Source organism: Diadema setosum, chromosome 9 (assembly GCF_964275005.1).
Source record: "Diadema setosum chromosome 9, eeDiaSeto1, whole genome shotgun sequence".
Taxonomy (NCBI): Eukaryota; Metazoa; Echinodermata; class Echinoidea; order Diadematoida; family Diadematidae; genus Diadema; species Diadema setosum.
In genome coordinates this window covers 16,293,215-16,416,493 of record NC_092693.1, presented here as the reverse complement: position 1 = coordinate 16,416,493, position 123,279 = coordinate 16,293,215, and the positions used below count along the sequence as shown (strand labels likewise).

At 38.7% G+C, this 123,279-nt stretch overlaps 1 protein-coding gene across 1 annotated transcript; it reads right to left on the bottom strand.

Moving 5' to 3' along the window:
- Positions 1–15,565: 15,565 nt before the first annotated feature.
- Positions 15,566–113,494, bottom strand: LOC140233506 (1-phosphatidylinositol 4,5-bisphosphate phosphodiesterase gamma-1-like). Its single transcript, XM_072313625.1, has 33 exons — positions 113,392–113,494; positions 109,146–109,431; positions 70,660–70,809; positions 60,755–60,848; positions 59,891–59,938; positions 59,249–59,330; positions 56,568–56,648; positions 54,884–54,918; positions 54,175–54,226; positions 53,341–53,454; positions 52,092–52,207; positions 50,884–50,969; positions 49,716–49,836; positions 49,136–49,221; positions 47,068–47,205; positions 46,052–46,116; positions 45,385–45,498; positions 41,743–41,924; positions 36,021–36,221; positions 29,588–29,710; positions 28,776–28,953; positions 28,132–28,206; positions 27,386–27,489; positions 26,352–26,503; positions 25,143–25,297; positions 24,495–24,591; positions 23,746–23,961; positions 22,520–22,668; positions 21,210–21,327; positions 20,500–20,658; positions 18,225–18,313; positions 17,118–17,320; positions 15,566–15,788 (listed from the first exon to the last, which is right to left on the bottom strand). The coding sequence occupies exons 2-33, from the start codon at positions 109,342–109,344 to the stop codon at positions 15,719–15,721; spliced, it is 3,852 nt and encodes a 1,283-aa protein (XP_072169726.1). The 5' UTR covers positions 109,345–109,431; positions 113,392–113,494; the 3' UTR covers positions 15,566–15,718.
- Positions 113,495–123,279: the final 9,785 nt, after the last annotated feature.

The following is a 123,279-nucleotide window of genomic DNA, read 5'->3' as shown; positions in this document are numbered from 1 at the left end:
CGTATCGCACTGTACATAGCAATAGCGAGAGAAAATGGGATGTTGGACACGGTTTCCTTGAAGGAAATAAAAATGAGAGTATAGATTGTGATGTAAACTGTCCCCGTAATACATGCAATTTATATTTTTTTTTAAAGCGTCATAGAATGAATGGTAACTTCGGACTTTTAGTTGCAGCTGTCTTCCACGCGAGTTACGCTAAATGCAGCATTGATTGCGCAGTGGTATTCAGTTAGTTGCATTAATTTTCTTCACCGTTCTCTTCTCACATGTAAAGATTAATTAATATAACAAAAGGCATGTACCATCTACAACATGGATGTGTTGTCAAATCTAAAACATTCAACACACGTCGAGAACATTTTTTATGATAATTATCGCGAGAATGCTATAGCACTTTCCGTTCCGGTTTCCTGTTTTTCTGTTTATCAACATGGCATCATCCTCATACAATGGACATTGTAGCTTGCAGGTTTACGAGAGCGTGTTCATATACAGTGTACTTATCCCAAGTGTTCGGACACAACGAGAGTCCGGATATAATGAGAAAAATCAGGCAGAACGGATAATCTCGTTATAACTGGATTCCCCTGTACATGCAGAGTATTATGACAGAAATTGAACTGTTATTGCATATACAATGTACCCCCGAGCCGGAGATTTATATACGTGGTATCATATGGCAGAGCAACGCAAGCGACAGATTATTGTAAATGTGAGTGCAATGGTGCAAACATTTTTTGGGGGGGTTTTCTGGACTTCTTGCCTACTACTGCCAAGATGCATACCTGACTTGTATCCTGACATTTCACATCATCTGACAGGAAAGTGCATACTTGTGGAAAAAAAAAATATGTACAGTACTTATTTGTTGCTTTGTATCCGTAATACGAAAAAAAAAGCCTGTTCATGTGTGCATAAGGTCCAACAGGTTTTGTTGTTGTTGTTGTTGTTGTTTTTGGATGACTCTACTAAGCAAGGAAAGCTCTTCAAAGGAATATCAGGGATGATATATTCTCACACGTCCTCTTACGACACACATTTGTACTGTAGGTCAGTTGCAACCATAATTCGTCTGTTGAGAATGAAAAGGGCGTTAAGTGGTCTTGAACACTATGGGTTTAGCGGCAACTTAACGCCTTTATCATTCTCAACCGACGAATTGTAGTTTTCTTGCATTCAGACCCTGAGATGATATACCTGCAAGCAATGTTATGATTCTGAGACCAACACTAAGTAGGTCAATAGACCAAGACTATTAAAGTAGGTCAATGTTAGCAACCATAATTGTAGTATTCTTGCATTCAGACCCCGAAACGATTTACATGCAAGCAAAGTTATGATTATGAGACCAAGATTAAGTAGGACAATTTAGCAACCATAATTGTGGTATTCTTCCGTTCAGACCAAAGACTATATTCCTGCAAGCAATGTACTGTAAAATGAGGAATGTTGGCATGAATCTTAATTTCGCAAATATAACGAGAGCCGAGTTTCGTGAAATTAAAATGCACGCTAAAGATCTTGTCTACACTATATGCATTGAATGTAAACGCAACTCGCGAAAATCTCATGCTGCGAATAAGGCCGTCAGCTCCCATTCGCGAAAATATTGTGTTTTACCGTACATTTTAATGATTATGAGACCACGACAGTAAGTTTGTTTGTTTGTTTTTAAAACTCACCACTGGCTGTCCACTCGAATGACTCTGTCACTTTCAACCTGCTGCAACTTTCCTCATCATTTTTCCCCTTCTGCGCAAACTGTCACTGACTTGTTCCTGTGACCCATTTATCATCAACTCTGTCATTAGAGCCAAGTCAAATCAGAATACTCAAGACGTTATAGTTGACAACTCACGGCTCCAAATACAATTGTCTTGCCAACTTTCACAGATTCCAGAGGCCTTGCAGTGATATTGCCCTTATCCAGTGAATCTGCTAGTAGTGGCAATATGATAGATGATCGAACAGTTTTTTTGTTTGTGGATGACTCTACTCAAGGAAAGCTCAACAAAAAGATTATCAGGGATGTAATATATTCTCCCATGTTCTCTTACAGACATACATTTCTAGGTCAGTTGCAACCAAAATTGTAATATTCTTGCATTCTGACCCCGAGACGATTTACCTGCAAGCAGTGTTACGAATATGAGACCAAGACTAGGTATGTGAATTTAGCAACCATAATTGTAATATTCTTGCATGCAAACCTGAGACTGTATTCCTGCAAACAATGCAATGATTATGAGACCATAACAGTAAGTTTGTTTGTTTGTTTGTCTTTAAAACTTACTACTGGCTGTCCAATCAAATGACTTTCTGACTTTCAATCTGCTGCAACTTTCCTCATCATTTTTCCCCCTTTTTGTGCAAACCGTCACTGACTTGCTTCTGTGACCCATTTATCATCAACTCTGTCCTAAAAGGGGAAATCCAGTCCAAATATAAGTTAGTCTTATAGAAAGAGTAAAATATTACGAGTTTAACTGTAAAATTTTGATGGAAATTGGGTGAAAAGTAAGGAAGTTATGACATTTTGAAGTTTCGCCCATTTTTCAGGAAACAGTTCTTGAACGATCGATATGAGTATACAAATGGTAAAGTGAACATGTCATCCCCTCACAACTTGCCATATAGTTTGTACATAAAATGCTGAAATTTCTATTTTTTCATTCAAACGCAATAATGCCTGAGGCTCAAATCCTGGTATATCTAATGAAATTGATCACTATTTTGAGGTCATTCAACCAAGAATAAAATCATGTTTCAGACTTCAGTGACAGAAACATTTAATTTTTGTCATTTTTTTTTTTTTGTACATGATCACTGGAAAATTGTGAGGTTCTGACATGGTTAGCTCACTCATTTGCATATTCATATCCACTGTACAAGAACTGTTTGCAGAAATTAGCAAAACTTTAAAATGTCATTACATCCTTATTTTTCATACGATTTCAGTCAAATTTTTACCGTTGAACTTGTAAGATTTTACTCTCTTTTTTTTTTTTTTTTTTAATCAGACTAACTTATATTTGGACCGGATTTACCCTCAAAGGCCAAGTCGACTCAGAATACTCGAGGTGTTATAGCTGACAACTCACGGCTCAAATACAATTGTATTGCCAACTTTCACAATCTGTAGGGGTCTTGCAGTAATACTGCCCTCATCCAGTGAATATTAACAGTGGCAATAATATAATAAATACGCTGCCACTAGAAAGACGGCATGATCCGTGGGTACCCCTCCTATGATATGTATTATTTTATACCCAACCACACTCAGTACAAGTAGTTGTTTCACATATAAACTTTGTACAGGGATCATTGAGGTACACCTCAGCATTCTTTATGCCAAAAGAGTACTTAAGTTATGAAGACAGATTGTGGAGATGATTGAGTTTATCATGTGTTAAAAAGAATTTAAATCAAAGAAGGAATATCATTCATTGTTTCTGTGGTGAGACAGTGGTCTTTCAGTGGCCTTCAGAACAACATATGTGACTGCCCAGCTCAAAACCCACAAAAAGTAGGCTGAAATGAATTTCTGCTCTTCCAGATAATTTGAAAACAGTAAGCTCTAAACTTTACAATTATATAAAACCTGTTAAAATTGTACCATTATAACCCATTCAAAAATGGATTGTTATAGTGCAGTTTCATAGATACGGGAAAAAAGAGGAAAAGAGGAAATATTGGGGGTCACTCAGAAATGGTGTGCATAAATATCAATGGAAAAAAAAAAGTGGTCCAGAAAAAACGCTATTTTCTCTATTTTGGCTTTGTTTTAAGCTGGCAAAATTTGATAGTTGATAGAAAAAAAAAAAACCCTATCAGGTAGAAAGACAAATGATAAATTTGAGCTGGTTAACCCAAATGACATGTTTCGGTACATTATAGAGAATCCTTATCTGCTTTTTTGTACGCTGTAGTTTTTGAGCTGGGCCGTCACATATACTGTATTAACCTTGTTCTGAAGAGAGAAAAAATATCTTGTACTCGGGGGAGATGTATTGCTACCATCTCCTTTCCCTCAGTAGTATCTGATACTGTAAATCTTTTTGTGCCTTGCAAATTATCTTGCCAAGATAAGGTTTGCCCATTTGTTGCTCTTTGATTTTGCATCACTCGTATTTTTCTGTGTTTGTTGGATAATGATGGAAAAGTTGTTCACACTTGATCATAGCTGCAAATTTTTGTATCAGCAGATGTTTTGGAAATAGATGTTGTTGCGTATGAAAATAAATTTGTTCTATACACTTCATGCATATACGTAGTGTCCTTTGGTCTGTGCATTAAATCAGTCTTGACTGCAGATGGTATAATTTCCATGGTAAAAAACCCATAACATTTACAGAGTCTGTTCAGTCTGTATTCACTCTCATTGGAAAACAAGCAGAAAATGATGCTGAACACTGAAAGTTATCCAACATTTTCCATAATAGTAATTAAGTTATCATCATAATTGTGATGATAAAGATCGCTATATTTCTATCTACGGTGTACATCTTTTTTTTATTTTTTTTTTTTTTTCAATTAACTGAGAGGACATCAAAATTGATGACCAGAGAGTATCACAGTAGACAAAATCTTGTTAGTATACAATCGAACAATGAAGGAAATACAGTACTGTACGTACTTGAAGAAAAGCTTGCCTAAGTCAACCTTGCACAAGTCGAAGACTCAGCCAAGTCGAAGCTTCAGAAAAGTCCCAATTTGCTCTACTCATTCCTTAGAAATAAACTTTCATTACTGTAAAAGTGGATACTTTCGCAAGAGTAATTTTCACGCTTGGCTGGGCAACACGAGTTTCACGTGTTTGTAATTCTACTGAATCAAGCCATCAACTACAGAAACATTTGGCATGCACAAATATTCATATGCTTTTTTTTCGCGCTAAGCTTCTGGTTGGAGGGAAATGCGAAAAATTGTCAACACTGCGAAAATTTCCACTTTTACAGTAAATAAAAATTTACAATTTGAATTTCGGCTATGTCAAAGATAATTTCAAGTCCATATTTGTATGAATACATGCTATCTCCATCTCCCAAGTCAAAGTTCTTTTTTCCCCGTACGTCGTTCAAACATGGAAGTAAAGCATTCTTGCATTCTTTCATAAATAGACGAAGGAAAATACATGTACTGATGTCCAGCAGAGCAGAACATAAATTACACGTACCAAGGTAGAGGCGAGCTATGTGTGGGCGGCGCAGCAGGGTTTGAAAAAAAAAAAAGGTGTTGCATAATCAAAATTAGTTTGGAAAAGTTCAAAATCAACATCCTCAAATGTTGAATTTTGCGAAAGTCAAAGTGTTTTTGTCAGTCCCAATAGATTCCACTATGGCGAGGTTGACTGTAGTTTAAATGACAACGTGCACAAAAACTACATACCTTGGATGTGTTTGAGATGTTTTAAAGTGACACATTGATGAAAAAAATCACCACACACAACGATTTGACTGCTGTAGCGCAAGATCAATTTTATTTCTCATACGTTTCATTTCCCACAATCATGTTTACATGGTATCACTTGTCATATGTTGAGTAAATACAGCAACATAACTCTTACAAGAATGTTTACTGTCACACAGAATAAGACGAGAAAACTATGAGAATGAATAAAGCTACTCATCATTCTTCATCGTTCCATAATTTTGTTATTATGTCTATTCAACGCACTTCATTCGGCAAATGCCAACAAGAAACAAAGATGAAAAGAAATAAGTATCTTTGGATTATACACGTGTATGATATGTTGTTTTTTTTTCTTCCCTAAATACAAACCAACACTTGATATGACACCATCCATGTGACTAAAAAAGGAAGTCATTAGAAGACAAGATACAGAGGAAAGATTTATAAAGGAAGGTAATTCCACCGTATGACAGTCGAGTCACCCCTAGACTGCCAAAATGCACAGCTCGAGTATAGTCATCCAGTTGGACTGCCTCTCACATAGCTTTTTGAAGCCGATTTCAAAGCCTCACCCTGCACATATTGTACCTGCCAGGGCTTATAGTGTCATCACTGCCTGCCACACTAATCACTTTTCTCCAGTAAAAATTATCATTATTTCAAGAAAATCAGATGAAACGATAATACACAAACTTCCATCCGAGCACTGAGTAAATAATGCCACCACTATCACAAATACGACGCGTATGAAATTCGAATATATTTCTCTAGTCTCTGCACTACAAATTCTCTTGCTTGTTTGTTGTTGGGTCTTTTTTTTTAAACCCTTTTCTCCTCTAGTAAGTTTTTGTTATTAAAAAATAAAGAATAAAGAACATGACTTTGGTTGAGTTGTACGATTTCAAGCACAGAAGACAGAAACATTGTAACAAGAACAGAAAACAAGATGAGCACACAGCTTCAAAAGTCTTTGAATTTCTCCATCTTCAAAATCTTTCAACAAGATTGATAACAAAGGATGGTCACTTGCATTCACTACACATTTCTGACTGATGACGACAGCCTGGTGGTAATGTGTCGGGTGGTACACAGATACACATATAACGGGATACACAATACCAATAAAACTAAAATAAGGCACCCACACAAATCCCGACTACCATAGTCTACATAAACTGAGAAATAATCCGGATCTGTCGCACTGATTGAAATCAATGGGTTTCTCACTCTACCAGGGTATAAAAATAAAGCAATATAAAGAGTTCGGACCTGCGAAAACCACCACCTTGTTATAAGAGGGCTTTGTTACATCTGACCTCTGTATATAAACAAGGTTCCACTGTATCTCCTTCCGCAAACAAAATAATTCACAAAAGTATCTTGTTCAGTTGAGTTCACATGCTTCGGCACAAACTTGGCGGCCACCATCTGTAGTGACATCACAAAACTGAGGACATCTTAAAACCTGATTCTAAATTTTACAGATTCGTCTGTTTTCTTTTGCTGAACATGTGCTGACCTGAAATTGTCGGCACACATTTGTGGATCCCTCGGTAAATTTTGTCCTTGATGAAGCTAGACGAGGCATATTATCATACTGTGCAGAAATATACTGCATAGCATATGTGTTGTAATGAACTGGCTACAGTTTTGAATCAAGGTATACATTTACAATCTCTTTAAGTATACAAAATAAAAGAAATTTAAAGCAGAGCTCTATACGGTAATAATCACATGTACGACCAAAAAAAAAAAAAAAAAAAAAAAAAACACAAGCAAAGTAATTCATATCAAATTAAAGTATCGCTGTATTTGCAAATATGTAGAAAAGATAGAGGCAGATTCTAGAGCTGATATAAAATATCAAGGCTTTGTACTAAAGCACTTTCATAACAAAAATACAAAAATCTACTAGTAATTCAAGTGATCACCAAATAAAAAAATAGCTTTGAACAAATTTGTTATACAGTACAACACATTGCACTGTCACAATGGTCCATCTTCACTCCTGGAGACATAGCAATATTTTTCAAATGTAATCAGACCCTTGCACAACCATGGATTAAAAATACATTTCGTCCAGGGAAACCCAGTTGTAACAAGCTCACTTACAATTACGTTCCACTTTTAACGAGGTGAATTTGGCGGTCCTGATTTTCAATCACCGTATTCAGCTGGTTGCTGTTTAAGTACATTTACGAAAAGGTACCATTTTTTATTATAAAGAGGTAAAATCAGCTGTACCAGCGACCTCATTTTAACAGGGTTTCCCTCTACAGAACTGGTATTATTATACATACACCTGAATTCATGCTCACTCTTGTTCTTGGGAAAGAAAAACAAACAAAACAACAAACATAATAGTAAATCCACTGTTTTGACAATTTCTCTACTAGCTGAACTAGGTTTGTATACACTAAGAAATCACTGATTATAATCATAATAATATGAAGTACCATATCCATGGCTCGCCTGCCACTGCTACATGTAACTAATGCCCAATTTTCATCTTCTGCTTTTGCATTACATGTGCCCTAAAACAGTCACTTTCAAGACACATCTGATAAACAGGGTTCGACATGAGCGGTGGAATGGTGGCCCGGGGCCACTAAAAATTGGTGTCAGGCCACCAAATTTTGAGAATGGTTTAGGACTGTTGGTGGCCCGATTGGGCAACTAAGATTCAAAACGGACCATTACATTTGTTACATTTGCTCTCATTTTGGGCCACCAACATTTCAGATTTACAGATTCTAGTGACCCAAACATGCCATCGAAGAAAAAAGTTAGTGTCCTGCCATAGATTCAAGAACGGGCCACCTGATATACATGTAGATACTAGTATTTTCTATGATAAAAAAACAAAATAAAAATAAAAAAAAGAATCAAAAATTAATGTGAGAGCTGATGTACAATTTCTGCTCACAGACAATGAAAAAAAGATTTGTGTAACTCAAGATACATGTTGTATACACTCATTTTAATCAAATAAAAAGACAGCCCAACAACTCGAAAAGAACTCCCCTTTAAAGTCACCTTGTCAATTATGTGTGGTGGTGGAGGTCAAAATACCAACAAAGTCACTGAATTCTGTTATCACTTTTAATATATAAGGTTTGTTTTCAAGGATGTAGCACTCTGTCCAATGCCTCTGTATTAGAAATTTAGCCTTTCTTCATTTCAAGAAGAAATTTCACGTGTCAAGTTTTAAACACAGGTTATGGTGTACATCTCACACAGAATATATCTGCACTGGATATATATCATCTGAAAAACTAGGGACAATTTGGCCTCATTTGCTGCATGCCGAGGCTGTTCTGACTTCATAGAGCTTGACTATATTGGCAAGATAGTGACATTCTATAATAAACTTTGTGAGTACTAGAACTTCATCATTCTGTATGTATGCATTTTTAATGCAATCAAACACGAGTTATAGACCATATACCTTGAAGTGAACATAAAGATAAAGAGCAACAGAGCAACAACAACAACAACAAAAAGCTGAACTGTAATGGAAAAGTATTCTGTGCTGCATATACCAACTAGAAAACAAAGAGAAAAATACTGCATCCACTGAAACATATTCCAAGGGATTTAAAGCAACAGTGCCAGCAGAACTTGAACAAAAAAAAACCACCTTGGTCACTTCATGAATTCATGTCCTGATGACCTGTTGCCATGAATGTTAAAATTTTACATAGTAAAAATATGAATTGACAGGTGGCATGCAGAACTTGTGTTGCATGATGCACAGTAGGAAAATCTGTGACAGGATTCAGTTAAATTTTTGTTTTTATTTTCAACAATTTTTACCAGATGACTTCTTGAAGCTCAAGCTACATTTGACTTTCCCTTTAAGGTTCTCTTATGCACACGGTACAGCAAACAGTGTGCCACCACTGTGCAGAAGTGATACATAAGGCCGAGTGTGTAGTTGGGAATATATAATAGTTTGTGTAATTCTGAGTGTGTGAGTGTTTTCTTCTTAAATATAGATTCCATGTTTTGCACGCCCTCCTAAATTTTTGATTTTTCAGATGAAATAGTTCTAGTCTTTGAGAAGCAGTCTGAATTTTTTTCTCTTTTTTCAATGCTTTTAATATCTTTTGATGGTCACCTGGATATACAATAGCTACTTTCATCAAGAAAATTTCACAGTAAGTAGAACTGTGTCAACGGCAAATATTGTAATTCTTTTCACATTCTGAGACTTTTCCTGACATTATTATCAATGAGAGCTGAGACTCTGTGATTTATCCCCTTCTAAAGTGTGATCATTATTAGGACACTCAATGTGCTTAAACATTGTCTTTTCTTAAATGCTTCATATTGAGGAATATAAGTTTTCCCCCAAATTATAGCATTTCTGTCAGTTATTACTAAAGAACCGACTTCACTCAACACTCTTTAATACGATGCGTTTTTTCAACACTGCGGTACATGAACTGCGTACGGTGTATGTACATACTACATCACATTCTTGCATGATTTGTGTTCATTTGGTCCGAAAGCTCTTGCTGCCAATGTCACAGCTCTGTTTTCCCCTCACTTTAGAAGAAATACCAGAGGTCCGCAAATTGCTCTAGCGTATGGACGACTAAATAACCCTCCTCGCCGACTTAACACTTCCACACATGGCAGACACTTGGGTTGTCCACTATTGCGCGCCTGCCAGAGTGCAGAGTTTTACCAATTCATTTGGTTCTTGAACTTCACCACTTTGTACCGCCCATCTGTACAAGATTATTTCTTATACTGTATTTAAAAATGCATGATTTCCACCAATTTGGGATACTCGCAAATCTTAAACAAAATGAGTGACCCAAATGGTGTCGTGTCTGACTGAACTACTCATCCAGCTTGAACTCATTAAAGTTAAGTAAGGCACTGACATCAAACCAAATAATCCACAAAACAGCTGGTTACTTTAAACTACACTGAAGAAATCCAAGTTAAGTGGTGAGCTAGCCGGACCCAAACAGTGAATCTCAACTCAGCTCCAGTCTAGGCGCAGCATTTCTCAAAAAGATGTCACAGAGGTCAAAGGTTAAAGTCTAAAAGGCAAATCCCCCCCCCCCTGTAATCCCTGACAGTCCTCTCAAAACGTAAAAAAAAAATTAAAAAGAAAAAGAAAGAGCGAACAGAGCATTAAATGGTTTCCTTTCTACAGTGGAATATTTCATAACAATGCCTACATCAGAAATCTACTTCTGGAAAATAATTCGGCCTTACTGGCAATGCTACAAGTACAGTTGATATGTCAGTGTCTAAATACAGTTTAACAACCACCATGGCTCTACTCAAATGCACAAACAAAGTCTTTATCAATGTCTTTCACAGGTAGGTATTGTAATTTCTTTGCTTTGGTACTTTGCCAACACAAAAGTTTTTAAGTACATATTGCCGGCGCACGAACTTCAAAACAATTACCCCATTTCATGAAACGTGATCCTTTATCCTATCAAGGCGAAACATGTCTCAATCCTCTTTCTCTCTGCGATAGAAAAGTCTTCCTTTATTTCTTGTGTTTCTTGCATGAGAGAGAGAGAGAGAGAGAGAGAGAGAGAACAAGAGAAATAGCTATGTTTGATTGATGTATAGTGATTACAAAAAGATTTTGAAGGAGCAGCAAGAAAAAAAAAAAGAAAACATGACGAGGCATGATATATTCAATTTCCCCGTGTATTAAGGAAAGTCATGATTGGGAGCAGCTTTATTTTTGCTCTTTTCTTGTGACAGATTTTTCTCCATACAAAAAAGAAAAAAAAAACCTCGCTAAAACATACTGAATAAGTGAGAAAACAGTGTGCTTTTATCCTACAGGAATGTTAATGAATAAGGAAATAAGATAATAAATTCATGAGAGGTACTCTCCGATCTGCCAACGGGCAATCAATCATGATTGCGAGAGCTGTCAAACGTCACTAATGCATGCTTGCTGATTGGCTGTTTTCCGTCATACATGTATACAACCTCGGCAGAGAGCCTGTAAGAATCATCGCTAATACTGCCCTTCGTGTCGCAAACTCGGAACTCTTCCTCACGTCGATTTGACGGCGGGGAAACCCGCACACCGAATCTTCATCTCGGCATGAATGCTTGTAGTTAATACACATCACACATCTGCACAGGTTTACACGTAGAAATATGATATCATGATCTTGCATACAAAATGATCAGGCTTTTAATACATACGGAACACATCCTTGGTCCCCCACTGTCTTCGAGTACACATTGCATTCAATTACATGAAGACGGGGCTTGCAAATGTACTAGCGGTATACATAGGTACACGAAAGAAGAAAAATATACAGTATATGTTGAGCAAAAATCGTGAAAGGAACAGGAGAAACCCTTTACGTCGCATAACTTGATACAGGTACATTCACTCTAGGTCAAGATTTGCATTGATTATAGCACTAATGTCATTACTAAACACTACACGTGGGTACGTTCTCATGAACATGTGTCATCCCTGCTGTAATTACTTTGAAGCCGGGTCCTACAACTGTAAATATTGTCTCATGTTAGTGTAAACATGACACAATTTGCCCTGAGGCGCCATGGACATTTGTCTTTTTTTAGGGGGAAGGGGAATTTGCACTTCACCAACACGACTCACTGCAAAAATAACACACAAATATCTTCGGAGATGATAAATTACATACAAAAATACTCTCATCCTTATAACTATCAACAAGCTACGTTTACCGCAACTGGTCCAGTGTGAACAGTATTAATCGTGCAAAAGAGTCAATGTTTACAGTGACACAATATTGTTGAACTTTGTCAAGTGAGAGTAGAGACTCCATAACACTTGTTTCCACTTGACAACTGCAGTGAAAACATGCCGAGCCGTTGGAAGAAAGTACTTCCCTCCGATCGGTGAAACAGAAACAGCCTGCAAATACTTGCACAAGACCACCCACGACAAAGCACCTGGTCTACCTTTGCCATCGTGTGCTTGTGTCGTCAACATCTTGGACAAAGAAAGAAATGCATGCTCACCACGATTTGGTCCAGAAATGTGCAAAGAAATCTGAATCTCGAATACCGGACTGCTTTCACTGCTTTGCACACGTCACTAGCAGTCACCTTGACAACAGGATCATGCATCTGGTTGTCATACATCAACAACACATCTTAACAAATATCCACATGAAGTCCCAAAGAATGATGAAGAGTCAGTGTAAAATATTTCTAGTATTGCATCTTGGCAATGAAGGTGACCATTGAACAGTCCGACGAGGAAGAAAATTTTCTTGTCATTGAGGAAGTTTATCGTTACAAAGACTCACTCGCAGCTTATGCCTTGGACGTGAACAAACGTCATCATGCAGGCAAAGGACTAGTGTCATTTGTTAAAGCGAAATAAGATTGCGCCTGCAGTCTGACTGCGATACTACGCCACTCACATTGATTAACAAGATTGATGATAAGTTTTAGTGATAATGATGACTATTTCTCAGAGCAGAGTGATGGATGACAATGCATGGTAGATTAACACTAAAAATAAAGTCTTGTGATAACCTGCAGAGGTTGATTCCACTGATTTCTGCACATCACATTGCTGCAAAGTCTCCTTCATTTAGTCCTCCATTTGTTCCAAATTGGACAGATGAGTGGTATACGATTCAACTTGCATCCAACTGCTCACAGACAGGCCAAGGTTGCTATGTCAGTGGGACTAAAGTTTTCATTGTAAACATTTCAAGCTGCTTTTAACGGGCTTCACGTTCCATCGATGCTTAGACACGGCCTTCATTTCGAAGCTTTTGAAGGACATGGGTAAACTGTAGCCCCATCTCCAATTCGAGATGTGTTGCCAATAACACGAGTTGCATAAATTCTACAAACTCTCTCCAAAATAACACTAGAGTGGTAGCTAGCTGTCCCACATAATTTCCTGCATAGCACATGAGAATATGGGGTGACATGATTGACAATAGTGTGAGCGTTGCTACTACTGGTAAACCTTGAGCTCCTAACTGCTGAGGAAGGCTGAGAGTGTATCTTCCTTGACCAAAGTAGCCCTAACGCTTCTTCCTCATCGAGGCGTACAGTACTTACTGCGACATGGCTGCCACGACGACGCAATCCCTCAAAACATTTTCGCGACACCTACCCCATTTTGTTGTGCTGGTGAATTCCCCCCAAAGGTCCCTCTGTGCTATATGGGTGTCCTGTAAACAAGAATTCGTCAAGTTTGCAAAAACGAATATCATGAAAGACAGATTATTCGGTGATCATCTGAGTGAGATCACTTAATGGTAGACTCAAGATTGGAACAGCGGAAGAAAAAAAAAAAACAACCATGAGATTTACCATACAATGATATCACAGTTTGGAAGTTTGGAAGAGTGTTATCAAATTTCATTTGTTCTGCTGAGACAAGTACAATAATATTCACTTAATTGGACTAAGAAAAGCAACAGAAAACAGATATTAGTGTTGCTACTCAGTTTAACTGAAGAAGTCAAGTATTTAAAAACTCATACCTATACGGTGCTAGGAAGAGTTCATGCATTTCATGTGAGTGCAGATACCGGTGTATGTTGTTGGACTTATTGCAATGGTTAGGCATCAATGCAAATTCTTATATCATCATAAAAATATGGGTGGACATCTGGTGAATAAACTTTCAACTCGTGCTACGTGGAGTGAGCGTTAATTACAATTCTACATGATTTGACAATATTTAGTGGGCCAATCAATAGTGAGAAAGTCAACTGATCTGCAGCATCACATGATTTATGCACACTTCTCTCAATAGCAGCTGTGGGCAGTGCTTTTCATACAAGAATTATTTTGTCGGATTATGGTAATAAAATGGAGATGTAGAGAGTTCTGTGTCTGCTTCTACATTGCACTGGCATGATGGAGTGATTAAAAACTGGGAACCTAATCATAATGTACTTTTGAAGAACCTGAACTATGAAGCTAGGATGGACCACCAGACGACCGTACTGCTGGTGTCTAGAAGACATGTGAAAGTGTTCTGCCCGTGTAGCGATTGAAGAAGTTTTAGCATTGATGCCTGAAACGTGCATGAAGCATTCTAATTATTGGTCCCTTTAGACGAATCCAGGTCCAGACTTTCCCTGATGTCATTCGAGTTACAGCACGACATCTGTCTTGCAATTTTCCATGTTTCCCGCACAAGAGGTGGACGTGTTCTGGTCGCATTACCTCCACTTCGCTTCATTCTTTGGCATGTATTCCTGGTTCCGCACTTCCCACAAGATGTGCCAGTTATTTTGCAAGTAGCACTCGGCTCGAGTTTTGCTGCACCAAGTAACTTTCCAAGTACTTTAAAAACATCTCCACACCAGAAATATCCAACCCTTCTCTGGCCACACTTCTCAGCGATTTGAATCCTGCAAGTTGACTGGGGCAATCACGTCACCATTATTCTCTTAATTCAAATCTCGTACCCGAGAACTGTTCTTACTGTGTGAAGATATAACTTATTGCACCGACTGCTTTTAATGATAGTCCAACACATAATTTTTTTTTTTTTTAATGCAAGGAGAGAAAAAAATTGAACGTTCATTGTAGTAAGTTATCGTTAATCACATGGGTGTCATAAATAAGCTGTGTAAGAATGCAATGATGAAATCATATTTCAAGCCAGATCTGTCCAAGAATATTTTGCTTAATTTGTGAATCTCAAAATTCAAGGAGATTAGATACTGCTAGCATAGTCAATCACACCCACAGTGAGAAAATTCCTCCTAAGCCCATCGTTGAACAGTCAAGCCAGCACTACAACGTGCCTGACAGACTCAAACAAGAATCTGGTATCAATACAGGATGTGACATATCTTCAGGAGCCTATTCCAGACCTCAAAAGAGACTCGATTGAGGTTTCTCATCAATGGTCAACAGATGTCTTTGGCCATTGTCTGTCCTGCTCAAAGTCGTGTCGTAGCATCAGTTTCTCTTCCCTCAAGGAATGGAGTTGCCAGATTCCCACAGGAAAAGTGTGAACATTCATACCATGACAGATTCTTGGAATGCGGGCTTCTTTTCAGTTTATCTTTCCTTGTCCCGCATTCAGGCGCAAATAGAGGCGCAACACCGACTGAAGCTTCAATCTTGACGACATCAAAAATAAACGACATAAAAAAATATCGGTGTCATTGATACTATTGATTTCTAATATCTAAACTTTTTCTACAGAGACTCCACGGATGTGATTATTCCATTGTCCTACAAAGTTCTTGAGCTGAAAACAGAAGTTCTGTGAGAAGGACCGTGCCCGTGACGTGACGAGTGTTGCACCGACAGCGCAGCGGAGTTACGACCTGGGTAGACGGCTCTGGCTGTTGCTTGCAGTTTTCCTCAGTTTCTTCTTCTCCACACGTTGCCTGAAGAACAAGAAAAAACACAAGAGAAGTGTGAGTGAGCTCGGGATAATTTCGTCTGGACGTACTGAACGTAACCTTGACGACACAACCTGCCATCTACTGTAACTTCCTACTACAATGTACCTTGACATGAACACACTTTATGGCAGTGATATTCTTAAAAATGATTTAGATGAGGTAATGATGTGACCCAACATCTTGAATCTTGGAAAAAAAAAAAAAAAAATTGATGATAACCGTTTTGCTTAGCCATATAGCAACCATGAACTCTTCTCCTCAAAAGCAATTATGGCATATTTGCAGCAATTCTTCAATTATTTGGTGCAAAGGATCCGATTCACTCTGGGTTCTTTTTTTTTTATTTTCATTCAGGCATAATTTTTTTTTTCTCCAAAAAACTTGTGCGCAGGTCAATGGGAGGTTTCTACTAAAAAGACATATCACCTCACCTAAATGAATACTGTATATGCCGTACATACAGATCTCAATGTTTGTTTGTTTTTTGGTGAATTTGGGAGTCCACTGATATGCTTGAAATGAACATCTCACAAAAGTATTGCCTTCCCTATAACACAAGTGAACTGTATACCCTCTCCAAGGTGGGAAATCACAAAGTTCTCTGTTGAAAACGGGATGATACTTAAATACTTCTCATCTCAGCACTGTGGTTCTCGATTGCATATCTTAACAACCCGCAAAATTGTCTCACAAGCCCCAATTCGCAAGGTGTTATACTTGCAAAATATCATGGAGCATACACTGTAAGATGAAGGCAGTGCTTGCTTGTGACCAACGTCACTATTCAAATTCTATGGAAATAGGTGATAGCTTGAATTTTCATAACTTCTGGCATTCTCTCTCAATCTTACTGAAATTTCCTCCATTATGTTGGTTTTAGTGCACTTATCTTTTTGTATAACACCAACTTTAATATTTCATTTTGACCCCAGCATACTTGGGCAGGTGTCTATGGGAAATGCGCGATGTAGCAATATCAGTCCGTCCTAAACAGGTTAAATATGGACAGAGTGGTGACACAACATTTGCTCCTGCGACAATTGCTCTCGTCTTATTTTCTCCAAGGACTTGGGTTAAGGTTGGGGTTGTGATAGGGTTTGGGGTTTAGTTTGATATGAGGATTAGGATTAGGGTTAGAGTTATGTGTGTGGGTAGAATTTATGTGTGGCTTAGCTTGCAGATATTTCATGGGAGCAATTGCCACAGGAGCAAATGTCATGGAACCGGACAGAGTTTAGGCAAAAGTTAGGCGACAAGTGGCTCCAGAGGGGGGTGGTTGGGGGAGGGGGTAGGGAGAGGAGAGGGGCTCACTGGCGTTTCTCCTGGAGGTTGAAGAGGGCCTCCTGGCAGTTGTTGAGCTCGGCGGTCTTCATGCGGTACGCGTCCGACTCCGGCGAGGACGCCAGGGCCATGGAGTCCCCGGCCTTGTCCATGGAGTTGACCACGGCGGTCAGCTCCCGCGTCCGCTCCCTCAAGATCTGGATGGAGGCGTAGAGGTCGCTGTCGTCGCATTCCTGGAGGGGACAGGTCAGTGGCCAGAGTTGGGGGGTCAGAATCTACGTGTGCTCCTTAAACACATACCATAGAATATCAGTATTTTATCCTTCACACAAATCTCACTGGCAAACGCATTCACACACACGAAAAAAATTCTACACATTCAAACTAACAGCAAATACACCGATAGGTACACTCATGACAGTATACTCAATCATAGCATATCATTTACACATTCAAACTACCAAATACACCGAGAGGTACACTCACATTATACTAAATCATAACATATCTATCAGAAAATTTGACTTCCTTAAAAACAAGAGATAATGCCTTGGACTGTCCCTACTGAGTTTAGACCAAATCCACTAATCCGACCACCTGCTGCTTACTGTATCGGTAACTGGCTACAAATCTAGCTGCCAATGCTGATATGTTCATGAAAGTTCAGCAGAAAGACTTTGATCTCTCTCCCATATTGAATAAACCACAAAAATGCACGCATGGACATGTCCATTGAGTGATGCAGGCAGAATTTTTGAATTTTTCGAAAGGACTGCAATGTTCATCTTAGTTATGCAAAAAGAATTTCATCCAGCTCCCATATAAAATAAACCACACATATGCACAGACAAGCCCATGGATGCAGGCTGAATGTGTTTCTTTGTTTTTCAGTTTTAGGGGCCATGTCTTAACTCTGGCAAAATTGTTAATCATGTCTACAGAGTTGTTTGTTGTTTACCCACCTCATCCATCTACTTTAGCTGTTTAAAAACCCATCTTCTCTTTCTTGCCCCATCCCACCACTCCTGATCTTTTTTCTCTCTTTCTCTCTGAGCACAATATCATGTGCTCTTGATGTTGGTGAAGTTTTTACACCCCTATGCCGAGATTGGGTAGTGGCGGGGTGTCAGGACTTACCCCGATGACTCTCCTGTCCACGTGGACAAGGAGAGTGGCCAGTTCCAGCTCCTCTGAGAAGCCGTTCTTCAGCTGCACAGACCGGTACCCTGAGTAGGAGGCCAGAGAAAGATAACATAATTAAAGGTCTTGTTTACCTTTGGGAGCAGTGATTTTTAAAAAAAACTTTCAAGATATCACATTTGATGCATATACAAAGGTTTGTTATACCACAAAACATCCTACCATATAAAATTTTCGCAATAAAGCCTGAAATACATATAAGGAGATATCAGTATTTTCCTCAATAAACCGTAACTGCAGCACGGTTTAGTCTGGAAACATTTTTATTATAACTGTCGTTCACATTTTGTATATTTAACAATACCTGACATCGATTTTACTGATTCAAATTTTTACAGTGGTTGTTTCTATCCCTGACTCATACTTTAGAACTGTTTTAACCCTAGAGGGGCCGGGCTTTTTTGGCTATGCTCGGGGGGGGGGGGGGGGGATGGATTCCGCCCCCCCCCCCCCCCCCTGAGCTCTCGGCCATCGGTGGCGCGATCGCGATGAAATTTTGCATGCGTGAGACCTGCGTCATAATCTACAAGATTGTGTCATAAGATTTTTTGAAACAATAAATTTCTAATTTTAATTAATTATGCAAATTAAGCTCAAGCCTAATTAAAAGCATTGAGAGTCTAATTTTTGGTCTGTAAATCTGTTGCAGCATAGTCAACAATTGTACATCACAAAAATTTCCAAAATTCATTTCAATTCTTATGTATTTTATTGTTTTCAGAATTTCTTATGTATTTCTCTGTTTTTCAACTTTTGTTTTTTCTTTGTTTTTTCATTGGAAATTGTCACTGACAACTTTTCTACCATAATTTGCACAAAACTAATCAATGAAAGTGATTAATTGTAAAAATAATCAGGTTTTTATGACTTTCACGACAGAGCACTGTTTTCCATAGGAAATGTACACAAAATTACAAAATTGTGCCCGTTTTGGGGCGACATTCTGTTACAAAAATGGGCGTGGCTTCCCAAAAGTACGCGCGGACATCGCAAATTTGGTCTCAAAAGTTGCGCGAGACTTGAACAAACAAAGTCAAGAAGCCTCGCGACGAGGCCTTCTCGCGTAACAGAATTAGAGCGCGAAACGTCGAGGGGGGGCAGATTCCCCCCCCCCCCCTCGGCCCTTTTAGGGTTAAAGCATGAATGCTGGGTTTTTGTTTCATCTGCAAATGGTAAATTATGCCTTTAAAAAGTGCCACAGATCATGATTCGCATCCTTTGGTATGTATTGAATTTGGTGTCTGCTTTGACAAAAATGACTGCAACACAAACACGGATCATTTTGTCAGTGTTGCTCCGGACCACATGAAACCTGTATTCTCACTAAAAGTCAACATCATATTAGGTACTGTATTCTCGATGTCATCCTTAAGAGATATCTTGACAAAAAAGCTATTCTTTGAATGAAAATATTTACACATGTGCTCGTAAATCTTTCAGTCCTCAATGAACTGCTGACTGCATTTTGTCCTCTTATTGTCTATGTTTAGAGATATTCTAATTGGTCCGATGCAACTACAATTTTCCCGAGTACACAAAAGAGATTTTGTCATATCCGATAATGAAGTCGTGATTAACTGCTTTCATGAGAATATTGTATTACACAAGTGGAATTTTTTGCTGGTCAAGTATGTATTAATCAGTAGATATGACTGGTACCAGTATATTTGACATGCTTACGGCTTGGGTGGACATGGCATGAATACAGGGACATCAAATATTGTAGGTAACTGGTTTTATGAATTCTTTTCTCATTTTGCAAATCTGCAAACACATCTCCATTGAAATAAGGATTTTTTTTTTTCTCTGAACTGGTGTCTGCTACTTCACAGCAGTCGGCTCGTCTGTAGTGCACGGGACAAATGGGAGTGTCCATGCCTGCGGTCCGGGAGTGATTTGGCTCAATTGGTAGCACATCTGCTCCCACATCAAAATGATCCTGGTTCGATTTCTGAGTGTAAACGAGCTTTGTTGTGTATAATTATACTCAGTCCCTTGATTAGGACATAAAATGGAGGTCCAGCAAGTAAGAAGGTCACAACTCATGCAAATAAACGATCTTGCTTCATTTATCGCAAAGAGCAGGGTCCGTTGCTCAGTGAAGTGGTCCCACTTCACATCCAACTGAACCCCATGGAAGACCAGCTAGTGCAGCTGACTGTGGGCTATCCAGCCATCTTCTCAGATGGAAAACTGAAAGAAACAAACAAACCTGTTCGAATGGCCTTGAGCGGGTAGGTCGCTTGTCCCAAGAAGTTGGGCTCCCCGAACACGTCCTCGTCCTGGATGACGAACCGGAGGAAGGCCAGGTCGGGGTTGGTCACGTCAAACTCGCACACCTCGTTGAAGACCGGGTTGAAGCCGTTGTCGGCTGTGTGGAGGGTCAAATAGGAGATGATTAAAACTAATGTGCTGACAAGAATCCCTCTGTGATCATAGTATTACTACAAGCAATTGCATTCGAAATGGTGAGACAATTATGAATACCATCATGATCCCTTCAATAGCAAAGGACTGTTCTTTCATCAGCCACTATGAACACAGTAAGACCATGAGAAACAACATAAAAGTCATGTATCAACTCTCACTGAACTAAGGCCGTTCTCGGATTAGCCATACAGAGGTGGCTGCATACAGATCTGTGTTTTTTAGTCGCTGACAAAAGACTGTTGAAATATCAAAGCATCTTAAAGGTGATTGGCTAGTCTTGGTTTAATCCAAAAGTGCTTTGGGCTAAATGAGATTTAAAACGCATACTTTGCAGCCTTCTATAAGGTATACTTGTGGTCATGAAATATGTCACTTGGAGTTTCAGCTGGAAGTTGGGATGGTCATGGGGTGATGGGGAGAGGGGATGGTATTCGGCAGTATTTGTGAGGATAAATGGTCTCACATCAAGTGTGAGAACAGGACCCGACGTACCTTTGGTGCTGGTCTTGTACTTGTTGCCGCTGTCGTACTCTGCGCCAACCACCTCCACCTCCACGAAGGGACTGGCGATACCACGGCCGGTCTTCTGCAGGTGCCTCGCTGAGATGATCTAGGGTTGGAGGGGGGTAAACAGAGTACCACAGAGTGACGTCGTGGCCATTCATCACCATGGAAACTGGTTTTAAACAACCTCACCTGGCCCAAATATTGTATTCTATCAATAATGCTATTGTTGCTTACCATGCTCGCACCTGGTTCCAAGCCAAGGTATAGGAAAAGCCTGTGACATCATCACTTAGATACAGTGTACTATATGCACATAATGGTTTGAGTGGGGGATTATCCATATCTTGCAATCATACATGGCACCAGAGCTTTAGTAGACTCTCACATCAATATGAACAAACCTGAATCATGCTGGAAGAAGCAGTGGATATGAACATCAATTTGAAAAGACTGCATTCATACAAGAAGCCTACAATAACCTTTGGTTAAAAACTGCTACCAATGGTTTAATATCTAGGCAGCATATGCAAGTCTGCCCCAGCAATGCATGGTACTGCACACAAAAGAAATCTTGCGCTAAAGATTGCTAACACACACACACTGGAGCAACTACTAGTAAACAATGTGATGATCCTCACAAGGTTGATGGCATAAGTCCTAAGTATTGAAGACTGGAATGCTGCAAACTATTCATATGGTGATACAGTTGAACCTCTCGTATCCGGACAAGTTGGGACCGGGGCTCATCCGGATAAGGGATTTGGCCGGATACGGGAGACTCAATGCTTTATACATGTACATATACATACACATGTACTGATGTAGCCCATTGTAGTACCACATGTAGTAATGTGTATACTGCAACCTTTTCATTGTTACACTCAGTAACAGACCCCAAAATAGAGGTGTATGTTAATGTTGGAAGTAATATGTAATTCATGTGTGTTTTTGTAGGAGTTCTCAAGGAGTTGGGAAGCCCCCTTTCCTCCCGTAATTATTACAAAAAAAAAAAAAAAAAATCACGGCGAGATTGCGTCCGTATAATAGAGAGATCCGGATAAAGGGGGGCGGATAAGAGAGGTTCAACTGTATGTGCAATTACCAAATTCCTTGCTGCTGGTTATGTCCTAGGAATATATTCAGGATGAAAATTATAAGAGTGGTGGGAAAGACCCACTTCATATGGGCATCCAAATGTGTTTGATCCACAATGGTTGCTATTGCAATATCTGTACCAGCAACTGACATGCTCTTTGTTGACTGGCTGTGGCCTTGCTGTTGCCATGGTAACTCACTGTGATTGTTAGATGAATGGGGTCCACACCCATCAATGTCCTCTTGTCGAAGGAATCAAAGTTTTTGTCGAGCATACACTCTGGTTTAAGTACGTAGCCGCAGCGACCGTTCAGAGCAAACAATCCCTCGTTGACTTGCATGTGTCGATCTGGAAGGGAAGCAAATGAAGGTGAAATGACCAATTAGACTCACTCACAACATGCGACAAACTCTCAGCTACATGCCATTTATGGTGCAGGAGTCAGAACAGGGCTATGTGTAGTAATGAGCTGACATTAAACCAAATATGAATGACTTTTCATGCAGTAAGTCAACTTTGATAACCAATAAAATTTTTGTGTTCTCTCTCAAAATATTTCCTGAAACTTTTTGGTTTTTTTTCTTTCTGTAATCTTAATTTCTGATTCCACGTGAACGCATTTATGGAATCCACACAATCACTCTCAATGTGTACACAAAATGAAAAGAACAATTACGCAAAAATAACTTCCTCTTTTTTTAATGTACGTCAACGTGTGCAATAAAGTCTTACACATATTTGACATGATTTTTAAGACTGACACTGTTGACCATATCTGTTCACATCTAAAGCATTTGGAATATACGTTCAGTACTTAAAAGACCAGGGTTATCAAAATATGTCCTACAGCTTCAGCTCGAGTGGAAAGCTTGATTACAGATATAGACAGGTTATTACTGCATCAGAAGCCACCCTGACATGAAATATGGTGGAAATGGAAAGTGGACACTTTGGTCCAAAAGCTCTGCCTGCTCATTACCAACATTAAAAAAAAAAAAAAGATGCTCCACAAATATGTAAACTGAACAAAGAAAAATCAGCAAATCCTGTAAAAGTGTAAATTTTCGCAGTGTGGAAATTTTGCACATTTCACACAACCAGAAGCTAGCGTGAAAACAAAAGCATGCAAATATTTTTGCATGCCATATGTCCCAGTAATCAATGTTCTGATTCTGTGGAATTAAGATCACACAAAATTCATCTTACCCAGCCAAGTGCAAAAAAAAAAAAAAAAATAATGAATATAAACAATTAGAAATATCCACTTTTACGCTATACTGAGATTCTAGCTCAAAGTCAGCAAGTAGATACAATGAAAATGGCGCAGGTGATGGATGGGAGACTTGTTCACACTAATCTCACACACACTGCTTTCACATCGGACTCTCTCGTCTCTCCCATGGGAGATCCTGCCTCGCTCCTTACCTGGGGTCTGGTAGTTTAGGGAGACCATTTGGCAGCCGCAGTGCCAGATGGGGATGGGGTCGTAGTTGGAGGAGTCGATCCTCTGCCCCTTGGGGTACGTCCGGCTCACCTGCATCCTGTTGTACTTGAGCAGAATCTTTGACTTGCCGGGGAGCATGTAGCGCTCCACCCTGGTCTCCGGGAACGACGACATCTCATAGTACTTGCCGGGAATCCCTACGAAGGCAAAGAAGTTTGCAATGGAATTATATATCACACCCTCACTGTATGCATGGATGACGAGAGAGACTGTCAATTAAGGGTGACATTCACCCCATCAAAGGGAATAATCCACACTGTGAAAATGAACACATCTACACTTTGATAGTGACTCAGACTACACAACCTGCTGTGACTGTGTCATCTGGACTTTGATTCGCTCTCATCTCAAGAATGTTTCAACAAAACAGTCTGCCTGAGAAGTCACACTTTCTTCCGAACATTTGGGTTGTTGTCGTTTTTTGCAAATTTTCACAACAATGAGAAGACCATCAAGTGCGAGATTCTCAACTCGCAATAATATCTGATTAACTGGCATTCACGAAGATATCTGTGCGCAAAATTATCAGCGAGTTCTGTGTAGACTATTGAGCTGACACAGAGACTCAAGAGACCTCACACTCTAACAGTGTTCTCACTTGCTCAGAATCTTGTATGAGCTATACTTTCTTCGGCGAAGGGAAGGGAACGGGAATCTGACATAAACTTACTGTCTTCAGTGAAGGGAACGGAACGGCAATAGACGATGAGCCTGGAGAACTCCCTGGCAATTCGTAGCCTGCGCTCGGACTTCTGTACGTCTTGTCTCTGTTAAAAACAGTCCACAGCAATATGGTTAGAAGATTAGCGGATGAGAGACATGTGTGTCCCATGACCATGTCACTGTGGGACAAAGATTTGAAAGCATTTTTTAGGTTGCTCTTGTGATACTACATAAACCTAGCTTGGTTCCACTAACCCTCTTCAAAATTCCAGGAAGTTATTATAAAGGTCAATTTGTGGTCCAATAAGGTCAAACTGCTTTGACTGTTATCAAATACATAATTATTAAATTACTCATTTTGTAATTATGAAAAAAAAGGGAATAGGTTGCTATGTTTCAGGCCATTTCAATATAAAAATAGAACTTTAATGCCGCGCATATTCTTACCAGGCACACTCTATGGGGAATTGCACACATTTTCCAGCACAGACTGTCACAAAGATCATGTGATGTGAGCTCTGCGCACACAAACATATGGGTGATGTGCATGGTAAGATGGCAGCGCCATGGCATCAAAGTAAAAGATCTATGAGGTATCCAGATACATGTACATCCTTTTAGAGATCAGTGGTTTAGGCTCAAGATGTGGTCTCACCCTCTCCTCTGCACTGACAGAGGCCATCTGGATGCAGCGCATCCACTCTTCCAGCTCCGGCAGGTCAGTGGCTGCCACGTCGATGGGGTTGCGCTGGGTCGGGGAGATGATGCGGAACACGTACTGCTGCTTTGTCCTCACCCCTAGCATCATTTCTGGGCAACATGAAGGCACAAAACACACTGTGACATCGGGTGTATGATGATTAGAAAACTACAACAGGATAAAGCAGAAAGAACACACACACACACACACACACACACACATGCACATCAAACATACAAATTCAAAACAAGCACCCTGCATTGCCTGACACTAACCCAAGCTTTAATGCGACTGAATATTGCAAGTTCACCTGAGTATCGCAAGTTCATCTTCAACACATTCTTGCAGACTTCTACTTGAGAACATTGCAAACTTGGGGGAGGGGTGGAGCAGCTTATCAAAGGGCATCCAAGGGGACATGGTGTCCATTTGCATATTCTATCACACTGGTAAAAATACCTGCAAAGTACACTGTTTTTAGAAAATGTTGACTATGCAGTTAAAAAAAAAACAAACAAACCCAAAATAGAAATGTTGCTATGGTGACTGGTATGCCTCTGCCATATCACACTATTCTCCCAATAGGTCTGTAGTATTGTACATCTTGACAGAGTGAGTGACAGTTTTCCATGATTGGGCACATTCTCAAATATGTAGAATGTGTATACATTCTTTGAACCAGATTTCTTTTGGATGGCTAAATTGTTTCAGAGAGCAATATTCACAAATTTGAGCATTTTCACTTGACCTTTGACCTTTAGCCCGCTGATCCCATGGCCCATAACTTTCTTCGAATAATCCGTATAATGGATGGTAAGTATTGTTGAATACATAAAATGCGAACAATACTTATAATACGAATGTTTCCAGACTAAACTGGCTACAGTTATGGTTTATTGAGAAAAATACTGATATCTCCTTATATTTTAGGCTTTATTGCAAAAAATTTATATGGTAGGATGTTTTGTGATACAACAGATCTCCACATATGCATCAAATGTGATATCCTGAACATTTTTAAAATCACTGCTCTCAAAGGTAAACTGGACTTTTAAGCAACAAGAAATTTTCAAGGCATGGAGAAAATGTAATTTTTGTTAAGTGTTATTTCAGCATTAATTTTCTTTTTCTCCCACGCTTTGTCAACTAGTCATGCTCACTTACCTACACTGCAACCCGTGATATCGATAGCTCCTTTCTGCAGGCTGCCTAGCAACGTGGCATCTTGACCTTGGTCGCTAGGGGGGTTGGTGACCTCTTCTACATAGTTTGACGGGAACCACATGTTTCTCTTGCCGCCGTAGTCTCCTTTCCACCTTAGGAGGAAGAGTGGAACCATTGCAATTTTACTAGCACATGTAAATTGAGGCATTCATAAGAAAACTGCGGTCATGACAGCATCTTCAGAAACCTCTGAAAAAATGGCAAATTTTCACCAAAATGTCATCTGGCACGATTTCATTCATTATGGATGAACTATGAATCTAGGAGCTACATGTACATGTATGCCTGTATATGGAAGAGTAACAAGCGAAGATACATGTACAACCATGACAGGTATTCATATACCATTAGAACTCTGTGGCGGATCCAGGGGGGATCGGAGCGCACCGGGCGTGCTCCCCCCCCCCCCCCTTTAATTTTATAAAGGCTGCCCCTCCCCTTTACGGAATGCCTGGATCTGCCTCTGAGAACTGGCCACTATTTATTCTGTTGTAAAAATGTAGCACTGGGCGAACTTGAGGGACGGTTTTGCAGTTGCAAAATTATCAGCCAAAAGCGTTCTTTGCAAAAAAATTTTGCATTCAAACTGCTGGAAGGGTTGCCAGGCAACATAATTATTAGCCCATCTAATTTGCATAAATGTGGATGTGATCAATATCAAACCTTTGAAATTCAAAAAACATTCTCATTTCATGTCCAATTTTGGTAAACCTTTCAATATTCACTTTGTTTGGTTTCCCTCTTTCTATTTGAGACAACTTAAACGTATGGTAGCAATGCATTTTGAGATTATGTGTGTGAAATAACACAAACCTTTTTTCTTTTCTTTTTTTTTTCATATCAATGGTTCTTTTTGAGGTAGCTTGTTTATAACACTATGATATCATATGGACGGTCTTACATGCCATATTGATAACAACCCCATCTTAGGGACAACATCATGCCAACTGACAGCTAGATTGGAGATCTCTTACCATCCGTGGTCCTGTTTGTCTACGTTCGTGATGATCGCATGCTTGCAGAAGGACAGCTCATCTTCCCTCTGGGCCTTGTAGTCGTACAGAGCCTTCACTGTCACCTGTAGGAACAAAGAAAAACAGAAATCCCTCGTAATTCAGCAGTCTTTGTTCCCTTTCTTTGCCTTTTGCAATTGAATACCCGACTACAAAAACAACCCAAATCCATTACAGAAAATTTAGAAAAAAATAAAAATCATTGATTTTCAAAATGTGTTGCTTTTTTTTCAGTTGGTAGAATGTTACAGTGTATGTCTATCTATTTAAATGTAAAAGATTCATTTGACTGATTACCTATCTTGGCATGACTTCATAAAGGGTCCCAAAGACGAAAGCCAAATTTAGACTTGGGTCGTTTTTATATTCAGGTATTCAATCTTTAGCACTGGAATATCGCTCTTTACTTCCGCCCAACAATCTAAAGTAGATAAAGAGAAAGAGTGAGGAGGAGGGGAAGGAGGAGGAGAAGGAAGAGGAGGAGGAGGAGAAACAGAAGGAAAGGGAATGATAAGACAGAAGGAAAGACAAGTAGGAAGGAAAGAAAAAGAGGAAGAAGAAAATGAAGAGAAAGAAGAACATGAAGAAGAAGAAAAGAAAGAAGATGAAGAGAAGTGAAGATGAAGAAGAGGAGGAGGAAGTGGAAGGAAATAAATAAACAGGAGAAGCAAAAAAAGATGAGGAAGAATGGAGAGAGAGAGCCTTACCTTGGGCACAAATTGGTTGGGGTCCATGTAGATGCCTCCTGGTCCGTAGATGGGGTCATCATCCGGATCAACATCCTGTGGAATTTGACACGGTTCATTTTAAAGCACATCAGCACTTAAAAGATACCTTCCTTTACACATTGCACTTATGTGTTTACCTGATGCTACAAGTTTGTATGACAAACTTACAGAAGATTTCACAGTATGTAAGGACCGAGATTCTTGAACAATAATTGTTAAAGAGATTATAAAACGTATGTCAAATTAAAATCAATTCAGTGAGATGAACTACAGTGCTAAAACCACAAACTTCAAGATCACCACCACCAAGTTTATCAAATGGCCTTCACGAAGTAAAAGATTAATTTATTAACTTTAGCTGAAATAAAGGTCTTCAAAGCAATCAATCCCTGCCAGTCTTTCACAATGCTCCAATAGAATCCATTGTTGATCCCTGGGCATTCCTGTGTCAAAGGTCAAGAGCTATTAAACAAAAGAGCAGGTGCCTCAACACCAATTCCCATCCAGTACATTACAAAACTTATGGATACAGACAGTGCCCCAAACCTTGAGTCTATTATGCGGCCATCATGAAATCAATAAATCAGATATAGGGTACTACCACCATGGGGGTCAATCCTTACCCCTCCCAGCCTGTCGACGAGTTCCTGGTTGACCGGACTCTTGAGCTTCATCTTTCTGTAGAGGGGGTACTTCTCGTAGTAGCTGCACAGCTCCGCCAGGCTCTCGAACTGAGCGCTGCCGATGGTGAAGAGTCGCCCCTCCTGCTTGATGCGACAGTGTTTGATTTTACCCTCAGCTCTGGAAAGGAGAACAAGGGAAATAACAGGGATTATCTCAGGTAATCTAAGCCACACCTGCAATGTACCTCTGCACTGTTACATCCTTTGATGCTTGCTAGGGGGCATTTCATCAAGTGTTTTGTCAGTGATTTTGCTCACAACCAATGAGATGCAAGGATTTCTGTAGCTTAAAACAGTTGTCGGTGGTTGACAACCACTTTCATGAAATGCTGCCCAGATTGGAGGCAGAGTGGGTCGTCGTGACTGATGTTAATTATCACAAAAAACATGGCATGAAAATGGGATTGAAGAAACACACCTCCAGGGAAAATGGACTTTAAGAGTTATCTATAAAGATTCCCTGCTGGCCCATGCAAGATTATATCATTTTCAAGTATGCTTTCAGGCAACACATTATGCCATCACTGCGCTTAACAATCTGCCTATAAATTTTGGGGATGAAAAAAAAAAGGTTCTCAACACTCAAAATATCATGATCATTACGATGTGAAGTCCTTTCTTCCCACATTCTTCCCCTCTAAAACAATCATAACCCTGTAAAGGTACAACAGCAGAGACCGGTTTCGGAGATGAGATACACTCCTGAATTGAAAGTAACGTTAGTCAATGGGCCTGGAGGGGGCCGGTTGTACCTGAATGAGATGGCAAAGGCGTCATTCTCCCTCTCGCTCTTCCGGACGAGGAAAGCTCCGTCCTGGGGAACTCTCTTCAGCATCTCCTCCGCCTGATGCCTGCTGAGTCGGCTGTGGAACCATCTGTAACCACGGCAACGATACAGGGCAATCAGGCAATGGCTCTTGTAGTGACATCACAATCACTGTTCAGCCTATAAACCATTTTACTAACTGTTGCAAGATGACTAACGTATTTACACTCCCTGACATAACTTCTGGGTATACTTTGAATAGTACAATATTTCAACATGTATGACGATCATGCTCTGTCTTTATAATTACACCCTCATTAATACAATGTACCTTATCAAGATTTTCATAATTCCTCTTAATATTTTCTCAGTATAATTTGCATACTAAACAAAACTGCCACGATACTAAATTGAGCTCGGAACATTAAGTTTTCTTTTTGGTCATACTTTATCTCATCTCAATTATGCATTTTCTTTATTTTCAAATTACCTCTGCAACAAGCCTGAATATATCACAACTCTAAAGCAGTGAACATACATAATATAGGTCAGAGCAAATAAGTACACAACTGTATGACAAAAATTTCTGTTAAAGCTACTACAAGGCACTCATATGTGATGATTTACATACCTATAAAGAGCATTTTACAGCTTGCCTCAGTGTGCAGCAAGTGATACAATCCTGGCTGGTTACTTCCACTTAAAGAAATTAGAAATCCTTCCCTTTGCACTGGTTTGACTCTTGCCAAAAGCTCATTCAGATTATGATTTATATTTCTTGCTACATTTGATAACCTCATTCACCACAGCAACAGCGATCTAGCTTAAAATCTTTCCTGTTCTTACCATGGTAATTACTGTGAGTTAACATTACATCAAGTTTGAGTCTTAAAAATGCTACCGACTGGTTGCACACACTATCAGTCCAAATGTGACCGTGCACCTCAAAACGCACATAAAGTCGCACACACTGATTTTGCGTGAAGACTGAAAATAAGTGAAATGGGTCAACCTAGCCGAACTTGACTTTTTCATATTTTCTGAAAGAGCGGGTCTTCTTTTACATTATGCTAAAATTTGGTATCATAAAACGGGCAGGAAAGTGTGTTTTTTTAGCAGTTTATGTCGAACGTTTTTGGTAGAATAGTGTGATTAGGTGTGTCTTTACAATCCCTTTTTCATTTCTGAAAAACCTTGTCCACACTCTTCACTTTCAACTCTTATAACTTTCGAAGGGATAGTGCTACTGCTTTGAAAAATGGCATTGATTATGGACAGAATGTGTTAATGAGGCATGCTTAATTTCAGTTTAATCTGATAATCCTTTCATTGTTGTTACTCTGGTGGTTTACTTCCTGTTTTTTGTCCCATTCATCGCACAGCCAGCACGGTTTGGTAAAGATTAACCGCTTGAATAGACACTGTACTTCAGAGCCTCTTTTCTCAGTTCACACTTTTCCTGAGTTTGTGCTTTCTTTCCAATATTTAGATAGGTTAGGTGAGTCCATTTGATTTGAGTTATACATCATTTTAAAGCTTAAAGTCTGCTCTTTCAGAATATGGTCTTAACTAAAATTCATGTTTGGCGACTTTTTGTTTGTTTTGAGGTGCAGGGTCACAAATGTAAAGCAAGACCCTTGGAAAACGAAGCATCTGATGCAAGGTTATCATCACTCCTTGTTCGTTAGTTCGATAGAAAACTGTCCACGCTGCCCCAACTTTTGTGAACTCTTTCTCTACCTGGGCCCCACTTCACAAAAAAAAAAAAAAAAAAAAAAAAAAAAATGATATTGATAGCAACTCCTGCTGGAATGGTACTTGTCATGGTTACGACAAGAATCTAGCTTCCTGATTGGCTGTTGCCATGGAAAGTTGCCATTCAAGCGGGAGTTGCTATAAGCCTAATATCTTTTATGAAATGGGGCCCAGGTGTCTCTGTCACCTCAGTAATGGCTGTGTGCATAGACTAGCTGCAGATAATCCAGGGTGGTCCACAACTTGAAATTTTAGCATGTTGTATGGAGGAAAAAAAAATTGATGTGGTGCATGAATAGAATGTATTGCCACTGAGTGCATGCCTTGAGTGTACAATGTCTTTTGGAGCCTTGGCCTAATGGAGGGCCCTACAAGCTCCGGGACTCTTTTCTTGTGTCACCTTAGCCCCCCCCCCCCCCCCCCTTTTCCCAAAAGGCAAATTTCTTATTTTCAGCACTGTCATCGATGTTCGGTGCTCAGAATATTGCCTCTTTTTTTTTTCTTCTTTTTTTTTTTAACCCATTGAGAAAAGTCCCGAGTACATGTATACTCGGGCAAGTGTCTATGGGAAATGTGTGTTATAGCAAAATCAGTCAGTCCTCAATGGGTTAAAGAACATTGGGTGATCAAAGTCAATGTATTACTGTGACATGCTAAAATCTCTCCTGGACCACCCTGTAGCCAATGCTTAGTGCATATTTTGAGGGCAAACTAGTACAGCGTATAATCCCTCGAGTTATGGTTAGTCGAGTGTTCAGAAAGTTTCAACATCAATTTGTTAGTAGTGACGTCTAGACTACAGTATACGTATATGTGCTCATTTGTGCATGCTGATATCAATTCTTTTGAAAAGTGCAGAAATGGCCAAGTTATTAACTATAACACTTTAATAGTAAACACTCTTATAGAGTTGGTTGAATGTGAACAATGACAAATTCTCCCCGTTACATGTAATTATAAAATCTAAAATGGTGGTGGGGCTACCAGTATCTTATTTTCATAACAATGTGTGCTGGTGCATAGTGCGAGCTCTATCTGACTGTACAACAAGAAAAACATGGAGCACTATATATCTCTATCTCCAAACCATCATGGTTTTGTAGACGTATATGCATCCATTTTCTAGCATGACCAAATTTGCAGCATTTTCATGTACTTGCCAGGCGGACGAAAAGTAAATCCTACTGTAAATCAAAGAAGAGTTCATTCCATCAAGTTCCACTTTAGACATATGAGGTAATGAGTCCTTCAAAGTTAGTGTTTAAAGTGGTATAAATCCTTGAAATACATGGAGTATATTATTGCATGTGCACACACAAAGGCAAGAGTCATTATAATACAGGTAGTCAGTCAAATTAGTCAAAAACTTCCTATAGTGTGAAATCAATGATATATCAGGTAATGATTGGGGCATTATACCTGTGTATATACTGTATACCTCAGGATTTGCCATCATAGCAAGGGATGTTTAGGAAATTGCCAACATGATTAGTATTCCATATTTGTATGCTGTTTAGAAAGTTGTGAAATCTACGATACTACACTAACAAAGATCCGAGATCTACCAGAAATATACCGAAGAAGGTCTGTAATGAAACATGTACAGCCCAAAGAAAGTAACGAACATATCTCAGTGAAAAAGAAATAAATAAAATAAAGTGTACAGAAAGGACATGAAAGAATCCCCCATTTTGCAATAGTCCTCTATGTGAACAAAACATAATGTATATTTTTTTGAGATTTAGAGGAAAGAATTTTTCCCCTTTGGTTATGACTTCCAACAGTGATGTAATGATTGGACTATTGCTCCAAAGGTTCAAAGGTGACAATTCAAATACACAACCACCAAGAAACAAACAAACAAACAAAAACCCTTTTGTAGATGATAAAGATTACACAGTCAAGATGGACTACAGTATTGATCTCATGTGACTTGCCACCACAAAAGCCAGATAAAAATGCTGAATGCTGATAATCTCTTTTCTCTATCATGCAATGCAAAAGCAGGTTAACTTATCATGAAGTCCTCATTATCACTCATGTGGCAATAGGAATATATCAATATGTCCTACAAATTTCATAATATTTCTGCCATTTTTCTTTGGATTAGATTGATATGATCATTTGGACTATAAATTGATCATATGAGTGACTTATTCTCTCAAAAGCCGCATTAAAGTGATGAATGTTAATTTTCACAGTCTTTTTTGTATTACTAAAGGACCTATGCAATGCAAATGCCTATTGATTTGTGTTGATTAATGGCACCCTCAACATCATTTATGTGGCGAGAAGGATTTATAGATACATCCTTTTTATTTCATAATAATATTTTTTGTTAATCTTTAGTTACATTACTTTGACACACCAACAAAAAAATCTTTGGAACCATGATTCTGTTGACAGCATCATCTGTCCAAAAAAACAAAAACATATATATTTTTGAGTATTTAAGACAGGTTTTAGTGAAGCTGTTATCTTTTCAGTTTGTTTTATTTTATTCTTCTTGGAGTCGACAGCCTATTCTGTGCTGTCTGAAATATTCTGTTCAGTGTTCCTCATGAGTTTATAAACAAATTGTTACAGAGTAAAACCAGGACTATCAGCACTTTAAAAAGCACATGGAAATAAAATGTCTAATAATGTTTTGCATTCACATCAACTGTTGACTTGAGATGCCTGAGTTTACAAATTAACATGAGTCACGGACGAGTGGACACACAAGCATGAATAAGCATGGCAACAGGAAGGGGAGGGGGTAATGGCTTTCACAACATTTTCCAGCGAGTAACAGCAATACGTGAATCTTTGGAACACTTCTGCAGGGAATATCTATTGAAGGCACAATGGTTCACGATATTGATCGAGGGATAACATCATGTTTACAATATCCACAAAGTGACAAACTTTAAGGCATTTAATCATTTTATAAGACTTAACCGATTCATGGGTTGGTTTTGTTTTTCTCCACACCCTGTTTTTTTTTTTTTTCTTTTGGCACATTTACCACAAACGGCCTGGAGTATATGAGGGGGGATCTTTGGGTGAGGCACTACTGCAGCAATCGGCAAGCATTCCATGCGATTATTGCGTACAAACCAATTGACATGACTTCATGCTCTTGGGGGGAGTAAGGTTGCGCATATAACTTCTGAAAACTGCGTCACAGTTTTCAATATTAGTGCTAGTTCCAATGTACTAAGCAGCATGGTATGAGAACAGAATTTCGTCCAATCACTTCACGAGAACAAACAAGGGAAGCATTATAAACAAACTAAATTTATGATTCCAGCCCCAAAATAGAGTCTAATACATCACAGAACGAATTTCTTCCTACTTGCAAGCAGCTGGGTGTATACTGATATATATATATAAAAATGAATATCCATTGTTTTGCATGTGGATACAAACTATTCATTGCAGACATAGGATAAATAACTTACATGGTCACTCATTCAGAATGATCACGGTATGGGATTGGATTGGATTGGATCGGATTGGATTACAATGAAATATATTGTATGAGGGTGACACGTGGCGAGCCATAGAGTGCACGGGGGCTCACTTGTGCGAGGCAACTTACTCAGCATTCTCATGTCCATAGAGCTGGGGCACCGTGTCCTTTAAGACCACCGAGATGCCATTGCCCCCCCTGATCGGCCGCTCCCGGTAGTAGTTTACCAGGGTATACAAATTCAGAAACGGGAGGTTTTCTACCAGGTAATAACAGGTGCGACCTTGAATGGACTTGGAGCGAATGCGGCAGTGATTGACGCGCCGGTGCGCCCTGTGTGTGTTAGGAGGATTAGACGGTGTTAGACCATTACATCAGTGCGACTATTCGAGACCACTACCTGACTCTCGGGGCTTGGCCAGTGGTTTGTGTGGTGACAAAGCCCCAAGAGTTTGGTACGGCATGACCATACCAGAGTCTTCAACCCTGTGTAGATTCCGTGCAAAAAAAAAAAAAAAAAAAAAAAAAAAAAAATATATATATATATATATATATATATATATATATATATATATATATCGAAACAAACAGCGGTGGGTCCCTTTCTACGGCAACTGAAACACAAGAAAGCTTTACATAGGAGAGAGGAAAAGAAGGTGAAGTATTCCACTATTCCTTTGTGCTGCAGGTCAGAAACAGACGAAGTTAGCGTTGGATGATGGAAGCAATTAGTGAGTAGAAGCCAAAGTTAGCTGCTAATGGTGAGTGAAAGACAAAGTGCTGTGAGGTGCAGACATGCATGAGACACAACTCTACAAGTTAGCTGCTATTTGTTTTTTGTTGTTGTTTTTTTTTTTTTTGGGGGGGGGGGTGAGAGATTAGCAGCAAACTAGTTGGCAGCCACTCATGGGTGATGTTACACAAAGCAGACAAATGGATAAATGAACTGCCGTCACTAAAAAACACCATCTCCACACACATGCACACGCACACACAATAACAGGAAGCTGGCACAACCACAACATGCTTGCCACCAAGTTCACAAAAGTTCTCCTAATTTTCCCCCTTTGGGCAGCTGCACACGCTTTTTGTAGTTTCAATTCTTATGAGGCTTTAAGTCTACTCCATTAGGTCCAGCTCGAGTACTTTGGAGTGCCCCGCCCCTCCCCCCAGGGGGGCGTGGTCACCAGCGGCCGGACTCCAGACTTACTCTTTGTTCTCGTGGCTGGGGGGCTGCGGCACCGGCTCCATGAGGCGGACCATGAGGTCCTTGCTGCGCAGCGGCACCTGCCGGTAGTGGCTGATGAGACTGTAGAGGTTGTCAAAGGGCATGTTCTCCACCAGGAAGTACTTGGACTGGCCCCGGTCAAGCTTGGACTTAATGCGGCAGTGGTTCACCTTACCCATGGCCCTTTAGTGACAATCAGTCATTTTTATCCATCCATCAATCATTATCAGTTTTTTGTTTGTTTGAAATTATCATCATCATCATCATTTGAGTCATGTTACCAGGCAACCAGAGATTTGTTGGATGCGGTGGTCATTCAGCCCATTAGTTGGGGGTTTGAAGGATTCACAACAGTTTGATTATTCATTGATGGCATGTCAATTAATGACACACCAAAGTATTAAATTGAATTCATTTAGATTTAATTTAATGCCAAGGCAATAGATATTGTGTTGTTTAAAAAAGCAAAAACAAACACATTTTTGTAAAGGATTTGGTGTTTTAGAAAAGGGGAATTAGGCGATGGGGGTTGGGTGAAAATGAAGTGAAATGGAAAGACATCAAAGACGAAGACTGGTAAGACGCAGAGAGAAAGAGACTGGTAACGCCTGCATCTTGTTAGCGATACAGAGTGTGCCATACTAGGAAATATGAACGGCAGGCTGACACAACACATTAGGTGCCTCTACACGCACAGACTTGGGCAATTGGGGATTCCAGCTGCTATACCAACGTCACATCCCAATAATTGACAATGTGTCCATTGCGGTCCACATTACAACTTTCTCACGCATGACTGACTACTCGGGATATCAGTCTCACACGTGTCACCGACACTCATGCAGAGCCATTCTGCAGTGTCGCGTGACTGGGTTTCGCAACCTGGTGGCGCTCTGTGCGTCACTGTTGCTCAAATCTGTGCAGAGAAAGGCACCAATGTAAACATTTCAAATGGCTCTCTGGTTGCTCTCTTGTCCACAACTCTACACAGAGCCAGTAATGCAAACAGATCTACAGAGCAATCATTTTCTGATCCCTAGCTCATAAGCCAGGAGAATTATATACGTGGCAAGAGCACTAAGTAACATGGGAGGAACAAAGGTAAATTTTGACTCCAAATCATGCATATCACAATATTCAATTCTTGAAAGCAGAATATCTTTGTGAATAAAAGTTCTTTTGAAAAATCCATCTCCCAGATCATTTTTCATTCAATCATCTGTTGAGTCAACAATGAAGAGAAGCCAGCAATTTTTAAGGTAAAGACAAGTTTAGAGGGATCGTATAGTTTTGATTGAGACCTAATTTCAGGTTTCTAACAATTTTTGGTGAGGTAATGAGAAACCTCTTATGAAATATGAAAGAGCATGTAATTCTATGAGGAATTCAAAGTTTATTTGATAAAAATTGGTTTTGAAATGGCTGAGATATCCAAAAAAAGAGCGATTCTAATAAAGTGTGGGACCCACACTTTATTACGATTGCTTTGTTTTACTTTGTTTTTGGATGTTTCAGTCATTCCAAACCCGATTTTCATCAAATAAACTATGAATTCCTCTTAAAATGGTATGCTCTGTACTGTATCATAAGTGTTTTCTTGGTATCTCGCAAAGAGTTAAAAGCCCAATTCTCATCTCCACCAATACTGTACCATCCCTTTAAGGTAAAGAAGACAAGTTTAAGACAGAAAATGACATGCTGGAGGATTCCAAATGATTACAAAATATTGCCTGTGAAATCCCTTTCTACCCATACAATGACTTCCTGGCAGCGACTAGTAGGTGAATACTACTGAATGAAATTTGTAAAATAAATGGAAACTAAATGAAAATTTGAAGGTGCATGAAAATTGAATGTGAACTTGAAATTTAAAATGTGCACAAAATGTGTTGCTAAAGTCACTTCATAAAGCCATAAACCTCAATGTCATTATCACTGACGGACTAATCATTATTTTTTTTTTTAATAAAATGAAATAAACAAGACCCAGCAGTATTCAGATGTCCATAAAGTTTTGAATGAACATAAACCACAAAAGATATACATACATATATATATATTTTTTTTTTTTCCTGTTCAGCAATATCTGATTATACACTAAAGCACAAGTCAGAAAGTATTAGATTGCTGCTTGGTGCAAAAACTACACACAAACAAAAACAAAAATCAAAACAATGATGTAATATGCTTCTTCTTGAATCAAGAATAGTAAAAGAAAAAGTGAGAACAGAAGTGAAGGTGAGCCATTTTACAATAAAGAATACAAGTATATGACAGAAAGTGACATGGCAATTGATTGTGGGCTGTATAAAATTGAAATTTCTATTCTAAAGTTCTATTCTAAGGCCTCTCAGGGTATAAGCCTTCTAATGCAAACCTTAGGTTCCTTTTTTTTTTTTCTGCCCAAAGTCCAGTTACAGGTGCATGTCAAATTACATAACAAGACGAACAGTTCAGATAATACTGGCGCTTGGATAATGTAATGGGTTTATCGAGGGGTAGAAGCCCCATCGTGCAACCTTGCAGCAAAGAGACTAATGCAGTCTCTTAAGATCCATCTTCTGCATTTCTGAATTTGGGAATCTTCTTTTTCGAAGTTCTCTACATTTTCAGCTCATTGCCTTTGCAAGAACCCAGTAGAGAATTGGTAAGGCATTCTGACATGCAGGGCCAATTTCATTTAAAGGGATGGTATAGTTTTGGTTGAGACTTCACTTCATGTTTCTCACAGTGTTGGTGAGATAATGCGAAACCTTTTATGAAATCTGAAAGAACATGTACAAATTGTAATTCCTAGAGGAAATCAATGATTATTTGATGAAAATTGGGTTTGAAATGGCTGAGATATCCAAACCACCTTTTCTTACAATTACTTTGTTTTACTTTGTTTTTGGATGTCTCAGCCATTCCAAAACAGATTTTCATCAAATAAAGTTTGAATGGTATGTTATGTACTATTTCATAAGTGGTTTCTTGGTATCTCACAAAAAGTTAAAAGCCCAATCCTCATATCTACCAATACTATACCATCCCTTTAAAATACTCCTAAGATGATAGCAACTCTTGCTGCAATGGAAAGTGTCATGGTAATGACAAGGGTCCTGCTTCCTGATTGGCTGTTGCTACGGAAGTTGAAATTTCAAGAAGGGTTGCTATCCTGACATCTTTCATGAAACAGGCGCTCAAGATAAACAAACATGTACTTTTGAGAAAACTGGCTTAGAAGAATGGATGTGGCCAAGAGTGCAGAAGACTAGTAAGTATTTGCACAAAATACATGCAGGTTGACTTGAAACACTGCAGCTGTTATTTGCTTTTTAACCTCTTGAAGACTGGTCCCGAGTATACTCGGGCAGGTGTCTACACGAAATGCATGTTATGCAAATCAGCTTGTTCCAAGTGGGTTAAGAACCAGTAGTTTTGAATTTTCAAACATTTGCACACTTTGAATAACAATTCTAAAATTTCATATATATACAAGTAATATATATATATATATATATATATATATATATATATATATATATATATATATACATATATATATATATATATATATATATATATATTTACTTGTATATATATATATATATATATATATTTTTTTTTTTATGGTGTTATATTTTTTCTCTTTTGTTTTTGTTTTTTTACCGTCTTCGTCTTCAACTTTTTCAGCGTAATGTTATAACTGATAATGCGGTGTCCAATTCAACACATATTAGTGGAAACACCTGTCAAATGTTAAATGCAGAAAATGTTGTGCACAGCCTTGAAAACAAAAATATGCAAGATAGTGGAGTTATCAGCAGTAGTTAGGCAACAGTACTCTTCCTATCCATTTACTACATAAACATTTAAGTACTAACATATAACTCACATTTTTAGTTTTAATATTAAAAAGTAAACTAAAATCAAAACCATACCATGCAAAATATTACAAGCATACGTTTATAGAAATGTACAAAATTGTCGTTTGAAGGAAAAAACTCAAGCAGAGGAGTTGCTTGCTATCTGGGTGTGGCAAAGATGATGCAGTTAAGTTTGCTCTATTCAAGGCTCAGTTTGAGAGGAAAGCGAAGAGAGAATAGACACAGAATATGACCCAAGAATACTAAAGAGTGTGCACCTTAAATATACAAGTCCACAATCAAAAGGGAATGAAACTCAATATTAGCAAATACTAATAGAACACATCAGCAAAGTTTGAGGGAAATCGGAGCATCCATTGAGAAGTCATGCATTTTCAAAGTTTTGGTGCAGGTACCACTGGATGAGAAGACTACTGCACTTCAGTTCGTGAAGTCACATGTGTTTAACAACATATAGAAAATATAAGGAAAATTCCACAAGATTTCATTTTTTTATGAAAAGCATGTATTCCAGCGATTTGATACTGACTGACATAGTCAGGGGTAATACAATTCCCCCTGCTTTCTAAATCAGGTATAGTCAGTGCTCTTTTATTATGCAAGAAAAGCGAAAATACAACCTTGTATGTTGAATTTTCTTTATCTATTCTTTATATCATTGTTGATACATGACATCACAAAGCGTTGTAGTCTTTTCATCAAGCAAAGACTGCACCAAAACTTTGAAAATTCGTAACTTTTCAGCATATTGCCCACTTTTCCTCAAACTTCACTGATGAGTTCTACTAATTCTGCTCTCAATTCACATGTACATTTGGGTTACCTTCCCTTTTAAAGGCAACATCATATCTCTCCTAGTTGTAAGTTTTACACAGTGGACTCGCCAGAGAAATGTGGGGGGGGGGGTGGGGAGGGGGAATAAAAGTCAATGTGACTTTAATCATCAAGTACCAGGTGTCACTGCAGTCAATATTGATATGCTATTGACCTCTGTACAATGAGTTATGTCTAACTCCATGCATATATTTCTCGTGGCCCCTGGGAATGTCCTTGAAATAAGTTGATTGGGATAAAGGTCAATGGTCATTCATATATTGTAAAAAAAAAAAAAATGGCATGCACACCTGTGTGGAAAATATTGCATGCACAGTTACATTCACCATTTGAGCAGACTTAGGAATCCACACCACTGTATCAATGCCAATACTTTCTTTTGATTTTTCTTTTTGTAACCATTCATTCATCCTTAAACTTACATTGATCATTTTTTTTTCTTTTTCTAAAATACGTAAAGGATTTTTCTTATCTGTAGGGCAATTAAATACTTTGACCACGACCTCCTTTCATTGACTGCTGTGAACATGTCACGATCAAATTGAATTAATCAATGAAATGCTCTGTGATGCTCAACAATGCCATCACCAAGTTTGACTAAATTTAGCTCAATACTGAAAACAATTTATGTAACAGTTTATGTACCAGATCTCTTACAAACATAAGTTCACTTGCATGATTTTAAGTCTGCTACGGAGTGGATACATCCGACTTGGTTTGCATTTACGAGAGGAAATCTTATATGTAGGAACACTTACAATATGAATTTTTGATATATCTTGTCATGAAATTTGGTCAGAAAAATTGCCAACAGCTGAACGAAATGCACACTGTTGACTATTGATCAAAATTGAAAGGAGTACGATTGTGATACATTTTAATTCCTACCAAGGCATCTCTGGCTACAGTGTTTGTACATGTCTACGAGGTGAGCATGTGCAGAGGACTGTGTCAGAGCAATGATGGAGTGGGGGGTAAAGAAACTAAAAAGCTGGCTGTACCAGAAGGACAGGGAGTAGTCCCCTTTGAAAGTCTCGCTCTCCCGGACGAGGAATGTGCCGTCGCCCTGCTGATAGCGCGTCAGCAGCTCCTCCGCCACCATCCGCGGCTGCTGGTCGGCGTTCGTGTTCAGCTTCCCGTGAAACCAGGGCTCTGAGTAATGCAGCTCCTCGTTGGGCGTGGCCTTTTTTTTTTTTTTTCATCATCATCGGGGCATCGGGAGGAGACAGAAGAAGATGAAACGAAAAGAAAAAATAAAGCAAAGAAACATGCAAAACTAAATGTGTGTACCGCTTGGCAGAGAGAGATATATATATATCTACAGCATCTTAGCATAGCAAGCATTTTTTTTTTTTTTTTTTTAACTCAGTATGTTTAGCACTGAACTACAAAGCAATACCATGCATCCCCATTTGCAGCATCCCCCATCCAGAAGCTCACAGAGCATGGACCTCAATCACAACCCAGTCTGCTTTGTTTGAGCCACAAGACTCCAGACCAACACTGGACATGATGGTCGTCGACCTTACCGGCAGCCGGCCACTCTCGTCAAGACGGTACTGGTGTTGGGCGGCTTTACGGCGAGCTATCTGCTGTGCAGCAAGCCTCGCTGATGCTTTGTTACCGTGGGAGGAGATGACAGGAACCATCTTCGATTCGAGGGCTCAAATTTGACACAAAGTATTTCCAGCATACAAAAACATGATTATTACCGACAGCAAGCAGAGCGAGATATACTGCACAAGCCAGTATTCACTTGCCTGATGGCTAGCATGATGTGCAAAAAGGCCGCAAGAGCCTGAGCTCAGTGTAAAAGCGCAAGAGAACTATTCTTGATCTATCTTTCAACGAAAAACAAAAAGTAAAGACTCCGCATTCATTTTGGCGTGAACGAATTGGATATATACCAAAAGGAAATGCTGTATTGATCTTGATTCTGGTCACTCAGGCGCACAATGAATGTGCCATCTTCTCGCTTGGACTGCTTTAGGAGGTCTTCGGCCACGGACGTCCCGCTGCGATCTGCCGTGCTGAGCCGGCCAAAGAACCAGGGCTCATGGTAGTGTAGCTCCTGGTCTACCACCAGTGGCTGGGAATCATGTGATGGTATGATAACGCAAGTCTGCAGTCACACCATCGTCTCGCATCAAAGCATAGCGAGTCTCACATAATTAATCTGGGTTTTCCCACACATAATCTTTTCAAGTTACAAATAGTTGATGCATCACCAAACTGATAATGACAGGAAGACTCTTACCTCCTAAGATATCAGTAACTCTAAAAGTGGAATTTTTTGCCCAACATGAAATCAAAGCAGAAACAGAATCACACACATTGTATTGCTTGGTATCAACCAATGTAGATATAATACTAGTTCATGTTTGAAGAATTTGATCCCAAAATTGGTCATATTTAAACTTTTTAAAGTCCATCATCAGACAGAGCAAAATAAAACCTGTCCCATGGTACCTTACTTGTTACAAAACAAGGAATATGCTTGATGTTACAACTAAAACTATCCCATATTTTCTTGTCATTTTCTATGTTTCTTTTAGCAGCTTTAATAGCAAATACCTCAAATTCACAAGAATGGAGTTAAATCCTTTTGCTATCAAACTCTTCATATTGATCCCGAAAAATTAAAAACACATGAAATTTATCCTCCGCGGCCAAGATTGAAAAATTCCTTGTGGAAAAATTTCCACTTCTACAGTACCTTGACATCTCAAGATTTCATTTGAAAATCATCAACCATGTCAGTGCCCATCCACAGATCCTAAACAACATAAGATGAATTCAGAATCTATCAAAATCACATAATTATGAACCGTTTTTTGTATGCCTTATCACCTCATCTCTCCGGAGTATAAGTTAGCAAGAGAGAGAGAGTATGTCATTCCAGTCAAATTCTTAAGGTTTTATGCATGTGTGAGAATCACATTAACATTCAATTCAATTCAGTTCAATTCAAATTTGATTTGATATCCCTCGTAAGTCTTCCTCGTAGGCGAAATGGCCCAAAGATAGGCTTCAAATCCATGTTGTATGCAAGTATGTATCAAGTATCACTGAATTATTTTCAAACTGTGGAAGCCAATTCCCTTCCTTCGACCCTACCGAATTTCCAATCGTTCAGGTTTTATTTCAGCCTGATTACTCTTGAAGTAATCAGGAAACTGATAACCAACAACTCTATGTTGAGTCACTGACAACTAGCTCATTTTCTGAACAAACTGTCATGCTTTATAACAGCCAGGGAAATCTCTTGTACAAAGTCAGTAATGGACATAATTTTTCTAATCTAGCCTCATCACAACAATCCCTCACAAGCAAAAACATACAATTCTAAAATGCTGACAATTCAAGACCTCGATACTGACATGAGTCATCTCATAAACAGTCTAGATTTTGTCATCACTGCCAACCATCACTATCATCATTACTGACAGATGATTGTGATGATAATTACATCATTATCATCACAATCATCTCAATCATCATCATTATCGTCATCCTCATCATCACCACCACCATCACCATACCCATCATTACCATCATCATCACCTCCTATCATAACCATCATCACCATCATAACCATCATTATCACCATCACCACTATCACCACCATTATCACCATCATCACCATCATCACCATAACCATCATTATCATTATCACCATCACCATAACCATCATCACCATCATCACCATCATAACCATCATCACCATCATAACCATCATAACCATCATTATCACCATCACCACTATCACCACCATTATCACCATCATCACCATCATCACCATCTCCATCACCATCATCACTATCAATATCATCACCATCATCATATTCACCCTCTTTACCATCATTACCTTCATCAACACTATCATCATCATCATCCCAAGCAATTTCATGTTTGCTGTTACCATGCCTACCATCCACCATTGAAGACCTCAATACTAACACGAGTCATCTCATAAACAGTCTAGATTTTGTCATCACCATCAACCATCAATATCATCATTACTGTCATGTCATTGTCATCATCACCACCAGCATCACCAAGATTACTATCATCCTCATCATTACATCATTATCATCATAATCATCACCATCATCGTTATTGTTATCATCATCATCATCCTCACAATCACGTCATTATCATCACCATCACCATCATCATCATCGTCACCATCACCATCACAGACCTCCCAAACTTTCTGACTGAAAAATAGGGATGATTTGGCACCAAAGTAGGAAAGGAAGAGCAGTTCCCATAGGAGTGTGTAGTAATATTATCAAGAAAAATAGGAAACTCCTCCTGAAACAAGAGCTGGGATGGTCAAAATTCAGATTCTTTCCTCCAAATTCAGAATGGTTGGGGGGTCTGTCATCACCATCATCATCACCATAATCACCATCATCATCATAATCATCGCCACCATCATCATCATCAACACCATCACCATCACCATCACCATCACCATCACCATCATCATCACCATCATCATCATCATCATCATCATCATCATCATCATCATCACCATCATCAACACCATCACCATCATCCTCACCATCATCCCAAGCAATTTCATGAGATTGCTGTTACCATGCCCACCATCTACCATCTCACTACTGGTGCCTTACCATATCTAGCTGACTGGTGTCATCATCATCATCCTGATTGGTCTGAGTGTTCGTCTCCTCGGTGTAGTACAGCTTCGTGTCCGTCAAGACAAAGAAGTGGGGTGCCCATTCTTGCTGTGAAGTTAAAGATAAACAAACAAATGATGAACAAACTAATGCCTACAGATAAAATTTGCCTCTTTTGATTTATTTGCTGTTTTTAATATTTGTTTGAAATCAAAATAAAATTCAGACTTGATCCGAATGGTTTTTAACTCTGTCATGGTGGTCGTACTAGCTGGTGTAGTTTGAAATGAATGACAAGCTACTCAATCAGAGGAAAGGCTTCGTGAGATGATTTGCCAAAAGTTACATACAATATATCGTCGCTGGGGCGACAAGACCTCGTATCTACAAAATGTCAAATGTTCAGGAGAGCCAAAAAACATGCCGGCCAAAGCACTGTGGCGAATGGGATAGCCTTTCCTTTGACATGCCGTGGTGGCTTCATTTTTGGAGTAAGACAGTTGGGATTTGGACAGGACATCACTTAATCCATTATTTAATCCAAAAGAGTCATTTTCACCAAAATTGCAGATACAAGGTCTTGTCACCCCAGCGACGATATGTCACATGGGATGAGTTCCCTGCAGTTACTATGGAAATCAGAGACAGACAATTTACTCACATCTTGAGGATCTTCCAGGAGAAGGATTCCATTCCTGACAGAGTTCCTCAAGTCAAGGTCAGAGACTGTGCAAAATGATAAAAAATTCACACGGCAAATTGTTACGTGACATGATCATCCATGAAAATCAATGAAAATGTTAATGAGCATGTGAAAGCTGGTGATAGTTGTATGATGTATTTCCTGCATATTTGCTTTCATTAAGGTATAAAACAAGAAAAGGTTATATAAACACATCATGCATGCAGTGAGTTGAGAGGCTAAAAGAGCTTCTATGGTTGCTCACGTCAAGTTCTGTGAGTAGATTATAATCAGGCAAAGTGCACCAAAGGTCTTATTCACTGTTTCAGGTATTGATGGAAGCATGTAATTTGACACGTAGATCCGTGTTTATGGTGAGCTCTTTACTGTTGCTGGTTATTGTCAGGTGTCAAGCAGAAACGTGATTAATAACACTGCAAAAAATAAATGGGACAGACCTCCTTTTTGAGTAGCCATTTTGTTGACCCTACTATGGTGAAGCAATTCAGGCTTTTTTTTCACAAAAAAAAAATGACAGTCATCCTATGCAACACTACATCAAAACCAAACAAACCAACCAGTTGATGCTGTTAACCCGTTCCATACAGGAACCTGGTGGTCTGTGTATTAAGTCTATGGGGTTTTCAGAATTTAGTATGGAACAGGTTATTCTAATTTTAGAAGAAGACTGCATCAATCATAGGCTTGTATCTTTGGTGCCTGAGAGACAAAACAGCATAGCAAACAGCCAATTGCTTCCTAAGACTACAGTGCCCAAAAATCAAGGGTCATACCCATGGAAATGCTTAGCACCTTTTCCCAAGATTCATCTTTTTTTTCTCTCTTTACTCAATGCATCATGCTTTACCTGCTTTTTTTTTTAAAGGGTGAGGGATTAACGTAAGAATGTCTAGCATTTGTTATTCAGTCATTTCTCTGCTCCTACAGCTCTATTGATTGGATGACTGAAAAAGACAAAGGAAGCGGGTGATTACTGTCTTCTGCTGGCACAGTGAAGGTTTCGTTGCCGTTGTCAGGGAGCTTCTTGTGCTTCAGGATGATCTTCCGCTTGAGCTCGTTGACGGTCGGCAGAGTGTTGGCGTCTCGGTTGGTGGGTTGAGTCAGGAGATCGTCTGCAGGGAGAGAGAAAGGTGAGAATTCAATCAGACGCAGGGCATAGGGAGGTGCAGGCAAGACGAGAAGTGTTTATCGTATGTCGTGGGTGTTTGCGGAATCAAGGCCTTGCTCTGTGCAGAGCAATGAATGACGGTGTGCTTGTTCGATAAATGAACAACTGTGAACAGACTTTATCAACACTATTCTTGCAGTCAATTTAAACTCTCACGAGGAAAACAGGGTTCCTAGGCCCCCGATTGTGTGTGTGTGGTTTTTTTTAGGGGGGTGGGGGGTTGTGTGATTTTTTTTTTTAATGGATTATTGTAAAGTATCTGCAACACTTTTGAAATTGTGCCTCTCTCTGATACAGAGCCCAGTTTTGGATGAAGGATAAGTGTTGATTGCCTTTTACTTTACTTGAAGATTTTGAGCACCTTCTTTGATTGATTCTATTATTTGGGGAGAAAACAGAATATGAGAGATTGTCCTTCTTTCATCATTCCATCAACTCATCCACAGAGGGACACAGAAGCTCCAAAATGATTCCCACCACTATGAATCTTTAACTCTTTACGTGCCATGGTGGAAGCCCCCTATGTGCCACATTATTCTGAGACACCAATGTAGTCAAGCTTTGAGAAAACCTCCTGTTTTTGCAAGTCTCTGTAACTTCTATAGATTTCTGTTAAGCTGGACATGTAGCGAGCAAAGTTGTAGAGAAAATGCCAAGCTTTGCTTTGATGAAATTTTTATAACAAATCGATGGTCGTTTTTCTTTGAAATGACCAGTAGCTACATTACTGTAAAGGCATGACTTTTGCACATGAAACAGTGCCAGAAACTTAGAATTTACACGCAAATCTATTAGGGAACACAATTTGATAGTTGATCACCATATAAAATGCAAGCTGTATGTGAGACGAATGGGAGCTTAAGAAAAGCTTTCATTGTACTGCAGCATTTGGCAATTATCGATAGGTTTGGGCGGGTTTGTGGGTTTGAGCAGGATATGTGTAAGTTGGCACGCCGCTGACTGAGTCGGACGTGCGAACGTGGCACACAAAGAGTTAGTTCGTATGAGTGCTAACGAGAACTGTGTAAAGAGATATCAACAGAGACTGTCTGGATGCAAAAGATTCATTGTTTGGCCAGAGGTAGCAGGACGGGCATCAATTCACTTTTCGAGGCGCACTGACTCCTGAAGTCATTGACAAAGAACAGGCTTTTCTTGTATTACGATGGTAATTTTGCACGTTTACTGGTACTGTCAAATTTCATCACTTACAAATTTAGTACACTGTAGTATGATTTTTCACACGCACAAGGACTCTTATATTTTTAGGCGCTCTTGGCGGTGTGTTTGACATATTTCCTCTTCGGACTTTTTTTTTGGGGGGGGGGAGGGGGCACTGTGGGTGCAATAGGAGGAGATAACAAGGAACTTTCACACTGGGCCAGCATAGAGTTGTGTTGTGTGCCAAAATAGACTGCGCACTCATAAAAAAAAAAAAAGAAAAGAAAAGAAAAATGAGAAGATGAAGAAATGTATGGGTAAGTCTTTAGATCCAGCCTAAAACTATTTTTTGACTGACTGGCTAAGTAGCATACTTTTGCATAGGAATTGGTGCATAACAGTGTAGTGATGCGTACTATTGCAAAGGTAATGTGGACTTGAGACTTGAGTATAAACTGCAAATTTTCTACATTCTATGCTCTATGCAGAAAGTATTAAAAAAAAAATTAAACATATTTGATTCTATGCGTCAGTCTGTGCTGCTCTGAAGCTCAGCGTAGGTGGTACGTAACACGAAGCAACTCTATGCAGGCCAGCTCTGAGAAAGCCCCTTACAGCAGTATCAGGAGGACATTGATACATGTATTGGTATGCACAGGTCTGATTAATGCATGCCACATGGAAAGGACCTCCAACACGTGAGTTTTACTTGCCTTTAAAAACCTGCTGAAACAAGTAAGCCATGTTCCTCTGCTGTGATAAATTGCAGTGATTCTCAATTGATAAGATGATGGGAAAGCTGTGGGGAAAAAAAAGAGGGAAAAAACAATAAAATCATCTTGCAGTGCAAAACAACCATATCTGACATCTCTGAGGGAATTCATGCATGACAAAACAATAGTTCCTCTAACTTGAAAAGGCACATTTAATAAGTGGCATCATCAAATAGCACATATCTGCTAGAACTGTAGAATCAACAACTCTCATGATAACCAAATGATAGACCAGAGTGAAGAACAACTTGCGTCATTCTAGAAACAACACGACGAGTTCACTGCAAAATAAGTTATTTCCATCCTAGTTCATTTGAGATATTTATGATGTACAGAGTTTCAATATATTACTTAGAATAAAACAATAATAAGTAGAACAGAGCCCTGTTCGATGAAGAGTTATAATTGATTATAAAGTTGATTTCTATGGTAAGTCTATGGCAGCCTGTGTGGAAAGGAAATTTATTATCGATTATATCTTTTGATAAAACGGGGCCCTGATGTCTGACAATTGACTCACTCTGTGGTGACCCAGGCATGTTCCTTGATGGTCTTGAGGACATCATAAAACTTGATCTTGGTTGTTAGGGTGTGGCCATGATAGATGATGGGCAGGCTGTCGGGACCATCCCAACAATCCACTGCCAAAACAGACAAATATATAAACAAACATCAAGTACAGCATTCTCACACACAGGTATTCATTGTACATACATGTAAATGTGCAGAGACATTGATCATCACAATTGTGTGCATATTTCAATATCTCTAAGACAAGAACCTCCTATTAATGCTTTCAAAAAGAACTTCAAAACCCACCTTTTTCATTTAAATTGTCAATTGTTTATACATGTATGTATACAAACGTATATTGTTTGCTTGCTTACTGGTCTTACGTTATATCTTCTATGATACTCTGTTGTAATGTAACATTCTGTTTCCACAGTGCCATGAGCATCTTTTTAGGAAGAATGAGCGCTTTATATGAGTCGCTCTATGATTATGATTATCATCATCATTATCATTATCATTATCATTATCATTATCATTATCATTATTACCATCATCATTATCATCTACTCTACATGGCTACTACAAGGAAACACTTAAAATGCTACTGAGCAAGCTACCGCAGGACCGGCAATTTCAGTCCATCCAAAGGACGAGGCAGTTGAAGAAGATGCCTTGCCTAAAGATACAAGCACTGCTGCCACCAGTGGACTGCATGCCAACCTCACAGACCTTTCTTATACCATTGAGTGTCTTGTGTCATTTTTCACAGAGCTAACGATGGCTCCTCAATAGTCATAATAACAATGAACACTTGGGAACATTTTCCACCATTTAATCTATAGGGGAAAAAATGCCACCAGAGGAACGTTAGAATCCAAGACCTCGGTAGTATTTTTATCGGCAATAAATATATCATTCTCATCTTACATCATGATGACATTTGTTTGTGTAATCAGAGGGAAAGTGACACCAAACCCAACTGTGTTTAAAGATGCCTTTTAAATATAATATTTCTTTTGAATATAATATTTTCACCATTTGTCCAACATGGTAGAGAAAAGTAAAATGAATACTAGGTTCTTGAAATAAAATGTAGTTCAGTCAGTGGTCAAACATTGCCTTCCTGGCTACTGTCAAGTCATCGCACAGCCACGACTGTTGCCATGGTTACTCACACTCTAGACATCTGCATCCCATTCGTAGACACCTGGCATATGCCTCCACCGAAGATTCACTGGACACCTGATCCCCTGTCAGATACCTGATACACCGAAGCATTGAAAAAAAATAACACTTTGTTGGATCAATCCACTGCTCACACAAACTTGGTTGGTCTTGTATTCAGTCTAGGATGCTTTCAGGGGGCATTTCATGAAGCATTTTGTCAGATATCTTTTCTGACAAACTGTCACAAGCTACTGAAATCCTTGCATCTGATTGGCTGAGAGCAAATTTGTCCGACAAGTTTGTCAGACAAAACGCCTCATGAAATGCCCCCCAGGATCTTGTGTGGGGAAGACTGATCCAGTGAATCATGATGTCTCACAATTAACCCTTTTTGCACCAGTGACTCTGGACAGTGCGCACAATGAAAAGGAGTTTTCTTTGCCAGTTGGCACATGTGGCAAACAAAGGATTAATCCCCAATCTCCAATGAGTGCAAGATGCAGGGATGCCAACCTTGTTAACAGCACTGCAGTATACCTCAGGGCTAAAAAGTTGTACTTTTGGTGGGAAAACAAAATTTTTGCCTTACTGCAATAGATGTGTGTATTTATATAATTTAGGAAAAACAGTATTTTCCATGAAACGTGCGGTAATTTTAACAAAAACAAAATACCCACACCCCCTCAAAAAACAAAAAACAAAAAAACAGCATAAAATACTGCAAATAAAAACAAACGGTTGGCATCTCTGAATATGGGCAACAAAATCTTGTAATCTGGCCTCTACTCATGAAGGTAATCTGCGCAACTTCCAGCACAAGTACTGTGAATGCGTATAATGCCCTTAGCTTTGGACATAAAACAAATTCAGCTTAACTCCTATTAAACATACTGGAATAGAAAGGAACATGATTAGTATGTATATAGCCAGAGAGAACTACTCCAATCTTAGTTTTAACTTCTGCAATTTGTTTCTCCTACCTAAGAATTATGATCTCTTGTGTGTGTTCCATAAATACAACTAAGAAAAACAATTCATGGAAACTGTGGCTCTGTATTTACACACTGACCTTGCACAAAATAGCCTGTTGACAAAATTTTATATTGCATCGTTCAGAAGACTTTGCTATTTACAGCATTTGACGGTAGTGTTGTCATTCAAGTGAGCTCTGTTTACCCTCAATATAGTCAGACTTCTCTATGGATTCAATTCTTACGTGTTGTGCGATGATGCTATCCAGTAATCACACAGCGGCCTGTCCATGTCATCTGACACGTTGTCATAGAAACGATTCCAGATTTCGTTGTCCTTGGAGTACAAATAATCTACGAACTGAGAGGGAAAAGAAAGAAACCAATCAACCCCATTATTTATGAGCTAGCTGTGAGGTTTTCTTCACCACAAATATTACAGCAAATCATATAAGACGCAATATGTTGACCTATAAAAGTCAAAGCAAACAACTTCCTCTATTGGTTAAACACTTTCATTATGAGGACTAGAAGAAATCCCAGAGAAGGTTCTCTTTCCCTTGTACAATTTTGAAACGAGACTAATATGTTTCCAGAATTTTGCTCGAAACAGCCACTCCAGCAGTGTGTAAAATTCCCTTTCTCCAAGAATTCTCTGAGGTTATCTCAACCAGTGAAACAATTACAATATGACCGCTGAAGAGCAAAAGATATTCGGATACCTCCACGACAACCATAAGCACAGACACAGGTATCATGGCAGAGGAAACATTTCTCGTCATTTCACTTTCATTGCATTAACCACAGTGAGAATTTCACTTTTGAGTATGCTGCTGGGATTGCAAAGAGCTTACTTTGTGTGAACGTGTTCAGAAGTTCTGGAAAAATGTCACATTTCCCATCAAACAATGCATGCTTGATTAAGGTGGTTCCTAGCTTATACTGTCGTGCCCTCTGATTGCACATGCATATGTCAGTCTAATTACCAATCACAACACCAAACTTGTGCCTGAGGAAGGCCCTAAAGAGCACCTACTACATGACACGAAAACCCTCATCTAGTCACTTGGAGTTTTAACATATCTCAATGAATCTGTGGAAATATTTGTACAGACTAGAGAAAGAAATAGGAGATATATGCATTGGAACATAAAGAAATCAGGAGAATATGATAATCAGGTTTTGTGCAAGTTGGCGACAATTCCACATGTGTCTCATACCCAAAGTTCTTGGAGTATTTCATCCAATTTTTCTTGGGGTTAAAACACTCTCTTTTCTGGGATTAAAATATAGTATGGCATCAGGCCAGATTCCCCTCCTGACATGCAAAGAAGGTGAACCATGTAAACAAACAAACAAACAAACACACAAACACACAAACAAACAAACAAAAAAGAAATATATATATATTTTTTTCTGTGCATGAAAAGTCTTTCAGGACTAGAGTAAGTAAGGTCTCAGCCCCCCCCCCCCCTTCCATGTGACTTCACTGACCTCTGGTACGGTGAATGAGAGTTCGGCATCCGACTCTGGAGAGGGCCTACCAGAGTCCACAAAGTACCTCCTGATGTACTCCTTTACCTCCTTGGGGTTGTTTGCCATGGGGTCCTGGGAGGATGGCAGTGACACACGAAAACAAAAGTTATGGTAACGACGATGATGATCGGGATGAGAATGGTGATGATGATGATGAAGATATTGACAATGTTGATGAAGATGATCATGATAATGATGAAAACAAAGATGATATGATAATGATAATGCTGACAGATATTATGATGATTTCAATATTTACAATTTATCATTATCATCAAAAATACATGTCCTTACCTCGCACAAAATAAATCACATTGAGTAACAACCAAGTTATTGGACTTATTTGGCACATTTTGCAAATGTTTATCCGGTCAGAGCGCTAACAACCCTGTAAAAGATGAGGCAATGACAGTAACACTACCAAAACCTATACATGTGTCTTCTACTTCCCGTATATATGCAAAACTTCAAGGTCCATTTAACAATTTAGCTTGTAAAGTACACATATGCAGGACTTCAAAAATGCATCCGGTTACTTTTTTTTTATATGCCGCTGTATATCCAAAGCATCTTCCAGAAACTATATCAATAGATTGATACCACAAAGATATTTTTTTTTAAGTACTCGTGGTAAATTCTGAAACTTCCTGATAAATTTTCACAATATCTATTTGTAATTACTACTGCTTGAAGAGGATTGATTCTCATTAACCATGATGACTTCAATAGAAGCTTTGTCAGCCCACAAGAGTTTCCGACACTCTGTCAACCATCAAGAGCAAATTCCTGTACCTTCTGCTCCTGAGCAAGGAACCTGATGAAGTCGTTCAGCGTTACCCGATTCCTGTCGAAGAGATCGGAAGAGGTCATTGATAAGTGATAATCTTAATCTCTTTCCTATGTTTCCTCTTTCATTCTTTCCTCCTCTCCTTCTTTCTCCCCTCTCATATATAACTCATTCTCCATAAACTCTATCTCTCTATCTATCTATCCATGTATCAATGCACTCTACATATTCATATATTTTTTTCTATATATCTATCTACTGTATTTATATACATGAACATATATATATATATATATATATATATATATATATATATATATATATATATATATTTTAATCTTCTTATATTCACAATATCCTGACATAAAATTTGAAGGTAGACATAATCATACATATGCATAGCTGGCAATATAAAAAAAATGCTAACACAAACAATCTTGGAGTTGAATAAGCCTTTGAAGTTTGACAAAACTTGTATCACATTATGACGTCATATACTATGAGCAACTCCAGTCCTGCTTTTTACCACGCTTTTACCACACGAATCATCCCACAATGAATGCACACTTTTCCAGTTTTGAATGTGATATATGCAGTAACTACCAAAGTCCATGACATCATACTCATTTTTGGTTTTGTTTTGCTTTTTTTTTAATGGAAGAGGTCACGCTGTACCATTTTAAGTCAAGAAGCTATGTCACATTTCATACTTACATGTCATTGTAGTATTCTTTTAGTCTGTCTGCCACCTGAGGATAAATGTAATTAAAAAGTCAAATGTGTTATTACACTTCTGCAAACTCCTTTAAGGGGATGGTATAGCTTTGATTGAGATGAGGATTCAGGTTTTTAATCTTTTGCGAGATAATTAGAAACCACATATATGACATATTAAAGGGATATGATTCAAAGAGGAATTAAAGATTTGACGAAAATGGGTTTTGAAATGGCTCAGATATCCAAAAACAAAGTAAAACAATGTGGTCCTAATAAAAGGTGGGACAAATAAACTTTGAATTCCTCCTAGAATTGTATGCTTTTTAATATTTCATATAAGTGGTTTCTAATAATCTTGCAAAGAGTTAAAAACTTAATCCCCATTTAAACCAAATATACACCATCCCTTTAAGCATCAGACGGTCTTAATGAAATAGCCACTTCCCCAAAAAAAGAGAACAAAAATCAGCAATTTCGTGAACACACAAAATGACAGTATTCCCTGCAAATATTGGTTGAGTTGGCAACAAATATCATGATTGCAGCACACAGATCCTTATCATGTAGCTAGTTGGAGAGTGTGCGCCATAGCTGGTATAATGTTTATCAGCATCATCACTGCATTGATGTGTAAAGTTGCAATGGAGGAACAGCCACAGAGCTACACTGTGTGACAAAGTACCAAGTTACCATGCTGTTATAAATTGCCTAAAGGGTCACAATGGAAAAGTTAAGTTGCTGCAGCAACAGTTAAACGTCAAAATGGAGGAATGTACAGTTGTATTTGGAACAGCACCCTTCTGCTAGACTAGGCCCCTACTGGGTTGTTATGGCAACGCTTAGATTAACAATGGAATAAAAACCTTGTCAGCTAACATCTTGCCATAAAAAACAAACAAACCAAGACTAAAAGAAAAGCTGTCTTTATAGCGATGTGTAGGGTCATAATAAAGAGTACACTTGTCAGCTTATATATCGCATGAACTCTATGTCACTACAGCAGTCTTTAACCTTTAATGTGCTGTCACAAAGGGACTAAGCTTAATCATTTTTTTTTTTTTTTTGGGGGGGGGGTATTTCGTGATTTAATTGATCAGAACAAAAAACAATCTCTTTTTCACAATTCACATGGCATATTTCAACATTACAAAAAAAAAAGATATTCTTGACAACAGTCAATGACAGATAAAATACAAAGATGTCTGTTCCATTTTGGGGGGCATTACTTTTGCCAAGTTTTTTCATCAGCATTCAGCAATCCATCAAAACTTGAGCTACGGTACTTGTAAAGCTAACGAGCCCACTCACGAGTAGCAACATGCCTCAGCCCAACAGAAAGGTCATGGTAACACAAAATGAACAAATATTATTAGGTAATCTCGATTCATTGATAATTTGACATTTGTGACAATTCGGCATAAAAAAAAAGAGCTAGAAAGCCCACTCAGGAGTAGCAATGTGCCTCAGTCCAACAGAAAAGCCATGGTCACACAACACATATAAATATCATTAGGTTATTATCTCTATTCATTGACAATCAGTTTCTACACATTTGTGCCAATCCAGCAAAAACAAACGAACACAAAACAACACTCCAATCAGCATGCATGCCATACTGGCAAACACAGCCCAGCAAAGGGTTAAAGAGAACATAAGGAAACAGAGGAGACAGTGAGCATACCTCTTGCTGGAACACGAGATTGTTGTAGAGCAGCAGGAGTGCTTCGAACGGTATTTCTTGGCGCCCCCACTGGTCTGCCTCCTGTCAGGGAACCACAAGTAAAAATAGTTCAACACATCAATACAATATCCACACCATGATCTTTTAAAAGCACGCTCGCACTTCATTGATATTACATGGGTCTGGGTTACCTGGCAGTCATCCCTACTAGAAAGTTTTTCTAATCAATAAAACATCAATTAATTATTTCTATCAAGTGGAACAAACAATCAAGTGGAACAAACAATTGTTGAATAAAAAAAAAAGAATTACATGTTCCTGGAACAAGGCAAGTGCCAAATTGTGTCTCGGCCATTCGCGTACAAAAAAATTTATGTTTTTCTAACTCCCGGAAGTTCATTGACCCGCCTACGACCTTTGACCTTGTGGTGACCTTCAACTCCCCAAATGACACTTACCATCCAAGTTTGGTCACAAACAGACAAAGGGATCAAAAGTTATGAGCCATAATCGAAACGCGCCGCAAGAACTCAACATTGGGCTCTAAAAGTATTTTGACCCCTGTCTGTGACCTTTGACCTTATGGTGACCTTCAAATCCCCAAGGGACATCTACCATCCAAGTTTGGTCACAAACGGCATGAACTGAATGACACAGAATACTATTTCTGATTTCATTGTTCCGAAGGAAATTAAGTACTCAAGCCTTTTTTTTTGTGCAGACAAATGGGGGACTTTCAAGGCACTGACGTTAATTACGTCATTCTTTTGCATACGTGTGATCGTGAACATTATCATTGTCCTGTCGACAGCCATGAAACTTGCCTTTTACATGTAAGTGTGATTTCGACGAAGTATTCCCATTGGTTTGTTTAAACCTACTGTACTAAACTAAGCTTGTATATGGAGTGTGGTTTCACTTTCATGCTCAAATAATGTGTTTTATCTGGCATCATCTAGGATTTACTTGTTCATTGTCATTGGAGATACAAGGTGAAATCAGTTGTAAGTCCATGAAGCCACAAATCGCAGAAAGTTTTTTTTTTTTTTTTTTTAATGGGGGTGGATGACTGAATATAAATCATATACCTTTATTACACTTCTTTTTTTTTTTAGTTTGACCTTTCATTTGCCAATTTAAATCTCGACCATTTATTCCATTTAGAACTGACTCATATTGCTTAATTGGACAGGCATAGCTTTTTGTGGATCGCTAATGATAAGATAAAATGTAGAGTCCATTCATGTAGATGGTTATTACCAAACCGAACATCCTGAAGCGCACATTTTATATTGGATGTGCACCATGGAAGCTTTTAAAGATATGACCACTTTCAGTTCTTGCTCAGTATACTCTTTCATACAATACGAACTTAATGGCCTGAATTCACAAAGGTGGTTTAAATTTAAACCATGGTCTATTAAAATAAGCATGAAATTGTCGTAGCTTTCACATGCACGTATCCATTCGCATTTGTTACTGGACGTCTGTTGTTGGCGTACGCAATCTGTCAATCGTGATTATGCAGAAGAATTATTTGCACAAACCATGGTCTAAATTTAAACCACCTTCATATGAATTTGGGCCACTATGCTGAGGAAGTTCAGGCTGATAATGAACTCCTTGCCATTCGCATTCATCATCCTCATCATCCCACTTTGTGCTTTGGTAGGGTTTACTGGCACAAGAGGGAGGCCATAACTATAGAACACCTGCAGGCTCTCTGTCAGCCGTCTTTAATTTCTTTACTTTAATATATCATTTTTTTAATCTCTTTACTGATGATGATCATGCTCTGAGGAAAGAGCTGGGGTGCGAGAGTTCAAAGGGATCGCATGGTTTTAGTTGAGATCTAACTTCATGTTTCTAACATTTTTGGTGAGATAATGAGAAACCTTTTATGAAATCTGAAAGAACATGTAATTCCGAGAGGAAATCATTGTTTATTTGATGAAAATTGGTTTTGAAATGGCTGAGATACCCAAAACAGAGCAATCCTAATAAAAGCTGGTACCCACCTGTTATTAAATTCACGAAGGTGGTACAAATGAAACCATGGTTTAAACCATGGACAAAAACCATGGAGCGCCAAGTGTCGCACCGAATATTTCGTTACAAAATCAGTAATTTCTTCGACAAAATGACCGTTTCGTTAACGAAATTATCATTTCGTGGACAAAATGTCAATTTAGTTACATAAATGTCGTCATTTCGTTACAAAATAATCATTAACATCGACGAAATGACTGATTTCGTAACAAAATATTCCGTGCGACACTTGGCGCTCCATGGTTTTTGTCCATGGTTTAAACCATGGTTTCATTTGTACCACCTTCGTGAATTCGGGCCATAAAGTTTGAATTCCTCTTAGAATGGTATGCTTTGTACTATTTCATAAGTTGTTTCTTGGCATCTCTCAAAAGGTTAAAAGTCCAATTCTCATCTCTACCAATACTATATCATCCCTTTTAAGAAAATCAGCCATGAAAGTGAGAACCAAAGAATGCGTGAAAGAAACAGGTGGAGGAAGAGCTCAGGAAAGTTTGCTTGAAGAAGGAAGATGCCCCAAATCAGGTGTGTTGGCAAGAAGGTGCTGAAGGTGAGTTAGATAAATCAGCCACCCCCATTTTCGGGAACAGACCTAGATCAAAAATAGCCCATGAAATAATCTCTCTACTCACGGTGAAAACTTCTCGGAGTTCTTTCGTGTTCATCTTCAGGTTGAGCCTGGGAAGGAAGGACTTCATGTCTCTAAGAGAGACCCTGGAAGGAGGAGGGAAAAAAAGTTTAGGTAGGACTCTGTTCTCTTTAAAGGAAACCAAAATCCAAAGAGCAATGTGGACTGAGTGAAAGCAGCAACACTAGTAGAACACATCAGTGAAAGTTTGAGGAATATTGGACAATCGATGCAAAAGTTATGAATTTTTAAACTTTTGGTGTTGGAACCACCGGATCAGGAGACTGCTAGAGTTTATGACATCATGTGTGGACAACAATATAAAGAAAATATAAAGAGAATTCCACAAAAGTTCATTTTTCATGAAAATTACACATTCCATCAACTTGATACTGACATAAGAGTAGTAATAATTCCGCCTGCTTACTGAAAGCTGTTAGTCAAGTGCTCTTTCATTATGCTAGAAAAGTGCTTTCAGAAAGGAGATAAGACATGTCAAGTATCATACTTCATTTCAACAGATGTCAGATCTTTGCTAACTCATACTGGCGACAAAATACATCAAATATCATACTTCATAATTAACAGATGTAACATCTTTGTTAGCTCTAATTTCTACGCCATGGAAAGTTATAAGGCCACCTACGTGTCCATCCTGTTTTTCCCCATTGCAGAGAACTCCCTCCTCAGCCATCTGCAGGAAAGACAAAAAACACACAAACAAAATTTGATATGGAGGTCAAAAGAACAGTTGATCAGGGAAGAGAGAGAGACAGAAAAAGAGATAACTAATAAAGAATACATATTCTGTCAGGACAGTTTCATATTCTGTCAGGACAGTTTCATACACAGTCAAATTGTTTCTCTTTAAGGATGAGGATGAGAAGTGTCCAAAACAAGGCTATGTACATTAAGGTTCACACCTACGTGTGTCATTAGAGCCCACTCAATACATAGAAAAGTCATTAAAAATATATGCAGAGCAAACACAAACACATGGCTTCCAGCCATACACCCCTGCACCACTGTCTTCGATTACAAAGTACGTTTCAGATGGATTCATACATGTTGCCTCACAAATTTCGCACCATGTTATATCAAAAAGATTTGACTTTTTAAAAAAGTCACTACACAAAAAGTTCATAGTTTAGACTTAAATTCGTATCTAGTTCTGTGGTCACTTGGAAAGATATATATAGGTGCTCTTGAAGGATTATATAGTACAATGAATCATTTGAAGACACAATCGTTATCATGTCAAATTAAATCAAGTCAAATTTATGGAATTTGCATTAATTTAGGAAGATGTTAATCAGGTCCTCTGGCATACATTACTGTTTGTATTACTAACAAGGCTGCATATAAATCCAGTTGGTCGACGTATTGCATGATGACTATCTTTAAATGACCCAGCCACACCAAAATCTACAGTGTCTATAAAATGATGAAAACATAAACCACATTTGACAAATATTCTTCTCTTAATACCAAAGCCTAAATGTGTACCGACCTTTTGACTCTGAGTGGATAGCTAGCCTTCTCCGTGTTGCTGACCAGCCACTGTAATCCCACAATCCACTTGTGGTATTCGTCCGCATTGACCGCTATATGGACAGAAGGGAGACGCAAACATGTGACACAGTGCAGTCAATTACTATATACGCCATTTATTTAGCGAGTCTAAATTTTTCGCGAATCGGAACTTCGTAACGATTTCGGAAATGGTTAAATTCGCTATCTTGGAGTCTTGTACCAAATGGAGAAATGTATACGCATACGTCACGTTCATAGCTTGATCAGAGTCAATATTTTCGCGTATCTTTAATTTCGCGAAAATAAAGACCTCGCGAAATATTCAGCATACAGTACATATAACACTTAATTTCCTATCAATTTTGTTTTTTCCTTCTCAAAAGATGATATATCATTCAAGATAAAAACAAAATGCAATAATTCTCTTGGTCGGACATCTGGGTACTTAGCAGCAGCTGGAATCCTTGCCTCTGTCTGCAAACAACTGTATCGAATACTTTCTATTGGTATTGCCTCGCTTATTGATACACCTACACATACATTTGTGTGTCTGCAAGTTTGAAGAGCGATACTGATCATCAAAATTTGCACAGAAAGTTATTGAACTACACAATTGAATGCAATCGATTATGCAAGACGACTCGTTTTAGATCAAGGCGCCTGTAATTTTAGGCATTTAGGGACAGATACATGTATTTTTAATTCAATATCTCTGTACAAGAGAAACCTCACACTCAGATTTCTCAGGGATATTACCAATGATACAAAAAAGCTACAATGACAAAAAATATATAATTTTTGTGTACAGATACATTTCAAATCATCAACCAACCAAAGACATGATTTTTAAAGACATTCTTTAAAAGAGCACACAAGATTGATGAGTAATGAGATAAGGACATCATCATCTTACATCATCAGGTGCTTTTCCATGAAGTCATACCATAAACCAGAAAATTTTCCAACTGTCATTGGTGTGTTATTTCTTTGTTTGTTGGTTTGTTTGTTTGTTTTTCAGAGCCTAACACAGGTTTTGCTGCTTTCTCCCAGTACAAGAATAACACACGTAACTGCAGTGGTTTCTACCACAATTTTCAATCGGTAGTGGTTTTCTCTTTCCCCTGGTCAAGTATTTCTGCCAATTCCTCTTTGTGAATATGTGCAGGGATACTTTCATCTTCAACACAGTGTATCAACCAATATCATCCTTTTTTTTTTTTCCTGTAGTATTTCATATCTATATTCCCCTGAAAATGATAATTTCACCTGTGATACAGTGCATCACTCAGTGTCACTTTCTCAGAAGTGTTCCCTATTCCTCTGAACTAGAGTTTGCACACCAATACACAGACACACATACACACACACACAGACACACACAGATACACACAGACAAACAGACACACCAGCAAACACAAACACCCACTCAATTAGAATCTGTTTCTCTCACACACCATGTTCTCCTGGGCCTTCAGCAAATATATTACACCAAGATAGAGAGGGAGAGAGATTGGGGGGGGGGGGGTGGGGTGGGAGTAGATGGATAGAGTTGATTGCTAGGCAGATCAAAATCTTGGTTAATTGGTCACCAATTTGATTTGAACCTCCTCCCTGGCTGTCATCTCGCGGAAATGAAAATAGCACGGGGAGAGAAAGAGGTAAAATGATAAGCAAACATCCCTAAAATTGTGGAGGTATAGAGTGCGTTCATATCATGGAGAGGTAAGAAGGGCCTGATCCACACTGCTTCGCCGGTTGATACACCAGACTTATAATTTCCCCCAAGCTTGTCAAGCATTTGTTTACCCACTACAAAATGAATCCGCCGTGCTGCAGTCGCTTCACTATACAGCGGAAACCGACTTCCCGATCTTTCCAATATGCATGCTGACTTACAATTTTGATTGCCCGCAACCTGATGATTATCTGAGAAACGAAAGCTGCTTGAAAGCATCAGGATAAACTCGGGAGAAGAATTCTTGCCAAACCACATAATATTAAAAAAAAACTACAAAAGCACTAGGACAGCACAGACCTCAAACCAAGCAGCTCATTTCTACCAATACACGCCAACAAAATCGTCCAATTTTTCCCAATATAAAGAAACCTTTTGTCTACATCATTAGCTTCCAGCTGTGTGGCGCCTTGCAGGCCCGAGCAGAACACATGCTTTAATATATTTTTTTTTTTAGTGCGTGTATGCAAACCTCAAATACGCACAGGCTGAACTCCCGGGTTCAATGACCCTACCTGCGAAGATTTTTAAAAATCCTTCAAAAATTCATAAATATTCCTGAATCACAACCAAAATTTAATCATCTGTTCCTTGTAGCATAATTGACTTTTACAGTAAGTTTCACTTGGCTCTCGCAAAATTCGCGAAATTAAAATGCACACAAACATTCCTCATTTTACAGTAACCTCCTTGCTCTTGGCCGAGGAATAAAAAACAAGATGTTGAGAATGGAAACAGTTCAGGCATGTGATACGTCGGTATAAGTTAGGATTACGCACTGTTTGTAATCTTCAAAGTTTCAAACCTTGATGATCAGCTTGAAGTTTTAAACTACATTCTTGTGTCAACGCGCCACCTAATCTTTAAGATTAAACTTTCAAGGAGAGCCCCATTCTATGATTTAAGGGGGGATGGCTAGTAACTGATCAGTGGGAATGCTGGGGGATGACTGTTCCAATCCTTGTGGGATTCATTTAAGAGTACATTATATATCTATTTATTGTTGTGTGAAAATTATTTGCTTCAGAATGGTCTCATATTCAAGTAATGTGCAGTTTAATGTTTCTAGGTTAGCATGCCTGTACAGTGTCGGAGCAATCGTTAGCAGGCCGTTAATGATCGCCCCGTCACTGTACAGGCATGTAAAAGATAATAAAAAGTTTTGGTACCTCAAAAGTTTCCCTGAATTTCCTTGTCTTGGTTTGTGTTTCACGTTAAAGTATGTTGTCTGTGAGAATTACTCGCCCCAAAGTGCTCTCATGTCTTAGTAATCATGCAATAATGGTTTCGTACCAGAGCCGTCGCCGTACAGCGTCGATAAATATTGTACGAAACCACTGACTGCGACCAGCAGCGTGCAGCCCATTGTACGCATAGCTAACTGCGACCAGCAGCCCCATACGCATAGCGTAATGGGGCTTCGCATTGTAACATTCAGGATCATGACAGAATTAGTATCGCGGGTAAATGTCAATTTAAAATCCCAAAATTTCTTCGATTTTAAGACTTACCAATTAAGTTTAAGTATTGAAAACAGGCTTCAAACAATGTTTGGTTCTGCCAATAGTCCCTTTCTTTTCGAATTGATGACTGAATGTGACTCGGTCGAGAGGACCTTGGGAGAGCTACATACACCATGGACCGATGCATACACTGACTACTACGGCCAGCGCATGCGCACACAAACAGCTTATCCGTTGATATGGGATTTAAAATTTGTGCGCATGTGATGTGTTCGCATGCACTGGCTGTAGTATTCAGTGTACATGGTGTATGTAGCTCTCCCAAGGTCCTCTCGGCCGAGTCACATTCAGTCATCGATTCGAACAGAAAGGGACTATAGGCAGAACCAAACGTTGCCCGAAGCCTGTTTTCAATACTTCACCTTAATTGGTAAGTCTTCAAATTGAAGAATTTTTGGGATTTTAAGTTAACATTATCCCGCGATACTAAATCTGTCATGATCCTGAATGCTACAATGCGAAGCCCGATTACGCTATGCGTATGGGACTGCTGGTCGCTATGCGTATGGGGCTGCTGGTCGCAGTTAATTGCATGATTACTAACACATGAGAGCACTTTGGGGCGAGTAAGTCTCACAGTGTTAGTTATATGAAAGGTACTTTAACCTGAAACACAAACTAAGACAAGGAAATTTTTGAGGTACCAAAACTTTTTATTATCTTTAACCTGGAAACATTAAACTGCACATTACTTGAATATGAGACCATTCTGAAGCAAATAATTTTCACACAGCAATAGATATATAATGTACTCTTAAATGAATCCCAAAAGGATTGGAACAATCATCCCCCAGCATTCCCACTGATTCCCACTGATCAGTTAGGCCAAAAAAAAAAATTGTTGCATTGGCGTAACATGAGATTTTCAAATAGGGTCGGTCGGGCGGATTTTTTTTTTTTTTTTTTTTTTTTTTTGCTACCTGCATTTTACGTGTAAAACTCGTGCTCAGCTCAGTAAACAGTTACAACTGCTGCACCGAATGTGCTGTGTTCATCTATTCTACAAATCATTTATGAGGCCGATATTACTGGAATTATACCCCTTCACAGAATTTAAAGATGTTGAAATCCCTATCCTGAATGTTTTCACTTCATATTTTACTATTTTGACTTAGAAAAGATAGATACAAATTGACCCATATGTACGATCTTTTCATCGCACACGGCGATCTCTATTACAGTCCCACATATACAGATTCGTGTAAGTTCTCCACACAAGAAACCTATGGCAAAACTGTGCACAATACATCGCAGTCTGAATGCTACGTATACACTGAATAAATCTTGTTAGAGTACGTGTCCGTGTTGGAAACAGATGACGTACTGATCAAGGAAGGCTTATGCGAGGCGCTAGATCTCTCCCTCGTCCATCCGATATCCCCAGAGCCGTTTCCACTTCCGGGTTTGTGCGATCACGATCGCAATCAACAAGATATTTAATATCGATAGCAAAAAAAAAACAAAAAAAAAAAAACATGGGGTCGGCGGAATATTTAGGGTCGGGCGGGTTACGCCAATGCAACAATTTTTTTTTTTGGCCTTACTAGCCATCCCCTTTAAACCAAAGAACCGGAAGAAAGAAATACTGGCGGTGCTAGCAGTAAACCCAATAATGTGAGACGATGTATACAGTAGGATACAACACGTACTGGAGGTTGACCCGGAAGCTATAAAGGGGAATGGGGTTCATGAAGAGGTCATGCTAACTTTTGAGTCTCTAGATCATTGTGCTCATATCTGGGTAATTACCCCAAGAGGGCAATTACCCCCCCCCCCCCCCTCCTAAATACTGGTTGTGGTAAGGTTAGAGTAAAGATTAGGGTTAGGGTTAGGTTTAGGGTTAGGAGTTTGGGTTAGGGTTAGGATTAGGTTCAGAATAAGGATTAGGATTAGGGCCAGGGGAAGGGTCTGGGGTAATTGCCCAGGGGGTAATTGCCCTAGACCCATTGTGCCCACTCGATGCTTACATTATGAGTGGAGATCCACTGCGGCTTATACACTACAAATAGAGCATAAACCCGAAGGTATCTTGTGGTTCTTATCAAAGATTAATTTTCAAGATTTCTACAGTTTCTACATGCAGTGCATCTGCACGGGACTTAACTATGAGCCAATCATCAAAGTTTAAAATGTTGAGCTAATCTGTAAGTTTAAAAACATTGCGTGAACATAGCAATTGATTCAAGTACGGATTGAGGGCTGATGCCTCCCCTGGGCCTCATAAAATTGTGGGATGGTAACTCTGATTGGGTCACATGCTGTACCTTGCATGATTTCCCCCCTTCTTGTGCAAACGCACATACTCCCAACCTCAACAAAAAAATTGCTTTCTCAAATATGGAAGAACAAACAGACTTATATAAACACTTCTCCTTGGGGTTTTTTTTTATTCACAGCTTTGATTTCAGTTCAGACATTGATGATACGTTTTCCAGGTCATCACAACATACTGTCAACATTCGGTGTGTATCTGTAACTCTAAATGTGATTGTATCTGCATGATTTTTGTAAATTTGTCCCAGCATGTATCAAGAGTTCTGCTCCAGCTCTGGCTGTATTGTTGTGCGAGGAAATGTCACCCTCTACCAAATTTCCTGATAGACATACTGATAGCAAAGTTAAAAAAAAAAAAAAAAAAAATCTACAAAATAACATGATTTGGCAAAATTATAAGATATATGTTTGCTGCAAAATCAAAAGGTGTCATTTCTTGCAAACAAAGCATGCAAATCTTGAAGTCTAAAAATGCTTTGAAGGCAAATTTTCATAAAGTTTTATGTCATGATGTGTTCTGAATTGGCCCATTCCGCTGAAAGGCATACTGTATATATGCCATATATTTCATAAAGGTTTTATTCTCACAAATTTCACAAATTGGGTCCTTTCCCTGAATTGAACACTATGTGAAAATACTAACTCCATTCCGGATATGTTTACATAAGAGTGTAAGTATACATGCATGGCACTCAAACATGATAGTGCACATGTCTAAATTATGTTCTAAGTGCATGGACAAGGACACTGTACCTTGCACAAGTACCCTGAATGTCTGCTTTATTGCTTGATTGAATCTGCTTGAATGAATCTAAACTTCATGAATGATTTTCTCTGAAACTCTGTGTTTATCTTGTCCTTGGCTTTATGACTATTTCAGTCAGGCGTAGTGTTGTTTTGTTTTTTTTTTCTCTGAAATGCAGTGAAAAAAACTATCAACTGGAAATGAACGTAGAAGTGCCCAGAGCAGGAAATCCGCATATTCAGCAAATCTGCAAGGCTTTCATAATGTGTCAAATATCTCTGCAGTTACTTTATTTTCATATTCTCTGACAGTTATATGGGAGTTTTTAAAGTAACCTTGCTGAAAATCAGCTTCTCAGAAGATACCAGACTCTTCTCATGACCATGAATTTGAATATATATAAACTCAAACTGGATGTAGAGTCATGAAGCTTGTTGGAAAATATGATTGCAAGGGCATGATCGATCATCACATAACATTTTACAGTCACACAATGCTGAATGGGGAGGACCATTCTGGAATAAAAATTGTGTGCTACGGCTCAAAAATTATTCTACACTTTTGATCTCAAAATACTCAAAAACAATTCATCATCCTGGCTAATAACGTCAGCCAGGTAAGTTTCTTGGTAGACCCTTTTGATGCGCTGCAAGCAAATTCCAAACGGTGGAAAATTAATCTTTAAGTGCATCTGAGAACTACACTTTACCTTTAAATTAGGTGACAGTGAAAACTCGCAAAATTCCCTAACAGCTCACATAGTACACTTTCACATTCAGTTGCCTTCAAATGTGAAAGACTGTGAATATGTCTATCAAATATCAACTCACCTAACTGGCATATCTTGTTTGGTTATCAATGTCGAAATGTTTCATTTCAACTGCGAATGGCAGAATCTAACGATCATTTCTGTTACACCTACTGGAAATGTTGTAATGAAGTGAACGGCAAAATAAGCACTCATCAAGACAGTCATAACCCCTCTGAAGCTTTGCACATATATTGAGCATTACTTGTTTGTACTAAGACCACTTCCACCCAGCAATATTAATGGGGACATACCCTCTTTAAGTGTCTCAAAACTACTCTTTATCAGAACTGATGAACTGGTTTCACACCATCGGATACTGTCAGATCAGATTTATGACCACTCTTCAGTGAGAGTGTAGATGCTGCTGCTGCTATTGCTTCAAACAGCACGCAGTAGCCTTATCATATTCCTACTGGTGTGGGAGCTTTTGTGACCTTTCTACCACTGCAGAAACTTTCTGTGCTTTTACACGAACCAAGAGTGCTTAATTTGAATGCTGAATTTTAAATGTGATTGCAATAACGATTCGAATCCTTGTTCATTCACGTAACTGAGGAAGACTTCACGGATTTTGTGGCTTTGAATTTCAGAGTAAGGAGGGGAAGTTTGACTGCATAAGCTTGCCCGACATAACAATATTTGGAATTTCTTGTTCAAACAAAGAACAAACTTGCATAGACCTGGTGACCAGAATGGTTCCTCAAGTAACACATGGGGGAAATATCCATTTCACAAGTGTTTTGTATTTGTTGCAATAACAATTTTTTTTTAGCAATATTGCCAAATACTAGGCTGTAATGAATAGTCTGTTGCTGTCTGATGAACATGATGGCAAGGATCATAAACAGTGCATTGATTTTACATGCTTAGATGCCTGTTTGTATGAATGACTTTATTCTGCTCTAATGCACAACGTGAAGCTACGACTGTACAAACTAGCTTTATATTGCAAGCACTGTGAGCCAGAGCTGAGCTTGACAGCACGGGGCGGGGGGGGGGGGGGGGGGGGGGGGGGGGGTACCTGCTGGTGAGATCAGTGAATGTCATTATTTGATCATTATTATTCATGAGCTGGGCGAAGCTTGACCACTCTACTGAATACTTAATGAGTCCAGTCACTCTGACCACTGGGATTGCCAGCTTCACCAAGTGCTACCATTACAAAATGTATTAAAGCGTACATGCCTTGTCCTGTAGAGCTCTGCTGATTGGCAGATTTTCACCACCACATGCAAGGCAGCAGAATTTGGTAAGGTATAAGACAGGGAAATGGGGGCAGGTCTCTAGATGTGACCCTGCATCACAAAACCAACAAAAACTCGCCAGACATGAATTTTTAATTAAGGGCAGATTCTGAATGAACAGACTCTAAGCTTTACAATGATGTATAGCTCAATTGAAATGGACTCTCCTAACCTATCTAAATATTGGAAAAAAAGCACACACTCTGAGAAAGTGTGAACCGAGAAAAGAGGCTCTGAAGTACAGGGTCTATCTGTCTATTAAACCGTGCTACTTGTGTGATGAATGGGACAAAAACAGGACGTAAACCACTTGAGCAACAACAATGAAGGGATTATCAGATTAAGTTGAAATTGAGCATGCTATATGAACACATTCCGTCCATGATTAATGCCAACTTTCAAAGCAGTAGCATTATTCCTGCAAAAGTTATCAGACTTGAAAGTGAAGAGTGTGCAAAGGATAATCAAGAAATGAAAAGGGGCCGTGTCTTATAAAACTTGTGATAGAAATCAATCAATCACAAATCTCTTGAAAGCTGAAAATGCACTTTCCCATTTATTTCATGATTCCAAACTTAAGAATAATGTAGAAGAAGGGTAGTTCTTTCAGAAAGTATGAAAAACTTAATATTTACTTGGTTGTCCCGTTTCACCTTTTTTGAGTCCTCACTTAAACTCAAGGGGTGCGACTTTTTGTTCGTTCTGTGGTACATGGTCACAAATGGTCCTCTTTACTTGGGCTTGTCGACTGTGCTGCCACCTTCTTGTCTGGGCTGTTAAAGACCATGTAGCAGCCACCCCCCCCCCCCCCCCAATTTTCAAAACGTGGTGCCGGCCATGGTATGCATACAACATGAACACAAGCACATTAAGAATATGAACATATTATTACATATCCAAGCATAGTACACATTACACTATCCCCAAATTTTGAATTGCGGCCATTATGCCAACGATAAAATTCTCAAATCATCACACCGACAACGGGCGTACGACTCAATGGACTATTTGTGTAGACAGAGCATGAAACTCTGGACTTTTAGAAGGACGATCCTTCTTGCAGCGTCTGGCACACACCCCTAACGGACCAATAGGAAGGTGGCAAGACTGTTGGCATGTCTTTTAATAGACCACAAGGAAGATGGCAGCACAGCCGGGGCTAGCCGATAGTCTCATCATAGCGATTCAAATCCATCTTGCATGACGACCCTCTGCTCGTTTCGCTTGCAAATACTACAACGAGCGGGCCTTCGGACCACAGGCTTCTACATTGATGTGTGATCGTAACAATGTGTAGTTGACTTTTAGTACATCGTGGCAGCGGTTTACGAGCTCTCTGATTTCTATACTCAATCAATGCCCTCAGCTGTCAGTGAAATATATGATGGCCAAAATAGTGTTTTTATTACACAGAGCATGAAGAAATCATGGAATACAAATTCCCATGATAGCAGAATGTGTTCTTGCTATTAAAGAGAAGCAAGCCACACATCAAAAAAAAAAGGATATCGCTGTATATTGTCATCTGGTCTCAATAATCGTGAACTCACCTGCCACTGACAACGTTTTGAGTCTGAATTCCTGGCCATAGAAGACTACGAAGCAGATTGTGTTGGCAAACTTGCGCGTCTCCTCGGGCCACTTCTCAAAATCCTTGGAATTCTGGCCCGGTCTGATCTCCTTGATTTCCCTGATATTGACTGAAATCAAAATGATGCACACATACATACAAAAAAGAAAGACTGATTAGTTTCATATCAATACAGTTAAATACATGAAGAAAATTTTCAACAGAAATACAGATCTACTTCCTTCCCTTCCTCCTGGGGTATGGGAGGTGAACCCTGAACACCTACAGGCGCGGTGGAGCACCCCAATTATCTCGCAGAAATCCATCGGCAGCCGAGCCTCATTTGCATAAAGTAAACAACATGTACTCGCGTAGTTGAGAAAAAGTAAACAACTTCTCAAGCTAATTACAATTTAAGGAAACCTATTTTCGGATAAAAATTGAGTTAGTTTGAATTTGAAAACATGTCTGAATATGCACATATAACATATTAGAGGATTGACAATGATAAAATGTGAAATTTTAGCGAAAACCTGGCGAGCAAAATCACCAAAAATATGCCTCGAAAATCATCCTAAAATTCACGAAGTGTGATTGCGGAACCAAAGCGCCATTCGAACAAAGTACACCGAAATTTATTTATCTGCTTGCATTTTAAATTTCATACCGTAATATTCCCGGCCATGGTTGTGTCGGAAAAAAACAGAGGGTGATGTCAAAAATGACACGAACGCAAAGCGTACAGGTCGGTCCCATGTATATATAGTCGCGTCACTGTATAGCGTTGCATGTCACAGCACACACAACGCATTGCTGCATGCAGCATGCGCGGCAGCAGCTCAGCAGTCACCGTACCGCCGTGCAACACTCAGCAAAATTGACTGCGTCACATGCAAACCAACAATGAGCACGAAATCCTGAATCTCACGTACCACGCATGCCCAATATTACGGGAAAAGAAATGACGTCATTTTCAATTGTTTCGCTGACTATAATTTTCTATTCCAAACCCTGTAGAAACAAGTTGATTTCTCAAAAATTATAAATGGAACCAAGCGAAAACTTTCACCATATATGGATTGAGGCCTGATGAACTTATGTTGCCAATTTCGGACACATTGGAGCCCGGCCATAGTCCAGTCGGAAAAAAACAGAGAGCATGTTTTGCGAGAGGTGATTTTCAAAACGCTTTAATATCTCAAGTTCTAGTGCAGCAAATTTCATAATTTTTTCATCAAAAGGAAGGTTTTTAAAAACTTAGATAGTGTGGGAAGTTTGAATTTACTAGCGGCACGCATAGCGGCACAAGGAGAAGGTAAAGATTTGACTTTTTCATGCACACAGTTTCGGGCAGCCGTGGATGCCCGTTGGAAATTCAAATAGAACGAGGCGATAATGAGATGCAAATTGGGGTGCTCCACCGCGCCTGCCTATAGCATCATGGGATCTTGATTATGACAACTGCAGACAGTTTGGCAGGTTACTGTAAAACACAATATATTTGTGACATGAAATTTTCGCAAATTGGAACTGACGGCCTTTTTCGCAGCATGAAATTTTCGTGAATTGCCGCTGGCATTCAATGCATATAGTGTAGGCAGGAACTTTCACATGCATTTTGAATTCACGAATCTTGGCTCTTGCAAAATTCACGAAATTAAAATGCGCGTGAACATTCCTCGTTTTACAGTATTATCATATGCATGAAAGAGATTCATTCACACACAACAAGAGATTCAACTCTCAATACACTATCATTCAAAGCCTCTGTGCTCACATAAAGCACAATTGTTTTCTCCACCATAACTTGGGTAAAAAGAATCCTGATGTCCCAATTGATGCTGGGCTGGGTATGGAATGTGAAGCAAGCGTTAAATTTCCACTTTATTTTTTTCCTCTACAATAACACCGTTTTGTGATATAATGCAGAAATGCATGCTTCCTTCCTTATCTTTCCATGAGATTCCTTCTCATTACACATCATTTTGTGCCTTTAAAAGAAAAAAAATCTTCAAGATGAAGTGATTTAATAGCCTGTTGATGAGTGAGGGTTTTCCCCGTAACACGATGGCATGATAACAAGATATATTGTAGTCTCCTTCTATGGGTTGCACATAATAATCTAAGACTGACATCAATCACTTTGAGAGTATCCCTTCTCTCTGACCAGAAAGGAACCAGTGGTAATTGCAAGAGGCACTTGACTTATAATGTTCTTTTCTAAGATGCAATCAGGGAGGTGAGACCTCCCTGATGCAATCTAGATGATCACAGTAACAATGACACAATCACAGTCTCCACTATGAAGTTTGCGAGTGCAGCTATATATTTTGTTGTTGACAGAACTACACATTATACAATCGTAAGCGCAGACGCCTATAGATGCAGTTTCAGATTCCATTTGAGAATTAGCAGTCTCACCAAAACTTCTGTTTCTTTGGTATAATGTTCAATAATTACATTGTACCTTCCAGGAATTTAGTTTTGCATTGTTCTATAATAATGGACAGCTGAGAGGCCATTTTCAATGGAAAATACTGAGACACATCAAGAAGCACCGATGCTTTACAGTACAGTCTATATAGCTATCCTCTCAAGGCGCTGACAACTGATCACAGAGTAAATTTTGGAAATTGTGTGGGCATACAGTCAAACCTGCCTTTATAGTGGCCACCTGTTAAATACAGCCACTGAAAAGCCCCCTCCCCCCCCCCCCAAAAAAGCCATGTTTATAAAGACCCTGTGCACAGCTGCCACCTGTCTAATGCGGCCAGCATGGCCAGTGGGCGCCAATTTAATATCCCACGGAAGATTTAAACATGTAGCACGGTTCCACAGACCCACATGGAGCCACAGCTGAGGCGATAATTTAGCACGTTTTTCTGCTTCCCAGCCGAAGCATGGCAAATGGTTTAAACATCACCACTGTTGCATTCCCCCACCATTGAGGCATAATGCACTCGTAAAAAGCTTGCTCGCTGTATTCACGCTCGTGTGCAATGACGGTATCAGTAAAGGTATTGCTCAATGCATGAAACGTGTTAACACAGGTAGTATAGGGTGATGATACACATGCAATGTTGGAAAATCTGTCTATAGTGGCCACCTGTCTATAATAGCCACTCTTTGCATCTCCCTTTGGTGGCCACTGTGGACAGGTTGGACTGTTATTTGTTTTGTTTTGTTTGATTGTTTGGGAGAGCATTAAATGGCAAAGCAAGACTGAAGCTGATGCCAAGACTAATGTGTGTAGGCTATCGCTGGTACAAGTGATGTAAGCATCCATTATCACATTTCACAACAAACATGTTCCGTCAAGAATGGACTCGTACAATTTGCCAGGAGGCGATATCTCTTCCTGAGGCGAAGCACATTGAAAGAAGGACTTGTTGAGTTGTGGTACAGAAGGAAGTTTCCAAAAAATAAATCTCATAATAGGCTACCGTGGCTCAAATACACTTTGTGCACATTTAAAGGAGAAATTCAGAGTCTCATTCATTCCCTCTTTTGCAATGTATATTATTGCGGTTATGTTTGTCATCAGTTTAATATTCAAACAGAAACATGTTGGCACTGTATAAAAAAAGTCTTTGGATTTTGTAATATACATACTTCTTGGCTGACTTGACTGCTATAATATTGCACAATGTCTGACAAACTATTCAACTGACATCTCCACTTGAGAAGGTTATGGCTGAAAGGTTTTTTAATTCTTTTTTGCATGGGGTTAAAGCAAGTGAGCAATCAAATGGCTGGTCACATTATCAACATTTCCAACCACATGACAATTAATTGCTCCTTGGATTCCATGAGGATGACTTCAGGACCTAAGTTCCAGCAAATTTTGCTCAAAGGCAACAGGCATTACATCAGATGGTTAGCAGCAAAAGGTCACAGGTCAACTGATGTCGGCAAAAATTATCATTATGCCAACATATTGCCTCTTATGAAACAAGCACTATGCATAAACATGTGTACTGTATCCACAATGGGTTATCCGTATCTTCTGCTTCTTTTACATAAGAAAATATTTCGTCCTCATTTTTTCACTACTTGTGGTTTTTAACGGCGAATTTAAACATTTGCAAAGCTGTCTTACAAGTGCTGATTTGTGATAGTATTGAAGAGTTTGTTCTCAAAAACCAATAAGTCCATATTTGAAGATTTTGAAGTACAGTCTCTGTCATAAAGTACAAAATAATACCTTTTAAATGATATATTGGTCACTACATATAAAGGTACACTTTTGAAGTTATGGTCAAAAGAAGCAAAAATTTTCTTATTATCCTCTTTATTTTTCTTGACCTTTAATCGCAAATATCTCCATTTGGCAAATATGGATTTATCGGTTTTTGCGAACAAACTCTTCATATGCTCACTAAATATATTGCATGATACAGGAAATGATATCTCACTTATTAAATGAAAGATAATGCACGACTTTGGGTCGATCTATGTGATTTATCATGTATAGCTCTACAAAAAGTAGTATTTCACTGACTGTCAATGTACCATTTTATAACTGAGGGCTTTTGGAAGTACTGACTTTCAGATATTTTATGCACTTTACATTTCATGACTGTACACAGAACTGCCCACGCAAGATCACAAATCATGTTTGCAAGTAAACAAGGTAATCTCACGATAGATAGATAGCTGATGCACAAATTGCCATTTGCAGACATACTTAGGAATTCAAGAAGGAGTCATATTCTCAGTTTTTAAAGGCATAATTTCCTATTGATTGCAGAAAAAACAAAAACCCAGCATCAGCGCTTTAAAAAAGTTCTAAAAGGTGAGTTAGGGATAGAAACAACCACTGTAAAAACTGAATCCGTATAATCAATGTTAAGTATTATTAAATACACAGAATGTGAACAATAGTTATAATGAAAATGTTTCTAGACTAAACCGTTTACAGTTACAGTTTAATGAGAAATATTTTATCTCATTATATTCTAGCCTTTATTGCAAAAATTTTATAAGGTACGATGTTTTGCAATACAACTGACCTTCACATATATGCATTAAATGTGATATCTTGAACATTTTTTAAATCACTGCTCCCAAAGGTAAACAGGACCTTTAACCCTTCTGTGCCAATGAGTCAAATGTATATATTCACACATGGACAGGAAATTAATGTGGCATGCAATGGGTTAATGTACAAAGGAACCAACAGGTGTAAAGTAGTGCCAAAGTTATGTTTAAAGGGTGTGTACTGTTCTGGTAGAGGTGAGGATTTACATTATATATGTAGCTTTTAATGTTTTGCGAGATATTCAGAAACCACTCTATGAGATGTCAAAGAGCATGCAAATGTAAGGGGTATCAAAAGTTTATTGATGAAAATCAGTTTTGAAATGGCTGAGATATCCAAAAACAAGGTGAAACAAAGAGATCCTAATAAAAGGTGTGGCCTGTCGCCTTTTATTATTATTACTTTTTTGGATATCTCAGCCATTTGAAAACCAATTTTCATCAAATAAACATTGAATCCTTCTTAAGATTACATGCTCTCTCATATTTCATAAGAGGTTTCTCATTATCTCACTTTATAGGAATGTTCAAAACATGAATCCCCACCTCAACCAGTACTGTACAGTCCCTTTAAAGAGTGCTGTATCATCTTTGCATATGTGCAATCATCATAAGTTTTAATGATGCTCATCACTGATTTTATCTCACCATATTATATACTTTACACAAGTCATTGCAGCAATCTGAAAGTTAACCAGATGTATTAACAGAAAAGTCTACCTTTTTCCTTTTCTTTTTTGAAAATTTGTTGTCTTTTTGTTGAACAAGCTATGTTATCAATCACTTCTAATTGCAGCCATCAAAATTTTGATAATCTTGCTGTCAGTATCAGCTATGATATGGTTAACCAGTGGTTGGAAAGCTATAGTTACTTGTGAGCTCTGATTAAAGACTAACCAGGTACAAATCCACAGGCTTCTTGGGTGTTTTTTTTTGTGGGTTTTTTTTTTTTTTTTTTTTTTTTTTGTCATTGGCATATCATTGAACAAGGAATGTTCATCAACACTTTTTCCAGAAATTGATTTTGATTCTTGACGCATACATCAATTCCTATTAACACAATTCATCTAAATAATTCATATGAATAAATCTATATAATCCATTATAATGGGCATCCCTTATAGTACAAGCTTTGATTGAAAGGGGCACATCGCTTGAGCAGGTTTCTCAGCAAGGCTGAGGGCCATGATTGGCTATCCACTTGCTTACGTCATTCCACTACACGACAGGGTTTGACTGATGTTCGTGGTAAAACAGGACAAGCCAGTAATTATGTATTTCAGTATCAATGAAACTGCATTAAATAATGACAATTTCTCTTGATTGAACAGACGTCTGGGCTATCTGCAGATTAGCTGATACAATGCCAGTGCTTATCTAATCAAATCATCACTCCAGTTGAATCTTCTTGTCCTCTGACCATATTGAACGAGGGCTTTAATTGGTAGTTCCCACTATAACAACAAAGTATGCTTGACATCAATACTATCGGTTTCTATCAATAACAGTAACATGTACACTTCTTTCGATTGAATATATTTTGGACATTCACACAAGATATTAATTATCGTTTATAAATTTATACCTGGCCAGGGCAGGTATAACTCACACATCCTGTAGGTACATGAATGGGCAGTCACAATATGCAGCTTTTACCAGAAATGAAGAGATACACCATACATGTAGCTTCTGTACACTGTAATTCTCTGAAAATGAATGTTAGAAGAATATTGGGTTCATGACAACTTGATATGACTCCTTACAGATTACACTGCTCAAGCTTAAAACGTGCATTGCTAGATGTTCTTTACGCAGTTACTAAAATGCTTACAGAGTCTTGACAGAAGACTATCTACTAGCGCAAGTACTCGAATATGAATGATGTGCCTCTTAAACTAACAACAACAACAACAGCTTTATACTTGAAAGACAGAGTGTGCCAAGATACTAGGCTAGGAAGTCAGATGTGCTAATTACTAAATCCTCAGAAAACAATGGCTGACAACGTTGTGATGGAACTATGGACAGCTTTCCCAACACTGCTCTGGTTTGAATGCAAGCAGGACACAGCACCAGGGGCCTAGTTGTAGTGTAAAATGTTTTAGTCTGAGAAAAACTCTGGGAAGAACTGAAAACTCAGGTTATTATGATTCCACCATTGGCTCTAACACAAGAAAAACTTGGTAAAAAAAAAAATCAACCTGAGTTTTCTCAGGTATAAAGTTTTATGCAACAGGCCCCTGGTGTACAATGCCAAAGACAACAGACACTCCTAGCTTTACCTGCACTGCCTTTCATTGGACTCCGTTCATACTGGCCTTTAAATTATCTAGACCACACTTGAATAGTTGTCCTACCAGTTACATACTTCCTTTCACACTTTAAAAGTAACTACACTTCAATTACTACTAGAAAAGCACTCTTGAGAGCCAATTTCCATCCATACATACATGCACCAAAAAAATGTTTAAAGATATTTTAAAATCATTCAAAAATCCATAATAATTCCCGGATCACTACCAAAATTTTAAGGGATCATATAGTTTTGGTTGAGGCCTAACTTCAGGTTTCTAAAAAATTTTTGTGAGATAATGAGAAATCTCTGATGAAATATGAAAGAGCCTGTAATTCCAAGAGGAATTCAAAGTTTATTTGATGAAAATTGGTTCTGAAATGGCTGAGATACCCAAAACAGAGCGATTTGAATAAAAGATGGGACCCACCTATCATTATGATGGCTTTATTTTACTTTGTTTTTTTGTATGTCTCAGCCATTCCAAAACCGATCTTCATCAAATAAACTTTGAATTCCTCTTAGAATGGTATGCTCTGTAATATTTCACAAATAGTTTCTTGGTACTGTATCTCACAAAAAGTTAAAAGCCAAATCCTCACCTCAACCAATACTATACAATCCCTTTAATCATCTGTTCCTTGTGTCATTACCAACTTTTCCCGCAAGTTTCATCCACATCCATCCACAACTTTTTGAGTTATTTTGCACATTGACAAACAAACAAACGCCGATGAAAACAAAACCTCCTTCCTTGGCAGAGGAAATCAACTCGATATGAAGACTGCTTTGTTTCTACATTTCAAAGTCAGGAAATACCTAATAGTATCAGTTGTCATGTACAATCAGCTGCATTATAAGCTTAAGTTACACAGATACTGAAAGATGAAATTCTCAATCGAAGAAGACCCAAGGATTGAAACACTCCAACCCTATATTTTCCCTCTAATACATAATTTCTACCATGAATGCCTGTAAAAGAGAATGTCACTGATGAGCCATGTACCAGGAAATAGCATCTTGTGCGTCGTCGTATTTCACAGTTTCTGATGCCAGTGTGCCAAAGTAACGAATGAGGCTACATTCACTTTGGCTCTTGATTCGTTCAGGAAGCTGGTGATAGCCTATGTCAATAACATCACTTTTAATGCTCTCCAGACCAGGTACAGGTTGTGTACCACTGACATCAAGTCATGTACGGTTAGCGTGAGTGACGCAAGGGTTAAATTCACACTGAGTCAGGTCTTGACTGCAATGCTACAATACAGTCGGTGCGGTTGGGCACAAGACGCTCACGCAGACTTACAATACATTCAGTCAGTCTGGTAGTGCTACTGGCATGCTCTACCGCCAACAAACGAAATTTCCAGCACAATGACTAATGGTATCTGTTTGTACTTTCGTTGTGCAGAGACATGAGAGAACTCTCTCTCTCTCTCTCGAGCAGTGAACAGTGATTATCAGTCTATTTGATCCTGAACGTGAAACTGAACGTGCTATACAATTCTTTTTAGTTTTTGTCTTCTTCTACCATAACAATGATTCGGTTTAAGCGATTTGGAAAGTTACAATGTATCATACAGATTGGCGGGAGGGTGGCACAAACGATACAGGTATTAACAAAATCTAATCAGTATTCATTTTGTTTTTATGAGTTTCTTGCGTTGTTTTTATTGTTCTTTGGGGGGTTCCAGTCAGAGACCTATCCACAGCAGCTTGCTAAGTAGTGTCAGCCTTTCCACCTGTCACTCTCCACATGGACTATCTCCATATTTCTGAGCAAATAAAGGGCTATACCCTACACCCCTATCACTTTCTCCCTGCTCCAAATCTTCTTTGACTTTCCCCGAGGGAGAATGATCACCTGCTGACTCCATGGAGGATTGAATGGCATGGTAAAAGCTTGTCGGTCAAACAAAACGACTTTGGGTATGGTTCCCCAACATGTGGCGAGATTCACAAGCATTAATTAGTTCACAACTGGTCTAGTGCGATGGTACAATATTTCGCACAAGGTGAAAGATAAGAGGTGCTCTATTCAACAAGGTAAAGCACAAGCAAGACCATACACTATTAACAGATGTAGTCCAAACAGATTCTTGAATTTAGGACAGAAATGGCAACCATTATCATGATGATGGCAAATGAGTAGCTGAACACAGTCACAGTCAGCTGTCAAGTGTATGCACTGTACGTACATACTGATTGAGCGAAACTGATCGGGAGAAGTTGTTTACAAAAATGAGTGACAAAAGTAGGCGCTAGCAAGTATGTTTGTAATTGTTGAGTGCGCGTGGCAGATGTTTGTTTATTGTGACATCAGAGCCAGGCAATAGAGAACATGCCTTATCCATTTTTGCTCAAACACAATTGCACGGTTGACAGCCACAGCGTACGATGGTACTCTTTACTGAATGTTGTGTGATGGGCAATCGACCAATCGGACAGCTACATTCTTTTAAAGGTGTTGTATAAGGTACATGGAAACCATAACTTTTGGTAGAAAACTACTATTGTACTAATGAGATCTTGGAGAGAGCAGTTCAATGAAAAAGAATTCTGATTTTACCCAGTTCATACCAATTGAAAGAAAGGTTGTTCCTGACAATCAGATGAAAACTTGCAGAGGATCAACAGTATGTTTGCTGTCAAGGGATGTCAATGGAAAATTCATCCCGGAGTATCTTGGGGGGCATTTATCAACTCACTTCTGGCCCAGAATTGAGGTTTCTGACCAACTATAGGGAGTTTTGGGCAGTTGATTCGACGGAAAACTGTTTTGATTTTGGAGTTTGAAACGGGCTCCTGAAACTCGGACCTGCCCGGGCCAACCACTGCCAACTACACATCTCCACTCCTTGGGTCAAACTGCGCAATGGAGCTGCGCAGTGACAAGGTCTCCCAATTGACTCAAGACAGAGTTGATGAATGCAACAACTCGAGAAATGGGATTGGAAAGGCGTTTGCAAATGCGTTTTGACCGTGGGTATTGAAATGTGTTTCAAACATGGGAAAGTTGATAAACACAGCCTTTGACATTCAAAGGTTAGGGCGGAGGGCTATCAAGGCCATGGGCGAACCCAATTCTGGGGGGGGGGGGGGAGGGGAGAGGGGGGTTCATTGTTGTCTCATATCTGCTTCAGATTTAACCATAAGATATCCTTTAGTTTTTCCTTCAATTTATGAATCTTTTGTGACTAAAGATTGCATAATTGCACAAATGAGATGAGAAACATAATATTACCTTTTCCTTTCAGCTCATCCTTAAACTCACACATGCAATTTTTCATGCAGATACCTTTGCATATATTGTAAGAAATGAGACACAAGGAAAAAGCTACCAATTACGTAAGTTGCTCTAATACCAACATTAATGAATACTGTGAAATCAGACATTTTCAGGTGATGAATTTTTCACACTCTGCCAAAAAAGATGAATTTTGCATGTTTTTAATTTCACAAATGGTCGCGACAACTGATCTAGCACTTCAGAGCGCTCACCGCTGCTACTACTGTTAGGGGTTTTGGCAGCACATTATTTGTACTAAGGCAAAGGTAGGGCCAAGACCACTGGCGGACTCTGTAATGTTTTGTATTGCCAGACGATGCAGAATGTTGAGGGCTGGTGGATTTCATGATGTGATGTCCAGGAAGGCTTCGTAAACTACCGTCAAAGGTTCCTTCACACATATATTTTCATGACTGGTGATGGGACAATATTTTGTCTTGTTTTGTTTTTGTAATACCCACGGCTAAATTTTTTCATACAATTTCTGAATTTCCTTCCCTCTGTAAGATGAAATTGATACAGACCATCTACTGTAAAACGAGGAATGTTGTATTAATTTAACTTTCCACGAATTTGTGTGGGGAAATCCCCCTATCAGCAAATAAGAACAGGAAAGAGAATATGTGAATTCCTGATTTTATAATACTTCTTGCCCATTGAAGAGGAATGCAAAAAATTTTAGCTTTATAACATTATTGTGAACAAGTCGGGAATTACCCTTTTACTGGAGGTCGGCATGTGTACGTTGGCAAAGCACAGCCATTTAATACCAGGTCTGTGATAGGACCTGGAGAGTGGATCACTGAACTTTGATCACATTTCCTGCATAACTCCGGGGTCAAAATCAACAATACACAGATTAAACTAAAGAAAAGGAACACAGCAGGCCCCCGCTTAATCGTGAGGAGTCCATAGACAGTCTTTTCTCCCATGTGACCCTTCATGCTCTAAGGCACTTTTCAAAAAACTTGCCGAGCTGTTTCACAAGCATTCAGAAATAAATCAGAACTTGACCTAGTTGTAAAGTTAGCAAGCCCACATTCAGGTGGAGCAATAAATGTGCCTCAGTGCAACAGGAAGGTCATGGGGATAAAATGGGGATAATAGGGATTAGGTAAGCTTTATTCATTGACAACTAGTTCCCAGACGTCAGTGCCAATTGGCAGAGAAAGAGCTCCAGCCTGTGTGCCTTTCGGCCAACGAAGCACAGTAAGGGGTAGGTGGGGATCACGCTGAGGCCATGGCAAGTGTCAGCACGTGCAAAGTGCAGCACATTAAACCTAGTATGTGGGCACAAGACAAAACCATGCATAGCTATCTTACCTACTGGCAACTATGGTAGCAAATCCACATACACAGACAAGCAGCAATAGAATATGACACAGCTAGTAGTTACATAGTTTGGAAATATTCATCAGTGGGACAAAATGGATTTGTATTGCATATTAAATAATCCTCTTCAGAGTTCGCAATGCATCAAGCCATACTGATGAACCTGCTGCTGTCGAGAATCACCATAGGTAGTGCTGAACATTTTTTGTTGCACCTTTTGAGTAAACATGTATGCACAAAGAAACTTTTAATAGTGGACAATTTTTTTTTTTGTTCCTCTGATCATCCCTCTTTCTCTCTTTGTGCATGTTTGAACCGGATACTTCGTAGATCGATAACTGCGCATAACGCAAATTTTTGTCGCCTGCATCACCTTGTATTTTACAACTACCCATACATGTAGCAAACTGTTTCTACTGAGCAATAACATTCAAAGTGATGTGGAGAAAAGCCAGGGAACTTGCAAAATGCAGTGAGCCAGGAAGTTGAGTACAATAAGGTTCAAATCAGGTCTTGTGCATGCTGCCTCATGATATATTGAATAGTGCACAGAACCTCCCATGAAGAATTAGAGACATCCGACGAGCCGCAAATTTTGTTACCTGCTGTGTTTCAGCAGAAAATTGTCCCTCGCATCACGTCACATTGACCATCAAAAAGGGTGCACCTCACACGGATCATTTTGCATTACCTCACATCACCCACTACCTGATGCGCTTCTACATGGACATGTCGCATGTATCACCTTGCATCACCTCAAATTTTTAGTATTCAATAGGAACACACTCTTTGTCTGTCACACAAACACACACACACACACACACACACACACACGTATACACAACATGGTGTTATCACAAATCTCTCTTCCTCACTTCTACACAAACACACCCAAAAACGCACATGCTACACATTCACTGTACAAAAATTTCACGTCTTGGAGTTTACAGCCTTTTTTGCAGCATGAAACTTTCCCAAATTGGCGACCGGCATTCAGTGCATTGTGTAGACAAAACTTTCGTTTGCAGTTTACTTTCGCAAAATCTCTGTTCCTCGCGAAATACGCAGAATTTACAGAAGTTTCATGTACGTGAAAATTTCTAGTTTTACAGTGAACGAACATAGAGGGAAAGCGCATTGGGAAGGTAACTCTCCATACTCACACAGAGGTGAAACTCAGATAAGAGTTAGAAGCTGTTTTTTCGAAGCTGGTGTCAAGTCTATGAATGGTAAAACTGCGACTGATTTGAGGAACATATCTAAATAGGTGTTTATATGCAGCAAAGGGTATCAAACAAGGGCATGAGACCAACCAATTTGCATGTACATAAAAATAATTCAAATGAACCTTCTGCAGCACCACCCCCCCCCCCCTTTGTCAAATTATAACCTATCCAATTAAATTGCTCAGTGCGATCCACATGAAAAATGGCTTCCATCTGTGTATAAGGGCCACCTCTTTGTAAGGGTACCATTCTCCATGGATTTTTTTTCTTTTTTAACAGATAGGCTTACCGCCATGGATATCATATTCTATCAAAGCCTAGAATGGTTAAGTTAATTGTTCCCATGACGAATCTGTCACCGATGACACAAGTTTTTAAGTCAATCTTTTAAGGATGTGACTTGCAGCAATCTCCCCCCCCCCCCCCCCGGAATTATAACATGTAATTGTTTCACAGTAGTTGCTGCATCTGACAATAATACTTATGTTACTAACGACATGGACCTCATGATCATCAGTTTGTATTATAACCAGTGAGACCTCCCTGTCATCTCCAGTACTACTGAATGTAGTACAGGATCTGAGCTCACTGCACTGCACTGCACTACAGTTACACTGTAGACAGAAAGGTCGGGTCTCCACAGCAACATAATTGTTGTCACATGACTTTAAGAAGAGCGGGCTGGGCTGCACACTGCAAACAGCCATGATCAGATTAGGGACCTGTAACTTGTTAATCGCGTAAACAGAAATGGCTCAATGCTGATTGGTAGCCTAGTAATCGCGGTATGCGATGCCCGACCAGGGTACAGATCTGTGTCACCAGAATTCTTCACTCTTTTCTTCTGGACATCTGCCATGTTGAGACAAAGGCTACCATTACTGCAACTATCCAAATTGCCCACAGACAACATGTGCATAAAGACATAGATACCATGTTTGTATGACTACTTTATAAACAGTCACAGATAGGACATGACCTGTGTACATGTGACTAGCTCACTTACTGTTTTGGGGGAAAATACAGTATAGCTCCAGACAAAATTTTGAGTGCAGTTAAGGTATAAAGATATCGAAAGTTTGATCACGACTACATAAATATCCAGCAATCAGCACACAATCAAACATTGCATTTGAAAGACACATCACGAATTGATACGGTCATAAGTACACAACTGTGCCATCACTTGTTGCCAGTTTTTATTTGTTTTTGGACTGAAAGGTCACCAAGTACATCTTCTTTCTGGAAGGACACTTCCTTGTGACTAAGAAAATTCATGGAATGTTAGCGTTTTTTGGTTCTTGTCATATTTCTTTTTAGATTTTTAATACAGTGCCAAGCAATTCTTTGCACATGGCAAGAAAAATACTGCTTTCTCTGATAGGATGCAGAACAGCATCAGGCAGTTAAAGGCTTGGCAGACCTCGGGGGCAAAGCTCCCGAAAAGTTTAGAACAAACTTTGAAACAATCACCAAGTTTCCTTCCTTGTGGATGGTGAATGTCTCCGGAGAAAAACAAAACAAAAACAAAACAAAAACCTTGTATTTTATTGAGAAAAAAAAAATAACCCATTGGCATCAAGCAAAGATTATCAATCATGGAGAGCCCTGTTGTGAAAGGTTTATGCTGTCACACAGACCAGAAAGTTTGAAGTGCAACTGCACACAAAAGGTCCTTTCGTTTTTCATACAGTCTAAGAGTGCTTGACTGATAATGAAGTATTATAACATGAACGGATGACTAGAGTCTTGAGCACCCACACTTGAGCATTTCAAGGCTAGCTGTATCTACTGCAAGAAAAATCCATTCCTACGCTATGAGATATTTCAAATTCAAGCAATTCAAGGGCTCCCTGCTGAAGTTTCCAGCTATGAGCATCATTTGATACCATTTTGTCACTCCACTTCCTGGAGTTCATTACCTAGACTGACAAATGGTTTGGCCACTTCAATCCTGAATGACGCCAATGACTTTAATGGAAATTATGAGTTACGTTCCATAATTGACCATTTTCCTGAAGGTTCATGAAGCCCACTTGAATGACGCTCGAAAGAATTCTATCACAGTCATGATTTAGCATCAAAAAGACAGAGCATCAGAACTCACTAAAAATACATGTAACACATGCCCGGAAATAGAGAGTTGGGTCATATTTCAGGCATTGAAGCCAAAGTAGAAACTCAGTGCCTAAGTTTAAAATCTACAGATGATGCAGGTTTCTTTATTTGATAGAAATTTCATATGGATTACTGTCACACACATATTACCTGTATACAAATCTATAACATATTTCCCAAAGATCATACATATAAACACAGCATTTAACTTTGACATGCACACACACACACACACACACACACACACACACACACACATACAAAGAAGATATTATGAAATGGCACCACTGGAGAGAAAACTGAAATCTGGTCTATGAATTCTAGTATTTTCACCAAATTGTCCACAGTGCCTATGTATACGTACGTGTAATTTGAACTCTCCTACTCAAATACATTGTTCCACATGCTGATTCAAATAGAAATCTGAAGCCCTGCACATGCTACAAGGAAACACACATCAACAGAAAAACATTCATTCTGAACTTTCAAGCTTAAAAAACAACAACAAATGCAGGCTCATGAAAATAGCACTTTCATATCAACGCCACCATACATGAATATGGCGGCGTGAGTATCCAGTCTTGTTATACATGGAGAAATATGACACACCATAATAGAGTTCTTCAGCGGTACAAGTATAACAGTGGTCTTCTCATGTTACAGTCACTGTCTATTGGGCCATTCATATTTCAGGTGACATACCACAAGAATCTCAACCTTTTGCTGCATGATTTATCTCAAAGGTGGGAATGAACGGACACACTGGAAAAGAGATACGGTTTGTATCGCGAGTGAGACCTCGCCAGATATTAGGCGATTTGTCACTCTTTACAAATGAAGTGATTCGCCAATTTTTGAAGTGAGAATTCGGTAGCGTGGCATCTCGCCGAGGTTCCGTTCACACGACATCCAACACTCCATCTCATCAACTCTACATAAAGTACATAGCTCAATGCACAAACAAGCCACTGTTTTGATTACACGTCATGCTTGGCGAGTTCACACGTGCTGCAAAATTGGCACGAAAAAGAGGGGAATGGGCAGAATCCGTCACTTGCACGAGCACATTATGTGCATGACGTGCTGCAACATTTACTGTCGCACTTTGGTCGTTTGCGAACAGACGAACTAATTTTCGATGGGGTTTTCAATTCTAATTCCCGTGGTACACCGGTAGCAAATGAGAATGGCTGTCACGTCTCCGCAAAACCACACTGAAGATTTGAACTCTGTACCTCATCTGAGATGAGGGCTATGAACAATACAAAGTTTTGCACCTGCCATCTTCCAACATTGGTAGGCCATAAATTCTACTTTTAAAGACAATAATTTTTGTTAACTGAGCTTTTACTAATAATTTCATATTGTTTTGTTTTCTGAGCAAAGAACAAACATTTTCACTTCATGAAATCTGTTACGAGGAATTTGGTACTCATACTTACTTTGACAATTAACAGCAGAACTACATTTTCTAAGTGTAATATACTGTGATTAATGAGTTCTGCATTAAGCTTTTCCATAACTTCAGAACAGTATTGTTAGATTTTCTGAGAGAATAAATCTAATTTCATCATACTGTCACTGAATTGTGAAGAGAATCTTGAAAATGCTCACCTGCTCTTTTCTGTTGCTTCAGTTGTCTTCTTGGAGAGATTCTTGAGGATTACTAAATGATTTTTATAGTAAGTTCTCATGTACAATCATGGAGTTGTCAAAATAATCTTTAAAAATAATCCTTGAATTTTGACCCTGGGTATCTGATCTCTAAATGTAAAAGCAAGTCATTGGACCGCTTTCTCAGAATATGAGGAAAACAGTCATATTGTATGAGCAAACATAGTCTTTGACCTTGGATGAAATGCTGAGCTTTGCTAAGATTCCTTAGTATATTGTCTAACTGCCATGAAACCCATTGTAGAAATCCCTCTGTAGGCCTATTACCATGGGTGCATTGTATGTATAGTAGGGGGCCTAAGGGCTCAAAATGGGTTGTTTGGTTCATATTCTTCCAAAAGCACCAAATTTGGCGCATAGGTCCCTTGTACCATACTCTTTCGATTTTTGATGGGCGCCAAGACAAAAAACCCTTGGGGCCGCCATATTGGTGAAATCCAATATGGCCGCCATCCGGGTTAAAGGTCAACTGCAGTTACAAATTGAAAAGGTTGATTAATGTTATGAATCCCATGTGGAAGATTTTACGGGGTTAGAGAATGTGATTCTACATATCATTTCTGCAATTCAAGGTCACTATCACCTCTCAAGGTCACTTTCAAGGTCAAATAAGGGTCAAATCAGGCATTTTGTGCATTTTTCGAAATGGCGTCTGTGAGCATTCAACTGCAATTCACTGGTACCCCTGTTTTGTCCCATTTGTCATCTCTTCCATACTCCTTCAGTGGTCAATTAGGGCCAAGAGCGGTTCCATCCCCCTATATATCAATAATGATTATGACAAATAAATGAAAAAAAATTATATATATATATATATATATATATATATATATATATATACATATATATATATATATATATATATATATATATATATATATATATATATATATATATATAAATCTTTGAGCACAGAAAACTGGCTTCCAACGGTTTCGTTTTCTTTTCTCATTTTCTTTGCTCAAAGTTTTCACTATTTATCAATTGTTTCTGGTCAGTTTTTCTTTTCTTTGTTTCAATATATATATATTACATGCTTAAATACGGCCGCCAACCTATTCCAAGGTGCCGAATCAGGGTGCAATGGCAAAGAGGGTAATAAACACGCCTAATCTTATTTTGTCTCCATTTTTCCTTCTGACGAGATAGCTGGATAGCCCGTATGCCACTAGCTGGTCAGTCGTATGTACTTGGGGTGCACCACTTTACCGGTTTATGCACCTTCAGTTTTCCGATAACGGAATGCCGATTCGGGATGTTTTCATGTGTCTGGGTTTGTGATTCTTTCACACAAGGGACTTCCACTTTTTATATCCAAGTGATGAGGTGCAAAGTGATGTGCCTCTACTAGAGGAGACGGTATGACAACACACACCATTGCTCAGCTAGACTTGAGATAAGTGGGATTCGAACCCCGGCGCGCCGGAACACAAAGTCTACACAAGTCTTTAGACCGCAAGCCACACCCTACCGACTGAGCCACCTCGTCACATTTCATGGTCAATTATATAACTTTCCAGCCGGCAAGCGATATGATTCTCCTCCTGCTGAAGTTGGTGTATACCTGATCTCCCTTGACAAGACAGCTTCTGCTTCTTCAGTGAAGGAAGCAATGGCCGAAGCTTCCAGGGAATCGAGCTCCTCAATCCAGGTCAGACCAGTATTCTAGGGGCAGTTAACAAAATTCGATCATTAAAGTCCTTTAATGGCAGTATCCTATCAGAGTAGGTGAAGATGATTCAGCTGAAGGCTTTTTCTTATCTTTTTTTATTCTCTTTCTATCAAACGAAACCGTTTCTTTACTGAAGCGGGAATGACTATAGGGAAATTGAACACCTATTGATGCTGTATGGGATACTGATCCTGAAGAAAATAATCTTAACATTTTTGCGCAGCAACACTGTGCAGTCCTCTGACAAGAGATGGTGATGGCACCACTCAAATCTCAAATTATGATTGGAAGAGCGTAGCAGCTTCCTGAAAATTAAGATTGAAAATAAAGAACTGCCCTCATTCAGCGCACAGATATCCAAGAATAAATGGGACGGACAACTCATCCTGAGCACCTGATTCGAGACGGAAATATCCAACAGGAATTGTGATCTCGCAATTCTTCAGCTTTCCGACAACTTAGATGCGATCAACGCAAAGATATCCTTACAAAGGATGACATGTTTTCTGAAAGCATTTTCTGAAAACAGTGTACAATCGCACGGATGAGCATAACATCACATTTTCGGTAATGTGCTTTTTTTAAATCCCTTTGATCTGAGGGAGTTACGGTGGGTCGTGGTATTGAAAAGATTGAAAAGGCCTTTTCAGCTCTTTCCTGTACAGCATACCTCTCTTCCAGAGCCCAACATCAGGCACTGACAGGGTGCGACATTACTTCAGACTTGCTTTGATGTGGCATGCAAAATGCCTAAGCAGTATGGGTCAGCAAACCAGAGCTCACTGACACATTAACTACTTCAATAATCGTGCTCATGTCCAGCAAGGACTGATGAGCAACAAGGTTTATGGGGCAGCCAGCGTCAACGAGGGTAGGCGTCATCTCGTCATAACGTGGGAGCAGATCATCAGAAACCACCCTATTGCTGTATCAACATTTCGAAGATGAGTGCTGCTGCAAGTGAGTTTCTACTGGAATCATGACAGCATGGGTCATGATGTGATCCCTGACTTCAGGGAGTGGAGTGGAGTTGGAGGAAAGATGGCACAGGTATACTACATGGCAATTACTAGTACTATCAGCCACTCTCCGCAATGCTTCAGTACCAAATTTCATTCTTCTATACACACAGCTGTTTCAAGGCATGCATTGGGAGGTGGAAAACATGGAAATGGAAAAAAAATAATGAAATGAAATGAATGAATGAATGAATGAATGTGACAATGCACAATGTAGAGCAGGTGTCAGACGAGCCATGGTCAATAGTTTGATATTGCTGCAAATTTAAAGTGGGGGGGGGGGGGGGGAGGGGATTGAGGGTCTATCTGACGGGAGGAGACATTGTCGCAATGCCAGCGTCTCGAAGAAATTATTTTCGCTGTCACAACTAACGCGATTTCCAGGGAGATGTCCAAGACGTCTTCAAACAAAGGGACAACTTATTTGCTTGGAAGTCACGGGGATGTTGGCACGGCTTTTGCAGTCGCAGGGACTTATCAGAGACGTCGTTTCTCAGCGACTTCTCCCTTTCGTCGCCATTATGTTATTACGGTCTCCACAAGATGCGGGGACATCTCGAAGATGTTGCAGATAAATTTAGTCCCCACGACATGGCCACAGTGATGGAGACTTCGCAGAGACGTCTCGGAGACAAGCTTGAAGACGGAAATAGTCTCAGCAAAAATCGAAAATGTTCGATTCTCCTGCGAATCCTGGAGATTGGGGTCGTCTCCAGGAGACGTGCGTCGTAGAGATGTTGCGGAGAGTAGAGTTGCAACCTAAAGTCTTCATACCAACGAGATACCAACTTATAAAGTCTTGTGATATCATACCAATTTGCGTCCTAGCACTTTGGATAGAATCTTAATAGACCCTATATAGAAGGTGTCATGAAAGTTGTATTATAGCATATCTAATCTGTACCCTGTTAATGGTGTCACTGTGGCACCTGTGAAATATGCTTGTTCCCTACATGGCGTCACCAGGACCGTCATGTTCCTTGAACGGCATATTTAGCTGTGGAGGCACATACAATTTCCTATAAGGACTTTAGAATCGAACTTTCTTACACAAGTTCGAAAACAGCAAATTGATGCCAACCTGATGTACTAAAAACTCTCTTAAACACGACAGATTTTTTCGTTGTTCACACAGATTAGGAGTGATCTTCATAATTATTATTCCATTGAATCTAAATCTGAATTATGAATGTCTATTGTGATTGAGGATCCTGAACTGCAACAAAGAAAGAAAAACACTTCTCTTTTTAGTGGCAACGTCAAGGACGCTGGTAATATAGAGAGTAGCCCCCCCCCCCCCCCCAATGCTAAAGTATTAATATATTAGGTAGCAATAGGATTCTAGTTCTCATATTTGTATGTTTTTATTGCATTCCTTGCAGATAAAGATGAAAATGATAATCCAATAATTAAATCTTGAAAACTCTTTGAAAGGGCATTACCCATAATTCTAACTAGCTCTTTTGGCTGTCATTAAAGCAAACGCAAATATATTGAATTCCGCAAATATGACCAGTCGGTGAGAACATTTCCTCTTAGCGCTTGTAATGTAAAAATGATTAATGGAATGATTGTGACATGAACTATGACATTCCATATCTTTGGATAGAACCTCACTTAAAAGCTTGTGTAGCCATGTTAAAACAGGCCATAATTGAAATGATGCAGAAAAAAATTACCGTAAGTAACCATTAAAAATGAAATTGAAGGGTTACCAAGTCTTCAAATTTACTAATTACTCTCAGAAAGGGGTTCTTATTATAATTCATGAGTGTATACCTAGTGTTTGAAATCTTAACACGAAAGCAGATATATTGATGTTACTCATGAGAAAGCCCACCTCTCCCTCTCCTACAGCCCTCAACAACTGCAATCATATTAGCAGGGCTGGCATTCCTCCTATATTGACTACAGGCAAGCCATTTTCTAAATTACCTATTGTGAATATAATGGTTTGACCCCAAATGAGCTTTAGCAGTGGCGGATCCAGAGGGGGGCGAAACCGGCGCACGCCCCCTTTATTTTTCGTTAAAAACAAAAGAAATAAAAAGAAAAAATTGAAATAAAACCCGGAAGTGGCGCCAGAAATATTAGTCACGCCCCCTCCCCTTTACAGAATTCCTGGATCCGCCCCTGTTTAGGGAGACCTTATAGGGAAAAGTTGACATCAGACCATAAAAGCAACTTCAGAATCGAATTCCTTGACCCATAAAACCTCTAAAGCCGACTTTTCAAATTATTGTAACACTTTAAAGGTTTTTAATTATTATACTGGCCTTTAAACGTAGGTGGCAGCCATATTGGATTTTGCAAATATGCCGCCCCAGAGGGCGCCCTTCACAAGAAATACGCCTTTTTCAGCCGTCGACAACTGCAATTCTACTAAAGGCTGGCATTCCTGGAATATTGACCATGGGCAAGCCATTTTTTTCAATAAACTGTAATGAATACAATGGCTTGACCCCTAAATGACCTTAAGGTGACCTTATAAGGAAAATTTCTAACTTCAGACCATAAAAACAACTTCAGATTCGAATTCCTTGACCCAGAAAACCTCTTATCCTGACTTTTTAAATGATTGTAACCCTGTTATGTTTTCAAATCCAAGTGACCTTTAAACCTATATGGCGGCCATATTGGATTTTGCCAATATGGCCGCCCCAGAGGGCGCCCTTCTTGGCGCCCATCAAAAATCGAAATAGTATGGTTTTGGCTACATGTGTGCCAAATTTTGGTGCTTTTGGAAAATTTTGAACCAAAAATCCCTTGCGCCCCCCACTAGTATCCAAACTTTGATGGTTTCCAAGAAGCACTAAATAAAGTAAAGATCACTTTTGAGCCACAAGGTAAAGCTTGGATCTGCCATAAACAGACTTTTAACTAGTTTGTTAATGTACATTTGTGTATTTAACCATAACATCTCAGTCACTTCTGGTTCTACGCTAGGGAAGAAGACTTTTAAAGATCACTTTTTAAGGGGGAGGGGGCTTTGAGGCACCCTGGGAGTGAGGGGGGGGGGCACAGTAGCTCTTTGAACAAATTAAGACTCTTATATCACCCTACAGATGTTAGCTGCTACACAAAAATTCATGAGGTTTTCGATAAAAAGTTAAAAATTTTATGACGTACAACGGACAACACACTGCGGATGATGGATGATCGCAACAGCTCACTCTTGTTTTTGGTTCAAGTGAGCTAACAACCAAACTTGCCCAGGCCACGTTGTACAACATACTCAAATCAATGCAGGAAAAATTTCATAATACGCAGTTGTGAAGAGAATTGGTCATTTTTTTGTTTTTGTTTTTGTTTTTGTTTTTTTGAGTGATATTGAGCTAGTCACATTCAGAAAATCACTGTTGTGGATTTTCTTTACTTCTTAAAGGCAATCATTCAGACAATCATATGAACAGTAGGCCTACTCCCAGCAAGCTACAAAAAAAATCACATTAGGGTTTGAAGGTGGTGCACCATCCTCACAAATCAAATTCCCTGGTTCAAATAAGGTGAAGTGGTTAATATCTACCAACACAGATTCCATACCATTTTTATTTTCACTAATTAGTATAATTATTCATTCGGCATATGCAGTTGAAAAAAAACAAACAAACAGACAAAATCAGAGTGATACAAAAGTCACACTGATCAGTAGTAACTTCTATAGCCCTACAGAATCATCGTATAGCAGACAGACCGTTCAGACCCTACTCTCGACCATTCTGGAAAATGTTGTATAGATGCACCGTTTCCCTCTGCGCATGTTGTTATGATCATGACGTCACCGCAAGTGAAAGGAATAGGGTTACCTTTCACACGCGCTCCATTAAGCCCCGCCCAGTTAAATACCGTTCTATGGTCACGATACCTTCAGACACATAATGGATATGATGGAATGCTGATATCGTTATGGAGTTTTAGTTCGAAACGATGCTCTGATCGTCGTTTCATCATACATCGTTTTGTCAGCATTCAGACGTGTAAATTCATCATATAGCCATACTGTTTTGGTATACCTATACCATCTAATTTGCGTCTGAACACCCTGCTTTTCTCAGTTTGCCAATTGCGCTGTATAATCTGTACTCATTCCATAAATTCATCCACAAGCAAGTTTGCTGCTCCAGAAATTACTAGTACATGTAGCACAAGGATTGATTTATGTGCAGTTCTGTCCATGCCAGGCCCCTAGGGAATCTTAGATAAAAACACTGACCTAACTCCCTAGAGCCAAAATCCAAGGGACAGTAATGGTATACAGAGTGGCCCCTTGACCAAAGAACTGATCCTTTTCTGCAATGATTACTCCAGCTTAAATGACATCGGGCTTGTCAGAATCCAGGATTTATGGGCATGGTCACATAAATAATTGTAATTAGGTTCTGATTGATTTCTGCTGCAGCACTCACCTTGGTGGCTGGGTCATTGCAAGCAACCCAGACTATCCCACTGTTTAATATTCCTTTATACCAATCTATACCGGTAGTTTCTTGCATAGGAACTCTATAATACCACGGACAAGCCATGCAAATCTAACTGAAGCTCCACACAAAACTTATCCATTAGTATGAATCTCAGCAAGGATGGCTGCCCAAGCTGGTGTACTGTAACACTGACACCTGTAGATCTTGGAACCTAGATATATACTGTGCTCATAGAGTTGATGTTTATACAAAGTACAATTTCATTTAAAAAAATAAATAAACAAATAAAAGCAAAACAAAACAAAACGAAACTAGTTCCTCTTCACGAAAATATACTCTAGGATCACCTAGAATATCTAGGGTAACCTCTCTAAAAGTTTAGTTCGTTATTCTTGACAGAAGTGGGATACGGTGGGATAAATATATTATAACCCTGTATCAGCTCTTTAGAAAACTGTTGCTCCAACTCTCGTTCTGGTAGGAGATCTTCAACTTTGAGGCTACTTTTCTCAAAATCTCCCATTCTCCCCATGTAGTTTCAATTTTTCTGCTCCAAGCTGTGCATCTCCTGCTTTTCAAAGATGTATTTCCTCTCACTTAGAATCTATTTTTCTCAAGCCCAACTTTACTTTTGTCATTATTACCAGCTGTGGCGCGCCACAGCAGTTTGAATTGGCCCTGTGACGTAGACTAGTAAACATACCATCCATAACATGTTCGTAACATGTGCAAGTCAGCTCTACTTCGCAAATAATTGTGACCCAAAAAGTTTCAACATTTGTCACAGTGAGAACACCAAATCAAAAGAGACACGACCCTGATTGCGACCTAAATTTTGAAATTGTTGCAATGAGAACAACGCTACTGTTGCACAGGATAATATGGGAATGTCCTTCCTGTGTGTCCTAAATACAGGATAAAAGACCGTACACAGCCTGCTGTGGTCATCAGCTGTGCTAACTGGGTAGTTTACATTATAGTATGTACAGATACATCATGTAACTGTCTGGGGTTTTCTCACCTTCCAGACTTTTACTGGAAGTTGCTAGGCAACTGCCTGGACACTCCACAAGAAATGTACTTTTGAAACCCATCTCTAATAATACAGGCTCTTTATTCTTTTTTATTCCAATGGCATTTCAGGGATTTTGTTTGCCAGTATTGTAGATGTTCACTCTCTGCTGATCAGTGAAAACGTGATCCTTCTTGTATGACAGTGCTCCATACTTTTTTATGGTACAGAAGAATACAGTGTATTGTAAGAATGGTACACATGGGCCCGAATTCACGAAGGTGGTACAAATGAAACCATGGTTTAAACCATGGACAAAAACCATGGAGCGCCAAGTGTCACATGGAATATTTCGTTACGAAATCAGTCATTTTGTCGATGAAATTATTATTTTGTAACAAAATGACAACATTTTGTAACTAAATGAACATTTCGTCCACGGAATGATAATTTCGTTAACGAAACCTGTCATTTTATCGACGAAATGACCAATTTCGTAACGAAATATTCCGTGCGACACTTGGCGCTCCATGGTTTTTGTCCATGGTTTAAACCATGGTTTTGTTTGTACCACCTTCGTGAATTCGGGCCATTTTGTCTTCTCTACTGATGAATGAGAGTATGGGAGACATGCAGTGTGACACTTGCTTCTCCACATGAATTCATTATTTGCTATAAAACAAACAACTTCATTGCCCTTCTGATGTAACCCATCACGTCAAAAGCAGCCACAAGTCAGATTCTTCAAATTTTCTGTGAACAATACATTTTGTTAGTCCAGTCTCTATGCTTTAATTGGATGTATAATCCATTACAAGATGTGCTTTGCATCCAGAGATATTTCAAATTGAATGTGACAAACATGGGAATTTTGTGACAACAAAATACGGAGAAAATCGCTATCAAAGTTCACTCTCGGTATCTTTTTCATTCCAAGAGTGTCTGCCATACGGGATGGAAAATATCGCATACATAATCTCCTTAGCAACAACAAATTTTGTTGAACCACTACTTATGAAAATTCACACAGTGCATCATAATATATATGACTTCATACTCAAAAAATTTCAGAAGGATTGAAAGAAGGATTTCTGTCTTAATTAACATTAGAAAAAAGGGGTTTCTCAAGCGGCTTACAGCACATGTCAGTTTGCTTGTGAGAAAATGACTCGGTCTCCAGTGCACTGGTATTGGGTGGGGTACAACAGAGGCTGCATTCGTCGAAAAAGCACAAAAGCCGCGCCATTCAGACCTACTGGCCAAGCAAGGTGGGCGGACTTGCCAATCAACGGTATAAGGACCACAACTGATCACAGGATTACGTCAGCCGACAGGGCGCGCGCTACTGTTCAATTCAACTACGCTGAAGTCCTCTTTTCAATAGAAACAATAACGCTCCAAGTTTACGATCGATCGTGCTTTGTAACTTGCGCTTGGGCAGTGAACAACTTCAGTAAAACCAGCCAATCAGCCTCGAGCAGGTGCTAGGGGGCGAAGCTTGTGAAATTGAGGCCCTTGCTCAAGCTGTGCAACAAAAATTGACATGCTGAAAAAAAATGCCTACAAATAACTGAATATTTTACACTTTTTCTGGTATTAACACCTTGAAATTTGAGCAAGTGGTAGATAAAACCCAATAACTTCCAATCAGCCAAAAATCTAAATTCTGATTTTTTTATCGGTACCTCAACTAAAATTTGATTTTTCTTGGTTGTGGTGCCAGCGACTTACGGCTGCTTTAGACGTGACGGGTCACATTTTGTATGTATTGATCACTCATCCTTGGTCGCAATCTTTAATGAATATAAATTTGGCTCAAGGGAAATGTGTATATCAGACCCAATGATATGCACATGCAGCCAGCATACACTACCCAGAAACCAATCAACTACCATGTGTATTAACTTCAGATGCACAGAAGGAGGGCATGTCTGCGGGAAATGCACAAGCTCACTGTGCATACAGATTCGAACAAAGAGCACTTGCTAATATCAATGCAGTACCGTACACAAATATGACAATGTGGAACTAAACAAAACCTCCGTTTCAGAAAATGCACTGGTTTTGACATTCAGCGCAGGATGAAAAGGAGCAGTGTCGAGCTGCGCAAATAAAATGTTCATAAAATAATCAAGAAGTTCGGACAGTATCTGGGCAAACTTGGAGGTCCTTTATAAATTGCAGCCCAAGTTTTTAGCCTACAACCTACAATGTAGGTGTAAACAGGACATTTGAACATCATACTTTGGTGTTTGTATTTCCATGTTTATGTTGTTGTTTTGTTTTTGGACTTAAATATTTTCTGTTTTGTTTTATTTGCTGTTGTTTGTTTGTTTGTTGTTGTTTTTCCAATCTCAATGAGTCTGATTTCTTGTCACAGGGAGGGTGAAAGGATCATGCAATTAATTTGCCTCTTTAGTTTATAATGCAAATCTATGTTTCTAATTTATGATAAAGCAAGACGGTACAGTACTGCTGACAGGTGTTATAATTGATGGCATAATTGTAGCTCACATATGACAGATCGCAATAAGCTGATTTAATAATTCATGCAAACTTTATGCATGCCCTAATCACAAATTTTCCTCACCACCATAAAGCTTGCCAGTGGTGTTGCATGCTTGACGTTGTAGCCACAACTGATACTGCCTGCAAAATGGATTTCAATTATGAATTTAAAAATGCATGATATCTTGTTCCTATGACATTTATAATGTGCGAGTGCTGGAGGGATCCCACAAGTTGTCATGTACATTAATAAACCAAAGCCAGGCTATTATACCTGAATAGGATAACTACCGCTTTACGACCAGCAAAGGGACTCACAACCAGAGATATTAAATTATTAAATTATGTTAGGCATATTATTTTGTCAACTAATTAAATTGGTGTATTCTGGCTAATTGAGGGATTTTTTTTCCATATCTGGATGGGCAAAGGACTTTATGCAGGCAGCTTTTCTGCAAAGCATTCTACGATATCTGAGGCAAAACTGGTATGCATTGCCCACATAAAGATGACCTTTACCTGTTATTTACATGACTTATACTGCAGAAATCTTAGAAATTTATATAAATAAACTAAAAGTGATACTTCCATTGTATCATAATATATGCAGCTGTAGTATACTTAAAAAAAAAAAATAATGAAAAAGTGAAACATCAAAATTTAAATCCCGGAGATATTGCAACTCTCAGTTTGGAGTCCACCCCCAAGGCCTTGTGTAACAATCATTACAGCAATATGACAGATCTTATCACAGAATGCCATGACATGAAGCAAAAGGAAAATACCTAGAAAGAATATCAGTACATAAATTATGACTAAAATCCAACATAAAAAAAAAGAGAACACAACTTATGATTAAAAAAAAACAACAATGAGATTTCTATGCATGTGAAATGAAATCCATGTTTGTTTCAAGAATTGTTCAAAACTTCAAAGGCTTTCTCTTCCTGTCACACAGATCTCCAAAAAAGACCTACAAAATGTTGTCAGGGCATTTTGATGACTTTCGTTCAAGAAAATGATATTTCAGGACTACATGTTTGCCAAACGTTCATTCACCAACACTACAAAAGTACGGGCAATCAAGACTCATGCTGAAGCAAAACACTTTCACATGCCAAAATTCTGTGCAATTTAACAGCCATTAAAAAAAAAAAATGAAACAGAACAAAACAAGAGACTGAATGTTATATACTGTATGTCACTGAGACTGAGCACCATAATTATATGAAGAAGAAGACAAATAACAGTCTGCTGATCATTCCCCCACCCCCCCCCCCCCCCTCCCGCTCTCTCTCTCTCTCTCTCTGGCAAAGGATTATCATTTTCAGACATGAAAGAGATAGATGGAAAACACTACATCTTTGTTGCCCCTGACAACATCACCAAAGACAAGACACTCACAAAATAAACTAGAAAAGTTGCTATGGTGACTGGTATGCCTCCGCCATAATGCATCATCTTCCCAATAGGTCTAGATGGTACTATTTATACTCCTGGGTAGAGAGCAGCATTAGGCGTGTCTTTATCAGCCGAAAGTTCAAACTAGCGGGACATTTTGTGGTCTTAGAAAATAGCTCGATAGAGCGAATGTGCGTCTTCATCAGCTCGAACAGCCTACTTCGGGAAATTAGTCCGAAAATTGACGCATGCCCACTTTGCATCATTACTCTGCCTAGCTCGCTGTTCGAAAGTGGATTTCCCGCTCAAAATCTCCTACAACACCGTATGTACGATACTACAACCAGGGAGGTGAGCAGTACAGCAAATTCTCTCCAAAGGTATTAATAACGCTACTCTTCTGTCCAGTGACACATCTTATATGAAATGAACGAATTGCAATCTGAATTCAAAATACACACAATCTGCAAGAATCTTTAGCTAAAGTAGAGTGGACCAGAAGAAGAAGTTTACAAAAAACAGCTACATATGTAGCATGCAGGGAATCACCTCCCTGGTTTTAAAGATGTCAACAACAGTCTAGGCCTAGTACACACACGTGATCCTTGAATATGCCGTGAGTGTATGCACTATCAACAATCACTAGCTTGTACATGCGCTTTCAATAGCCAGCTGGCTAACCAGAAGCGTGGAGGGATCAAGAAAATTTCGGGCTGATGGAGACGCACCCGAAATAGTGCGCTATCTTACAAATTAGCGCTCTAGTTCACGAACTAGACCAAGATTTCGGGGGAAATTTTCCCGATCAAATAGTGCGCTATTTGCGTCTTCACTACACAGATAGCTCGCTATCTGGACATCGGACTAGTTTGGTAACCGCAAGATAGCGCGCTTTTTTGAAACTTCGGGCTGATGAAGACACGCCTAATGTGGACAGAGGACAAGGTTAAGATTTTTTTACCCCGTGATAGCTTTCATGCTACAGCCTCACCCTTGAGTTACAGGAATATCTCTAGTGAAGTTTGTAAGCATGACAGGGGCATCAGTCTTGTAGGTTCAGCACCCAGGGAAGCCCACGAGGGGAAGTGCATTCATGACAATAGTGCACAGTCTGCTTGGGAAACTGACAAATTTGCACACAACCCACCTTGAGGCTTGTACACACTTGTATCACATTTAAAGGTAGGGAATCCCATTTGCACGCCTTAAATGAAGAGTTGTATAAATACAGTGGTATGTTGAAGAGAGTATCATTTTAGAAACTCCCATAAAGTATTGAAAGTGGAAGGTAACATTTAGTACATTTTTTTGACCGTTAGATTTTGAATTGAATTGTTTTCGGGGCTCACCGTAAATTCCAGTACATTACTAGGCTACCTTTGCAGACCCATGTACTGCATGTGTGTCCATCATGTATATTTTGTGAAGAAAGTTCATCAACACTTACAAACATTTCTATAAACATTCTTGCCACACACTCTATATGTTATTACATCAGCTCTTGTTGTTTTAGATTTGTGTTTATAGATCACAAATACAGAAGAATGCATCAAAAAGGCTTAAGTGTGGCTGACACACAGAACTACTGAGTAGTTGAGTTTTGTGCATTATTCAAATTGTAGATAACTGTTGACTTCCAAATTTCTAAGCAGTGGCCTAAGCAAGTCCCCCGAGGTTCATATTTAATGTTTTGCTGCATTTTGGGAGGTCTGTAAAAGGTATCCCCTACCTTTAAAGGGACTGCATCATGTAGAGAGTACAACTAACAGACTAGATAGCATAAAGGTTGGTCCAACACGAAGCATATTCGGGAATCCCCCAAACACTTCAGAAAATGCTCAAGCAGTCCATTCCAAAGAAGAGTATCGAGTGGTTACGGACTTCTTTTGGCCACCCTCCCAGTCTACATGCAGGATTTGATACCATGATTTGCTTCTGTGCATATATTATAAGCTGATGAAAGGCAATTCTTTCTTTTTTGAACAGGCCTATGCTAATCGTGATTTTTAATTGGTATGTATACTTCAGTAGGCAGTGAATGAAGCTTGATTCAAATGAAGGACCATAAAATCTACCAACCAGTTCCCTTTTTTTATTTAACCACTAGGTGGAACTTTGCGGATACAGGATTATAATGCCTATAAGATGTACTGTGTGTTACAAAGTTCACTGTAGATAGAGAACTCAACAGCTGCATCAAAACCATCTCACCCCTGACAATCAGGTACAACTGTATAAGTATCGTGAGATGGGTCTGACAAACTTTATTCTGTTGAAGAGTTCCTCATTTCCCCCTTTCAGAATATCCCTTCTGTACTGCAAAATGTTTACAAGCTCTGAGACTGGAATGAATATGTGTACACTGTACATTATCACAGGATTTTATACACAGTGTACAGTGTACATTTGCTGATATCTCGAGTATCTAACTCTGCAACACAAATATAAGGTGATCTCGAAACTAGCGACTCACAACTGTAGAAATAGGAAACCGCGGCAGGATGCTTTGTTTCAATCAATAGTGAGGCCAGCAATTTTGTCAGCCATAGAAACTCCCACAAGTTGTTGAATGTCTAGACCTGCGTACATTTTTTCTCATAGTGATGCAATAATAGTCAGCCCCATATAGCTAGTTTGGCTGCATGTGTTTTTTTTTTTATAATCCATATACACTTTGTATCGAAAAGTGCATAAATTACACATCCAAATGGTCATTCTTATTGGTGATAAATCATTTTTTAGACAAAGTGATGGCATGAAAGATGTGAATCACTATCCATATATGAAGGGAACCTTTCATTTAAAAGACTGAAAATCAAACATCTGCCAAGGAGGTATTAGGACTTCAAATAAAATTAATTGAGAAATTGTAACAGATGGCCTATCAGAGATTTTGCATGCAAGCTGACATTCTGAATCAGGAACTGAATTCAGGGAAAAACATGGGCATTTTACAGTCCCTTCACATACAAATTAGCTCCGCAAACACACAAATTACATTTGTATTGAATTCAAGGAAATACTACAGCGTGTATGATGTAAAATGCATGGTTCAATTCAGCTGATCACTGAGCAAACAAACGAAGATCAACAGGTACTCCATAAAGAACATTTTTGTTCTTCTCTCCCGTAATTTATGATCATATGCAGGGCTCCACACTAACTTTTTTATTTGGTGGCCCGATGGGGCCACCAAAATCATCAATTTTAAATTTTTAGTGGCCCGAGAGAAAAATTTGGTGGCCCCCCAAAAACAATAAAAATCATTAAAATTCCTGGTTTTTTTTTTTTAATAAGTCAAATATTTACGTTTTATCATAGTAAGAATTGGAAGCTGGACATGTCTACTCATAAATAAACCTCAACAAACTCGCAACACTCACTCTCAGGCACTCATTCAGTCCTTTTCATCCATCCTTTAAACAAATTTGACTGCTGAATGGTAAGACTAAGTATGAATATTCATTGACAGGCACACGGGTTGCAACATCTTAACATAAATGAATGACACTTTTCAAAAAAAATTGGTGGCCCAAGGCGGGCCACCAAATTTACCCTTTTTTAAAAATTTGGTGGCCCGACTTTCATTTTTGGTGGCCCCGGGCCACCGGGCCACCGTTAGTGTCGAGCCCTGTCATATGATATCATTCTCACATTAGAGTCAAATGAAATAGTAATGGCTGCTCATGTCACCATATCTATAACACATAAATGATAATAAGGTGTTTCTAGACATTCTTTGAAGAAATGACTGGACATTTTGTTAATTTGAGTACTTCTACTAGACTACTTTCTTATTTGACATAATCACATTGTTGTTTGATTCTAAAACAACATGGCAACCTGCAAAGACTACATATAATTATACTGTAAAACCGCAAATGTTCTCAAGCATTTAAATTTCGCAAGACCCAAGATTTGCAAAATTTAAATGCTCTCAAAAATTCTTGTCTACACTATAATATACGGACTGAATGCCAGTTCATACAATTCACAAAGATCTTATTTCAAAAACTAGTCTCTAGATTATCCGTTGCATGTGTGGTATTAACAACAAAGAATGTACATTTGTGGATGTTGACAGTAAGTTTGCATTACACATTGATCACAGAAGGGATACTAATATTCGATAAAACTCTCCCATCCCCACTGCAACAAAGTGCCTCAGGTGAATCATGTTTTTTCCTCCAAAATTGGAAACTTTTAGAGACTTCAGTTCTTCAAGCTGGTAATATATTTCTATGACACATTTGGAGGGGGAAAAATGCAATGTGGGCTTGTGTTTGAGACCTGTGTTCACTAAAATACACGATGGTGTGACAACTGCTACCAAGCACTAATATTGTCTGTTGTGAGTAAAACGCTTTTAGAGCATCGAAGCAAAATATTTGTGATATTAACCTGTTGAGGGTGGATTGATTTTGCTACGACACACATTTCTCATAGACACCTGCCCGAGTATACTTGGGACTCATCCTCAATGGGTTAAGTTGAGACATTCTATTGCGTTTTTACTTTTGCTTTCCTATAATCGCAAAACTACTGATTTCTGATTTATTGCATTGGATTTTATGCAAATTGGTTGAAAATATGCTCCCACCCTATGTTAATACATCCAGTCTTTTAGATCCTTTTTTTTTTCTTGAATAATATTAAACACAACCCCCCTAAAAAAAAAGAAAAAAAAGGTTTCATATAATTATTCACTCAAGATACCACAGAAATTGGAACAATTTGGGTAAGCATACTACGAGCCTTCACATTTTGTGCCAAGGAACTCTACAACTGGAATACACTGGCTTACATGTACATCTACATGTATTGTGGCTGATAACACACATTCGGCACTGTTTAGCCATCTAAATGACGTTGTCAATATTTGATGAAGGTATGCTAGTCTGAGTTCTCTTTTAACCAGTTACATCATCTGACGATCATGGGAATGTGAATCACCCATGGCAAGTTGTGTGAAGTTGCACTTGCAATTACTGAAGCAAGAGAAGAGCTTGAATGATATACATCTATGTATTTTATAAATTTTACATATTCTGGTGACTTTATGGTATCCTAAATGTCTCTCAAGGAACCCTAAAGATCATGATACTTAAGGGTGATAATTATGAAGATACCTCTATTTCTCTATGCTTATGAACACACATTTTATACACACAAAATGAACTGAAGGCATTCATTTTTTATTTTTTTATTTTCTCATTTTCATTTTTTTTTTTTTTTTTTACATTCAGGTGTGAAATATCCAGAGAGAAATGCCAGGCGAAGGGCTTTCATGTTTGAATTCTACAGTATCTTTGGCCTTAAATCAATTTTGAGATTGATGAGTAAGTACGGAAATATACAGTGTACTTTAAACTGTTCATATCATTTCCTCTCAACATCCAGTTTTATTATCCATATTTATTCATTATCCTTTCCTCTTAATTAACAGCAATAGTTTAAATATCTTGTTCAAAACTGCTATCCTGGAACTATTCAGATTTTTGTACATGCCCACACTGTTTTCTTGTACAAAGTCGTACGTTCACAGAATTGTGCCAGCATTACTAAATGTGTGTGTTTTAAAAGATGTATGCCTCAGGATACCACAGAATTGATATATTGTTCTTGTTCCTGTACTAGGTAATGTGGCTTTTCTGGTTTATGTATTCATCTGTACAGACATCAAACTGGGCTGCTGTGGTGTGCTATCATTATTATTGTTTCTTCACACATTCTCATTTGTCGCTACACCATTACATCCTTCTTCAGACTATCTCCTTGAAAGACTTGCAAATTTGTGGCAAGATCACTTTCTCACTTTCGCATTTGAAAATGTTCGTGCATGTCACGCAACACGACAATGGCGTGAAAGTAGTTAGCGTGCTATGTTTTTGGTTGTTAAAAAGTAACATACGGGGAAGTAGTAAGCGAGCAAGCGCACAGTATTGGACAGGCAGACAAGAGAAGGGTATGAGAGAAATGAAACTGGGTTTTCTGAATTAAGAGTGTGTCTCGTGGGAGCAGAAATTGATCGTGAGAGGGTCCATGTGTCACTGGGCGCCTTTAGCAACTCACTTCTGGCATAGCATTAAGGTTTCTAAACAACTTTTGGGGAGCTTTGGGAAGTTAATAAATGCAAGGCTGTTTTGATTTTGGGGTCAGAAACGCCTTTCTGAAACACAGAAAAAAGTGAGATTGCAAACGCGTATGAGCCAGGAACACGTTTCTGTGGAGATGGTTCAAATGCGAAGTAATTTTGAAACACGTTTATAGCTTGGACCTGCCCATGCCAACCACTGCCAACTACACACCTCCACTCCTCAGGTCAAATTGCGTAATGGAGCTGCACATTGACAAGGCCTCCTGCTTGACTCATGATAGAGATGATATTTAGACGCAACAACTCAAGAAACGCGATCTGAGAGGTGTTTGCCAATGCTTTTTGGATAGAGGGTATTGAAACGTGATAATGGGTATTGAAACATGTTTCAAACATGAGAAAGATGATAAATGCAGCCTAGTATGCATGTGTGCATGACAGACTGTATTGTAAACAAAACACTGCTACCTGAAACATGAGCAGTACACTTGGCAGTGCCAGTGATACGTGTTCTTTTCAAGGCTCAATGAAATTAATAGCTTCATACAAAATGTTTCAAGTACATTGTAATATCATTTGATATCTTTCATCTCAAGGTAGGCTAATTAAAGAAATATAACTGATTATATTATTTGCGGTTCTCTGAACGTTCGTTAGTCCCGTAGCGTGAGTGAATTTGCTGTCGTAATGTGGACCAGTTACCTACTGCTGCAATACATGCCGCAAATGCTCTTAACCGCTGTGACAACTGGTGGTAGGCTGTTTGAACTGCTCACTCGACTATCATTACTGTCCGTAAAATTTAGAAAAACACATACTTCATCTTACCCTGCGGCACGTGAAATATCTATCTTGTAGCTTGAAAAGTTCTGCTCTTACAGTAAAAAGATATATCTTGGATGAGCTAGAATACTCCTAAAAACTTCCCTTTCCACAAAAACTGAAGAAGTTGTTGGTGAATTTATAGTTTGTTTGTTGGTTAGTTGTGTTTCTTTTTGTTTTTCCTGCTGTCTTTTCTTAGTTCATTCAGACAACGAGCACAGTCATAATCATTTGCAAAATTTTGGCCTACAGCAGTCTATACCCTAATGACCGGGGCCACTCTTCTCTATTCTGCTCTGACTTTCAACAGTGCACTTCTCAGCGGTTTTCTTTCGTTATATCGAGATTACGTTACACCAAACAGAAAGTACAATATAGAGATGAATAGATGATAATTTTAGGACCTGAATTTCATTAAAATCATGTTTATCACAACAAGAGTGCACTGTATCATTCTAGTGATGGGGAAGGTGATTTCATTGCACTCTATTCAGGGCACATATGTCACAATTTATTAGGACATTCATACTTCCAAGTTCTACACTATTTACCGGAAAGCCTTCCAGTGACAGAACATTATTAAAATCATACATGCAACTCCCGGAATGTTATATGACTACTTTGAAAACGAACAAGAACAATCCTTATATTGGCAATGCAGAACTGGTGGAGCACATACCGGTACATATAAGTATCATGGGCAAACTACAGTCGGGACAGTTGTAATAGTAGATCTACATCAATGCAGTGTTTTAGCATTTTGCTCCATTCTCATTATCAATATGAAGGGCATTATGCTAAACATATTGACAATTCCTTTGTGCTATTTTAATCACTGAGCTCATATCAAGAGTTTTTATCACATTAAAGGCAAACTACGGTGTCCAATTGAGATAAATGGCTTTCAAGGTACACGACGATGTATTCGGGACTTTTCTTTGTCTACAGTGTACAAGCTCCAAAACCGAGTAGCTGCGAATAGTCATATAATTCAAACTCTTGACAGTACGAAACTTATATTCTAGTTATAAAGATCATGTGTGTAACTAAACCTATAGTGTCATGCTACATAGTTTCAGGTAAATTGAAAGTTGGGATAGGAGTACGTCAAGAAAGATGTTTAGAACTAACTGAAAAGTTTAAACCACTCATCAATATTCCTTATAAATTTGGGATATTTCTACTAAAAGAGATAAAGAAATAGAATCAGAACAAATGTGCAATTGTGTTGAATAGTGTAACTCGCAGCACTCAAAATCATCTCAGATTTTGTATAATCTATGATGAATCACAAGAAGCTGTCTACTTCTGCATGGCTTTGTCTTTGTAACTAAAAGTGCTATATTTTGTTTGTTTGTGTTTTTTGTTCCCTTCTTAGCTTTTGATAAATCTCACAGCTTCCTGATTGCAGCCACACTGAATTTGCAAAGAGTTTTCCACAATGTACAAGTCTCTGAAGACTTGAGGGTTTGTTCGCAGCTGCAGAAAGCTGCGCTCCAAATGCACAAAGTGCTGAACAGGTTGCCAGCGAGCTTATCTCAGGAGTCACCTGCTATGGTGTTTAAAGATAGCCACAATCAATCATTTCGAGAATGACACTCCTAGCTGCAGAAAACTCCTCACCCACACACTCTGTAAGAATTCAAATACGAGGATCGGTGGAAGATACGATGCAGGTAAAATTAGTTCAATGATCTACTGTTTTTTTTTTTTTTTTTGGTTTCATTGAATCTTGTGTATTTGTCTTTTTCACATGATATACGTAGTGCTAATCCTGTGCAATATATAACCAAAGTGGGGGAAACAAAAAAAAAAAACAAAAAAAAAAATCAGGTAAATAAGTATGATAAACATTCTTTTTTAAATGTTCTCACTTCAAAGTCCCCCCCCCCCCAAAAAAAAAAAAAAAAAAAACTCTTCTGGTAGAGGACATGCTTCTAGCTTCATCTAAAGAGAAGAAAATTTACGAGATGCCACATCGCAAAAACAGTGTAATACTCTACACATTATCCTGCACCCTGGTGGCTCCAGGGAGGCAAGTGATGGACTTGAAATCAAACTACCTCTTAGGTTGGCACTGACAAATGACACTGTTCTTCGAACACGCTCTGATATCCTGTAAGTCTTTGCAGCTACTTTGACATGTCCAAACAAAAAAGAAGAAGAAATAACTAAAACAAAGACTAAAGAACTTTACGGCCACCACTGAATCATGGCCTGGTCGCTATCATGCAAACATGTACGTTTGGTATCAGATGGTTTCATATACTGTATACACATTTTTGTGGTGTGGACATTTTGCGCAATATAAATCTAACGTGAAATTACAAGCATGCGAAAATGTTGCTTGTGTACACTGTGTGATACTACATCATACTTTGATCCCGCAGAATTAAAAACATACACAATTCATCTTATAAGGCAGAGCACGAAAAATTACTTCACAAAAACTTCCCACTTTAATAGAAAATGAGACACTCTAAAGCCTGTCTGTTGGACTGCCAACTGTGGGAATTCCTGTAACCGTTCTTTCCACACTTACTTGCTCCTTCAGTGCGCCCCGCCTGCCGTCGCCACACGATCTGCCTGGTATCCATGTTGACCTCGAAGGACTTGCGCTCCGGCCTCTTGCGGCTGTAGAAGCGGGTTAGGACAGTGCCCAGGGACAGGTCATGGTGGATCCTGTGGATCTCTTGCTCCGTCAACTCAAAGGGGGCGCCATTTTGGTTTACTGCCGCCATCCTGCACTTGCCCTCTCAGCCGCCACGGAGGAACACGCTTCCTCCGCTACACTCGCTCAGATTCCTGGACACCTGCCGTCGCCAGACCTGATGGACACACAATCAAACAAAAACATTTCTTGAATTAACAAGGCAAGTGCCATAATGTGTCTCGCCCATTCGCGTACAAGAAATTGTACGCAAATGGGATATAACAGATTAAAAAAAAAATACATATGTATAACAGATAAAGAGATTTAAAAGGGTAAAAATTTATGGCAAAAAAGAAACGTGCCATAAAAACTTAACATTGGGCCCTTAAAGTTTGTTGACCCTTGCCTGTGACCTTTGACCTTGTGGTGACCATCCACTCCCCAAGGGACATCTACCATCCAAGTTTGGTCACAAACGGACCTATGGATCAAAAGTTATGACCCATACTAGAAACGCGCCATAAAAACTTAACATTGGGCTCTAAAAGTTTGTTGACCCATGCTTGTGACCTTTGACCTTGTGGTGACCATCCACTCCCCTAGGGACATCTACCATCCAAGTTTCGTCACAAATGGAGTTATGGCTCAAAAGTTGTGACCCATAATAGAAACGCGCCATAAAAACTTAACATTGGGCCCTAAAGTTCATTGACCCCTGCCTGTGAGCTTTGACCTTGAGGTGACCTTCATACATGGTAAAATGTGAAGCTTTGTATGACCCCTCTTCCCTCGAAGTTTGATTGCAATTGAAGCCCAGAGCAAAGAGTTATTGAAGTTTTTGTAGCATTACGGACAGACGACGGACGGACGACGGATGGACGGTTGACGGATTGGACGGACGGACAGACGCCGCAGGCGATCCCTTAGTCTCCCCGCACCTCCGGTGGGCTCGACAAAAACTCTCATAAACATTGTGGAGCAGCATACCTTCCGTGGATGAATGCACTGCACTGAACCATACTTATAGTATCCTGTAGGTTTTGACTCAAATCTCATAAGCTTGCAAGAAAAGGGTTCATCTGCTTGCAAACCTGCATTGAATGACCAAACTCCATTTGAATCATTCAAGATATGCCAAACATAAAATGACTGCCACAGAGATGACAAACTGTTGGATACACAAAGCTATCATACCAGAATGAAGCAATTGGACAATACTGTATGTCCTAAACAAAAATTACAATCAGACTTTCCACAACGATAACTTTAAAAATAGCGAATCAATCCAAATGCAATTCGTACGAATGAAGCTATAACTTATTACCAACATCTTACAGAAAACCCCATACAATTTGCTTCAGTGGTCAAAGAGAAATGAGGATCTTTGTAGAGCATGCAAAGGAATCCCTTCCCTCCAAGTTTTGTCCATTGTGTGTCCAGCGTTCAAAGAGCATCGTGCAGACCCATGACATGCTTTACAATGATCTACATTTCTCTGTGACCACTTAACCAAACTGAATGGGGTTTTCTGCAAAATGTAGGTACATGTAATAAGTAATAGTTTCATTTCTGAAATAGCATTCTGACTGTTTAATCATTTTGAAAGTTGTTAATGCGGAAATCCTTTTTTTTTTTTTTGGGGGGGGTGGACATACTGTAGCAATGTCGCATTTTATTGATCTGTGTCAGCAGCAGCAGATGGGTTTAAATACTTCCAGGCTGCCACAAATTTAAAACTGTTCTGGTTTTAGATGTTCATAGCATTTGAGAGGTGTAAGAATTACCATTAATCATTGTAAGGAATCATTCATATCCCCAGGGCTGCACACTAACCCATGTTATTTCTTCTGGTCCAACCTGTCCGTCAAACCAGTAGGTACCCAGTTTTTCCATTTTTTTACTGGTCCATTCCTGAAAAAGCTACAGGTCTGACAGTGATTTTTACGGGTCCTAGACTGTTGGATCAGTGCCAGTGTGCAGCATTGATGTCTGTTTTAATTTTTCTGATGATATACTGTACGAGCTGAAATTTTCGCTGTGGTTTTATTTTCGCGGTGGTATTATTTTCGCGAATTTTGCGAATCGCCTTTGAACCGCAAAAATAACAACGCGCAAATAACTAAGTTCAGTTAGACCCTCGCAACCGCGAAATTAACAACACGCAAAAATGTCCTCCAAGTAGCAATTCACGAAAATATGTAGAATGACGTCAACTTTTCCAGAACTCAGAATAAGAATGGCATTGCCTGTAATCACTGCACTTGTGAAGATAGGTATACTGTACATAGAGGAAACATTGTTAATATTGACATCCTGTCTGCTTCCACTTCATACAATTCTGTATGTCAACATATATTATACCATTTTGTATTCTCCCCGCTGGCAATTTTAGGCATTCCATAAGCTACTATTTACAGGGACATCTCCACAGGGAAGTGATTCACTTTGAACTTACAGTACTCACCATTACCATGTTTTGTCAAAAGTCATTCAGAACTCCCATGGGACATACAGTAGCCCTTTTTACAGTGAATCTTCATTTCAAAGTGTAATATTTTCACACTACAGGTCTGAACTATTGTCATTCAGAAGTACATTTAACCCATCAAGTACCAAAACCACAATGCTGTGATTTGGTGCATATACCTGTACTTTTATCAAGATATCATCACTGAAATACAACCTCACCTCAATTGACATTATTGCATGTGTCACAATACCTACACTGTATGTGATGGACACCTTTGGTAACTACTGAATGCAGGAAATTGCATTTGTATGAACTCAATTCCAGATTTGTTTCCCCTCCAAAATGGCTCAGTCGCGTCTTGTTGTTGGGTATTGAGCTCTTTTTTTCCCCCGCATCTGTCCAAGCCTACCTCAAAACAATGTAAACTCTGGAAACCAACTTTGTACTTCACCAATCCCTTGTTTTGTTTTGCTTTTTGTCAAATTTTATAGAAAAAAATAGATGGCATAATACCATTTGACACCAACTGTTGACAATGAGTATAAACATTACTACTGTTAGTGTGATGTACTGCACATACTTCATGTTGACAAACTGGAAACAATAATAAATGTATTAAAAGTGATTAGGATGAGCACAGTCCCTGAAGTAAATGATACTGACATTACTTCCATGGTTATTTCTGTCAAAGAGCCATCTGATCACTTCACTGCTGCCATGAAATTTTAATACTGTGGAAAAAAAAAAATCCATATTCATTATACTCCACTACTTGTAACTTCGTAATCCATCACACATCAATGATGATGTATAACTTGTGTACGGATCCAAAAGCTGTGACCATGTCACACAGAGAAAAGTTTAAAACCTAGACGTAGCGTACAGAGGTGTAGCTGTGTACATTTACTGTGATTGGTCATGAAAAATGTCTCTTGAAAGACTCTGGGAAATGTCTCCCTATCAAGTAACATTTTTAGCTATTGCAATCATATCCAACTCTCTTCTTGTCTAGATCAACAGTGCAGTGTCTATTTCTCCACAGTTCTGTTTTTATTCCACACGAGTTAGACTAGTCTCCAGACAGTACAGTACGGAACTTCAGGATTACAGCAAACACACACACACACATTTTAGAAATTCTTTGTAAATTTAACTTTAGGGGCCTACATAAAAATCAAGGTAAAGCTATTCCTCCATTCAGACATGATAAAGATTAGAACTGTGGAGTAGATACGTTCTAGTCCGAGTAGCCACCAAACCAGTGCAAAGATCTAACTGTTAGTGTTATAACACCAACGCTTCAGTCAGTTACTCAGGTTCTTTCATCATGATGTAGCAGCTGAGAATCCGTAGCAGTAGGGCCTACATCAAGTAAAACTACAGATCTAGTACTGTAGTAGGCCTAAATGACAGTGATCAGGAATCATGCTCCACACCATCAGGCATCACTGTGCATTTTTCCTGTTTCGCTTTTCATCTAAATTATAATGCAGATGGCATGATCTATGGTGTGATAACCGTTACACATGATTACAAGTAAATCCGAAGTGGCGAAGTCTTGATAGCGATCGCAAACTGTTCACAAAGAAATTCTATAGGCCTATCTGCTAAACCTCACAGGAACACCTCTGCTCATCACTCTGCTAATCATTTTCATTCTTGTACCTGTTCCAATCGTTACACCTCTTCCTGCTGCTCCTGATCCTGCCTGCAAAGCAAAGAAAGCAAAAGGTGGGCCTTTGACTCGTCGGCTCCCCGATGATTGCTACTTCTGCGCGAACAAGAGTGCAGTGGTGCTCGTCGTCGACGACCAACCTCTCTCCGACTCCGACCTTCTGACCGACAGAATTTACAAATCGCTGCATATAGACCACTAAAACGGAGATTCCGGGTTTAGATCCAGTCAGTTCTTTTGATCGGAGTACAAGCGGTCATAATTTTGGTGTGAATGTCAATAGCTTGCTTGAAATACACCAGAACAGGTTTGATCTGTACCTGGTCACACAGGATCAGGACATAGGGTCTAAATTCACAAGGCGATTTATCTGAGACACTTCCACTTCATCATAGTCATAGTCCAATATGCGACATCTCATGTAGTGTTATTCGCACAGCCTCGTTAACTCGACCCTCGCGAAGAAATTTCCACACTTCCGTCTTTCACGGGTGCGTCCATTTTTATCATAGGGTTGAGTAATGTTACTGCTCGCTCAACGACTCCAAAGGCGCAACAACTGAAACTATTACTGGACCATTCTATTCCGAGTCACAACTTTGCGATACAAGGGGGATACATAACATGCATAAATCTTTTGGTACATTGTACAATGTAGTGTACTATTAATTATGTATTTAACAATACATGTACGCCTACTCCGTATTAGTAATCGGGAAAATTCATTTACATATTAGTAGGAATGTCCTTTTGACAAGAACATTTTAATAATTTTCGTCAGTTAGGGTAAGGCCTATTCTATACTGTAATCATTCTTCTAAAATTGTTTGTATGTTTAAATGCGTTATGAATGTAAAATTAATGATCCCATAGAGCATAGATAGGCCCTATACATTAAAAAAAAAAAAATCAAGTATACTAGTGAGCTTTTATAAGGGATTCTTTCAATAAGCCGACACAAATTTCTTTCATAATGGCAGCTGGATTTTCGTATGGATTCAAGAAGCACTTGCATTAGACACTACTGCAACATTGGTGATACAATATGTACAGCGGCTCACATCGCTCTCTCACTGTCTCCGAACAGAAATTGATCAAGCAGACATCATTTCCTTTTGAAATTTCAGAATTGAAGTAAAGTTTGAACAAACCATGACACTTTTTTTTTTTAATTTTAGTAAGCTCTACACGGGCTTTTTCATCACTGTCATGTAAGCGGAGCTATTTAGGCCTACAGGTGCGAGACCCGGCACGTTGGGTAGAATTATGATGAGGCTGTCATACAGGGGCCGCAGAACGGGGGGGGGGGGGTGTTCCTAAAGAACTTTTGGTTCTTTAGAAGAAAAAAAAAAACTTGAAAAAAAAAACCTGTAAAAAAACACCAAAAAAAAAAAAAAAAAACCCACAATTTCAACAACATTAATGACTCTCCAAAAGTTCCGCCCGGAGATTTTTCCCGTCAAAGTAGAGCGGGGGTCCGGGGTCCTAAACCATCGACCCTAGAACGACCCAGCATCCCCCCCCCCCCCAACACACACACACACACCCGAAAACATTCAATAACCCTGTTGCTTGCTTAAATAGCTGTTCCTGTGATACGTATTATAATCTTATTAAGTTAATAGAGAATGATTCCATATTGTGACCTTAAATCTATGATTCATTGAAGATTTATAGAGGGATGCAAGTTGTATTAATGTCATTGTAACCAGCTCATTTTATACGATTCTTTACTCAGAGAGTATACTGGCTGAAAAGTTCAGCCTTTTTGTAGATTCTTTTTAAAATCACACTTCCATCTCAAGGTATATAGGTAGTGTTCAGCAACCACCCAAAATAAGCTGGATTTTTTTTTCTTTTATATACATTTACTCTTTGCCCCTATCGACATTGTAATTATGTGACAAAGGTAAGAATCTATATTTTCTAAACATACTGCCGGGAGGAGGGGTGTACTTACAATAATATTCTTTAACTCATTACCGCGCCGTCCATTTTACCTTCCATGCAAGGCCTAGGGCCTATAGGAGTATATAGAATACAATTAAGAACTAAAAGTCGTATTTCATTATTTGTAGGGCCTATATTACTTTCTTGTACCAAGCGCGATTTATTAACTTGTAAATTGTATTATTTTATGGTGATCGACAAAGGAACACCATAACATTAATTTTTAGATATCTCCACATTCATATTTGCAGATTTCAGGATTTAACGGTGTATATTTTTTAATGTGTTTCTATACTTGTTCCGACTATTCTGTTGTATAATATGCATGTATATTCTTTTCATCTCTTGAGCTCTTTTGTTGCCCATCCAGTGAGAGGTTCTAAGAATACAAATGTCACTATGGGTAAGGATCACATTAAAGGGACGGTATAGTTTTGGTTGAAACGGGGTACACAGATTTGTCATTATGGTTTTTTCCAAGATAATCAGAAACCACTCATGAAATATGAACGAGCATACAGTTCTAAGAGGTATTCAGAGTTTATTTGATGAAATGGATTTTGAAATGACTGAGATAATCATATCAAGGAGATAAGTAAAACAACGGGTCCTACATAACAAGATGTGGGTTCCATCTTTCATTGAGGCTTCTTTTGTTTCTTGATAGGTCTATATTTCATCCATTTCAAAACAAATTTTCATCAAATAAACCTTGAATTCCTCTGAGAAATGTATGCTCTTTCATGATGCTACATTAGAGGTTTCTCATTATCTCACAAACGTGTTAGAAACCTGAAGCCCACTCTCCAGCCAAAACTATACCATCCCTTTAATGTAGATACCCGACTGCTTTCCCGAGCTAGAGTGGGGGACCGCACTGCAGATCCAAAATCATTTGACATTGTCTCGCGTCGTCAAAGTAGAATTCTACGTGATGTTCAAGTTGGCTTTAATGAAATAAAGTTTATACATACACACACACACACACACACACACACACATATATACATAATATATACATATGTGATAAAAACCTCAAGCGTTTTTAGTCTAATGCCATTTTAGGTTTTTATCATATATATATATATATATATATATATATATATATATATATATATTATGTACATATACAGTCAAGCAAACATTGTTATAAGTTTCATAAAACTCGGACATGAAGGAAATGTATTCATTTTTAGCAATGTGTTGTTGTTGTTTTTTTTTTACACTAATTGCGAAATATTGGTATCACTATAGTATAGAAACCCCACTCTGTGAAGTCGAGGAGGTATATACTGATATCTATACATCCACATGCCTCGCATTTGTCTGTATGTAAATCTTCATTACATTTTCCTCTCTCACTCTCTCTGTTTTTAACATGAAATGAAAGACAAAATAAAAAAGAACACACATCTCGGTCAGTTAATTCCTAAGCGTCAAACTCGGGAGTCAAATTACCATTGCGGTTTTGTAATTCCCTATAGTTACAATGATTCTCAGGTGAAGGGACTGTATTATAGCTGCCAATTTTATTGATCAGAAATGGGACACTTTCGATATTTTTGTCGCCAAATTATCGACGAGAAACATGATACCTTCGCTATTTTTGTATACAAACTAATAGGAGACTTTTGTGTGGGGATTACATTATAATGCGACTTCGAAATAATTTACATGCGCGGTTGCGACTAATGACTTCTGTCGTTCCGCTCGTCCGATTTATTTCATTCTTTTATTTGAAGTAAGTAAAACCAAGAGAAAAAAGCTGCTGCATGCAATTATGTTTTTTTTTTTTTTTTTTTTTTTTTTTTTTTTTTTTTTTTTTACCGTGATTTATGTGCTGAAACATAATAGCCATGCATGTGTGAAGCCTACAGTCAAGAAACTGATTATCTCGATGGACTTCAGGAGTTTTCTGTTGTTTGGTGTATATAGAGTATAAAGTTAGTAAGAACGATATTGTCGATAACTGCAGCTCACTTGAAGCTTCCCCAATATCTGCCACGCAGTGTATTCATTCCCGATGTATGGCATTGATTTCGAGAAGACAAAATGTGCCAACAGCTCTCACTCCCTATACATGATACAGTTTTAATAAATTCAGCAGTGAAAATGAAAGTATTTCTGTTTCTAGGTGTGTCCGTAACTTTCACCTATTCACACTTAGGATATAATGGCCCTCTATCTATAGCTGGTATTTAAGGATTCCCCCTCGTATATCATCATTGCAGATTACAACCGTCACGTCACGTTTGTACTAGTATCTCAGGGACTCGAGCGTAGAAAGAATGTCGCCGCGTTGATCTCGTCATTTTCGAGTAATGTCAAGTACATGTAGTACAACACGGGTAGGCCTTACATCAGAACACACGTTTTTTGTTTGTTTGTTTGTTTGTTTGTTTTAATGTGTGATGAGGATCAATGGGAATCCTTCCCCTCTCATTCTTTGGGCGGACCCCCGCAAAAACGCGGAGTGACAGTGGTTTGTTAAGAAGTTTATCTTAGATTGCCTTCAGCAAAAATTGGGCGCGCGCACATGCCCGTGTGGAGGGAGGGAGGAGGAGGGTGAGAATGAGCTACAGCCTCCCCATTCATTGGGCCCATGCGTTATTGAGAGTTGCCACCATAGCTATGTAAATACAGCTCTATGGTTGCCACACATCATTCTACGCAGCGAATCTGACAACTGCCCTCTATTGGTGACTTGATTTCAGGACCTTTTCCATGTGGGTCTTTTTTTCTTTTTTTTTAACCAGTTCCACATTATAGGAAACTTGGCATATGAATCTTGTTTACTCTGTTATTTGCATGACCAGCACTTACAACTACATCCCACAGTTCTACTGAAACATAACTCACCTACATGTATTTATACACTCAAGTGTTGCACTTTCTCTGCACTTCTTTCACAAAAGTAATCAGTTAACACCCACAGACATAATCACGAGCACACAAATGTCACATGTACATCAAACCTGGGGCCCGTTTCATAAAACTTGTCATCACTGACAAGTTGTCATAGATGTGACAAGCTACTGAAATCCTTGCATCTGATTGGCTGAGAGCAAATTTGTCATAGAAATGTGGCAGTTGTCACTGATAACAAGTTTTATGAAATGCCCCCCAGAAGTCTGACAACCAATCTTTCATTATATCATAACTTCCACTAGTATCATTCCTAATACATAATACAGTACTACCACCAATGCAAATACCACCACCAGCACTGCGACAATCACTACCACAATCATCACCACCACTCGCACTTACTCTTGTTACATCAACTGTATCTTCTTCTCGCAAGTTTTCTTCAGGCACCATAACCATCAATACATCAACACTACAATCAGACAGTGCAGTACATGGACAAAATGAAAGTGCAAGTACCCTAGACCATTCATATTCTATCATAAATTACATCGGGTCTTGAAACTAAGCAATAAACTACCCAAGAGAGAATGCAAAGCTCCCCTTTTGCAAGCCATGGCTTTGTCAGAGTGCTCTTTCATTTTAAAAGTGTAATGTACGATTTTCTATGTCATAAACCATTTATCGGTAACTTGACATGACGATCCCATGGAGCTACCGTAGCTCCATGACGATCCAAAGTGTATTGAGCACTTGTTTTGTCAAGTTTTCAGACAAGTGTAGTCTTCTTTACAGACCTAAAATTCTCTAAGGTAACAGTTAGAAAATGGATTATACACAAGTATATGACAGAGGGATAAACGGTGTGGAAAAAAAAAATGAACTACTAATTGTGACTCGACACATAAGAATGAAACATATAACACTATCTTTACAAGTTTCAATTACTTAATTAATATCATTTTCTTTATCAAAACTGAACAACAGAAAGTTTGGCAACAAACTCTTGCATACTGAGATCTACATACACACACAAAAAAGGTATAACACACGAGTTAAACATGATGTAGATACATGAAATCAAGTACAATTTCTGATTTCTTCTGTTATAAGCTCTACTAAGGATAACAAAGGTCAAAGAAAAGGAGAGAAATTCATACCGTAATATCAGAAAAGTCAACACTGATTTCAAAAAGAGTTTTAACTTCGGCACATTTTCAGTACTACTATCTGATTAATACAACTCAGGAATGAGACATTACTTTTTAGCAGGTGGGACTGTGTGGTTACAAGGGACATTGTATCGCACATCAATACAATTACAATTCTGATTATATCAAATTCCAAATAAATCTTGATGGGCTTTCAAATTTCGAACTTGAGAATTTACCTTGAAGAAAAGGGAAAAGTTGAGCGAAAGCTTGAAAGAAAAAAAAAAACACAAAAAAAAAAATTGGAAAGATATATTTGACTGGTCTAAAATGAGTGCTTCAGCAAGATTTGACAAATGACAATGAACATCAATCATCGTACATGGGGTCCTGGTGGTCCCTAATTGCTGCTTCAGTTACAGCAACCCACCGTATACAAAACTCAGCTGCTCCAAATGTATACAGTGTACTCCCGTTATAACGAACACGGTTAAACTGAAATTCTGGTTACAACGAAGTAAAAATTTGGGCCGCAACGTTATCCACTCTGTGCTTTTTTATTATTTTGTTCGATAGAACGAAATTTAGATATAAAGAAAGAAAACTGCCAGTCCCGAGGACTTTGTTATAACGGGAGTCCACTGTAGTTATTTCTTTCAATATTCTTTTGGCACAATGGACTTCCTCTGTCTTGGACAACAAAAACATGATGATCTTGATGATGTACACATGCAGCAAAATCATTTAAAAATATATCCAAAAGCAAATTGTGAATAGATGAAACTTCAAATGACCAAAAAAAAAAAAAATAATAATAAAAAAAAATGCATATTTTGCATGTGACAAAACTGTCAATGACAAAGGCTGCTCTTTTGATTGGGATACAGACATATGATATTAACATGACTTATTGTCCTCAGAATGATTTATTGAATGACATTTAAGTATATGTCTGTCCTAGATTGTTATTTTTGCATTGACAGTGGTAATAGATTTTGTCTGTTCCCATCCAAAATTATTCAACTTTGCAGTAAATTCTACCTCGGTTTAAAAAAGTGGCATAGTTGCTGTAAAGTAGGATATACAAGACCTTCCATAGCAAAATGTGTGAACATATAAAGGAGAGAAGGAGGAATCTATCTCTGTTTAGCCGCTGTTTAATTTTAAAGTTCTTACACTTTCAGTTTTTGTACAGGTGAAACTCGGTATATCGAGATCCTTGGGACCAAGACAATTTGTTTCATGTTTGTGATGTTAATTATATGTATCCTATATTCTTTACCTGGTCGAATGAATAATAATAATAATAATAATAATAATAATAATAATAATAATATCAGATATTTTGTTTAATATCAGTAGTCAATAAACGATACAAAACCAATGAAATAAATTCATCAGGACTGGAGAAATCAGTTTGTTATATCATCAGGTATTTTGTTATATCAGATCTCTTTATATCGAGTTTCCACTGTAGTGTATTCTGGACACGGCCATACATATACATGGAATATCGTTACAAAATGAGATGCTTGGGATCACTGAAAGTTCCTTGTTAAATATCTGGTATCTCGTTATATCAGGGATAAAACGAAAAGGATATAAAAGGAATGGGACCTTCGAAATAACTTCATGATATCAGCTATCTCGCTATATCTGATAATTGTCTTAATGAGGTTGCACTGTACAATGTAATTATTTCATTGGAAGAAATTTTGCATTAAAAGTTTTGTGCACTAATGAGTAAAATCATCTGCTGATCCCAAACCCTTACATGGTAAGTACTGTATTCTATGTCTGTTGGTACTGGAGACAACTAGGCAGCCATATTTCGATTGTTCTTAACTCTGTGAAGGTTCTCGATTCAAGCCATAGCAAGCTCACATGCAGTCAACTCTACAGAAGCTCTGGAGGAATCTAATGGGACTGAAAATTAGGCACTGATTGAAGCAAATCTGTGCACTCCCATTATACCAAACATGGTTATAATGAAATGTTGTTACACCGAAGGAAATATTTTGGAACAAAACATTGTTGCAGTAAAGGAAAAATTCAGGTCCCCAAATTATCGTCTATGTATCTTTACAGACTTTATTTCTCCAGCAATGACCAAATTCTGATTTAAAAAGAAAAAGAAAAAGAAAAATGAAAACTGTTGGTCCAGAGGACTTCAATATAACAGGAGTCACCTGTACTGCCCCATTTTTGGTCTGAGAATCTACTCCCATTTTAAATTTACTACAAAGAGTAGAATGTATGAATATGTATAGCTTTGAAAAATAGTGCCAATCCGAATCCTTGACGTGGCTGCCGAGGTCTTGGGCATGGCTGAACAGAAAAAGAGCTGCTGAAATATATTTATACTGGTACACTGACAATCTACACATACAGTATATCATAACACAAACCACTTTTGTTTTTTTATAGGCAAGGCAAAGTGGTACACAATAAGGAAGTACAAAGGAAATAAACAAGAAGAAGAAATATTTACAGTTGTATACAAGGTAATACATAAGGCACTGAATATATATTTGAATACTGGTAATACTGATTTTTGGCAAAAGAATCACACACCCCAATCTTCCTCCTACAACAGCCAGCCACTGTCATGTTGTTTGAAAGAAAAAAAAAGTCACACACTGTAAATAAATGGTTTGGAGATTTTCAGCAGCTGTCTCCAAATGGCAAGAAAAAACAACAAATTTATGATATGCTGTAAAAATGGATATTTTTGTGTGAGTAATTTTTCACGCTCGGTCAAGAAAGACAAGTTTTGCATGTTTTTAATTCAGCGGAATCAAGACATCAACTACTGGAACATACAGCAAGCAAAAATATTCCCACACTTTTATATTTGCGCTAGTTTCTGGCTGTAACCAATGCTCAAAATACAAATGAATATGAAATGGCTCGGTGCAGTTATACAAATCAATAATCTCTGTAAACAAACAATAATGTTGATATGAATCACAGACCTTTTGAGGAGATTCAGTGTCAAATGAATCATTAGGACTACTAAAAAACAAGAATGAATTTTTGCATGCATGAAACATTTGCAAATTTTGTGGGGAGCCAAGATTCGCACAAACTGCAAGCAAAAGTTTTGTCTTCACAATGCACTGAGTGCTAGTAGGAATTCGCAAAAGTTTCATGCCGAAAAAAAAAAAACCCACCAAGGCAGTCGGATACAATTTGCGAAAGTTTCATACCGCGAATGTTTCAAGTTTGACAGTACATGAGAGTTGCCACTACCACACAAAGATGCACAAATCCTGTAAGGATGTTCCAGCTATCTCCACTTTACAGTTAGATGTCAGTGCCTTCAGTTCATCCTTCCAGTGCATCCAGACAGCAAATTTGCTGCGACACTTTCAGTTTCTTTTTTTTTTTTTTTTCTTCTTCTTCTTCTTCTTTCCTCTTTCACTTGTTAGTATAATTCCCCTACAATACAGCTTGTAGCGTTAAGAATTTCAAACACATTTTACTCTGAGTAAGTTTGCTTTCCTCTGACGTGTTCTGGCCCTCTGTTAAAGGGATGGTGCAGTTTGAGTTGAGATCGGGCTTCAGGTTTTCAGCATTTTTTTATGATGATTTTTTTTTTTTTTTTTTTAGATGAGAAACCTCTTATGGAATATGTCAGAGCATATAATTCTAAGAGGAATTCAAAGTTTATTTGATGGAAATTTGTTTTGAAATTGCCAAGATGTCCAAAACACCAACCCTTTAATAACGAAGTACTGAAATTGGCAAAGTGGAAATGCACACAGTCACAAGATAAGCAGTCATCGCAAGAATACAGACAAATATTGTCAATGATGCAATTTCCCTAGACATGACTCACTATTGAAATGAAAAAGAATATTCATTTGCTAGGCTGAGATTATCATCTTGGCGTTAATGTTGCCAAAT

What these genes read in the sequence shown, in the direction of transcription:
- LOC140233506 (XM_072313625.1), bottom strand. Translation starts at nt 109,344, where the DNA reads ATGGCGGCAGTAAACCAAAATGGCGCCCCCTTTGAGTTGACGGAGCAA. An exon ending in AACTCCGAGAAGTTTTCACC is followed by an intron (nt 56,649 to 59,248) that starts GTGAGTAGAGAG and finishes GTTCCCTGACAG; the next exon opens with GAGGCAGACCAGTGGGGGCG. An exon ending in GTACAAGACCAGCACCAAAG is followed by an intron (nt 20,659 to 21,209) that starts GTACGTCGGGTC and finishes CCCTCCACACAG; the next exon opens with CCGACAACGGCTTCAACCCG.